General features: G+C 36.3%; 5 protein-coding genes across 14 annotated transcripts; 2 read left to right on the forward strand and 3 right to left on the reverse strand.

The window, feature by feature from the left end:
* Nucleotides 1-782: 782 nt before the first annotated feature.
* On the forward strand, nt 783-44287 carry LOC117216742 (calexcitin-2). 3 transcript variants are annotated; one of them, XM_033463708.1, is made up of 8 exons: nt 28532-28539; nt 34610-34615; nt 38216-38282; nt 41650-41702; nt 41897-42016; nt 42258-42372; nt 43197-43294; nt 43385-44287. In XM_033463708.1, exons 3-8 carry the CDS (start codon nt 38225-38227, stop codon nt 43490-43492), a joined length of 552 nt encoding a protein of 183 aa, XP_033319599.1. In that variant the 5' UTR covers nt 28532-28539; nt 34610-34615; nt 38216-38224; the 3' UTR covers nt 43493-44287. The 3 variants fall into 3 exon arrangements, with proteins under 3 accessions (XP_033319600.1, XP_033319599.1, XP_033319602.1); XM_033463709.1 differs by lacking the exons at nt 28532-28539; nt 34610-34615 and adding an exon at nt 783-988; XM_033463711.1 differs by lacking the exons at nt 28532-28539; nt 34610-34615 and adding an exon at nt 37505-37527.
* Nucleotides 44288-46946: 2659 nt separating this feature from the next.
* Nucleotides 46947-49592, forward strand: LOC117216741 (leucine-rich melanocyte differentiation-associated protein-like). 2 transcript variants are annotated; one of them, XM_033463707.1, is made up of 5 exons: nt 46947-47098; nt 48101-48361; nt 48484-48744; nt 48872-49086; nt 49211-49592. In XM_033463707.1, exons 2-5 carry the CDS (start codon nt 48162-48164, stop codon nt 49270-49272), a joined length of 738 nt encoding a protein of 245 aa, XP_033319598.1. In that variant the 5' UTR covers nt 46947-47098; nt 48101-48161; the 3' UTR covers nt 49273-49592. The 2 variants fall into 2 exon arrangements, with proteins under 2 accessions (XP_033319598.1, XP_033319597.1); XM_033463706.1 differs by lacking the exon at nt 46947-47098 and adding an exon at nt 47179-47616.
* Nucleotides 49593-50965: 1373 nt separating this feature from the next.
* On the reverse strand, nt 50966-75413 carry LOC117216740 (peroxidase). 3 transcript variants are annotated; one of them, XM_033463703.1, is made up of 14 exons: nt 75232-75413; nt 63693-63820; nt 60886-61021; nt 60592-60785; nt 56432-56608; nt 55707-55903; nt 54930-55125; nt 53474-53671; nt 53249-53396; nt 52966-53122; nt 52728-52898; nt 52055-52253; nt 51831-51936; nt 50966-51756 (listed from the first exon to the last, which is right to left on the reverse strand). In XM_033463703.1, the coding sequence occupies exons 2-14, from the start codon at nt 63814-63816 to the stop codon at nt 51651-51653; spliced, it is 2109 nt and encodes a 702-aa protein (XP_033319594.1). In that variant the 5' UTR covers nt 63817-63820; nt 75232-75413; the 3' UTR covers nt 50966-51650. The 3 variants fall into 3 exon arrangements, with proteins under 3 accessions (XP_033319594.1, XP_033319595.1, XP_033319596.1); XM_033463704.1 differs by lacking the exon at nt 75232-75413 and adding an exon at nt 74885-75005; XM_033463705.1 differs by lacking the exon at nt 75232-75413 and adding an exon at nt 73504-73692.
* Nucleotides 75414-75554: 141 nt separating this feature from the next.
* On the reverse strand, nt 75555-77512 carry LOC117216744. Its single transcript, XM_033463717.1, is given in 3 exon segments — nt 75555-75998; nt 76249-76418; nt 76421-77512. Coding segments are annotated over 3 exon segments (690 nt in total). The 5' UTR covers nt 76536-77512; the 3' UTR covers nt 75555-75593.
* Nucleotides 77513-77614: 102 nt separating this feature from the next.
* Nucleotides 77615-111917, reverse strand: LOC117216743 (peroxidase-like). Of its 5 annotated transcripts, none has more exons than XM_033463715.1 (13): nt 111759-111917; nt 92705-92848; nt 91286-91604; nt 88892-89109; nt 84810-84986; nt 84159-84355; nt 83902-84079; nt 83425-83767; nt 82191-82347; nt 81884-82057; nt 81512-81710; nt 81318-81423; nt 77615-81169 (listed from the first exon to the last, which is right to left on the reverse strand). In XM_033463715.1, exons 2-13 carry the CDS (start codon nt 92835-92837, stop codon nt 81082-81084), a joined length of 2289 nt encoding a protein of 762 aa, XP_033319606.1. In that variant the 5' UTR covers nt 92838-92848; nt 111759-111917; the 3' UTR covers nt 77615-81081. The 5 variants fall into 5 exon arrangements, with proteins under 5 accessions (XP_033319606.1, XP_033319604.1, XP_033319605.1 ...); XM_033463713.1 differs by lacking the exon at nt 111759-111917 and adding an exon at nt 106345-106733; XM_033463714.1 differs by lacking the exon at nt 111759-111917 and adding an exon at nt 100530-100691 and having other exon boundaries at nt 91286-91592.
* Between the last annotated feature and the right edge of the window lie 9538 nt (nt 111918-121455).

Genomic DNA, 121455 nt, shown 5'->3' on the forward strand with positions numbered 1-121455 from the left:
ACAAGCTACGATTACTTCCACCTACTTATCTAATTAATTTTTGGATTTTATCCAAATATCATCTCGTTGCTCGAAGAATTTATCGAAGCGGATATCGATCGTATCGAACATGGTACTTCATACAACTCGTGGTAATTTATGCGAGTAAAATAATTTACTTCGATTCGTTCGGATACGTTTCTTAAAATTTGTATTTTATTTTACCCGGTTTGCCCGGGTTTGCGGAAAAATAAAATTCCATTATTTTCACTAATTTCCTTTGTTATTGATTTATCAACGTATACGTTGAAACTTGCGCCGGACTGCACGCATTATCCAGCAAAACTTTTCGTTTACCATGCGATCCTTGCTCCTCTAAACCGATCGCTTTACTTTCTTATTCGCTTAATTCCAGTCTCCCTTTTGTCGTCAAAGTTCGCTCAAATATATGGAAAAGTGAAACAGCTACTCGTGGAAGAACGGAGAGCGCTGGAAAGCAGAGAGAGAAGCAACGCGAGGCTGAAAGATGGGGCGGCGTGCAGTGGTCGGTGGTAAACGTGGAAGCGAGAATCGAGGAATCGTTGAAAAGCGTGAAAGATTCGATTTGAAATATCCACGAGGCATCGATACACAACGCGTTTAGTAGAGCACGTGGTGGCCCGTGCCGAACGGACGAAGAAACCGAGTGGACGAAGCTTAAGAGGCCGATCTGCGCAAGCACAGGTGCAAGTTCGAGGGTATAAAGAGGAGAAGCTGGAGCTCGCTGCGCGCACTTTGTGCTTCATCTGTCCGTCAATCGCGTCGTGCGCTCGTTCGCTGTTTGTGATCAGCCCGCTCGATTCGTCTTTTTTTTTCTCTTCCACTCGATCGCGAATCGGCCAAGTCGCAGCTTCTCCTCGTTGTCTTTGTCATCGTCGCAGCATCGCCTTGTCGTCGTTGTCGCCCTCGTGTGTTGACTCCTTCGTTTCATCGCCACTTCCACTTCGACGATCCAGCTCGTCTCATCCAGGTAGGTGCAGAGAATACTTTTATCGAAGCTTTTGAGGGACGTTCGTTCGATGCTTTCGCGTGGAAATCGCGCAGACGATTCGAATTTCGAGACATTTGAAATCGTACGCGGATCAGTGATTTTGTGGTTCCGAGTGATACAACGGGGAAAATAGGTTTATCCTAGTTTCGCACGATCGGAGGAGAGAGTGACGTTGAAGAAATCGAGGAAGCGGAGGGATTATAGTCGGGGAAAGATTTCTCGAACGGTTTTAACGTGGTGATACGTTTGTTGGTAAAGAATGGAAGCTAGTTTTACCTTTTGTTGAACGCAGTGGAATTAATTTGATTTATTACCGAGCTCGTTTTGAATCGAAAGGTGAGACTAACGTTAGGATAGCCGTAGAAATGGACGTTGAGTAGCGAGCAAAGACAGGAAGATATTTGAAAAGCGTTTAGGATAACAGACGGACATGTTCTTGCGTTATATTCGATCGAGACGAGCTAAACTTATAATAAGTCTTATCCTACTGTTTCTTACATGTTATATACACGCCGATGAATTATTACTTTGATATTTAAATGGTTCTTTACCGTACTCGAAGTAATTGTATACCTTTTCCATGCGAGCGAGTATACTCGTCAAACATAGTCGAGTGGTCTTGAGATTACTTTATCGCGAAGAAAATTGAAGAACTCTGCAACGTTAAAGCGCATTCCACACAATTTAACCTTGCAATTGGTTAATTAGCCAGTTTATTAAGTCGAGAAATCATGTTTGCTGCGTGACGGTAGCTTCGTTTAAAAATCCTGATGTTTCCTACTTTAAGGAAAAAGTCTTTGTCGACGAATCGAAGGAATTTTAAATTCAAGAAGCGTAGTTTCTTAATACAAAAATTGATTGAAATTAAACGAATCGGTGGCATTTGACGATATCGACGTAACGATAAAATTAGAGGATTCTGAACTTTGTTTGGAAACACGAAAATTCGCTATCGTCGCTGAAGGCTTTTAAGCTTCTAGAAAGCCACGTAACTTCCATATTTTGTCAAAAATTTTGCGATCCTTTCAACCTTCCACGCATACTCGAACACCTGAAACCACCAAAGCCACTTATCGCCTTTGCCATTTCGAACCTTCGATTATGGCAAATACTCCAGTTTGAAAGTTGTCTTAGAGCGGCGAAATATTGGAGCAAGTTAACGCGTTTGAAAATTCTGCGTACCTCGAGCTAATGGTCGTCTTTGCCGGAGTTGCGCCGCAATGAGCACAGCGATCGCTTCCGGTGATTCTTTTCCGGTCATCGGGGAAGTCTCGTTCTATTCGAAGTTATCGTGGTAAACGAAGCGTTGATTTTCTGATTATCAGATTTAGTTTCATCGGTTTTCCAACGACTGCACAGTCGATTAGCTTCACTGTCCTTCTTTAAATCGAAGAATTACAGTCGTCAAGATGAGAACGTTCGTTAGTTCAGGGTTTCTGAGACGATTAATTTTACCGTGTTTTATATCTTCCTTTCTTCCCCTTGAATAAATTTCATTCTTACGAACGAGAAGCTGAATCTTGAAATTTAAGCCGAAACTTTCATTTAACTGGAAAGGATTTCACATTTATTTGATAACTTATGGGCCATTTAAAGTCTTGAACATCGTATACTGCCATTTAATAGTTAACGATTTATTGTCCATGTATAAATTTTATATCGCTTTGGAAATTGTGAATAAAGGTGTTTATTTTATATAAAATATAAACGTCACGTTTGATATTCAAAAACTTATTGACTTTATCAAGCTATCGATCGCCATCGATGACAATATTTTATAAGTACATAGGATTATTTCCTTGCAATATCTCAGCGAGAATCCATTTCCAGTTTTTCAATAAACGTTGTTTCTATTACGTTTAATGATACGATACTATCGTGCGTGTGGATAATAACGAACAGAGAACAATGGAACGCGTTTTTGCAATCGCACTTATTAAAGCATGATTGTCAATAAATATCAAACGGCGATATTCTATTATGAGATGTGTATTATCCAGTTACGTCGCAGTAGTGGATCAAAGAGATACAATTTTCTACGATGTTCACTGATGAGACAGTCACGCTATTAATTTTTACCGAAGCTATAATTTTCTCGTATTATCAAGAAGATATTTGCTTGGTATTTATTAAAAATAGATTATTAGAATTTTCTATTAGAAGCGTTGTGTTAATGACGTTAGAAATTTATAATATGGAAAGATGCACTTTCTTGCGACGTCTAACGGAAGAAAAAGGTGCTGAAGTAACAAGATTGAAGCGTCATAGTGAATTCCAGTCAGGTAGTAACAATCTAATAGTTGAGAAAGTAGTTTCAACGAAAAGAAAAAAAAAAAAAAGGAAAATAGGACAGCATCGAATTAACATATTTATTATCAGCAAAATTTCATGTTTAGTTCTAATAAAGCTGTGCATATCACTGAAGATAATTGGAGATTAGGCTGAATTCATAAACTGGATAAAGTATAAAATACTAAATATGAAAAGTAAATATATAATATCATTAAAGTTTCATTTTTTAGAAGCATCTGGCTTACGTAACGCAACTTTCAAAATATTGGACATCTCGTTTATGCGGATGATGATATAGTTATTTTAAATAGCGCATAAATTTATGTAACGCAAGGATGCACTTTCCCGTGACATTTAATAAAGAGCGAAGATGGCGAAGCGGAAGTATTCTTGTTAATTTTAGTAAAACTATAGGCACTCTATGAGAAAAATAGCTGATTCGAATATTCCTTTGATTTTAACAAAAGCACGTAAAATCCATGTAGAAACGGGGTCATCGTGAAATACGAATATTTAGAAGGAAAAATAATCGTAAATTCGTACGCTAAACTGCTCTTAGGCCAAAGTGTACGTACTGCTGTATCTCCGGCTGATCATAATTATGCTTACATTATAGAGCTTTCTTATAGAAGCGGCCTAGAAAGATAAGAAGAATATATCGTAGATAATATAGTAAATACGTTATTTTCAATTTTTCCATATTTTTTGATACGGCCGTAGTAATTTTAATTCGCGTTATCCGTTATCCAATAAAACACATGACAGTTCGATAAGCATGATGTACGTACAAACTGATACTTTATTTTTCGCGTAAGTCGTTAAAACCTGTGATCGATATAAACGTAGAATTAATTCACGTAATTTCTAATATAATTTCGATAAAACGATAATGACGTTTAACAATCGGATAACAGATTTAATTAAACTGATTCATCGCAATCCCCAAACAGGAAATATAAATATTCCCACTACTAAAATTTCATTAATTTAATCGTCATTATATTTTGTGTCTATAGTCGTTTTAAACAAATCTACGCAAATATTTCGCACATCATCGGAAATAATTATATTATTTCAGCAGTTTCTATCGCGATCATGCAAACATTCTGTTAACATTTTGTAAAATTATTAACGAAATCGCATCTCGCTCGCATATTTATCGTGTCGTACACTTGGCGAACACGAAGGTAACATGGTCGATCTCCGTGACGATAATCTTGGCCGAGATATAAAAGTTCGATAAGGGAACGCCACTTTGACGTTGTCTGTTATGCAGCTTATCAATTTAATCTTACTTAATTCTTTCTCCCCGCTTTTTTCTGCTGGCTCTGCCCCGTTCTCCTCGCCACGATGCACAATATCGCGAAGGTATAAATGGCCGATGGTTGGACGTCATGCGCTGCGTTCTTTGTTTCCACCCCTTCCATCGTTCTGCAGCTTTTCCAAGTTTCATTGAGCGCGTGGCTCAGGTACAGTGGGGTTTATTCCCCGACTTCCGTTGCAAAATAATAATTTAACTCCCCGGATGCATTTGCGTCTGGCTGCAGCGAATAAAAAGTGAAATTCGGCGGCAAAGTGTGAGCACGACGCGGAGTCCCCCGCGGCACCAACCGACAGAATTGCTCCGGTCCGTGGAACAGTCGACCATCGGAGAAACCTCGGCCGCTGTAAATCAACTCTGCCCGACATACAACCGAGAAATTTTTTCCGCCAATGGAAAATCTATCCGAGTGGCGAAATTAAAGGCAGTATCCCTTTGGTTAGCGTGCGAATTTCGAGGATTTTTTCAGCGATCTCACGAGATTTTTTGTAATCTTTCGACGTTTCGCAGCAGCAAATTGCGATATTTTCGTGGCGTGTAGTTGTCGCTCGTTTCGAATCCGTTTAGTGCAACGTCGATGTCGCGGTTCGTTCTGAAAAATGAAAGTGGAATTGGTGTTAGGTTCTTGTTTTTGATCGCAGAAATTTCTCGATATTCGTTGCGTGGTTCATCCCTTTTGAGTTTGAGAAGACGTATCGTGGTGGGTTTTAAAAGATCAGAATTTCTATTATCATCCATCTCTTCTTCCAGCGGAAGCAGAATTTGAATCGAGCGAAGTAGGTCGTAGAGAAGGAAATTTTGTAGCAAGTTACTTCAAGTTTTTTCCAATATATTATTTCGATGTGGGAGGAATTTAATTCGAGTTACACCTTTCTGGAAGTGGAATACGAGTTCGATGTATATTTCGAGTAGAAAGGGTCGACATTCTCGACGTGACAAAACGGAAACTCGCATCTACGCTAAACAGCTAACAATATAAAAATATCAATAATTTTGCAATTATTATTTCAATATCTTTTATATTTTAATCCTCGACCACGAGTAATATCAATCTGAGTTGTTGATTCTATATCTGTAAAGTAAATTTGCATGCTAAATACACTTTGGATTCCAAATTTTGGAGTTTCATCGATATCTCTCAATGTCCACATTACAGATCATACATATTTTTTAATTTAATGAATCAATTTTAAATTCTTATTAAATAGAGCGTAATACACAAACGATCTGTTCGTTTGTTCATTGTTAGAGGAACGACGATTATACAATATTGTTTCGTTAATTAGTAGACTACTTTCTAACGTGTGCAACATGTATAAGAGTATCTAGAACGAAGCGTGTCTTTGTATATTACAAGCTGGACACCTTTTCCCACGACGTAATACTTCATTATGAATAGAATACTCTATTACCTGAACATTGTTATCTGAATTTGTTAGACCATTATTTAAACACGTTTTTTTCTCCTATAGTAGAAGACACGGTACGTTGTATTCTCTGTATTATACGCATAATATATATTTTACTCGCTGTCTCTGGAAAAGATGATACGAATGAGTAATAAAATAAAGTGAAAAATGATTCTATGAACATAATGCAATAAATGCACACGTACGGACTCCGATGTAATTTTATAAAATGTTATTACATCTGACAAGAGCGATATATTGCAGAACAGACGACTATTAACAAAATGATAAAAAAAGTCATTAATATTCTAAACTTTCTTTTGTCCATTACATACTGCGTTTAACTCTGTAGATAAACGTGACTAATATATTATCTGGTAATGATATTCGAATTCCTGTGAATTCTACGATCGCCATAGGTACAGCTCATTCCGTGTACATAAATGCGAATTGGTAGCGGAAATAATGATCCAGTGAAACGAAGCAATCGTTTTACGCAAACATGTTCGAAAATCGAAGGGGACCGTGGCATTCTGTAACAGCTGCATGTAACGCTGTCGCCTCAATTGTGTTAAAAGTGTTACGTTAATTACTTTCGTATTATACTATGCGCCGCTATACTAAATCTCTTTTGTAACATATTTACTCTCTTTCCACAATTTCGTTTACTCTACTCATTTAATATTCGAATTATTTTTCTAAAAGAAAATCAATTTTCCGACGATTAATTGTGAAAATAATTGCAAAAGGTATTAGTAAATTGTTGCTTGTAGATATTGAAATAAAAAACGTTTGAAATAAATTTTTATTAAAATATTATTCTCGTAATAGGTATTCTACGCGTAATTGCTGAATGCTGTTAAATGGAAATAATTTTGAAAAATTAAACTTCGGATACTGCTGTTTTATCGATGACTCGGAAAACATAACGTGGGGAAACGAGAATATCGATACCCGAGTGTATCATATTCCAGAACAGTCTGGAATTCAATCACAATATTGAATAAAAATATAAAAAATATATTTGTCAGAAAGAAGAAGGTAAACTCATAATTTGTATCCTTCTTTTTCAATGTGGATTTATAATTTTAATATTAGTCATCTCTTTGTGCAGAAAGATTAATATAATACTTAATAGGGTTTTATCTTTTCTCCAGCTAACAATTGCAGAAAGATTGAGAACAAGTAAAAGAAGTATTCTTATACGAAACCCTATATTTGCTACGGTTTTTAAAAAGTGCCTCCTCTGTCCTCCGTCTTCTTATTTTAAAAATCCTATTAATGACATGACTGTGCGACGAGAATGCAAAGGTTCTTCTTAGCGAGCAACTACTTCCGTTGCATGACGATTATTCCTACTTGCCGATGATCATTGTTAAATACTTACTAAAAGAAAGACTTTGAGTACATAATCGGATAATTTTTAAATGGCGCGGTTAAATGACGACCAGCGATTTGTATGTTCGACGATATGCCAAAGTATCTTCCAAACGTATTTTCTTTGCCACGATGTTTCGAATCCGCTGTACTTTGAGGATTCAGACAAGATAAGATCCGAGGCTTTTGTAAATTGCTTCATTCTAAAATATTATTAAAATTCTTATTTCTTTTATTTTTATTAAAACTTCCAGATATCTACAATATTTTACGAACGTCAACTTGCTTAATTATCTTGGCGTAATTTAATCATACAATTAAATAAATTTAAATTTAATAAATCGTCAAATTCAAATTGTAAATATATCGTTAAAATAAGATGCAGCTATTCCTCCGTTTTAATTATAAAACTTGTATCTGTTGAGTTTTCCCGAGGAGACTGCGGAAAATCTCAAGCGATCGTTTCTTGTGTACGTTCTAACAATTGTTCCGTTGTATCTGGTTTAGTTAAACGATACACACAGTGTCGTTCAATTAACTCGGGACGATAGAATCCATAGAATTTAAGTGAGAGAAGGGAAAGAGAGAGCGACGTATGACGCTAATATTCAGACGTTCTCTACAACTACCGAGGATCAGCATGAGCCGATATAACGTTGCTCGTTCAAAATTGACACGATTCGCTAACTATACGCGTCGAAGTTTTCACGCGTTCCCCGTTGAAGACTAAACAGTTGTCTCGTTCATAACTACGTATGAATTTCATTCTGGTTTTCCACTGGATCGAATGTAACTGTGAATTGCAAAGTGTTACGATAGCCGAAGGAGGTTTATGCAACGAATTCTGCGAAATGTACTCTCGAGTAAGCAACGTAATTTGATCGAGCTTCTGCGCCTGAGTTTCAAAAATTATGCGTTAGTCTGGAACGATAGTGAAATTGTTAACCCTTTCGGAAGAGATTGGTTTTATGCCATATATCAACATCGACGAAGTATTTAAAGTGATAAAGCATGTTCTCAGCTTGAACAGGTTTTTGGTCCCTCCGTGAAGATCGCGAATAAATAATGTAAGAGTAATGTTGGAAAGCGGAACACCGATGGTAAGTATAAAATATTTGGGGCTCTGTGTACCTTGGTCCGAGTAACAACTATTCTCTAGAAATCCAAATTAAGAAGAGAACGTTACCGTTACCTCTTCTATCCCTTTGTTAACGCACGTATGTGCATGATTGTTACGAACGTATTTTATATCAAAAGAGAATACAGGAATTACTATAATTTAAGGATCGAATCGTTCGCCTTTTAAATCAAACGTATACTTCGACTTTAACATTTGCATAGGCGACAAGGCAATTAGAAATTTGATATTAATAATTAATATTAGAATTTTTATCATTTGAAAATCAGGGATAATAAGTTTACAGCGTATAGTGGATTTTATCGACGACAACTGCAATTACAGAACTATCAGATCACAAAGGGTTGCAGAGCTGAAATATCTATGTCGTATCCTTCACTGCAACGAAACAAGGAATGACCTCATTCTACTCGCTTCTACTATTTCTGATTGGTGTAAGTTTACGTTACAGTATCGATAACAAGGCTGGATCTAACTAAAATTTAACTAAAATGGATTATAATAATGTAAAATAATTCTTTTATTCCCAATAAACTTGATATCATTCACTTGATACCGTTAAATTCACCGAATCTTGTTTCTTTATCGGTAGAGTAAATTATTAATATTCCATTTTCGTAATAAAACTGACTTTGATGGTACTCCCTGTTCTCTTCATATAATGTTATCCGTTTTACGAATTTACAACGAGATCAATTCCACGGTAGTACACGCCATGAAAGTCTAGAGCAGTTTTTTTTCGCCTGTTTCGAATGGAAATTCGAGTCCACCTGCGAAGGTGGCTATAACCAGGATGGCTAAAGTTTCCTTCAATTTGCCGAAACGGCGATTACAGCCTGGCAGAGTGTCGTTTAGCTGCTACGATCAGTTGAACTACACACTGATTGCACGTACAAATATACAATTAAGGGTTCATTTGAGAGGCAAGGCCCGCGAGATTCGGGTGAACATTTTGTTAATTGACTATCGGACCGACCGGAATAGAGGCAAGGTTAACGGGAAAATATCCAGGAAAAGTTGGTTCGAGCCGTGACTGCCTGATACGAATCCGACTCGAGAAGCTGGATATTAAATTAGGTGTCGTGGTAGGTAGATTGTTGCGCTTAACACGTTTAAAGGCTTCAGCACGCTTTATCTTAATTTTCTTTTTTACTATTTCATAAACTTTTATTTACCTAACTGTTCGAAAGTTTTCTTTTTGCCATCTTCATTTTATCACGTTAATCGTCGGATTACTTAAATTATCGTGCCACTTATTTGCCATAATTGGAAAGCCAATTCTCACGTTTAGAGTTCAAATATTTCCAAATTGTAAACAAAAATAAGAAAGAAAAAGATAAATATCTTAGATCGTAAAAAACTGAAAGAAATTCTATTCCACGTTTTTATTAGGCTATCCTGATAATCATATCATTGTTATTGCACATTAACTTCTGATACACTAAACCCGATTCTCCGGTAGTGTAACCGATTGCTTTTCTTCCTCGTGTGGGTTGCGGTGGGTAGGTCGACACGACGTGACGAGACATCTGTCCCGATGCCTCCGGGATGATTTATCCGCAGGAAGGCCAGATCTGCCCTCGAGGATATATCTCGGTAAGACGGATGGCTTGATTGCCATAAATGTTGGATTACAATGAAGGACTTAGTGTAAATAAACCCTGGCCGATATAACGTTATTATTTCTTTTCTCAATTAACGAGAAAATATTAGCTTCGATTTAGATTCCATCACGCAACTCAAGATGAAATTTAAGCTCATGAAAATTTTTAATGATTTCGATGTATCGGTAAGAAACTTCCTTACGAAACTTCCTTAGTGTACGATATTTCATTCATAAACTAGAAAATATTTCATTAACGTAGATCGATATCTGTAACATACGATGTCTCTAATTATCATCGATCTGATACTTCGAATATTCCACCATAATTTCCATCCTACTGCTTATATCGAACTTCTAGTTGTTAATTTAATAGCAATTTCGAAATTTCATTAAGGACGAATTAATTTACTACATTTACTCCACAAAAGCAAGTTTCTTTGAAATTATAAAAATGGCTCGCATACTTTAAATATAATTACTGGACCAAAAATAATTGAAGAATGTTGGAAAAATCGGTTGTCGCCAGTTGTCGACAGAAGCAACCGAAAATTCATGCTTATTTGACGCGTATTAATAAATGGAAATAAATCATAATCCAAGAAGTTATAAACGCGAAAGAATCTTGGCCGCAGGGACGGTTCAAAAGTGATTTCGAATATTATCTCACCATGGAACTAGCTAGCTAGCTAAATTCTAACGCATGAGCGATTTCGTAACCGAGCGTCTTCACGTACCAAAGCATTTTGGAAGAAGTCTCGAAGTTTCATAAATCTTGCCGCGAAAGTTGTGAAAGTTCGCTCTTTAAATCTAGACCGGGTAATTTTTTAAATAGAGATTCCTTTGGCGGAGTGTTCTTCGCTTTAAAAAATGCCCGACATTTTTATCTGTAACCTCTAGTCACATTCTTCTGCCACAATTTAACGTTACGAGGATCGATTGATAATAAGAGGTTTTACCTGGACGATAGAATCGTGTCGAAAGACGCGTACGTGTCATAGAGAGAAGATAAATGATAATGCGTCCACTAAAAATGTTTGGATTTTAAAAAGTGTCAACAAAAGTTTAAGAGGCGTGAGAATCGCCAGAGAAACTATTATAAAAACTTTAGACTTGCATCGGACGACAAACAACAAACGCTACAACCAACATTTTGCAACAGGGGTGAAATCTGCTACACCTGACACCGAGTGCTAGCATCCTTTGCGTTCTACGTGATATATTACGAAGCCAGCAAGAGATCGAACCGTTTGTATCCTCCATAAATTACCGGCGGTTTGCTCTCCAAGTTTTCTAACAGATGCAAGCTACTTGAGAAATCTTTGTCGGAACTCGTTCTTTACACGCGTGGCGACAGCCGATGCTATTAATATTGGATAATATGGGCAACAATATGTCGCCCTTTTCAATTCTATTTCCGCGAAACTATAACAGCTATGTTTGTGAACGCGTTAACTGGAAGGGGAGCGATATGGAATAAACCGCGGAAGTTGTAAAAGAAGCAAAATGAGAGAATTTGTACGGTTCCATTTTGGTCGTTTATCACTCTGTATTTATAAAATCGTGAATCATGTTTATACATAGTGAATCGTGTAAACGCGTCACAGCTAATATCGTGTTAAACTAATTGTGATTAAGGCTCATCTATCAAACTAATTTTCATTCCATAGTCATCTCGTATGTTAATTTACTTTAATTCAGAATCTACCCCGGTTTGCAATTCGCGCCGTATTGAAATTTCATCGTAGGTCCAGGTATATACGGAAATCTTTGACTGAATATAAATGGCCAAAGGGAATAGAGTGCTCACTGAATGGGACCCTGGCTGGTCGTTAAAGCGTAGCCGTTTCTAAACAGCGAAACTCGTCGACTTGTGATTAGCGAGACGACGCAGGATTCCAGTCAACTGCAGGGGAAGAACATAATTGCGTTATCTTTTTTGCCAATTTTTTCAATGGCCCGTTTTTCTCCTCTCATTGTCAGACGATGCCCTTAAGGAGGACGGCCGTTCTCGTGCGAATATTGCTGCTTGCAGTTGCTTCGTGCGATTGCTACTTGTTTCGAACTCGGTTGCTACGAAGTTGAACGAAGTTAATTGTATCGGGATTACGCGGCGAAGCGCTTGCCGTTTCGTAGCGCATTCTTCTTTGCCATTTCAATGTGTTTGTGCATTTAGTACATCTGATGACGATATCGCTGGTGAAAATTGGCAATTGTTTAGTAACCAACGATAGTGATATTTATGCGATTTAATTTGGTTAATAAGCTCCTTAATAATTGAACATCGATGGAATAAAATTCGATGCCTATAATATTAGTCTGCTAATATTCTAATTTCGTAGGGGATCCAATATTTACGTATATACGTTTCAGAAGAGTTTTGCCAATTGAGAAAATTTATTCGTTGTAGATTCACGATGACGTTCTTCTTAGTTCGTAAAACAAAGCTTCATTTAAAAAAAGCGAGAATTTCATTTCCTGCAGCCTAAAATAACGAAGGGGTCACAGTTGATTTTAGTTATCTTTATATTTCGTACTTCTTTCCATATTATGATGCAGAATATTTCAAATTGACCTATAAATGCACCGAATCATAAAACACATGAATAACATGAAACGACAATTTTATTAAAATATGCGATATAATTTTATAAAAATATTCTTTAGTTTCTTTATTAAATTAAAAAAAGGAGGATTGAACACGAAGAATACCAAACAAAGAAATTGTATTTTAATCAAATTACAGTCTCATTTTTTCCCTTTCTCTTTTTTCGGATTCTCTAATGAATATTCAATCGATCCGGTTTTCATCTTTCAATATACATGTCTCCTCCCAGTTAGATCAAAACTGCAACTCGCATTTGCTCAGTCAATTGTCATCAATTACATTCAATTATCTGCAATAATTAATAATTATATACCTAAATGAACTAATATGCAAAACCACAGTAACACGTTACTATTGCTGTACCTGTGTATGTGTATTCTCGTTTTAATTTCGAAACTGAATTATTATATGCATTTTTTAAAATGGAAGAGCTATTATATAGATTTGTATTAATTATGCACATACGTATGTATTGTAGTGTGAGTTATAGAACTGATTTCACTGGGAAATGACGTATAATACAGAAATTCATAAGGTTTCACGTTTATTATGATGAAAATGACGAGATGAATATATTCACCTATACATATATCTATAGATGTATCGTTTATAATATATTAAATTTGGCAAATAAATTGACTCGGAATAAGATTACAAATTTCATCGTAGCTTTAGCTAGAAAATAAAACAACAATGCGCTATTGTTACGCGATGATGTAAAATTTCCTACGCAAACTAGAATTCATAAAATTTCGAAAGTTTTCAGTAGAAAGTAGTTCAGCGTAGATTAAAATATATTTTATGGATAAAATTCTTTCGCAATTTAATTATCGATGATTCGCAAGATCGCCTTTAATCTTCAAATTCTACGTTGAATGTATCCGGTGCAAATTTTTTTTCAGTTAAAAAAAGAAAAAGTTGCCGAGTCATTTTCTAAAGTATCGATGACCTCGAGGTAACTCCTTGCCGGGTTGTTAACCTGCACTTTATCACTTTCACTTTGCTCTACAAACTTTCCTAAATCTCCTCAATATCGAAATCTATGAACTTTAAGTTGAAAACTTTCGACGATTTTCCATTACCCTGCATCAACAACTTCAGAAATTATTTTCTTCAACTTGCATCCTACTGAAAAAGAAACACTTCCTTTTACTTTTAACTTATTTTATTCGCCGTTACTAAGCTGCAGAAGCACGTTCTTCAAACCAGGTACGTCTTTATTTGAAGTAATAATATTTTTTAGATACGACTATATCATCGTTCATTTATTCGTGACATATGTATCTTGAAGATCACGCGGCAGGCAATTCATCTGGTTCTTTAAAATACGTTAACAGCTTGCTTGTACTTTATTCAGCTCGATAAGATAGAAGCAGCGAGCGCAACACGTGTTCCATTATACCCCTTTATCTAGGGGATGCATATAAGCCACCATACTAGATAAATACCATCAGTCACTTGTGGTGAATGTAATTTAGGTATTGAAAAACAATGATTGATCGTCAGCTTTGCCACAGAGAAAATAAGCTTCTGTCAGCGGAGAAAGAACGATTTCAACTTCCACAGAATCTCCCTCTAACGTTATTTCTGTATGGTAGTTACATTATTAAACTTTTATGTTCCTCCCTATATAAAAGAATTTCTTTCCGTGAAAATTGAGTTTCTCCTTTACATAGAGAGATCGATTTGTTTGACACATTTAGCCATAATTTTTCTACTAAATGTAGCAGGATCAGCTTCTAACGCTAACAGTTTGTGCTGCGCTTACTATATGTAACGTTGCATTATACGAGATAACGTTATCATTGCTTATTGTCATATCTTATGCGTCGTGCTATCATGTACTTCGCCATAACGTTATTTATTATCTTTAAATTCAACGTTTCTTTAGCATCGATTGACAGAGAAAAGCGAAACTTCAACTGTAATAATGCTTCATCCGACATGGTTCCGACATGGAATTACAAATGTTTGACCGAAATAATCCAAACGGAATTTCATTAATAATTTCCACGTTATCGAAACCTGTCTGGTTTATCATTTTCTCTAATGCTACGCGCAATGACACAAATAACCTGTTTCTCAGAGTTCGTGTCCAGTCAATTCCATTAATTGCTGTAACTAATGAAGGGTTGCTTCCTGTTTGTCACGTTTCAAAACGGAATTAGAACGCGGCGACTTCGCCAAATACGTTTGCCAGCGAAATGACAATTTGAGGATCTGGCTGATGAAACGACGTTAATTGCGTCGTGGTACGTGTTTGTAGGGTTTTTACCTTTACAGACAGTTGTGAATCGTTCTGTGATTACGCTTGATCGAGGTACTTTTTCGACGATTCGATACAATATTCTTGATATAAGTAATATTAGAGCAAATGACAGGGACAAGCTAATAGCCGATGATGTTATTTGATCTGAACTAATCAAACTCCGCAAATCTCCAGCTCTAAGAAGCGTCTAGGGAATTCGAATTTTGCTATTGTTAGTTCACTCAGCTTCCCTGTGATTCGTATGATTTCACGGTTGGCATTTTGTAGTTATCGAATCAATTGTATTCGATAGCTGTATCTGTTTGACTGAATTCTATTACCTCGTAATCATGGCTATTAATTATCCAATGATCACAAGCATCATTCATTCCACAAATTATTTTATAATCGTAGTCGTTAATTATTAATCACGTTGAATTCTGCTTAATCATATCAAGCATTATGCGTATATGTATTTGAGATTTAGTAAAATAAAAGTATTACTTCGGATAAATAATTAATTAATTATCATTAAATGTTATTTAACGCTAACAAACAAAAAGTCTACATAAAGGAAAGGGAAAAGAAATGGAAGAAGGAATTCTTTTAATCGATATATTTGGTAATTTAATTATCCAAAATTAAAATAATTGGCATTTTTTGAACAACATCTTTGAAGAAGTCGGTTAGTTTGTAAACGGCAGAGAATTAATAGTTATATATGTGATTGATACAAATAAAATTTACGAAGATGGCAGAACCTACTTGATACAGTCCATTTTGGTACAAATGAATAATGATCGGTAGATGTGAAATTTGCAATGGCTTTTCGCGGGTGCCCTGGTTTTATAAGCTTTTACCATAAAAATTGAAAATTCCTTTCTGTGTATTATGTACACTTTTACCATAACGACATCTTTTAACCGGCACTTTATGGGCATTAAGCAACACTTTGCTCATAGCATTTAGATAGATCATCGATAAAATATCGCGGTATATATGCCACAAACATAGACTTATTTTATCGAGATAAAGTGCGTGAAATAAATGGAACAAGGGATGAACGTTTTCCGATTTCTCAATTTTATTATCTCTTTTAACGCAACAACAACGGTTCACGTTGTTAAGAGGGAGAAAGAGAGATCTGAACGGTATCGATGTTTCACACTTCACGGTTTCAGATAGCCAGCGACGGTGAAAAGTTTATACTGCATTAATGACTTGGCGCACATCGTAGTTAAAAATAATTAAACACCACGATCGATAAAGCAAGCCAACGTGTAATAAATGCACGGGCGGCCATCAAAATTCTTGGACCTATTTAAAATGCAGCACAATATCGAGGTTTATCCTAGCCATGGTCCTCGATATACCGGATACGCTTAATTTCGCTAATTAACGACGTATGTACAAGCTGATTAATTTCTCCACGGTGTTATCCGGACTGTCTGGTTTTAAAACAATTATGTCTAATTATGCCGGCAATTATCGTATCGCGTATATACGATGTTTCAACGGCGGACGTTTTATTCGATTACTCGGATTTGTTTTCGATTCTTTGGAAAATGTGAGAATTTCTTGTAACATCTGCTTCACGATAAGAGAATAATTTCTTTCCTAACGAATAATTTCTAAAAAAAGGTATTTTCCCAAAACGGAGTTAAAAATGTAAATATACCTCGTAGACTGTTAAACAAATATAAGGGAGGCGACTAAATCAGGATAAAATTATGCCATTCCGCTTTAAACGAAGTCATGGTTTAATGAAACTGTTCAAGCCCTAAGGTGGAAAACAATAATTGTAGCCGAATCGCATTCAACCATTAAACGTAATTACCCTTGCTGTTTTTTTCGTATAAAGTGGAAGTTTCAATAGCATTTTAGAAGTTTAACCGAGATAACAGTTGTATCAACAGGTTTCCGCGTTGCATTCAGCACTTTCGTCTCCCGTACCTATGTTGTATCATGTAAATGGCGAGCAGTTTAAATCATTCTGATTTTAATATAATACAACACGAAGATAAATTGGAAAAGGTTCTTAAATCGTATAAAAAAGTATGAATAGTTAATATTTTATACAGCTACATATAAGAGTTTGTAGTACATTACTTTTGAAGGTATTAAGCGTTCCCAATACCTAATGCCAGGAAAATGTGACCAAGCATCATCGTACATAAATCATGTCTACGTTTTACGAACATAAAGAAAGTGTTGTAGGAGTATCTATAAAATTTTTGTGAGGCATTTTAGGAGGCGTGTTTGCAAAAGCCATTTTCATCTGTTGAGTTCTCCCAACGTATTACATCATATATTTTGGCCGTATATTTTATAGTTATTTTACGTGTCGTTTTATCCTTTTATTATTCGTTATGAAAGTTTAGCGAAAATAACTAGGCTATGGAACGCAGAAGCCAATGAATTCGGGTAAACAAGCATAAACAAATTTTCATCAACTTGCTATCGCTTGGCCGCAATGTAACAGCGTCTGCTCTTTATTGATTTGAATATGAAACGTTTAATTCTAAATATTTGACTTGCTTCGACGATTTTACTTGTTTGCCAATAAAAACAAAAGCGAAATAAAATACTTTGGATTAAAGGAAAATAAATTGGGTTTTTTTATAATTAGAGGTTTCAGAATTTCCATAAAGTGACGGAATAAATACGATCTTCGCGTATAACACAACTTTTCTGCGTTATATCTGTCAATTCCATTTGTGAATTATTAAGCAAAACAAAATTATTGCGAGGAAGATGAAATATTGCGAAAAAATTACTTTTCTTTAATATAATCTATTTTTCACCGAGCACACAACCCAACTATACTGCAGCCCGTGTTTTTCTTTTAAATGGAATTATGAGAGGAATCAATTTTGTTTATTTTTCGTTATATAACGTAAAAGTATAAAAGTACGTTTATTACACGCATGTTCCAGTTTATTAAAATCGTGAAGTGAAATCAGCATGGTTTGAAAGCACACACTGAGAATTCTTGGAAAAATATAAAGCTTACCACGGGGAAACGCAATTATATATCATTGATTTAAGAATATATTAAATATATTAAACTTTGTCACACACGTTCTACTTTGCATTACATTTACTCTACATTTACATTGCATTTGAATTGAAAGGTAATATCCTGTTCTATTTTCATGATTTTTGGGATTCATATACCAAATGCAGTTATGCATGAAATAATTTCGCCTCTATGCAAAATTGGAAACCAGTGCGTCACAAATGCTTCAGGCTAGAATTTCGAAAGAGACATTTTAATTTTATCGACATGTCAATTTTTATAAGCCTGATATTTTTTGCCACGCTCGTCCCATTATTTTATATTCTTGAAAATTCACTCTTATAACCGGTAGTAGAATATAATAATTTCTCATATTGAAAATCTTAAGGATAAAATTTTTTATAAAAATAATTACGACTAAAAATACACGTGACGACCCCCTGGAAAAAGCTCTGCGACCCCTTTGGGGATCGTGACTCTCAGGTTGCGAATCCAGGTTATATGGAAACCAATCTTTCTATACACATTCCTTTCATCGTTTATGGTATTTGCTCGTATAAATTTTTTCAATAAAAATGTAACCGCCACAGCTTTCAATGAAATACTATGAATATTATAAAACACGTATCGCTTTGATAACATAAAGGTCGTCTCGTTAAAATGTCGAATATTACAAATAATTAAGTTAATTACTTTAAGGCGATAAAAGTATTTGCAGTATCGTAGCATCTACCTTTTGAAAGGCTAATAGACGAATTCAGCATAGAATTTGTATGAAAATCTTGGGACCTTCGAATATAGATATTCGAAGATGGAATATTATGTCAAAGTAATGGCCAGAGTGGGAATAGAGGCCGCGAATTCCGCGAGTACTTTAAATTCCTTCGATATATAACATTTTCGCTTTCGACAAAATTTGCTCCTCTAATCAATTTAACGAAATTTTCACGAAGTTGTAGGGGCGAAGTTAAAGTTTTTAATTTTCGTAAAATTGTAAACGGAGTTAGAGACCACGATCATCCGTTAACACGTTATCTTTGTTAAAATGTTAAAATTCAATTCGAACAGCTAAACGGCGGTTCATTTAAATATATAATTAAATTTGACTGACCTTTACCGAACATTTTTTTCAAAGATCGCTTTGTAATCTCTCTTTCGCGCAACGCTGAACTTTGTATTCTGTTCATCCTTAAAAATTAACTTCTTTTACAATTTCTTTTTACGTCGGTCATTCTACATCGTAAAAAGACGAATATTCGTCTGAACGAGCATCAAACATGGCGTTGCTCTCCTTTAAAAGTAACAAAAGCGACGTGGAAAGTAAGATTCTGGTCGCGTTTCTGAAAGCATCGTTCAATAACAGAGCCAAGGCACAATTGATTGTTATAACAGAGGCTACAGTATAACATTAACTTCGTTAGATGCTGTACAATTGTAATGCAATCTATGTAACTCCTATGTCAAACGATCACGAACATTGAATTGATAATAAGCTCTTAAGCCTGTCTAATATTAGATTAAAAGCAATCGAGAGATGGCGCAACGTGCTTCGTGCATCTTTATTGCACTCTAGCTCCACAATAAAGAGGAAAACGTAGGTTGCAGAATGAATGCAACGTAAAAAGGTATACAAGTGGTATTCTTAATTATTCAATTGATGGTTGCGCTCCGTCTCTCAATTGAAATCTTTGTCCATGAAATGGAAAGTTGTTGCACAATCAAACGGGTATAATTTACATGTACGTATGTACAATCTGTTAGATTATTGTTCATGAACGGAATGTTCGTCGGGGAATTTGTACAACAGAAGATTCAGTTTTATGCATATGCGGTATTGTCATTGGAGCATCTAAAAAACGAGAATAAAAATCGGTAGTTTGCGGCAGTGGTATTCGAAATCACACTGTTGTCCATTTTTAAGCCATGTTGTAGAACTGACCAACATTTTCTCTGTCGTTCTGAGCGTAGAAAAAAATATCGGTCGAATAAAAGCAGTCAATCAAATCGATGAACGTTGCAAACTGCGAACTACAGTGAAATGGAAAAATAAAAGAACCTACGACACGAACACGAGTGACCGATCGTTCTTTCGTATTAATTTCTTTATTACGATGAATATTTCATATCGAAGCTGTACGACAAACATACGCATCTTTATTTTCCGTAATAGACCGATAGGGATGAAAGTTCTATGCAGAAGTTCTAAATCGATCTTCGAGTTTAGCTTTCCTATATGATTATCGACAAATTATTTTGCTACGAACTTTTGACACACTTTTCTGCCTGGGATATTTACAAGGTAAAACAGATTTAAACCGTTCTGACTAAAAATGCTTTCAGTCCTGAATATAGAATGATGTTAATGATTCACACACAAAGGGTGGAAAAGTTAAAAAATATAGTAGACAAATCTGATAACTGATTAGGGGAAGTTACGATTCGAACGAACATTTTTTAAACTTCAAGTTCCATCGGTAGACGCGTACGTATTTTAGAACATTAGGGGTAAACGAACTGTTATTTTTATAAAAAGGAGCGACTTTGAGTAAAAAATTTATGTTTGCGAATCATCCACTCTGTCCACTGATCGCTGTACACGATCAAAACCTTGCATTGTAATTATCTCCTGCAGGAAAACTCCGGAGAGTTAATGGTTCGTGGAAACTAACAGATTTGTTCGAGAACTTACCATTTTAGCATAATCAATCTTAATCTTCGCTTTATCTCTACAAAACAAAAAACCATTCCAATTTTTCCCAGTCTTAATTAAGATATTCTTTGTGCTCCGTCTTTTCAACTTTTCTTTATCAATCGTACTTCGTCACGTTTTAGTATGACTCTTTCAACTTCCAAGATATTCTTCACAAACAATCTTCAATTTCTTCGTCTATCTCCACCTGGTTCTCTCGCGTTTCCCCAAACCAGAGAAATATTTAATTAAAAATCTCCAACTCTAATCAGATCGTTCTTATATCCTTATTATTGTAAATTATTTGAGATGAAGATTCCATCGGGACGGTTTATAATTTTATTGGAATAAAACGGCTTGTTTTTTGGGGGTAGAACCATTCCTACAATAGCGTTTTCGTACACTTCAATTTCTTGTTATTCGCGAAATTAAATAACGTTTAAGAAATTACGATAATTTCTAACACGGGCCCCCCGGCAAAATGATAGCCTTTTTCACACTGGACGGACTAACTGCAAGAACATTTAAAGGCCTCTGTAATTACAGAAGCGAGCCACGGAAGCGAGGAGTTAGAATACCGGCAGAGATTCATCCTTTTTGTCGCGTGAGCGAATTGTTCGGAGGTCGTGGGGAAATTGTACGCTTTGCATCTGACAAGAAGAGATCTCGAGGTATACATAACGACCGCGTTTAAACGAGTTTTAGCACGGCATTAAAGCTTGGAAATAAGAAAGAAAGCTAGTAACGTTTGCTTCTCAAAAACAAACAGTGATCGATTTACGAGACGCTTGTGTTCAAGATTTCGGTAATCTTTATTCTTTCCTCGTATAAACTTCCTCGTGAACGACGTTCCCTTGACGTATATGATCCAGGCGACTCTAAAACTACTAAAATTAACGAACGTGATAGGATGGTGTAAAAGAAAAACATTTTTCTTTTACATGGTACATACCAGTCCATATCGAGTACAAGTATTCTTTTTATTCCGAAAAAAACGATATTTAGCAGCCTGCAACTAGTCGATAATTATTTCATAAAGTGACAGACGAATTATAAGAAACTTGGGATCGTTGTTTTTATTCTGAATCGTGCGAACAAAGTAGCGGTGGACGCCTTAGAGGTTGGAGAAACGCCACAGCGTCCCGGTATTGTGTCGGAGACATGGCCTGGGTCAATGAAGGTACAAAGGACAAGGCAGTTACTCTTTGAAGGTTGCCGACTAATTTAACGGTCGAACCTCGTTGAGATATACCTCGATCGATCATTAGGTGCAGAGACCGCCGTTTGTTGCGAGAGTCGTGGTTCGTTTGTGCAACAATGCACAATGTAGACCAACGTTCTGACCATTCCTGGTCAGCAGACGTTACAGCATAGTTTCAATTGCTTAGAAATCCTCCCTGGGATTTCAATGCACAACGGAAGCTTAGAAACTTGTTCCCGTTAGGATACCATCCCGAGCAAGACACCCGTGACAGCGCCAATAATTAATTTCGAGCGTTGCGTTCGAACAATGACACTTCCGCTTTGCCAAAGAACTTTCGATGCTGCCAATAAAACATGTCTCGCGTCGTTGCCTCTGGTTGTAGGTAGAGATTCGCATGTCTCATTTTTGCTGCGAGATAGAGTATGTACTGTTCGTTGAGTATTTTCGAGATAATTTTTTCTTTTTAACAGAGAACAGATGGTTTTGCAAAAGATGGAAAGATGAAGAGACTCGTCACTTTTGTATCGAATGATAAATGATAGAAATTTCTTCGAATAAAACTCGCCAAACTGGAACCGAGAATCGAAACGATCCGCGTAGAATTTTCCGCTGCCACTTTAAAATTTTAAATCTCCAAACGATGGAAACGTTAAATGTAATATACATTTCATGCAAATCAAACGTATGGTTATAATTCCGGGAAATTCGAAACTCTAGGCTTTTGTGCTCAACTTTTAACTAGGTACTTAACCAAAGCGTTTCTGTTTAGAAATTTCACAGAAATTTTACGGTTCCTCGCCTTTATTTCCTTCGTAACGCTAGCTAATTCGCCTGTGTCATGGCTCTGCGAATCGTGATTAATGGCGCTGACTGCTTTATCTCCATAATCGCGATTAGCATAATTATCTGCGCGGCAGAATGTTCACGCGCTAGATTTTCGTGCAAATCTGATCGACCAACTATGTCAGTCACGTGCATAGCATCTGTATCTTGGATATGTTCTTGCCCCGTCATCGGTAAATGACTTAGAATGTTCGTTATCTTGTAGCTCTCTTTCAGAATAATAATCGATAAGGAAGTAGAATGTCTAGATAAGTGATTAGTGCAAAATTAAAATGAAGATGAGGGAATGATGGAAGAGCGTGTACTTCTTTAGAATTAGGTTTAGCATAATTCCTATTTGTATCGTTTAGGACCGTGACAAGGCTCGTTTCATAGTCAGTCGGTTAAAGTATTTTTGGGATATGATACGTAATACCATAGACAAAGGATATCGTATGAATGTTGGTTCACAAACTAATCTCATTCGGGTAAAAGCCATAGCAATGCTCTATTGTGTAAATGATTTTATTCATTCCTATTATTTGAAACAAAATACTATTGTAACTGGTAAAATAACATTTCTATCGTACCTGTATTTTCGTAAAGTATCGTATCTTGAAATTAGATTTAATCGTATTATTCTTACGTAGCATGTTTCGTTTCGATTATTTGTAATTCTTATTTGTTTGTAAATCGACGTTGTTAAAAGCTTGCCGTCTCTATAGGAACAGTATTGATTTTATTTTGCGTTAATAAATATTCGATGTATCATATACTGTAATTACCATTTTTTTGATAGAGTTTTAAGAAAATAACTTTGAGGGGAATTTTTTAGCGATACCTACCAACAAATTCTCACAACTAGTGAATTTTCGTACATCCATGATGCTTAAATCAGAAGTAAACAAGGTTAAAAAGGCTTCTATCGTTATTTTAGAAATCGAGGGCTTACACTTCCTTTAAACTGTATTTGACAGCGTTGAGGAGAAAAATGCGGTAAAGTGCTTGAGCTGCGAGATATTAAACATTTCTGTCTAACAGAGATTTCCAGAAAAGTTATATAAATGCTTTAGGTAAGAGCAAACTGGCTCTCAAAAATAGCTTCTTTGAACTAAGCCTTTGTTTGAATTATACCCGGGACTGGGTTTGACAGAACTGATTTGTGACCTCCTATGTTTAGGATCTTTTTATTCGTATTTAAAAATGTACCGTCTAAGGAGTACTTTTTATTATCATGTTTTAAATATAACAAAGTAGCATCGTACGATAAAAAGTTATAATAATCTCAAACGATTAACAAAATGTCCCCGAAACTGAATAAATACTTGGAACATTTAGCCTTTTACTTCTTTCGAATATTTTTATTTTAGAATATTCGATTGAGCACATTTTTTATGTTCAAGATATTTTTTCCTTTGAACATCCAAATCGTTTGAACACTGGTTTACAATGTGATCATCAGGGATAAAATCGAAATATTTTACAGTAAGGATTATTTACCATTCGCATCATTTGGCAATTCAATACCAGAGAAGTAAGCATTTAAATTTAGCCCAGAATCAACCTATTGATTTTTACTTTTTGTGTTGTAAAGTTGTTTATATTATGCGGATGTAACAATATAGTCCATAAAGTTATTGACATTTTATTATTTCACCTCAACAATTGCATATCGTTTTTCGTTTAATCGTTCACTGTTCAAATAACAACGACCATCGGTCAAATAAAGAAGGTATAAAATATACGCGCGATTGGAATTTACTGGAATTCGAATAATCGCCAGTGATGCTTCGGCGTTGCATTTCAAGCTTTCTAATATTTTTACCAATTTTTATTGATCGATGGTGTCGTTTGACGCAAGTATGAACAATAATGCAATTTTGCAAACGTGCCATTGAATAAATTACCGGGAAATTGATAGTCAGGAGGGAACGCGTGGATTATGTGCCGCAATGGATTTTCCGCCCCTCAGAGGGAATTTTATTCTTTTCAATCCTTACTGAAATCCACGTGAATATTCTTGGATCATGATTGCTTTGAAATTTAAATAACATTAAGAGCTCTATCTATGAAAACATCTTTTTTCTCGCGCATGGTTCACCAATAAATCGAACGCGTAGAATAGAATCTTTTTCGTGTTCAACTTCCCTTTTGAGGAAATCGATTTTAAACATAGAAACGCGCGCACTCTGTCAGAATTCAGTGGATTTTGCCACAGCTGTCTACCATGCAAAGGAAACAGCTTGCAAGTAGCAAAGAGTGCCATATATCTTCTCTTTTTTTTTTTTTTTTTTTTTGAGAAGCTACCAAGGTATACAAATTTGTTCTTTATATAAAAAAAATAAAATTGTTAAATTCTATTAATCGTAACATGGTTCGATAAGTTTACAATCACCGTGGCAAACGGGAGTGTGCACCAACCGATAAGATTGATGAAAGAATACAGTGGAACTGAATGCACAAATCTGCTTCATTAAGAAGGTATCAGGTCCGTGGAAGTTCCATTTTTCCAATATTTTCAAAAGGTAGCACCCGCTAAGTGATAATATCTACGTATTCAGCGTGGAGGGAGGAACGAAAGAAAATTAGAAAATTGGAAAACTATAGAATTAAAAGCGACGCAACGAACGTGTCACCTCAGCGGCGTGCAAACTTTATAAGAGTAGTTCGATGAAATTTGATACGGTTGTTCAATCAAGTTTAGCTTCGCGATGAAAGCGAGCTTATTCTTTTCTAGCGGGAAAGCGAAAGCTTCGCTTATATTTCTTTATAAAACGAATATTATACTATTTATTACCATCCTATATGTAATAAAGGATGATATAACGTAAGAACTGCGCATGCAAATGCGAATATAAACGATCAAACGAAGGAAACAATTGCATTCTCTGTTTTGTGAACAATATCGATATTAGTAAATTCCATCGGAACACGAGATCGAATACGATGGCCGTAAGGTGCGAAACTTTTCTACGATTTGAATGAATAATTAAATCGATCTGCGTGCCAACGGATCTTTGGCGGTGCTATCACGCAAGTTTTCGGAAAGTTAGATTGCAAGCTTTAAATTGAAAGTGTATCGGTTGCAGAGCGACGAAGACGAAACGCAATCGGCCGAAATAATTAAATAAGGCGGTCGTTCTTCACTCGTACTTGGTGCGCGCAACGAAACTCCGTTGTAGCGCCGACTGGTTAATTTCTGGATAATTAATTTCTTCCAGCGACGACAACGAGTTCGAAACGCGTTTCGCTAATTAGTATCTTGCTTTAGACTTTCTCGATTATCGTTTGTAAATCAACAGTTTTCTCGAGCCTGTAACTGATCAATCAGCCGGGCCGTGTAATTTACCTTCTCTTCCCAGGAGCGTGTCTCGTAAAGTTAAATTTTGTAACTTTGTTACTGTCTTGTTTAAAAGTTGGGAAGCTAATCTCTAGTCAAACCTTCTCGTTGAAGCATTATTTTGTCGTTAAATTGTAAAGTAGTAGTGTTTCGTAACAGGTTTAAAATAAGATAATGTCCCTCTCATTTCCGATCATAATGCTGTCTTTTTATATCTTGAGTAGAAAATAAACTTACATTTCTAACCCTCGATAAGTATCGTTGAGTCATAAACGACCGCTATGGTTCATTTTATTTAAATTTGTATTTTTCGCTTTGGACGACAAAGATCATTGATAGTCATCGTTATATAGAGTATAAAATACAAGCTAAAATTAGGTATCCTATAATGTAGTAACGTTTAATTGAACCTATCAGGTGGTCGCTAATAACGCAAGCTAGAGTTAAGGTAGATTTTTAGGATTACAGTTGTGTGTGTTTTTTTTTTTTTTATTTAATTCGTCTCATTCACAATTTGTCCAATTTGGACATTTGGTAGAATTTTTTTAACCGTTTGATTATCATGTGGGTGGCTACTACCAGCGGGATACCATCTTCGTGTTAGAAAATCGGTTGTGAGTGACGTATAAGTGAAATATACTTTCCAGTAGCAAAGCATTAATTTTTATTTAACACGTTAGCGATGTAAAATCTTAAAAATCACTTGTTACTGAGATACGAGTGATTGCCTTGCACTTTATTTAACGTTACATTGTTATTTTAGCTCATTCAGAAGTAACATGCTGGGCTGTTATCAACCTCTGTGGTAAGATCCCGGCATAAATTTTCTTTATCAGATGACCTCGTAAAACAGAAATCTAAGGCCATTAAATTAGGTGCCGTTGTCGGGAAATTAAAAGTACTAGCCTGTTCCATCGAACGACCTATAAAAAATGCCACTCTAATATGTATGCTCCTAATCCATAGCACGTAATGAATTCATTTCGTACATTAAGAAAATGTTACGATATAAATGGTCATTAGCGCGTATAGATTATGTAAACGAGGCTTCATCGTGCGAAGAAATGATACTTTCCACCTTAATTAATCACTGTAACTTCATGTAAGAAAACATTTTTCGTAGGTATATCTTCGATATATTTTTTTCATTAAGAATTATCACTCTCTTCTCATTTATATCACCGGTTCCAGTGTTACAGGATGCTTTATATATCACATGTATATTTCAAGACATTTTCTCCACTCAGGATTATAATTTTTCGAGTAAAAATTTTCAGGTAGCTACGCACGTTTACGCTATTTACGAAATTGCTTCTTTCCGGTTTAAGTCCAAATCACTGTTCTTATATTTATGAACACTCTTGCGCGTAACGTAAATATATATTCAAGGGGGGATAGAAATATATATCCTACGTTATTGTTACTCGCGTCGCGTCAAGGGAACCATCATTTTTATATAACTATAAATTTACATTCTTCAGTTTCACTCCTGACGCTTCTCCCAAAGGGCGATATATTTTTACACCATCTGTTTCTCAATGAAGAAATATGATTGAATAAAATCTTTGTTTACCTCTTGATCGGTCGATTTCATGTACGTATTTCCTGTATATTTTACTGTAGGTTATAACCTTGCCCTTGTTAATTTGATGAATATTTATTTACATAGTAATACGTCTTCGCACGTATGGTAATACGTACCTCCTATCAACTATCGAAGTAGTTATGTAACACTAATTCGTCCTACAAAATTCGATCATATATCATCATTAGCCGCGAAAGCGAGGTTTATCTCCTCGGAAGTAACACGAATTACGATACACGTAGCCAAACGTAATAACTTATTTACACAGTATATCGTACTCTTGTAATATTCCTTAATAGACAAATACATAGAAGCAATTAACGTTATACGCAATGATGCAGAAATATTTATAAATAGATGTATACTATCTGTGACATGATCAAAAACATTTACTGGAACAGCGTCTATATCGGGTTAAGGGTAGCATTTACAACGGAATAATTTTTTAAATCTCGGAATGAACGATCAACCGCAGCATGAAAACTGCATGGCACGTACAAATTCCCGTTCATCATCGAGCTGCAGTATAAACGACAATCCCATTTCTTACCGCCTCTGGAACATCGTGGAAGGAGAATCGAGGGAAGTTTGGTAGGGTAGCCTCACGGTCGGGGGCGAAACAACCGAAATCGTTAGCTCTCGTTTGCACGTAAATCTTGTGCAGCTGTCGCCTGGTTGCCAGTGAAAAGAGAACCCTTAACGCAGATTCGCAGTTATCCTTCGACACTTGGTGATGCCGTAGCGCTGTGCCAGCGAGACACGGTCGCCCCGGATAAACGCAGCGAATCGCAGGGCCATAATTTAGTAAGCTTCTTAACTCAGAGCCAAGGAGCACGTGCACTTTATTCACCGTCGCGTCGTTGCCAGCTCGGCTGGTGACCGATAAACACGGCACGATTCAAATGAAACTTCCGGCTTCGTTTGTGTAGAACGACAACGATTGGGCTCGTGCTCTCTCGGTCGCTCCATTTAAGGCCAATCGCTATTCCTGCGACGCTTTAATACCCTCAATGAGAGCTAATGCCATTCCGCGAAACGAAAAATGCTTCCCTCTCTCGGGGTTACGCCTCGAGGACGATGAATACGCGTGCGTTGTTTCAGCATTTTCGTTCCCTTGTTTTCGCTGATGCCATTTTTTAAAACGACCGTACAGATTATACGGGCTTCTAGAAACAAGAAATTCTAGATTTGAACGACAGATTCCTTCATCGTCCGGAATTCGTCGCTTAGAATTTGAGAAGCTTGTTGGAAAAATCGTTCGTTGTACAAATTATTGTAGGAATCGTTCATCGACGATGATCAGTGAAGGATACATTGACGACGTCGATTGTACGAATACTTCGTTGTTCGAAAGATCGTACTGAATTAATGAAAAGTCTGCGAATCGCGTTCAAGATATAATTTTTATACAGTTTCATCTTTTTTTTTTTTCTTATCGAAACGTTAAAACAGATAGGTTTTATAGTTCTCGCTTTTTAAACAGCACATCATTAGCTGTTAATAGCTTTTACGAAACTAGTGATTGCAAAGTTTCACCATCTTCTTATTTTGTAACTGTCAGCTGCCAATATCACGACCGCCTCGTGTAAACAACTTTCAATTCTTTTATCGCTCAAGGGATTTCTTTAGCCGAGAAGCAATCCCTATAAAATTGTTTATGAGGCCACGATAGGAGAACGATATCTAAAAAAATATCGTATGTAATTTTTGTTATGTTGTTAAACAAATCATAATAATAATCTTGGAAAGTGCACGCGCTTCCCTCCACAGAACGGATTTGCGAAAATGAAACAGATACGATATAATTTTTATTCTCCTATAACAGACCTATGATGCTTCCATAACTCCGATATTTATCAGCAATGGCGTTAGACTAACGCATTAAAAAGTCAAACTAATTTTTCTTCCGCTAGGATCGAAGGTGCAGTATATTGAAACCACTAGAGATTTGCTTTGAAATATCGTTTTCATGGGAGAAACCAGCGGATACTTCGAGCTAAGACATTCTTCTACATGTAGAGAAAATGAAGTTCTATCATTCACATAAATGCGTTGATAAAGACTTTCATCTCTTCACTGTCTGCAGATTCTTTTAATAACTAGAATATGAGCTGTTCACTTGGCATATTTATGAAGACATATAACGTGGAGATTTATTCAAAATTATTACTTTTTCGCGACTACGTATTAGCTCGTTCACATTTATACATACATCTATCTATTCCTGTGAAATTTATAATAAAATGCGATCAATCCTACGCAATCAAACTAATCCCATATCACTAGGAGTATGGCTCGTAATATTACGAACTTCTGCCATCTACATATTTCCTAAATTGTTCAATTATTTTCAAACTCAATTATTTTTCACTACTTAATTCGTCTCGCTAATCTAACTTCACTATTCTGCCAATCACATACGAGTCGTAGAAACGTCCCATATCGCAGGATATGTTTGAAACGAGTAAGGAGTATAAATTCACGTTGTCGCTTGACCATGTAGACAAATCATAAAACGTTCGTTAACGCAATCCAAACTGGAAATGAAATTGCTCGGAACGTTTTGCTTATTTTGTTTGTCGAGTATTAATGGCCGTCGATGATTTATTCGACACGCTATGGAATCCAGTTCTCATAAGGATCGTCTTGCGACCCCTTTCGTGTTCCTTTTCGCTTTCCCAGTTTATACGATACCTGTTTGAAGAAGAAAGAACCTACGACGCAAAGCTATTTTATTAACGACAACGTTTCTTCCTCTAAGAATAAGTTTCCATCTTATTCCAATTGTAATAATCAGTAGGATAGGGGAGAACCGTAGCTCCACGAGACTTTCATATTTTTTATCGTCTGCAAGAGACGCAATTTAATTTGCACTTTCATTCCTTTGCGAGCGTTAGTAAGACGTAGCATGGAATAAGAGGCTTTCTCGTTTGAAATTTTTCATTTGTCGCTCGAACTGGAGGTACGATCGTGAAAACTGTCCCGTCGAACACAACGGAAAGTGTAGGTGGCTCCGTGAAAATTCTGCGAAATGCTCTTTCTCCTTACACGCACAACGATTATCGTCGGGAAAATTGAAATTCTAATAGTCTCGTCGCGACAAATATCCGCGTCGTACCTAAGTATCGACGCGAGATTTTCGTTTTAAGAGGCATTGCAAAGTTCCTAGCTCGCGCGCAGTGCGAGATTAAATTGCTGAAATTGATTACCATCGACGAGATTGAAAGTTCCAGGGAATTCGTTCCGTATAAACGAAGATTTGCGTGGTTTTAATGCAAATGTAATGGAAAAGTGTTCGCTTCGTATACGACACTAGCAATTATTCGTATCGTGTAATTATCGCCAGAAAAAATTAAAATATAACAATTTTGTTTCGTATCGATGAAAGTTTATGACATACTAACTATTAATACATAATTTTGATTTTAACTTCTATACGAACGAAAAGTTTGTGTATTGCGATTAAGCAGCTTATATCGGGGTTGTAACTAAGGATAATTAAAACGTAATACGTAGCTTGAACATTAAAAACACATTTGATTTAATCGACGGTATTTAGATATAAAATTAATTGTGTACGAAATTTTGTTTTTACCTCTACTATATAAAAAGAGCGTGAAAAGTATTAAATGTGATATTTTAAAAGGGACTATTACAAGCTATAATTCTTTATTAAAAAGGCTTTTGAAAAAAAATGATCAAATTAATTTTTTAAACCAATGTACATTAAAGTTACGTATAAATATTTAAACGTTTATTTTATAAATGCAAAGAAGAAAAAGTTCCATTAAATTTGGAAGCGATGAAGAATACTAGGTTCAAATAAAACTTTTTCTATTTTCTTTACTCAAGTAAACTCACTGTTAATGAAAAACAAATTGATCCGGATTTCCTAGTTTTCTCATTAAATCGTATTTATCGACATTTCGCGGTAAACTAGCGATATCTGTGACGTTAATTTTAAAACGAAAACATTAAACATATCCACGCGCTCCATACTTGTGTGTTTTGTGAAAATTTTGTTATACCAAGTCCACAGTCGTATACGAAGTCGCGGGGGTGAACATACACAGCGTACTTAACGCATATTTCCTTAAAAATGAATAAAACAAGTGCACCTGTAATTTCCATATGTATGCGATAAAAATTAAATCACATTAATAACTCAGTAGCATAAGGAAATATACGGAATCGAAAAATTTCACTTTAGACTTCCCGTCTTGTATTTTATTATTTTTTAGCGATTTCGCATATGCCTTTGGATTTTCCGCATGACGCAACGAAACTATAGAGACAATACGATCATTCTAGTGATAACGGCCATGCATTCTACACTAAATTGAACACGATTTTAATTAAACACTGAAAGCGACTGATGAAAGAAATAGATCATGCGTTATGCATCTCTTGCTAGATACGGACACAATTAATAAAGAAGACAGGAAACATATTTTAATATTTTCTACCCGAATCCATATGGTAAAATTTTATTTCTTCCCATTTATTTTTTGACATCAAAAAAAAAAAAAAAAAAGGAAGTAAAAAAGAAATAAGAAAATAACTTTTACGTTGTATCGCTCTACTTTAATTTCTACAACGTTATCCAATATGTATAACCCTCTAACCGTTTGCTTTGATCGACATTGCAAGCCGCACGCATTATCGTTTTTCCGTTTCGCGGACTTTGCGTAGAAAATCCATAATACAGTTCGACCTTTATAGCTCTAACTCTCTCGACCCACCATTATATCTTTCATTGCTCGTTATAATATCCATACAGGTGGCGTGACACACCTTGCGAGCGAATCATCGTGCGACTTTCGATCGGTAAAATTTTATTTCTCCGAGATATTTTATTCCCTGAGATATGTAAATCGTATTACTAGTGGCATAGAAATACGTGTACGTATATTTACGTATTTGCGCCTCTCGTCCAGTTTCGACGGTTCGTACGGTGATCGAGGAAAGAAGTTGGAAGTGGAAGAAATTGGAATCTTTATTCGCTTAAGGATTTCTTTCGAAGAAATACTATTGTAAATCCTACGTCGTAGAACTTGTGGTAATAAAGAAGGAATGTTAAAAAGTAATCCCGAAATATATGGCTCGTTTGAAAATTTCTTCGAACGAAGTATAGCAGTAACAGCAGCTCTGGATTTTTTAGTGCAACGGATATTCATTTGCCGTATGAACCGCTCCGGTGGTAGATTCTTCACATGAAAACGATAAAAAGAAGTTCATACAAACACGTAAAACTATTTCATCCTGTTTTCGAGTTATGGCATGTTTCTTCTTAAACAAACTGTATCTGCATACCTACACAAGAGGTCTTCGAAATGATCTCTTTTGCATCCGAACACGAGACAAGATTGGAAACGTTTTATCAATCTGTTAGACTCTCCATTTTTCTACGTATTATTCGTTAGATATTGGGTTCTATTTGTAAATGAATAGGTGAAATTACTTCAACCATTTCCACCTTTCGATAGAATTATTCCAATATAAAACTCGCTATAACTCGCACAAACAAGATCGAACAGAGTATACGTTTCTACGAACTTTTCTTATTGTTTTCGTGTCCAGAATCCATGGCCGTATCGGTTGCCCGATACTGCGGGACACTCTGTATATGTATATTAAACAGCAAATAATTTCACCAAGTTTAGCAAAGAGAAACGTCATCTTCTATCAAGATAATGCATACCCCTATACAGGTGTCATATCTTAAAATACAATTTATTACCTCAGCAACGTTATTTGCCAGATTTATATACTTATCGCTGATTCCCATCTATTCTGAGAATTGAAAAAATTCCTCCGGGAAGAAATTCTCGTCAAGAGAGATTATTATTATTTACTATTAGTATTATTTACTATTAGAGATATGTTATATACTATTAATTAGAATTTTACGATGACGGTAATATTAGAAAATAAAAAAATAGTTTACAAATAATATTACCATTTGGAACCTTTCTGACTCTGGTATTAAATATTTGTATATAAAAATGTTCCACCATGTATAATGCGTCATTTGCTTTTATTCAAAATAACAGGGCAGTACGTTTACTTTTTGGTTGTAATAATACTGGAATTAATAATAACGTGAACTCCCATTTGGTAATTACGAGTTTCTGCCAAGTTGCGCCATAACTATACCGGGATTAGGTACTTTTGCCCTCCACCGAGAAATATTTTAATCCAGAGATTTGAATAATGAGTCGTAAGGCTAATTTGAAACTAAATTTTTATATCAATCGTTGTACAGCAACGTAAAACGTTACTCGTTGGGAAACTTTGTTTGCTTTCTTTTAATAAATATCGTAGGAAATAAACACGCGTATCCTAAAATGAAAGTGACTCGTCGGATGGAAGTACAACTAGTCGTTGCGTTTTCTACTTAGAAAATTATCTATATCTATCTTTATCGTAACTTATCTATTATATTTCTCTTTCGATTGATGACACAGTATGTTCCTACGTTACTTTATCTTGTAATTGCTCCACCAATAAAATTCCATATCCAGTGGGCTAAAAATAAACTATACCCTTTCAATCTTTCACGGTCGCGTCTTTATTTAGCGATAAAGGTTTACGATATGCAGATTTAATACCTAGTTTGTCAAATCGTAAAGGAGCCTTCGATATTAATTATAATATTAATTACACGTATCGACGTATGATGCAGGTTTCCATTGAAAATACGAACAAACAAGCTCTTTTGATAACTTACGTTTCAACAAGTCTATAATCGATATCGTCCCATTTTACTCATATCCATTCGAAGCTCTAAAATATTTTATTCGACGCATCAATTTCAGTAACAAAAGAGCAGCAAATAAAAAGCGAATAAATGAACTTAAAAAAAGGTGTAGAAAATAGTCCAATATAGCAGCCAAGTTATAGTACACCCCACGAGAATCATTGAGATGGTTTTTTTTATTGGAGATCCACGTATATACACGTGTATCTCATCAAATCTGTACAATATTTAGCGTATTGACAGGTTGATATATTGGCAGGAGCAGATAACAAGACTGCAACGTAGGAGCTGGTTTCACGTATATTTTACGTTGCTAGAGAATCGAGGTTGTTCATAGTGTTAGTGGAAACAATGGACTTAAAGCTTACTCTGGATCTTTGTGTTGCATCGCCATATTGTCTGACTGCCTTATCTTGCAGACGTCGCCGAATTTCAAGCACAACAATTTATCGGCTTATTATCTCTTTTACTTCACGCTTCATTTTTTGCTTATAACGTGTATTGAAAGCTTTTATCGATTTGCGATAATTATAATTATTAAAAGTTTTCTCTTTTCTCCGTGTTTTTATTTTTATTTGTTTGTTTTTTTTTTTTTTTTTTGGTGGAAGAACTTTCACATTGTTATCAAGTTTCACAGTTATTGACCAGAATTGACTGGAAGTGCAATGCAGGATAATAGCTTGACTGAAAACATTTTTTCACCAAGTAATTTTTTTCAATTAAATTTCTGTACGGCTGCTGGGGGATCGAGAATAAAAGAACAAACATTGTTTCAAAGTATCTGCTATTTTACACACGGCATAAACGGGAGAAAACTTCAACTATACAAGTGCGCTTGCATCCAAGCAAATTGATTATCTACAATTTTAATTGACCCGGCATAATACACACGAACAAGCTACGCTGTTTACCGACTTGTTAATTAATCAATTTGAAAAAAACTGGTGTACAGGAATCGACACAAACTATTTCAGTTTACAGTCAAGTTCGATCAATGGGGAAATTGCCTACAAGTTAACCAGTTCCAAGTCGTGGCGAGCTGTTTGCAAACCAGCAACACTCGCACGGCCAATAATGGCGACTAGAAGTTGCCATTAAACTATCCGAACGATGGCAGAAATTCGCTAACCGTTCGACTTCAACAAAGTTCGCGGTCAATTTACTTATTATCAAATTAGAAGATAATGTATCATACACCATCAACGGTGAAAGGAGCTCTTAGATCGTAAAATCTTCGCTAGTGTTGATTGGCAAATTGATAAACGACGAGTTACATGGAAACGTTCGCGAGCACGGACATTTTCAAATGAAAAGATTACCGTGCAACGTTAATCACTTTAAAGATTGACGTCAACATTCACCTTGACGCGATACCACCTTCTAATGATATACAGTTATACACGATTACAATGTTGGCTGTAGCTACTTTCTTGTGGCTCTTTTCAATAGATAGCTATCAGGGCTGATTACTTGTTATTATTTTTTATTTATTACAAATCATACGACGATTAATAATATTCACATCGTACTGAATGATCGTTGCTCGGATTTTCTAGCGCGAGTTAACCACGAACGTCCTTATTATATAATAGGTGGTAATTGGATTACGAGGTTAATTGATCTCTGCTTTCTCTAAACTGAATATCACACGTGCAAATTACAGTGAACGATGATTGAACATTACGAGAAAATGGTAATAAGAAACGCCAGAAGAAAAACCAATAGAGAAAGGAAAAAGTTTCCATTCTTAAAATAGGGGATTTATGGTTTACGCTTTAAAACGTAAATACAGAATTGCTTTGACTTTGATCAATGTCAAAGATTCTAATTTTATCTTGATAAATTCTAAAATATCTTACTGTAGAAATGATTATCGATACTCGCATATTTTCTACGTATAACAAATTAAGACACTATAAGTCATGAATGAAAGATGAATACGATAAATATCGTAGACGCTATTTCGACGAGTTTATTATCATAAACTACTAGATATTCACTGAAGAGGCTGGAGAAAATAGTCAATAAAATATGTATACGTGAGATTCAAGGAAACCGGTAACCATAAACGTAACAAATTTATTCAGCACACGTGATAACTTGACGGATGATGAAAATTATGTTTCCCAACCAGGCAGTAGATTTTTCCCTAATTGCTTAATATGTTTACGACAAAGCATTCAGATATACTTCGATTCTTCTTAAATACGTCAGAGGTTGATCAAATATTCGATAAAGGAGAATTACCATCGTATTTTACATAGGAATGCGTAATCGCCGTAGGCACATAAGAGTTTCCGAACCTCGATGGAATCGTTATTAATACGGTTAATATTATACCGCAAGTAAAATTCGATGGTCGATGGCACCAAGTACATAGGATTCGACGAAAAGGGAAAGAACAGGCTCCAAGCAACGTTTCGTTCCGTGTGAATCACTTGAGCGTAATTTACGTCACGTTACGGCCAATAATACATTCCTGATGTTTGCAGATATCTTAAATTACATCTACAGTATTATTGTGGCATTATAGCGAAATGTACGTCATTAAACGCTCAAATAGACACGTTATCTTCGGTAAGGAAAGGCTTTTAAATCTTATTATATAAAGGGTTGCCTTCTGTGAGTATGTCAGTCATTTCGGCTTGGGGCAAAAGGAAGGACCAACAGCTTTTTTTCCAAAATTTCTCCAACGAATAAACGTAAGACCACGTCTCGTAAAATAAGAGTTGAACAATTTGTAAACTGCTCGTTAAAGTTCTCGTATCTCGCTTAAAATAATCAGGAGACAATTCATTCGATCGAATTTTTCTTTTTTCTTGAACAAACACGTTCGATGCTTTCGTTGTAAAGATATCGCTGCTTTGCTTTGACAGTGACACAACTCAGAACAGTTCATATTTGCTTTCAGTGAAAAGGACAATTCTACCTTATGTTTCTACTTTTATCATATAAAACGATGTATCTATAATTCCATTAGTTCCGCGTCAGGGGGAAAAATGATCACTTAAGCCGCCATCAATCTGGCTTTAGTTTTGCTCCAAGGCCAGTAAGTAACAACACTGGCACATCTTCAGTTGTTTTGTGACGCTACAAGTGGAAGGTATCGTTTTCGCGAATAGTGATGTATCTCGTGTTAAGTCAGCCTTATAATGTCGTTGAAATGACTGGCGAAGATCTCTTGCTAAATTTTTAAACGCATTCGCTCTAGACTTTATATTTTTTGAGCTGCGTTACCGTTAAATCAAAGCAGCCATATACAAGCATAAATTAGACACTTTAGATATCAGGGCAATTATTTGCAATTATTTCAATTCCTTTATTAGTAGAATATATCAGCTACGATAGTGGATAATTGTGGAATATCGAATATGAATATTTTAGTAACAATGAATAATTTTCTCAATTAGAAATTCAAACGTCTGAAGAATTCTCATTATTACGTGAAGTAGGTCGCATGTCTAAGAAGGCTCGTTAGCGAATCGAAGGACTGTCACGAAAATAAGATTCGAAAGTTTTTAATTATTGTCCAGATATCGGAAAACACCTGTCGATGTACCTGAATTAAGCTGACTTTGTGTCTTCACGACGGCCTTGTAAATATCGAGGCGTTGTACAAAGCAGCTCGATAAAAAGCAAGCCGCGGTTACTTTTTACTGACGAGATAAAATAAGGGTCGGTCGCTCGAGACAATCGACCCTGATCGTCATTCGATCGGAGAATGAATATTAACATGACACACACGAACGTACGGACACGCTTAACAACTCCCTTGTTCCTCTCTGTTGCAGATTGACAAGATGCCACTGTCAGAGTTCCGTAAAACGAAATTACTCTACGTTTTCAACACCTTTTTCGGTGAGTACACTACGTTTTATCTTGATAGCCTTCGTATTTTGTGTCGATTGTATAAAATCTTAATTTTCCACGGTGTCAATTTGAAAGATCCTCGTCGATCATCCTAGTTAGTAGTTAAGTTTTATTCTGTTTTATGCTTATCGCTGTATTATCTTCGCCTATCGTTGAGCCGTCCCATTGATATCGAGCAATCTGTTTACAAAAGAAGCTCTTAGCTCTTAGTCTTTGCGTTAGAATGACAAATTTTAATTAATTTGTTGCGTCCCGTACTGTGCGTATAGTCTGACGTAAAACCTGGTCGACAATCTAGCAAGACGTTTGCTTTCAAAATTTCAAAGCAATTTATTTCAAAGCCACGTTTAAAATTCATTTTCATTTACATTCGCTCCGAGGTGATCGCCGTCTAGTATAAAAAACAAATCAATACGTTCCACGTTTCTTCCAAAGCAAATTTATCAGATAACAGCTTTAATTGGATTTTTCCCCAACTAGAAACACTAAAAAAAAAAAAAAAAGAGAGAGCAAAGATCGGGGAAAAATCCGTTTAAACGAATTCATTCCACGCATTCCACGTTCAAAGTTCTCCCCGATATCAAACATGATCGTTAAGCTTCCGAGTAATCCGATTTCATGCCGATCATCACGCATCCCTAACGGCACCTAATTGTGCCAAGAAAATTTCATGGCCACCTTATCAGAACCAACGTTCACGACCATCAACCACAAGACCGGTATAGCTAAGCTTTCATCGCGAATCGGTTACGATTTTTCCCCAAGAAGAGTCGTCAGTTGCCTGGTAACGAAATAACAAAACCGATTGTCGTTCCCTGGATCTTAACGCGTTTCTCGTAGCTCTTCCACGAATCGAGTCGGGTCAGCTAACAATCTTCTTCCATTGGTGGCCCCTTTCGGGGCTATCGCGGAGAGCAGCGCGAACATTCACGCTGCTTCCAGCGAAATGAAATACGGTCCGGAAAGGTTGGAGGAGGAAGAGTAGACGACATCCTCTCGAGGGTATTTTTGGGGGCTGAAAACGGAATCAAGGCTATACAGGGCCGTTTTGTTCGGTCTCTCTATGGCACCTATGTGTTGGAGTGGTTGAGCAAAAGTGAGTCAGGCTGGACACCTATTTATGGTATGAACAGGAGCAGATAAACAATGGACGCGGTTAAGGGGGATGTCTTGTCGCGTTGAAATTACACGTTCACCGTATACGCCTATCGTACCGGAGCAATGTTTCTATGTTCGTCGTATGTGTAACTCGCGGGCAATCATTCATACGACTTATTCGCAGTTCTGTGTATTTTCGAGAAAGGCCATTCACGTAGACGCATACAAGCGCCAAAATTTCTGACAGAGTATCTTCCAGCGTTGAAGTTTCGAAAGTACCTTTGCATGTGTATATAACACATAGATACTTCTCACGGATGATGACAGTGTGGCGGATGCGAATAATAGACTGACGTAAATTTCACGCGTAATTAGAGAACGAAACTTGCGAATAGAATCGGTAAGTGTGGTTACGTGCGCATCGGGAACTGCGTTAGCACGATCAGTCGCGCTATGCGACGATGAGGCTGCCTGTGTGGAGCGTGTGGAGGTCACAGGCGTGTACACGCTTCGTGGCCCTCATTAGCCCCTTACTTTCTTCCCTTCTTTGACCGTCGATCGACTGCTAAACATATCCTGCGGGGCTGTTCTTCGTTGTCGATACGGTATTTCACCGTGACCCAGAGAAGCCATGAACGGTGCGATGAATTGCGAATCTTCGTTTGAAAACTAGTGGTTTATACGTATGCAGCCAAATCGCCCGATTTTGCCATGATTGATTTGATCTGATCGTGACAATAGATATATTAATTCGACAGGCTGCTTTGCGATAATAAATCTTTACGTAATTTACGATTCCCCTGTGTTTCGTGAAATAATTCTCTCTGGACTTTTCTAATTATCGAGGTAAAAATATATTCTTCCTTGAGAGAACTGTTGTTTCGTGTGTGATTCGGTAGAATTGTCTTTTTCTAAAGTTCGTACAGTCGCCGTAGATCAAAGTATATATTGCAAATTCTACGTTGTTCGGGAAATTGTTTAAATACAGAGCAGCGAAATAATAACGAAAGGTTGATGAGAATTATTGCACGATATTCCGATACTAGGTCAAAACGTAGCGTAGAAGCTATATTAGACAGATACAAGTGCCTCCTAATCAATTTAACATCAGATAAAAGATCCCCATAGTTTAGCGTCGTACGGAACCACCAGATATCTAGCGTGTTCCCAATCGTTCGTTCTGCTAAATTATTTCATCGTGACCTCGGTAAAAATTGACTGCCGTCGGGTTTCGCAATTGTATATTTTACATCGTCGAATCGTAATCACTATTTGATAAGACGATCGAGGCAAAACCACGCGGAAGAGAATATAAACAAAGAGCAGGAAAAATAGAAGAAAGCGAGAAGAAGAAGAAGAAAAATGGAGACGGAAGGGAACAGTAGGCGAAATAAGTAGAAAAGCATCGGAAGAGAGAGGGTTCATTCGGCAAAATTGGAATTAATAAACGGCATGAATCCCGGAGGAATCTAAGGATAGTAGGTGACACCTGAAAAGGGGCAGAAAAGTCGACTTGCGAAATTGGGTCGACTTTGCGAAAACTAATGACGTCCGATTCAAACGTCGCGAGAACGACAACGACCTTGCTCTGAGCGATGAATGGCACGATCGACGAGAGACCGTCCTTTCCACCGGTCTAACGTCAGATCTTGCACACAGCTCTTGCTGGATACAGGCCAAAATACCATCCCTCTGGCTACCCTTATCTTATTCATACCCATATTTCATTACATCGATTCCTTGTCACGTGTTCTGCCTACGTGATCGAGCCCCTTTTCCCCTGTGAAAAGTTTTCAACGAGGCACGGGAAGGTTTTGTTTCGATCATCGACGCGTGCGAAACGATAAGCTGACGAGGCTAACGCTACCCCAAATGGCCGGTGTCAACTTAATGCGGCAATGCCTTTGACACTATCCTGACATAAACGTTGAACGTTCCACTACCCTTTTTTTCCCTTGGTCTCGTGCCAGATACCAACTATGTACTTCTTTCTCACCTTGTCCTTCCCTTCTGTCTGCCCAATTTCTGAGAAGATCCAGTCATGTCGTATATCGAGGATAGTAATGGCTCGCTCTGACTCTATCAGTCGAACGAACTACGAGCTACGTTGTAGTTGTTCGCGATAGCTTCGAGCTTTCATTGATCAAAGATTAATGGAGTGGACAGAGTCGGATCGGAAGGGAATTTTCGCTATTTTGTTATCTTACTTTCTGCTGAAAATAACATTTATATCTATACTTTCTTTCTATGTTCCTAGATTTCAATCAAAGTGGTGCGATTGATAAGAAGGATCTAGATCTTGCTATACAAGTAAGCATTCGATATTTTATTATTTAGTCATTTTCAGCTTTGACCGTCGAAGAAACGATACAGTTAATTAAAGAGTAATGTTGAGATATAGTAACAAATATTCGACACTTTCGTAGAGACAGCAGTTACATTTTTCAAACTTATTTCATATTTTAGAAAACGATATTTACACGATTCTTTTCACTTTGTTTTAGCGAATCAATGAAAACAGAGGTTGGTCTGCCGATAATCCCAAAGCTCAAAGTATAAGGGATACTTTGCTTAAAATGTGGGATAATTTGAGGCAAGGAGCTGATACAGATCAAGACGGTCAGGTAAACGAATTCCTATCGAATATAAAATTTACTATAGTTGTCCTGGTCTTCTATCTCAATTATATTTTAAAGATTTAATTACACGCGTTTCGTTTGGTCTCGTCGAGTGATGTAAAATTGTTGAAATTCCAGTGGAACTTTGCTGTACGGTATTCGAAAGAAACGACTCAAAGCTGCTTTTGTTAGAAGATCCGAGCAGAAACATCTGACTCATACTTTCTGTTTCTCCTGTTTATTTCAGGTTAGTCGAGATGAATGGTTTTCACTGTGGGAAGAATACGCAAAAAATCCATCGAACCCATCCGAATGGCAACAAGCATACATGTCTGTGACGTTCCAGTTGTTCGATGCATCTGGTAAGTTTATCATACTTTTAGTTCCCAGAATGATGAAAAAAAATTCGGATACACTTTTTCCAATATCTTCAGAAATTTCGTTAAATATTTATGAAAGAATTTCGCAACCACGCCATACTGAAACTTTCAAAATAATAAATGATGATCAATACAAAAATATTCGGAGCTTGTTTACCAAGTCCTGCGATATTGAATTTCAGAAATACCTTCGCTTCTTACATACGAGTATACTGATTTCATTTTTATATATTTATTTACAAATGATAGAGCAAAAAACTATGATTATTTAACTAGAACTATTTCTTAATAAATTAATATATTACAACTAGAGCAACTAAATCAACTCGTAACGACCAACGACAACGACAACCTTTTCCAACAAAACCTCCCTTTTTAACGATTTCCGTGCTCCCATCACACGCACGTTTTTACAGTCGTTCAGGACCAAATATGATCACGTTGGCCTATCCAGGTACCCCTTTTCCGAAAGGACCACGGGCATGTCGCTGGGCCCGATGATCCATGGGGATTTCCCATCCCTTCAGCATTTTCCTCTTTTACTTGCATTGTACTCCGTACTTCCTACAAGTTGATCGAGTTTTACATGATTATTTCACGACACTACGTATTACGCTCTTTTTTTATATTGATCTATCCACTTGAAAAAAAATCTGGCGCAAGTAAAGAACGTCTAAGAAAGTTCTACGTAGCCATAAGGTATTTGTCGCTTAGAAATAAACGAATCTTGTAACGTTACTTTAATGCCACTTTCAATGAGCAAATTGACGACTAACCAAAAGAATGTGCCGTTTTCTGTTGGTCAGGTGACAAATCGATCGACGAGAACGAATTCTGTAACGTGTGCAGATACCACGGTGTCGCAGAGGCTGAGGCCAGGGAGGCTTTCAAAAAATTAGGAGTCGTAAGTGAAAATCACGCGACAGATTCGTACAAAGGATACGACGCTCAGGGGCGGAACATTAATTCCATTGAATCGTTTCTCTTTGTACAGGGACAGGAAATTACCTGGGATAAATTCACCAACCTCTGGAAGCAATATTTCTCCTCGGACGAGCCGACCGCAGCCGGAAACTTTATTTTCGGAAAAACTTCCTTCTAACTCGCTTTGCCTCGCGGAAAACCGACCGACGTACATAAATATATACTATACTCCCTTGCGTCGCATTCTACTCTTCATTCAACTGATTTCTCACGGTCAATTTACTCGAGCCCCAGATTACGAGACAAGCCAAGCTCTTTTTGTTCGACAACGAATAATAAAATGCAAATATTTAATTTCTTAAAAACCATTCGTAGGATTACCATCATCTGCACTGATCGATTGTTCTTTCATTTCCTCCTTTCTTCTTTTGACGATTGTAAATAATCGTCTGCGCGATTCCAGTTCACGAATCAAGATGCGTTTGACAAATAAATATCATTTCGTTCGCGTAACAGCGAAACTCCTTTTACCGCGCGCGATACGCTCGCGGTAATTAAAATATAATCTCATTGTATGTTTGTATCTGTAGCGTATTTAAATGTAAGAAAAACGAACTATAATGATCGTGACCTGTGCAAGTCTCCTTCACGTCCAGTGGCAAGATCGTTGTGCTTTCGAAGCGGTGAAAAATCGAACGATCGATTTTCGTTCGACTCTGGCAAACAAAATATCTCCCTCCATTGTTAAACAGACGGTATTTTCAGAGTTTAAAAACGAAATTTGTTCAGAACAAAAGATACCCGCATATATATATATATATAAAAATATAAAATAGTTCCAGCGTTTTCGTGTAACGTTGAAGAAGAGATCGACGTGGAACAGTGTTAAAAATAATTAAAAAGAAAAAAAAAATGAATATGTCTTCTTGTAATCATTGGCAGAAATAAACTAGAGACGGATTAATCAAACAAACGTTGGCTTAATTATCGTGTAAGGAATATCACTGAGATGAAGTATTATATTTTAAACGAGTTTCAATATTGCCCTAAATGTGTCTTGTATAGACATTATATACGCTGTTATACCGAGGAATAAAAGATACACACGTATATCAACAGAAATATACACTTATATATATATATACATGTGTATGTGTATGTATATATGTGTATATATATTTGAATGACAGTTTTCAATAAATTATATTCAATAAATATAATTATGAGGTTTTTAAAATTTAATCGATGTTGGCTCGACGACGCAGAATCGAAGAATTAAACAATACCGGTACGTATTTGAGTTTTAAGCCATTTAGTCTTCTATTGCCCGATACTTTGACATTATGTTACTGTACAGTTTCCTCTGTATTATCTTCAATTCTTTAAATAACATTTCCAGAGTCGATGTTATTGAATAGACATTAAGGAGAAAAAATATTCGACATATGCAACAAAATAATAGCTATAATATTAATAATAATTTAATGGGCACTAGGAGTTTAACGAATTTGAGTAAAATTTCAAATATTCGCGTTCGTATTTGTACACATGCTTTAACTACAAATTTAATATTTTCATATCTTCTATCTGAATTAACAGTTCGTCGGAACCTTTTATTTAAGCGAAATTGTGAAAATAAAGAAAAAACATGAACGTGTATATGAATACGATTGTGAGACGTTTAGTTACATCTTTGAAAACTTTCTTGCGCTTGAAAGTATTGAACAGCAACGTTGTTCCGCGACTTAATATAGTCTGTCATGTAACTCTGAATGTACAATAAAAGAAAGTTGAAAACGATAACACGGCAATTGATTTCCTCGATTTTCAATCAACACGAAATACATACAATGAATAACATATTATTAAACCTTATCGTTGTTCGTGTTAGTTATTAATGCAAAGTAATTAATTTTTTTTCTTGGAATATTTAAAATATATACGTAAAATTTCTTATAAATGAAGCTATAATTGATAATTTTTCATGACAAAATAAACAGAATGCAAACCACATTTTTTTTCAAAATTTCAAGAAGGAAAAAGGCAACAAATGGGGCAAAAACGATAAACAATATAAAAGAACGAAGATACGTCGCAATAATTTGCATCGAATGTGTTAATGACTCGTCTGACACTTTATCAACAAGTGCACAAGCACGCCTTAAAGCCGGTTCACTTCAAGATGAAGATTGCAATAAAAATCAAAGAAAAAAAGACAGAAATGTAGCAGATTTTACCGCCAATAATCATCTTCTGTTTATTATGCCATTAGTTAAAACCAGATCCCGATACATGGCATTACAATAAACATTATTGTTATTGAAACGCTATTTGTTATAGACTATCGTACTAAGAATGAGTCGAGACGTTGCAAGAAGGTGCAAATTGCCTCGTAGGTGATTTACATTGTACGGGGGAGTGGTGTTACAGGAACGACAGAACGAGTGTTCTATTCGTATGCGTATCGCTGCAAAATTTTCAAATACTCGTCATAAATTTCACCGTAGAAGGCATGACGGTGTTGTAAAATTCGCTTTGGCGCTTGCTTTTATTATCAGTCACTGCCCGTTGAAAATACGCGTGCAAATACACGCGTCGAAGTGTTGTGAACATATAGAGTCGGGCATAATCTGTTACAGGCAACCGCACTATACACGACGATAAATCCTGACCTATTGTTTAATAAAGCGATTGTTCTAACGAAAGAGAATAATCGACGAAAAAAGACAAAAGCCGTCGCTAAATTTTTTGTCACGAATTTTATTAGACAAACGATAATTATGACAGCCGATTATCGCCAACACGTGTGATACTGTTGTTCGACATATAGCTTATATGTAGATATTAATGGTGTTACTGACTGTCTGTGAAACGTGTCGATAACGATACCAGCAATGTTATGTAAAAACTAAATGCACATTAGCTCTTTAAATAAACATGTATATGGACTTTAATTCTATAATGAATTATTATTCCCATTACGTCTTGTTTGTATTTCGTTAGCATAATCTCCCTGGTGTAATATAATGTTGTGGTTGTGGTGGATCTTTGTGATGTAAGATACATCTTTCTGGCGTGAGAGAAAGATGGCTTTACATATATAAATTTGTTTAATACATTAATACAAAGGGATTATAGTATTATTTGCCGTAATATACAGGTAAAATAGATATAAAGGTTAAGGTGCGTGTGTGTAGATGGTAGAACTTAGCAGAAGTATTATTTTTCTCGAATTAGATTTGAAAACGCTGACACACGATTAAATAATATAAACGAATGTCGTAATTTTTATATTACGAATAAAAATATGAAAATTCTAACTACAAATCTACCACAGCCATAGCATTCTAATTTAAGATCATGGTCTTAGATCATTAAATATCTTACAAACGTTACTTTATTTTCATCCTTACCTTACTGAAGAAATTAATGAATGGATGGAAAATATAAAAATTTAAACTTTAGATCGATCATTTTTATATAATACGCACTCTACGAATGTCATCTCACTTTCTGCTTTAAACAGCAATAATATACTTGTTTCAGCTCGTTCCAATAAAAAAAATAATGGTACATGACGCACGATTACCGCCAAACTGAAAAATACAGAATGATAAAACGATTAATCGATGTCATAAGACGTTTCATTCGATTCTCAACCATGTTAACAGTTTACAAGCATTCGAAATGGTAACGCAGCACCATCTCACTACAATACAGTGTTCGAAGTTTCATAATCTCATTCGGTGAGAAGATTTGAAAACGAGATATGCAGGAAAATTCGGTAAGTCCTTCGTATTATATATTTTTACTTGTTCATCTTGGCTAATGATTAACATTTCACTTACGTTGTTAATACATTACCTAGCATTTTAAACATTACGTAATGTTCTATTTCTAACCTCAATGTTTCCCGTTTCGGTTCGAACCACTCACAATACAGATAGTATTTTAATTGCGAATCGGTTTCGCCCATATCTTATCGTTAACTGCCATCAGATAAACGATAAATTTTATGTACTATCTTCGCGGATGAGAGCTCAGTATCATTCAAACTGCAGGAAGACTCACTATGGTTGACCTAATCACTACATGCATTGCATATTACACTGAAGCCTTACAGCCTTACATGATCTTCTATTTACGCAATATTATCTTTCAATGCAAGCTGTAGCTTTAACCAATGTTAGGGTGAATAGTATAGGTAAATGTAGTGAGTGAAAAGTGTATTGCATGATCCTAACGCGTTGATTGTTCGTTTGAAGTTACTGCCCTGTATTGTGATACAAGTCGAGGCATAATGTAAGTATTATGATTAAGTGTGTTTTCGTGAGACTTTTTATCAGTAACTTATTAATCACTCCGAGATGTCCATTGAGAATTTATATACTTGTAAATTTTCTAAGATGGATACATTCATATAGGTTTCTTAGTATTAACGAATGAGAAGATTATCAAAATTGTGTATGTGTAATCTAACTTTTAGGAATTTCATATTTCATAATCTAACGCATCTGTGTTCAAAGAAATGTATACTAAAAAGGGGAAAAAAATAAGCTGCCTGAAATAAAATGTTCACAGTGTTACTATTTTTACTAATGTTAATAATCAATATTTTTGTAGTTTAATGTTAACTTTTAGTCATACATATACTAATATATAATTTTCAAATATAAGTTGTATACATTTTATATCAGAGAATATCTTTACATTTTTTTTCCTTAGTTTTTCTCTGAATCAGAGAATATTGGATGTTATTGCATTAAATAGAATAACCTCTTTGCAGGTTGGATTACACTAATGAGTTAGAATTGCAAAAAGAAGCAGACGAAGTGGAACAACTTGCTATGACTTCCTTAGGAAGACTAATATTTGTAGATTTACATTGTAGACATTCAAACTCTTTATCTTCAGATAAACCATCTGTAGATGTTGTTGATTCCTTATCACTTGCTTTTGAAAACCTTTTTTATATGCCATTTGACATTATTGAAAATTATAGTAATACTCTCCATACACTGGATATTAGTCATAATAAGTTTAGTAGGTATGTATTATTTGACATATTTATGCGTGTAATACAATTGTACATGCATAAATTAATGTTCAAGTTTAAGTGATCAAAAGCCATACAGTCAAATGAGATTTCTTTTCCTGTTACACTTTTAGAAATTTACAATTTTTGGCAGAATTTGAAAATTTAACATCTTTAAACCTAGACCATAATAACATAGATGATCACACAGTTTTTCCACATATGCCAAAACTTCAGCTTCTGTGGTTAAATCATAATAATATAGAAGAATTGTACCCATTTGTTAAGAATCTCTATGAGAGTCTACCCAACCTCAGATATTTGTGCCTTATGGGAAACAAGGCAGCACCAAGTTATTTAAATGGTGGTACCTTTTATGACTATCTTCAGTACAGGTATGAACATAAAAAGCAATTAGAAATATATCAACTGCTTTAATAATAACATAAATAATAATCACATACGTTGAATATATGCTGATTACATATACTTTACTGTTATAAATATTTTTATAAAAAAAAGGTTATACGTCATATCTTGGTTCCCTCATTTGGTACATCTGGATGATAGAGCTGTGACTCCAGAACAACGACAGGAGGCAAAAAGGCTTTTCAAGCGACCACTGTTAGAGAATCTAACTGAAAATGCTCCTCTTCCAGAATGCATTAAACATCTACACAACAAAATTGCAAATATATTTTCAAAACCTACACTGCCTTATAAGTTGAAACCAAGAGGTACAAACTTTGTTGTTTAAGACAGTATTATCTTAGTAATATGGTCTTGCTTGAAAGCTGTTCATTTTTGTCACAGTAAAAAATATTTGTGGGAAGGTAGATATACATTTTTTATTTTACATAGGAACACATACACAGAAGCAACCACATAGGGCAGTAACAAAACAAGTGTATTGTATAATTTAATACAGTATAGAAGAAATTGCGTACATATATTAATCTTTTTCGTACTTGGATCTAATTAATACGATTGGCTTGTTTACATAGAAAAAAATAATTTTACAATGCATACGAACTCAACAAGGATGTATTTAATTATACAATAATTGTTATTAGTTAATAGAACTGAACTACTATTCAGGAACTACATACGTTTAATTTTGCAATAACTTTTTGTAAATGTTATGTTACGTACTTATATAACGCATATACTTGTATTTTTTCAGAAATATTTTATACCAATGTCTATAATAAATAAAAATAAAAGTCTTCATTACGAAACTATATACAGCCTGTTTTTAATCAATAGCTTTCTATTTATCCCAATCGTTTGTTTTTCAAAATAATTTTTAGAACATTTTAACAATTTAACTTGTTTATTATTTAATGTTTTTGTATAATTCGTATTTTGTTTCCTTCATTTTTTAGCCCTTCTTGTTGAATCTTTATTCAATCAGATACGTTCAAATATATGAATATCATGAACTTAAACAATTCTGTTCCTTTTGTTATATACATCTTCCAATGATTACATTTGAAGGAACTAATGTTCTAAAATTTATTTATTAAAATATCCATGAGACGTTCCTGTTTCCATTCCATATACAAGTATTCGAAGATTATATATTAACCATAAAACGCCTCAAATTTCTGATACAGATTTACGGTACACCGTATTTCATAATATCACATAATATAATTAATGTTATGATTAAATATGTGAAAAAAATAATATCATCGAATATTCTATTTTTCAGACGACGCATTTTGATTAAAGTTTCAATTTCACGAAGCTTCTTCTATGAGGGAAGATTTTACCGATTTGTGATATAATTTTTAATTAACTTCGTTATCTGTGAAATAATTTGTAAGCGACGATGCCGATCTATATTTAACGTCCTCATTATATGTGATGAATAATCGAAACAATGTATATGTATGCGCATGTAATTAGTAATAATTAATAATAGGAAGTAGAAAGATAATAGGAATTTGCTAATGAATTTCGACGATTTTAAATACTATCTGTATTTAATTTTGCATGAAATCTTGCACATTCGATATGACGTATATCTCGATAAGAATTTTGTTCCAAAACTTTTTGATTGTGAACCCTTTGAGTGCGATCGTTTCGAGATTAATTCGATATTCGCTCCTTAATAGGAAACGTTGCTCAGACGGTCGTAAACATGTGTAAGATAAGAAAGTTTATTGAACGTGTTGGGATAAGTCGTAAATTCCATTTTACGCCAGAATATATTGCAAATAAACGGTGACTTGATAAAGCATACAGTAATATCATGTGGCAAATTAAAGCATTGTAACTTCAATAAATCACGACAAAATGTTTCTCTTCTTTCATTACGATGACTTTACGAGTCAAATATAAGCATCGTTCAATTTTCTAAATTGTTTCTTTTCTAACAGTCTATGACATTCTAATAAAAATCTACTCGACATACATAATTTACGATGTACATATTATATCCACATTCGTTTTATTATAAATACACTAATAATAAGACAATTATGAAAATCGTAACATTATATGTTACAAAATTTCATGTATACAAATTTTTCACGGAATCAACAAACAATTAGTACCTTTTTTCTGAACTGAAAAAATAGTTGAAATAACGAACTATGTCAAGTTTTTTTTTTTTTTTTTGGAAGCTATCTTCATCTTAAGTTTAATCTCTTATCTATCGCCGATACCGATATTTGTATCATATCGTAAATTGTTTCAGCGATTACGAATGGGAACCACCGATATTACACGACATGTCAATTCATTACTTGCAAAAATTATTGGAAAATGTCGATCTGCCTGCGATTTCAAACACGTAAGATCACGCATATTTTTCCCCCCATTGCAATTTTGTCATCTGTTATATCGGATTAAATTTAGCTGAAAAGTTACATATAGGGGAAGCACGAATTTTTTTCACTTAAAAAAATGTGTAAGTGTTCAGTTTGGTATAGTAGACAGTAACGTGCTGTATCTACGAGTAAACGCATTATCAACGCTAAATAACGTAATAAAAAATTGTAGGCACCGTGTTCCACGCTATACATTTAAAATATATCTTTTCCCTTATGAACCGTTGATTTCTTTAATTTTCCGATTTTTTGAAAATATCGAAGCTCGAACTAAATTAAAAAAAGTAATGCATTTTATTAATAGGACGTAAGGCACAACTTGTATGATTACATAAACTTTTACAAATTTACGTTAACTATCGATAATACTTCAGGCGTATGTGTATCGTTTAAATAGTGTTCAACGGATTGATATTTGGTAATACGAAAATTATTCCGTGGAAACTGTTAATCATTCCTATTTTTTAAAATGGGGGTATGGTGTATTTTTGATTTGCCAGTTCCGGGGCGTAATCCTTCCACAGCGAAAGATCTACCGACGGAATGTTGTCGCAAATCGTGATAGGATTACTGAAATTAATGAAAAGACTTATTGGATGGGGGCAGTTACGAGGCGTATCGTGATATAGAAATAGAAAACTTACGATGCAGATACTTGCTGGAAGCCTCTTAGTTGCATGCTTGTGATGTGATCGCCGTTATCGCAGAATAATCTTGATATACTGGCCTTTCGAATCTCGTTCAATTGCTCTGCAAAAGCATACAAGTCGCACACTTGTAAGTCTTTGAAAAATCTTTTTCTCAAAATTGAGAATCTTTATCTATTAGCTGCGAAATAGTGAAGTTGACGAGAACATGAAACATTTACCTATAGTGAACGCTGATTGGTGGTCACCTCTTTCGTACCAATAACGATCACCCACTCGTGTTTTATAGAATTGTCTGGTAAGGATACACAAGAACGTAGGACCGGAAAGTGTACCCGGCACATGTTCTTCCAATGATCCTCCGACAGTCAGTTCGACGTCATCAGGACTGGGATACAATTCAGACAACTTTGCCACGTTCTATGAATAGAGAAATTATCGTATATATTTGTTACGTGATAATATCATTCCAATATCAATTCACAATGATAATTGTATCATCGTGACTCTTTATTAGAATTTATCACGGCTTCGTTATATAATACGTGTAATTCATCGTGAACTTCTGCCCTATTACGCGATAGAAATGCAAAGAAAAATAGCGTGAAATCCTACTATGAACTGTGTAACAAATAAATTATCTTGGATCTTGATTTTAGTTATAGCTGTTCTCTGTAAGACTGAACAAATGATGTTGCACGATTGTTTCGCAATTCCGGTAGTCTCGTTAAAATATACTTATTCCGATGAGAAGCGAACACACGTTTATTTCATCTGCAAACAACGAATATTTCCTACATTTCCATCTAATATTTGCGTTTCATCGTATTTCGGAAGTTTCGAGCCAAACTTATTGGCAATTTTGGATCTTCTCTTTGGAAAATATGTACCTACCGAGGGAGAAATATAATCTGTGAAGTCAGTAAAGTATTTCGCTCTGGGTAGACCGCAGTATTCGCGGTAGCTGTTGTATGACGCGAGGCCGTGATCGCGATCCCTCTGAATATCTGTTGCGCGAAGGTCAGATCCCAGTGGTCTGTCGTTTCTGAATAAGAATTCCGTGATCTGAAATATGTGGAAGTTGAAAGGTTTGACTTATCTTGATCGAGATTCGTTTAAACGTTTCATGTACCTCCGCGTCAAAGAATTGATCGCTGGCTTTTTCTGGCTGATAAGACATGCCTCTTGTCAAATCGTCCATATTGTCGCATTCCTCGATAATTCCTGGTCTGTTGAAGTGATCGCTCAGTCTCAAGGCATCGTTTGAAAATCGCTGCTCGTTCACCAAGCTGAGATTCGCGAAACGAGTAAAACAAAATTTTCTTCTTAATCTTGTTCGCTTTCCAATGAATTTATTTTGTTCCAATCCGATTGGAATATCGTTATACTAACTGTGATAATACTACCGAACTTACTTGAGGTAGCCGGCGATAAGGGAATGGAAATATCTAAAAGCTGCGTTCGAATGTTCGTTCAGAACACTTGGATTTACATTTTTATCATAGTCGTTTACATAGCCCTTGGTGTTGTATAAAATCTTATTACCATACGTGGCCTGAATGCCTAGATACGCGATATTTACGTAATATTAATTATCGAATAAACAGATATTTATTAATGTAACGAACATGTAACGTTACCTAAAAATATTGGCAACCATTCGTAATAGGAAATGTGTTGATGTTCTGCAATTACAATACGCCGCGCCTCTTGGAATATCGTCTCATCCGTCCAATGTGGATTTAAACGAGCTAAAGCATCAGCGACGCGATTATGCTCCCTAAGCAGTATTATTTGCAAAATAGTCAGCTGGGGATTCTGATTAACTCGCGTGTCTCCTGAAATAAAAATCGAATCGTTCGTTAATAACGAATAACGAAGATACATGAAACACGTCTGGCATGTTATTAACTACAAGCGGAATGTTTTAATACGCGTTGAGTCACGACCCAAAGGAAATAATACAATAACAGGGCAAAGAGGATAAATAAAAATTTCAAATCTTCTAATTATAGCGTTCTTTGGCTAATATCAAACAATAGCATTTTCGAAAACGACTTATATAAGAAATACATACTGCAGTTACCACTTATGAAACCAATTTAACAAGGAAATCTTTGTTTTAGAAAGAACAGCATGTCAATGTAGTGCAATACAGTTATCACCTAAAAGAAGAATTTTAAATAACTATAAATGCTTATGTTCGTCTAACAAAAATGTCAAACGCGATAAAGAAAGGGTATATTTAATTGCAAAAAAAAATGGATTTAAAGAATGTAATAAATAATCAACGGTGCCAATTACACCGTACAGCTGTCTAGGAAAATATTTTACTCAAGTAACAAGAACCACTTTCACTAACATCATATTGATAGTTATGAATTATGAACTCATAAACGCTGGTAATCCCAAGATAATTAATTACATCTGCACTTTAATTATTAAATGCGATATACTAGATTTTCAAGATAACAAGTTTACTATCGAGCTATGTATGTAATATTTTTTCTTTCATTAACCAATGCCCACTTAATAATTAGTGGCTATAAATTTCTTTATCTCGGAAAGGTATCTTTTAATCAGAACGTTGCCTCGTATAACGCTGTCGCTCAAAACTTGGCCATTAGTCAATGCTTAACGGTACTTGACGTATTAAAGATTATGTTTAATGGTCAGTGAGACAACCTGTTCGAGTAGTTAACAGTTTTAGTGCATAAGCAAATGATAAGACGAGCGACACGTGAGCGTTCAGGTTGAATATGAAATTACCCGAGTACAACGTGTCATTGAACGTGATAACAAAATGTTAATGAATTTTATTCTTATATTACACAATTAACGCTATCGACCATTTTACATCTTAATCGCTACGAGAAAATAATTATTATAATCATTTGTTATTTGTTGTACAGACATCGGTATAATATGACCATTAAGCGTTTTAATTGAAAGCTGTCAGTGATTTTTTAATGAAAATAATTTCTTCGTTTTGTGATAACCGATTGCGTGCCGATTTCTTGTCTATTAGTCATGGACATTCGATCGCAAATATTCATTGCGATCGTATTGCCGCAGCCTGATTTCGTCAATGCTTACCAGCCTGATAGCAAATTTCGTTAGGATCGGTAGTTTCACAAAGCTGGCTCTTGTTGGTTGCCATAGGTGGCCATTCTCTGTTGCGTCGTATCTCGACGTTCATGCGGCCGCCGACACCGGCTCGCAGACTAGTCGCCAGCTGATCACTGGATCCATAAACCAGAGAGAGGTCCAAGAAATGCGTTACGACGGTTAACTGAAAGATTTATTTTACGACATTCTGAAATTCCACGGGGGACCGAGTAGAACGCGCGCTTGAAGAAAAGAATTAAAACGAGTTTTCTGAGAAAAGAAGTTTAAAGTTTCTTTAACCAAACGTTACAGCCGCTGTGGTCGGATAAATTAAAAAAATTGCAATTTCGAGGTTCGTGAGTTTAGAGGAATTTATTATTTTTTTTTTTTTAAGACAAACTTGATTTTAATCCAAAAATTAGTTTCCCTCTTCTTTCATTTTTCGTTTCTTCAATTCCTGTATCCTTAATCAGATACATATCGTATTACGCTTGAATCATCGACAGTAGAATCAAAATAATTTGTAGACCGTGAATGATAGTGTGGCACGGTGTATCGGTAATCGATAGAATGATTGATACGTCCGTTCGAGTAGACAACTAACGCTTTCGTATTTATGTTTATGCGAACTGATTATGTTTCTCAATATTTTCACGAATCGAACACGTCGTTTTGTATTCCCGAGGATTACTCTCGATTTCCGCGGATGAGGTAATAAATGAAGCAACGAACCACCAGACCTATCAAGTGTAAGAAATAGCAAACCTGTTCTGCTGGTTTGTATCGAGATGCACAACTGCGGTCAAGGTCGGTTGTACTACGAACGAAGTTGAGACATCTTATATTGGCCTTGCTGTAGGTGGGATCGTCGTAAGGTATAATTATGGGATAGCATTGACCGTGAAGCAACAACGGGTCTACCAATTGGCCATCCTCGGTACAGCATTGCGTGGTGTGTGGTTCTGTTGCATAAAAGTTCGTTAAAAGTAAGGCAATTGGATATCGATAAGGTCGACATAATTTTGAAATATTCTATTAATATTTCCTATACGTAAAAAAGCTACTATGAAAAACGTGTGGTGATAAAAAATTTTTAATATTTTTCCTGTACGATACTTCTCGGCTTATTCCCGTCCTTTTTCTTTTTGCGATTTAACCGTGCGTTAATATCAGAACGCAATTTAGTCGCAATGTTTTAGATTAGGCGCCTACGTACGCTTTTAAATGTCGGAAAGCACTCTATCGAAATGTAACGTTTAACTTGAAACCAGTTTTAAGAACGATTCAATAAGCCGTGATCTATCGCCGATTAATCGATACCTTTGCTTGATAATTAACATTTAAATGTTCGTTTCAATCACACGGGCTGGATTAATCGCGCGCTAACTAGAATTTTATTTCAATGACTGAAGTTTCAGCGAGGTAAAAGCAAACATAGAAATGAAAAGTGGACTTATGACGAGAAGAGATGATAGAAAGTTGAAATTTACTTGATTGAGTAGTTCCGTCGATCATAGCCATGTCGTGAGTAATAATTTGTCCCCATTGCATCGCTACCAGCGTCCATACGTGATCATCGATATCGACTTTGGGAAATAACGTATAGCTAACCAATCGAGAAAGTGGTAATTCTGCTCCAGTTACTGATTTCGTGGGCGATCGTATTCCTGCATAAATTAAACGTTTAATAGCGACTATGGTATAGTAACAGAAAGCGCACGAAGGTGATATATGTATGCGTGTAATACGAATTCCTTGCTTTTGGGATTTCATTCGATTCGTATCGTTGGCAAAATCGAACGCAAGCTTCGTCGCATTAGCTTTCACGTAATTTTTAATTGACAAACATTCTCGATATTTTGCGTCCAATTTCTGTCAATGTATTTCTATGTAGACTTTCTTGCCTCTAGTCGTTATTTCTTTCGCGATACTCGATATCCTCTTTTAACTAACGTTCTTCAAACCTCGTACCACGTATGTAATCTTACAAATAAATATAAGTTTGAAAAACAATAATAGAGAAAAGAAGGGCAACGCAAGACGGGGAGGAACGACGAGAAGGAAGCACAGGGAATGGAATATAATAGAGTGGATAAGAGGAGAAGTAGATATACAGGGTGGTTGGTAACTGGTGGTACAAGCGGAAAGGGGGTGATTCTACGCGAAAAAAGAAGTCGAAAATATAGAATAAAAATTTTCCGTATAACGGATCTCACCGTAGATCGTTGTCTCGGTGGAAAAATTAAAAAAAATGTTAGGGAAGTGATACATTTACACTGTACATGAGAGTGTGTGTGTAAGGGTTAGAGGGCGTCAAGGACTCAGTGGAGACAAAAGACTGTTGCCAGATGTTAGAAGAATCTAGGCTAGTCGGTTGGCAACCAGCGTGCGTGCAAGACGTTCTTAGAGAGGAATATAGATGTATAACTGTTGTATGGGAAATATAGTCAATAATTTGTATTCCCAAATCCTCGAATTTCCTTAACAAAAAAGAAATTTTTTATTCTATATTTTCGACTTCTTCTTTCGCGTAGAATCACCCCCTTTCCGTTTGTACCACCAGTTACCAACCACCCTGTATAAGAAGCGAAATAGGCATAAGAGATGTGAAACCGAAAGTTCGTCCAAAGCCGAAAGGCACGGACTAAGCAATAACAAATAATAATAATAATAATAAATATAAGTTTGAAGAATATAAAAGTTTAATAACTATAATAAAGTTAGATAAACCTAAGGACTCACGAACGTGTATTTACGAGCGTGTCGTAACTAGCAGGTGTCGCGAATACTTTTTCATTTAGACACGAACGATCGTAAAACACTGTGACTTAATTAGTCGCTTCGGCGTGGATAACACAGATCGCACACATTCTAATTCCGTTTTGGAAAGTCGAACAATTGCAAAACTTGTTTATCGCGAAATCGCGGTGTTCACCAACGATTGTGTAATAAAGCGGGATGCGGTCCATTCGTCATTCTTGCATTGGTATTTCCACCACATCACGATTTGATATTTCCTTGTACAGTTATTTCCCCATCCACCAGCCGAGAATGTTAAAACTGTCGTCGTAAAGGTTAATATCGTTATCCTATATGATATTCTTAAGCAATTTTATCGGATTAGCGTGTAAGAAACGTCGTCCCTGCGAAGCTTAAATTTTACGAAATAGCACGCTGATCGTTAAATTCTCTCCTTCGATCAACGGCTACTAAACGATTAATAATTACGATAGAATGAGGAATTGCTACGATACAGGAGTATCGAATCCTAGCGATCTGTCCATAACGGAAATAACAACTTGATTTTGATGGAAAGAGTCGGCGGCACGTGGTAGTTTTCACGTAACAAAAATGTGATAGGGCTATAAATTAGATACGATACGAATCTAATTTCCTGTTACATAAATTTCACTTGGATGTTTAGTTAAAATATTTCATCACGCGGATAGATAAGGCAGTAAGCATTTATTCGACTGTCGAAAATGAAAGGGTAGCGATAAAAGTGTATGAAAGTTTCATACGTTCGTGCGTATCGATATACGTTGTAAAGTTTATAAACGAGAAGGAGAACTAGTTCCTACTTAAGCGTACCAATCACATTTGCTGCGTTTATATCGTTGAAATCGAAACAAGCTTGTGTGAAAGTCGCTATTTGTCATGGGAGACGTCGTTAAACGTCAACCGTAGGAACAACAGGAAATTTCATTGCCCATGTACCGAATTATGCGTATAAAAAAGAAAGAAATTCCATAATGCAATGCGATATTTCCATTTTTGATAGAAGCAAACTATATCACGTGGTTTATGTTCGACACGCTACTAATTCGTCGTATTCGACGATAATGACAGGTTTACAGCTGAATTCTGTAATGAAGATAATTACTACAGGCAAAGTGTCAACGTTGTTGTTATTACACTATACAAAATTATTTGTTTACAATTCTCAATGAGAGTTGATTGTGAAATACATCCAAATAAAAAAAAAAAAACTATACAAAATTAGAGCCTGTTTTCACTTGCCCTGATCAATGGTACAATCAATCAATGGAAGCAATAACAACATTTTTTTTCATGAAACAATGTTTTTTTTTTTTAAGGATAAAAATAATCAACGCCTAATAATCCAATTTATTATAGAAGTTTGTTAATTCCGTCGATAACGTGCAACAATCTCGAAATCGAAGCAAAAACTAAATAATAAATAAGTTGTTTTCGATTTTATCTCGGTTTATTTACATTCATGCCAATGCTATACCATAGAACTATATGCTATAATTTTGCAAGAAAATATTAGAAAACAGTATAAGCACGTTACATAGTTGGACTTTTTACTTTTTGCGTCATGCTCGTTTCTACATATAAAAAAGTGCACTTATCTGAAATCTCACCTTCCATATCCGAGCAATCGCTAGTGAATTTGTTTACCTGTCCGAACGCGTTATTTGTAGAATAATCGAGGTTGCCAAGTATAATACGGGTTTGTTTCTTCATAAATCTTGCTAGAAGGTAATCCTGACGTAATTGATTCAAATTAATATCGAAATAACGATATTACTCCAGATTCTGTAGGTGTCTGGTATCAAAGATTACTATGACTATGCGGATCAAGTTCAAATGGCTGATGGAATTCGGATCGTAATTTCCTATTTCCTTTTTTTTTTTTTTATCTTCATACGCGATAAAAATCTATTCACGGAAGGATATCGTTGATCCGAGGAAATCGCAGATTTTGTATCACGATCCACGTCGGCATGGAATAATTTCGTTGAGTCTTTTGGTCGTTTCGTTACAAAGCGAAGTGAAGCATGACCGCTGGAAGGAATCGTACCGATCGACGTCAGTTTCGAAAAAAATTGCCGAGAATTTGCCTCGACTCCCAAGTTCTGCGAAGCATTACGTCGATGGAAATCAAGTAGCACGATATTTCGACGATTTAATCATCAGGAAGTTGTACGATTCTCCGAATTGTATTTTCATTTGTACCTCGTCAACTATATACTTACGTAATTCTGTCATATTTTTGTGTGCGTGAGAAAGTATCTTAAAAGCGTAAACACAAAGGAAAGGAACGCACGAGAAGAGATATTTAGCAAAAGACAACTTACGTAACGTAATTGGTTAAAAAATGTGACAGAAGAAGGTGTTTCAATTTCGTCGAAACCTTCTCACAGTCGTCAGGGATCTTTTTATTTGGAACACGCCTTACCACGTTTAACAGGGGAAATCGACGAACAGTGGAGGAAAAAGCGTTCGTTATGGTAGCGTAATAAGCGGATCGTCGCGAATAATTGTTCGTAGTTATTAAGTAAAATGTTGACTGACGGCGTGCGTCAGAACGAATTAAATCGAGCTGTAGACAGTGAAAGTGACGTTCGCTGAATTTTATATCGATTACGGAAGTACATTTTTTTCTCTATAAATCAGGGAAACAGCGATACAAACGATTGAATAACGCATAAATATAAACGGGCGAAAGGCGCGTTTAAATTTAATCTAACGGTTCGTTCAACGATTTTATCCGATGTTACGTGTCATATATCTTTTTCGTTTTTATAAAGCGCACGAAATCGCGACGCGAAGAATTTAACGAAGACAAATAGCTGGAACGAAGAAGTGGAATCGTTGCGAGTTAAATCTCATTCGTTCTTACCATCTCCGTAATTTGGTGGCAATAGCCGGCCGTATCTCGTGTTTGCCATACCCCACGTGGGATTCCTTAGATTGTTGCAAGAGCCATCGTACGTTCGATATCTCGCTTTTTCGCAAACGCGCGGGAAAGCATCTCCGCACCTGATCTCTCGATGAATATCAAACGTCGTGTTTCGCCCAATGTCGAACGATACGCTTAAATCGTACGGATAAAGTTACTCTTACGCCAACAAAACACGAACTTAGTTCCATTTATACGCATACTATAGTCGTTAACGATCTGTTTGATACGTACCTACTCTGTGGGAAACTAGAGGAATATATATGGGAAGAATAAGGAAATGAATCATACGCATTTTCAAAACCGTTCGTGTAACTAAAGGTGTAGGTTGTTTCCGATCCTTCCAAATCCGACAGTTTCTCCTTGTTTCCTGAAAGAAAGATGAGATACCGATTAGAAATTGAATTGGCTAATACGTAGGTTACGTGACTCTGTAGATCCCTGGATTTTATTTTTCATGACTACTTTAAACTAGTTAACGCGATCCATTTGGATTTAACATTAATTAGTACGTTACGTAAACCTCGACTGTAGCGTTAGTTGATTTTACACGATACAGCGAGACACGAAAATTGTCTGCGTACCGCCGTTACGTGCACTTGCTTCAAGAATTCCTTCCAAAATAAGAAAGGAGAAAATGGAAATATTATAACACGTTAAACACCCGCGTTCGCGTACCGTGTGAGTTGCCGATTGCCAGTGACCCGCGGCATTTGCCGGAAGTACAATTTTCAATAAAGAGATCAAGATATTTTCCGATACGATCGAGATAAACGCACAGAATCGAACGATCGTTCCGCGATGATTTTACTTGGCAGTTTCAGCCATATCTAGATCGAGAACACGAATTTTACATTAGCCAATACGTATCATGCGCGTTCTATATTCGCCAGTGTTTCTAGTCCATTCAACGCTATAATGCCTAATTAATACTCTGGTTGATATAGCCCTATTGATCAATTAATATCCTGTGCATTGGCCATCTCTGTGTTGATCTGAGAGCGTGTTGTAATTAAATCGTGCCTTTCGATCCGCTAACTTGTTTCCCAGCTCGTTTACCCGGAACCTCGGTAACCAGTGCGTAACAGTGATCATTCTAATCAGGATAAAGGGATTTATTAATACCAGCTTTATCGTGTTCTTCGCATATCCACATGTATCAGGTGTAGGTAATCCCGTTTTCTCACGATCAAGATGCCACACATGGATCAGCGTTCGATTTCTACCTATTTCTACTTACTCCGATGTATGCAAGTACTTGTTCGATGACTGGCGGATTTCTTACGCGTTTATCTCGCGCATAACATCGAGCCGGCAACTTGCGCTATATGGAAAATCGTAGGGATTCAATGTCGACGTAATAGATCGTGAAACACGCTCGTTGCTACGGCCCGATGCCTTTCACCGCTTTTAGCCGCAACGATAAATGTTATACCAACGAGACAGATCTTATCGATGCTGGCGCAGCCAACTCGGCAAATGAACGAACCTAGTCAACTGCGTACGTTGACTATAGGGCACTTGCTAAACTCTTGGCCGAATTTGAATTTCAATCAGCGCAGCAAGTATCGCTTTGGACGCTGGCCAAATTGCTCGCGCCCTGTTATTTACACCGTTGTGGATGCTGCACCGCTGTCCCGTGTCCCGGCAACGGTTTTGTAAGTAGCGTTTTGATTTGTCAGCAGCGAGTCGCGTGAATCTGCTCCTCCGCTGGTAATATCGAGTTACGCGTTAAGGATATCGCGACGTAAATATTATAGGAACGATACTTTCGCTTGTGACCACAGAAAAGGTTTCTCGAAAAAAATTACCGATATTCCGGCATACTGCGATACTTAAGGAGACAATCGTTTTCTATCCGGCCAGCGGTTTCTTGTTTTTAACTTCCACTTGTTGCACAATGAACACGTTGCCCTAGTTCCTTTCGCTGCATGATCTTATCCTTTGCCTTGATTTATCAACGCTTTGATTGCCGTTCGAGAAAGCAGACGCAATGTACGAAGAAAACGCCTAACGTTTTAAAGGAACGCGTACAAGCGTGTCGTTTTTCCCCTCATTCTTCCCGTGTTCCTGTCCCTTGGCCCGATTCACGATGTCGCTTTAATTGATTATTAGGAAAAGCTGAAACCTCGCAGAGACGTAAAAACACGCTGAGCATTGCGAAACGCGCATAAATGTTTAGCATGTATCTAATATTCCAAGAAGTAGAATGTCGCTTCATTAGGCAGACACGCCATATAATTTGCCTGACCATATACGTATTATGAATTGCGGTCAATTTAAGTATAAGTATACGTTACGATAAATTTGGGTTAATTCCGATATCGATCCAGGTTTTTTCTTTGCGCTGTACGCGTGCTCTTGATTATCGGTATTTTATTCGAAAGTATCACGGACCAAGTATCGATTAGTTATCGAATAACCATTCGACGCAGCAGGAATTTGTATTAGCATCTACATACGAATGCCGTTATTAATGTTTGCAATGTTATGTAGCGTATAATATATTCGATGTTTTCTTCATTTTCTACTCTCTTATTGCCTTTGTCGATAATATTTCAGCTTGATATTATTATTTTAAAGAATTTTTTGCAAACAAGTTAATTTGATTTAACAAGATTTCCTATATTTTTTTTTTTAATCTCAATGCCTGATTATTTGCTACTTGCTAGTAATTCTTTCTCTACCTTTGTTCCGGGAAATATAAGAAATTAATGCATAAAAGAAAATGCTTGGCATTGCGAAGCACGTGCACTCAAGTGTTTAGTTTCTTTTGTCAGTTTAGAATTCCTATCGTTTAATGTACAACACTTGGTTGTAATAAATAGCACGTGGTTTTTAAATATTTGAAAGTGTCGATAAAACGTCGTGTCAATTTGTAGTAACTCGTGAAAGGATTGCAGCGCAAATATAGGTTTACGATGCTAAATTGCGCTCATTGTGCGTCTAAAAAGTGACTATCGTTTGAGTTATTACGATCGCAAGCTGGTGATTTTAAATAGTTGAGATAATGTCGCGAGAACTGTATCGAAGAGCCTTACCTGTATTTTCTGAGAATTTCTCATCTCCGGACGTGATATTCTTGCCATTCACTACGCTTGCTTCTTTTGTTACTAACAGAACGAGGAAAGTTGTTACAGTCCGCCATTCTCTTCGTCCCTTCATGTTTCTGAAATATAGGTCGAGATCGTATTAAGAAATTAAGTAACTGGAAGCTGAAAAATATGAAAAATTTCCATCAATTAATATACTCGTTCAAAGTATCTCTTAATTCTCAACTATGTAGTAAATAAAATAATATCTAAGTAATCTAAACTTTTATCGAACATCGATATGATCAAACGATAAACGAGATATCGAATTTCCTCTACGAACCTTGGTTATTTTCGAGGCAACTGGTTTAAGACAAGCTTAGTTGATAGTTTTCAACAGGATTCGGTACGGTTGCGGTGGAAAAACGCTGTCTGAATATAAGCGGAACGTTCTACTTTCAGGATAGCAAGATGCTTATACGTATACTTAGATATACACATAAATGTATTTCTTTACTTTATCTTTCTACGTTTGTTTAACAAATATTTTTCCAGTTTTACCAGCTACAGCATGAACGACACGACTGAAACGGAATAATAAAATCTACTCTTTTCAAAGAATTGAATAATAAATTATGACAGCGTCGATATTTCGACATGCATCATATATATATACATATATAAAAGTTGAATTTCTTGAATGGAGAAATCATTAATATTACACGATTAAAATGTACGAAAATTTAATAGACCTATAAGGAATATTTATAGCGTTTGAATCGTTTTATTCAAAACGGTAAACGCTTTTCATAAATATTAAAAGATACAGACGTTACTCTTGTTCAACATTATTTTCACCTGTCTCGTGAAATGTGGTTTTTAAAAGTTTACGTCGCGTTCCTCTCAGTTATTTCAGATCCGATTCGCTACTGAATGCATGCTATTTCAATGCGCTTATCTCGCCTTATACATACTTCTTTTATTAATAAAAAGAAAAAGACACCTTCGAAGGTAACGCGTGTAGTGCCTGAGACGCGTTTAGGTGCATCTTGTCGCGAATATATGCGTTCCAGACGTACGTTCAAATCATGCACGATACTATCCCTTGCATGTAAATAAGTAAGCCAATTACACTTTGCATGATCTTGCATATTCTCATGCCATTCTATGAAACCGTAGTAGTTTCCCATTTTTTTTTTTTTTTTTTTTTGAAAATCGAACATTTAGAAATTGCTGCTGGATTGTTGTAGGATTGCCGTTCAAGTACGTAGGAAGAGTAATCCGAATGTGCATGTTAATGTACGTAGAGACTGACTTAAATTGCTGCGAAATAAAATAAACGACGAATTGTGAAATTTGTCAATAATTAAAATTTTCTTCCAAGCTTTTATCCAATCTGTAAGTACCACGCGAAATAACTTGAGAGATTTTTAACGTAGTCGTATTTTATGTCACGTATCTATATGAGGTTGGAAAACTGGTTTCATTAATATTGTAATATATCTCAGTTTACGTGACGGAAATAATTACGAGATTTCAACCTACTAACCAACTGAATATGTATCCTAATTACGGATACACGCGCTTACATTGTTTACGTTTCTGAAAAAGATATAATATATCGCTATATCCAATTAGAGCTCTTTTATCATCCAAATCTACGGAATAGAATTTTAGAATTCCTTTGTAATTTGAAAAATATTTCGTTCGTTAATTCTTATGTATTGACATTCTTATAAATATCATTCTTAATATCGCGTAACTTTATAACGCAAAAACGTCGGATTTTCTTTCTTCAACGATATCCTTCGATGGACGAGTGAAAATTTTTCTCAATCGCCACAGTTTGGACAAACACGATTTGCTACTCAAATATCACACGTATATTTACGTGTTTTATTACAATCAATTATATTGCACACCAATGAATCACGATAACGCGTATTTGGAAAACGAACGATATACAGCTTATGATACTGGATGTAACAGCAAGAACAAGATCGTATATATCGGATATACGTTTAGGTATAATCATTCTCTGTTAGGCTTCCTACATTCAAGAAGAGACCTCTTTCTCTCTCTATTTTTCTCTCTGTGTATTATATTAGGTTGTCGAAGAAGTTTCTTTCCTTTTATAAGGAAATAATAGACGCACAATGTTTTTTCTTTTATATTAGTTTATTGAATTATGCACGAACGTAAGAATAGAAATAGAAAGAAATGGATCATACCTACTTCGATAAAATAATATAAAACAGAAATTGTCGTTTATCTATTATCAGCTGATGAAGCGAAAGAAACTTTTCGGACAACCTAATACTTAGCACGCGACGAAAATACCGACCGATTCTCTATTCTCGCTTTCATATTGAGCACTTTTCTATCGAAACAAAGTTGCGTAGCTGACCAATTTTGCAGTGACGGTGCACGAGAAACTCGGCAGCTTGTGCGCAACGTGCCGCGAACGCCTTCCGGTTGCATGTCACCAATTTTTTCGTGAATTTCTATCGGAACGTTCGTATATCTTTCGATTGTACAAATGTATTCGATTGGTTTGAAGCTGCAAATTTAAAAGCCTGTAATCTAATATCATTCCCATCGATTTGGATACCGAAACTAGCGAGGATGGTCATCATAGAGCGACTACAAATGAGGAGAAAAATTTCATTTGATTATGTGTAATTGATCGCGTTACTGTACATTTTACAGGAAATGCGAAGCTGTATTACGTCAATAATGATCGCAGAGTGGAGTACAAATCATTAGGATTTAAAGGAGTTTTTTATAATTTTCTACAATTTGTATAATTTAAAAGAAAAGACGGAAGAGGTAACAACTGAAGAGATCTCCGCTATAGGAATTCCCTGGTTCTTTTTGTTGACTCACTGTTTTGGCAATGCCATGCCGAAGCGAAACCTGTTCTCCATTTATGGAACTCGATCGTTACGGGTTTCTTTTTTTTTCTAATTGTTTTTTCTAATCGATTTGCCGTCTGATTGATGAAACCAGAGGTGAACTGACAAGGTAATTGCGACCAGGTAATTTGTATCACGCAACTGGACACGCTAAATTACTGCAGTTGATTCGTAATCCGACTTACTGTTTCTACGATGAGAAATGCCGCCTCAATTTGTTTGTCCAGACTTCGGAAGGCACCGCGAAGTTGCACTACTAAAACGAACGACGGCGGTAACGTCATTATGAAAATTATGCAGGAAAACATTTGCCGAGTCAGAAGTCGGAACGAAATCGAAGCGTGAAACGTCCCCGAGGATTGTGAAGCATTGCCAAAGAAAAGAAACGCGATGCTCTTACGTGGAAAAACGATGAATCGTTCGTTGCATTTATTATCGGATAAATCGCGTGAATTTGACTCGTTAAATTATGTTTGCGCGCAACGCTCCAACTTTGTAACGCGATCGTTGATAAATTACGTGACTTCGTCGGAGTCAACGTACGTTACTTTGTGCAGCAACTGCGTCTAAGACATAAGCACAAACCATGTCCAACCTGTGTGCAAATACTTGGTACGTTTCATCGACTAACAGAGTTACGGCAAAAAAGAAAAACATTTTCTGCTAATTCATAAATATATCAAGCATATTGTAAATTGGTTACGTTTTAAATCAGCGTCGCGAAAGATAAATCTTCGACTTAACTGTAGAAGCACGACGCTGCCACGCGCGCCGGCAAATTCCACTTTCTTCGCTCGCTTTTCCGCGAGGAAATTTGCCACGCGTTTTCACGCTAATTAACAGCTCAACAGTTATGAAGTTGCATTCGGCGTAATTGCGTGATTACGTAAAGCGATTTCCATTGCCGTGAAGGTTACGAGTTTCACGCCTATTATCATCGTGTTTCAATCAATGTCGTATTCGTGATTCGGCAACGTCCGGCCGTGGAACATGTAAATGTAGTATTTTTCACGATTCGTGAATTTTTCCGAATCGTTCTAACTTTCTGATTAATTAACGTCGCAACGATACGAAACAGGAAGGCAGAATAAGAAAGCCGATCGCTGATTCACTGTTTCCGTCCACTGGCATTGTGCAATCGCTTTATCGATATCCTCGGAGGAAGTCACGAAATCCTCGAGTACTTTTGACTTATTCAGAAGCAAAAGGAAGTGGACTGTTAAGGCAAGAGAACCATTTTCCGAGGTATACACGTATTGTGGAAAGTCGGCGGCATACCGTAGAATCTTTGATACGAAAAGTGGGATAAAAGCTGAAAGGAGTCTTTTGAAATTGTGCAAAGCATCGCGATGAGACGCAAATTCTTCAGCCGTTGCGAACGTATCGTGCGCAACGTAATGCTGTCATTTAAAAATTCCAAGATTTAATAATTCGTCGATGGTTTCGATAGCGTGAATTTTTCAAATACCATATTACGTTCCGATGGTAGAAACAGAAACGATGACTTGCTGGAAAGGATGTTGCGCGAAATAGGCCTGTGATGTTAAAAATTTGCATCGAGGCGATGTGGTTTCTTAATCGTCTACCTAAAAGGGATTGCAAAATTGAGGAGTTCCATGTGTGTTAGAAACTTTGTATGAATTGGCAACCTTGTAATATTAATATCTCTGTTATTGAAATAAATTATTGTAATTATTATAATTGGAATAAATTATAATAAATTGTTTAAGGATGAAGGACGCGAATCGGTGTCCTCGACTCGTGATCTAACTCTTCCACGAAGAATATAAACGTTTTCATTAGGTAGAAGGTAAATACAATTTGAAAGATAAAGTACGAAAAGTTGGAGTAAATTAAAAGTAAGAGCGATTTTTCCTTCGAAGCTTCTTCCGCATTGCAAAATAGTACGTTTATCTGATAATAGAGTAATCTCGAACGAACTACTCGCTCGACGCGCATAGAGTAGTACGAGTTCCTAAGTGAAATGAAAAGTATTCTTTTCCACGAAGATTTACAAGCAATTTTCCTGCCACCAACAATTATACTTAACTCTTGCATTATCAAGAGTTACAACTATTGCTTCTGATAAACGCGTCACGCAAATTCACGCGATGAAGATTAATTGCATAACCTTAATTTTGCATTCATCGATCAAACGAAAGTCTCTGTTCTCTATCTGTTGCGATAAGAGAGACTACTCTCGCGAAAGAATTAACAATTTGATCATTTCTGGCTGCCAGCGACTTTACGATTATCAGTTGATTACGCAATAGTAAAGCTAAATTCCTTTCTTATCTCTCAATGATAACGCTTCGTATTATTATTATTATTATTATTATTATTATTATTATTATTATATATCGGAGCTTTAATCGCTTGAAAGTATCGCAAAGAGTTGTCGATTCTCTTCGTACAGGGCAAAATACAAAATCTCGTCTTCGACAACCTACGCTTTCTAACAGATGTTCGACGAATCGAAACTTTACACTTGCAGGTGTAAAAATCTTCGGACAATCCACTGCTGGTTATCCATTTAATCGAGAAGATAATTAAAAGATCCGATCTCGTGGCTTGTCTGCCCGAAACCATGCAACTAATTATATACTTGTCGTTATGAGCAATTACATTCGCCTACCAGCCAGCTCACCGCAACATCGACCTGTTTGCTCGAATAAAAGCATTCAACAGCTCGTGTAACGATGAAACGACTAATTACAGGTCGTCTTATTGTTAATTGATCCACATCGACTACGCGATTATTACGAGGTATAAGTACGCTTGTTTTCGTTTATCGTTTAATTACAAAATTCAGAAGAAAAAGCAAGCTAGGAGCTGGCCATTTCCCACTCAGATTTAATCTCGCAATGTCCATCAACGAAGACCAACGAGAAGGTAGCGACCAAATGAAAATCCAGATATCATTTGCGCCACGCCTATACGACCAACAACCAACGACGGTAAAATTGAAGAGCGCTCGTATTTTTACGTATCGATCAGTTTCCATTGTTACGAACGAGTTTTGCCGATAACATAAACGAGTCTGGTTTCAAAACCGCGATAAACGGCAAATGATGTCTGATGGCAGATCGAGGATCCACCTGGTGAATTTTCTGCGGTCGGAAATCAGAATGGGGTTCTTCGATGAGAAACGAGGTATCCATCACTGATACGCGATACGTGGCGCGATTTGTGTCCCAGTTTTTTTTTCCTTTCTGCTGGAAATTTCACGATTTCCCGTCCGTGTGACACTTAATTACGAAAGGATGTAATTACAAGTTGACAAACTATCGATGGCAACCGTTGTCACCGATCGTACCTGTTCTTTTCGGGTGGTTACACGTCCTCAGCTCGAAGCTCTTACTTAAGCTGGAAATGGATGTAAGTTGCGATTTAATTGCTTGGTGTCCGCAGTCCTGCTGTTTGTCGCTTTGCGTCTTTGCGTCAGTATCGAATAATTTTGAAACAGAGAGCTGAAATTGAACGTAATAGCCGACCGTTCTTTCTAAGTTCTGACGCGTTATTTATTTAACGATCGTTGAAACGTCCGTGAACAAAGTCAGGATTTTTGAAATAGAAATACCATCGTAATTTCCAAAAGTCACAATTCTCGCAGCTATGTGGCTGTCGCGTTTTTATATTAGACTATTACTCATTCGACTCTTGCAAAATTTCTACTCGAATCGAATCTCGGCATTAGTATGAATCATCGATGGTTAATTTCACCTTCGAAGGAGGCGCTCTGACGATTCATAATATTGGATTTTGTTTTCGATCGTCTGCTAACTGATTCTTAGAACTCCGGAATAGTCGTAACAGCTATTACAGAAAATGTAAATTATGTAAAGTTCGCGTAATCGCTTCTTGAAATTCGCCGTACATAATTTAGTCTCATCGTTTAAAGGCTAACAACTTTCACACTCGATCGGCCACCTTCGAAAAACGAGACATATGTATAATAGAGCACGAATATCATTGGTCGTTCACGTGTAACATCCCGGAACTAACGTGAATTATCAAAGCATTTTCAAAAACAACTTTCACGGAGGCTCGACCTTCGTATCGTACGGAGAAAAGAACACGTTCTATGTTAATTTGAAAGCCGCTCTAGGAATAAAATTCTAAAATCAACACGAGGTACTGTCGCTAGAAAACCAATAGTTTCTTTTATAGAAAGACTAATCTCCTGTCAAATCCTATTAACTACGCTTACGACACCGAAACTAATAGAAAAATGATTAAAACGTACGCGTACTATTGCGTAAATATTTTCACAATAACTTTATACCTATTTCGTCACAATATCGTTCGAACAACAGTCAACGAGCAGAACGAGCAAGACGCGTGTCCAGACGGTGAACGTGGAATTTCCTTAATGACAACTGCTCTGCGAAGATCATAGAAATGCTAATTCGCTGGTATAATAGGAAGAGAAAGTAGAGATACGTTTGGCTATAACTTCGACCACAGAAAATGAAGTGCAATCCTGTGGTTAATTATTTCACCTGTTTTTTACCTTTTGTTCTTTTTTACGATAATTATACAAACAGATGCGTAGGAAACTAATTTATGCGGTGCAAGTCCGTTGGACGAATCAGTGCTTTCCACTTGCTTCAAATAACTCAAACGCTAAATGTAAATTTAAGCCGAGTCGGATAGATAGCGACTAGTAGATTAAGCACGTAACTGGTAATTGCAAATTGGGAATTAGAAATTATTTATTTTTCCGCGAATCTTGCGCGTTGTTGGTAAAATGAAAAATATGAAAATACGATAAGCAAGAGTTCGTTGATACATTTGTATAATTGCAATCGTGATGGACATTATAATGAATAATAGACCAATGAAACGGAGTGGATACATATCAAAAGAGGGAAGCGATGAAAAGTAATTAATGTTCCAAGTACGTTCGGTATGACAGTTTGAAATATTATTCTTCAAGTAGTATTTTACGGAATTACATTTTCACGGGTATTCGTATTTCGGCGTAAACGTTTGTTCCTACTTAACGACAAATTTATTACGCAATTTTGGGTGCCCATTTGAAATAATATATATTCTCAGAAGAGTACAAATCCTTTGCTTGACTAATTAATTAATTCACGATAACAGTAATCTTCTTTATTCATCTGATATTGTTAGATTATATCCCATCAATTGAAATATTGATTTTGCAATTTTATGTAAATCAAATATATATATATACGCAGAAACTAGATGTTTAATTAAATCAGCCAACCCTAATGTTTTGATTGAAATTTGAAATTTTGATAGAAACATTTAATTACCATGTAAGAAATACGTTTGTAGTTGAGCGCGTTTCCTCTACGATTGCGATCATGAAACCGAACGATGCATTAAAAGTAGACATGCAACGAATCGACGCGACGCTAATTACAAGTGTAGGAAACGAATTACGAATGTTACACGAGTCATACAAATTTCCTATTATATGGTAACAAAAATTGGGCGGGACGTAGAATTATTGCGTACGCACAATCGCGTTTATTGTATTATAAATTGCCCTACACTCGTTGCTCGTTATGTTATATCTTATGAGCGGTAACACACGCTTAGGATTCAAGAAGCTTGAAACTTTCCGAGACCTTATTACAATGTTACGAGTTATACGAATCACAATTGACTCTTACGGTGTCATTTTCTAGAGTCGTCTTGTAAATTGATCGTTACACGAATATAAATAAATTGCGGAAGAAATTCGAATAGCTAGGAAAGAAATTACAACTCGGTATAACATGAGACTTACTTTTACAATTTTTCTAATATCCAATTCTCTTGGGGATATCGTTATTCTTGTATTTCACTTTTAAGAGAGAAGATAGGAAATAACCCGCTCAAAGAATAATTTGAGCAAATACGACTAAGGCGTCGAGTGGAATGCACTTATAGTTCAGCTTCGGCATTGTTTAACCTTTAATTGCTAGAATCTTGGCACGGTAGCTGCCGAAATGGCAAGTCCAAGGCGTTTTCTCTAGTATCAAGTATACACTCGGAACGAGAAGGTTCTTTTGCGCCGTTTCATCGGTCTTGCTTAACAAACGCGCTTACTAAACTCTGATAAAAATAAAGGCGAATGTCTGGAACGTTTTTCAAGTACACGAAATGCTGGAAGTAAAGAAAGAGTTTGTAACGTTTCATTGAACAGACGTATTACTTACGCGAGATCGAAGTTTCCAAGCTAAACAAATATTTCATTTGTGAGGTGGTTTCATTTATCTAGTGGTTGTTTACTTGAAATAAATAGGTCTTTGATTCAACACGTCTGATTTCACATTAGAAAGTAAATGACTGTAAATTTACCAGTCGTTCTGTGTTCCTTTCAATAGGTTGTCAGCTTCTTGTAATTATACGAGGTCGTGTGATGCAATAACACGGCAAGGATGAGGGAATCATTTACTAGGAAAAAAAAAGTAAATGTAAAATAAACCTGTCGCTTGACATTGTTGGGACGTTCTTAGGTTTTCCCTATTCACTCGAATCTTTGAAACGTTAGCAAGTAAAATTACTAAAAGTATAATAAATTAGAAAATAAGAGAGAAATCTGAATGAAAAGACGCGTATTACGTTCGAACGCCAGAAGGAAGGAAAGCTCTACCCTCTATTTCGAAAACAAGTAAATTCCACCTGATCGAAGCTTCCACTAAAAGATACGCAGACGAGAGATTTAATCGATCTTGAAAAGCAGTAGCGTAAAATCCACCGAAACGATCGATTTTATCCATCGTATTAGCAACTTTAATACTCGAGCGAGACAATTTGCAAAGGAAAAGTGGTCGCATCGGTATCGAAAGTCGAAATACTGTTTATTCACCGGTACAATGAATAATCGGTCGATCCGTACGGATCTGCGGTCGCGTAATTGACAGAAAATGAAACTTGAGACCCACCAGAAGATTTTTGGCTGCTCGAAAACACCGAACTTTCCAGGCCAGCTGGAACCTCGTTCGAGACGCACAAAATCGGTAATATTGGAGCGGAACTTCACTTCATACGCGGTTTCTGCCAATTCTCGGCCAATATTCCAAACACGTGTTGGCAGGACGACTGAACGAGTGCGAGATATGAGCCGAACTTTATAAATGGTGGGAGAAAGTGCAGGAGTTACGATCGTAGATCGGTAGGTACCCCACGCTGTCAAAAGCTCTCGGTCTACAAAGATTTTTAGCACCGCTCGAGCCGTATACCAGTCCAATGATTAATACTCGTGTTTAGAAAGGATCACAGTTTCTTGTGATATTATTTCTTAAATAGATCGCATTGTAAAAACGCTGAATAATGTAACGATTGACTTTTCGACTGCGCGCTATCGCTCGATTTTTGCCAGGATAAAGGCGCGGACCAAAGAATTCCTTCGTACCGCTTGTTCTTTGAACGTTCTTTTGTTCGTTACTTTTTTAGGCAAAAAAAAAGGTTCTACCAAGGCTGCCGAAAAATTGCCGACGTTAATTCAAGCAATGATATTTAAAACCGGTAGCTACTTGGAGAGGCGATTGTACGCTGTACGATCGTAATATGTTCCCGCCAATTTCAGTCATCGTTTGCAATAAATGTTTTACAATTACATTGTGAATGCTGTAAGAACTTACAAGCTTCGCGTTTTCAAAGGGTCAATCGATTAACTGCGGCGTAAGGGTTCGCTCGATCGATGATCACGTTTGGAGAAAAATCTTATCTAACTATCGTTGGAAAGATTACAATTTTGAAAATAAGATTATTCATATTTAACAGCGGAAATAGTAACTAAAATGTAAAACGAAAACTGATATAAATGTTACAGGTTTCGTACGCCCTCGACGCGCTGGCAGTGCATGGAAGGATATACGAGACACCTTAGGAGCATGTTAATTGGCAATTTCAGCCGGATATAAATTAATCAAAAGGTAGATTTTAAGGTGGATAAAAAAATGACGCTTTTGTTGACAAATATGCTCTACGACGATAATCGAAGCGAAGATTGCAACGATAACAGAGAAAACGCCGGGGTTACTGTGCGAAGGAGAAGTCGTATAATAACATTCCGTTTTAACAAGACGATAAACATATTTATCCGCGGAGAATCGTATAAAATTTTCTGTTATTGCGAAACGTGGAAATCCAGTCGACTGTATTGGAAATCTCTATTAAAGTATAATGGGGTTGTTTGTTACGCGGTTAGATCGGCACGATATATCAGAGAGAATCGTAAATTTAAAAAATGTCCAATGTATATGTATGCTCGATGTAAAATTCATACGTTCGTTATTTAATATGTGGTAAAGATGAACTCACCTTATTGTTCCCCTGTCGACTATGCTGAGAAAAAAAGACGCGATCGCTCGAGCAATTCCCTTTCGTCTTAGGATTTACTTCTTCTCGTATAAGAGCCGATATCCTCGCTTTAACAATTGAACGTAATAATAATCGATCTAAAGAGAAATTGAGGGAATAGAAACGAGCCGGTTGTAGAAACGACGTTCCTTCCACGCTTCTCATGTCCCGCGATTTCCACTTTTATGAAAATCGTTTTCGCTTTGAATCAATTTATAGTCCCTATACCAGTCGTAAACATATGCACGTGGTGGTGGTATTTTAGCGAGACAGAGATGCGATCGTAGCTCTCAGATATCCATACTTACCACTTCTCGTACGAACTGGCTACGGATTTTGGGAATTGACAGATCGTCCTTGATACGAACAAGCTCTCATGCGATAAACGATGGTTAGTATTGAGGCGTGTCTTGTGTGCCCGAGCACGTGAATATTTCGTTTGTAACTGATATCTCGATTCGTTGCAAGGATTTTAGTTTCACGTTGTATTAACACTCTGAATGAGTAAACTGACCTGGAACGTGTAGCGCAACTGTAAAATGAACCAAACCGAGGAAGCTTATCTAGCATGTAACGAATAATAAGCAATGCAAAATAATGTAGAAGATAAAAAAGTATTAGATAAATTTGTACATTTTTTATTCGAACTATCGTTACACTATTATCTAAATTACGGTAACAATGGCATTAACGTGGATGATTGTCTAAGTTGCGATACAGAATGACTATTACGATCTTCGAAGTATGCTTCCATTATTAAATTAAAACATACGCGATCGATAATATTTTGCGCGACAGCGATTTCTTTCCGACTTCTGCCACTGTTTCGTAATTTATTCGCTATGTGTTCCCCGTAAACTAAAAATTCATCTCGTTCTGTACTAGTTTCTGTCTTTATACATTTTATAGTTCCCCTCTCATTGCCGATGTTCTTAACGCAATTTATTTTCGGTTTTGGAAATAGGAACTTGGATTTCTGAAGTGCCGTGAACATACCTGGATTTTCTCTGTAAATCGTTTTTACGGAGACAGAGTCGACGTTACTCGATAGTTCATCCTCTTGAACCTTGTCCTTCTATAAACAGCAATAATGGTATTCTAACTATTCTAGGAAGAAGAGGCTTGTGACGGAAGAGGAGTAGGAAGAGATAACGCATATTTTATTCTTGAAAAATTAAGCGAATTCCTTTATCTTTCTAGATACACACAAAAAGTAATTAATCGCATTAAAAATCCTTCGGAAAAATAAATATCCCCAAACGTTAAATTCCTTCCTTACCTTTGTTTCGCAAAAATCAAACTAAGTAATTCTTAAATACACATACTTCAACATGTTGCAGTAGAAACAACAATGGTTTGTATCCGAACCACGTTGCTCTCCGATAGAATCCATTTTTGTTCAAATTCGATGATCTTTTGTGTTCTCTTCGGAACTGACACCTTAGATTGGCAATTTTTTTTCCCACTTCGCTGACGTTAATTTCGTATTTACTTGCTCTATCGCGTCACTTTTTGCCTTTCGATCTCTATACTGTTCACTCTTTATATTACATAAACACCCTTTTAACTGCAGATCCTTGATAAACGATAAAACCGTTTTATTCGTCCACATGGTAAACTGTCTCCACAGATACTTCGTAAAATGGTGGACTGTTTGCCTAGATACTACGTGAAATTGGTGGACTGTTTCCGCACATACTGAGTGCAAATGGTAGACTCTTTTCGCATGTAGCCGGTCGCTATTCCCTTGCCCTGTACTTCCATCATAAACAAACCATTGTTTCAGTGACTGTGTACGGTTTACGAATTATACCGCTCCTGTATCTTATTCGTGCACGCATGTTCGCAGAAACTTTACAGCTAAGTCTGCCACACTGATGGGCGATGATTGTCCGCAGACGCGTATCGCAGCCAATCAGCGTCTGTCTATCAATGGATTTTCTACGAACAATAGATGCCGATTGGCTGAGACACGTAGTCTGCAGTTAGTTTTTCGTCGAGGTAGACTTAGGTTAAGGTTAAGCGACGAATCTCGTCTAGGCTTAAGCCTAGTCCTGATGGACAAACGATATTTTATCCCTAACCCGCATACATGGTTCGCGGACAAAAGTATGTGTACGCGTGTATGTACATCGTCCTGGCTGTCAACCTGCAATGTACGTAGACCGTCTACGGACAATGTGTGTTAGCCTAAACTGGATTTTATGAATAATTGTTTGCAGAATCCTTACAAACTGTTTACAGACTGTATCGATTTGTGGCGTCTAGGCTTGCGATAAAGTACCGTTGCTACTTTTAACGTCGAATTGCCAACGTAATATATATTCCGTTGTTTTAACAAAATAGTGGTATCCTTTGCTCAAAAGTAATGGTTTTCCGCGACTCGTATCTCGATATATTCCAATCTATGTATATTACAACATGTATATTCAGTCGCAATATATATTTTGTTGCTTTCAAAGATAGTGGTATCGTTTGTACGAGAGTAATGATTATTCCATGAGTCATATTTCTCAATGGCTATATACCTATATGTGTATTACTAAATGTATATATTGTACGCATATGTAAGTATACGTCCGTGGAAAAATATCCATTCTGCTGATGCATGCAACACACGAATATGAGAATTATATAAAAAAGTATACAGGAAGAATGCAAGTAATAACAAAATATAAAAATACCGACACATTAGGATAAGATCTTTTATTTTCGAAATTTGCAATACGATTAATCCCGTTCTTAATCAATTCAAACTTTGAATCGTATTGAATTCCGTAAGTACAATTAATTCTAATTACGTACGAAACGTTCAACAATATTATTCTCTTCTTAATAACTAATCAGTCATACTCCGTATACTCCTAAAAGTACTTCAGTCGTTACAGTCATGCAAATCAACGTGAACGCTGAGCAGAGTTTCATTAAAATTCATTTTCGGTAACAATAAGCATGATTAGGAGAAAAAAAGTTGCGAGCAAATTCGAAGAACGCGAGAGATTTGAAATGGCAGGCAATCGTTGTAAATATTAAGAGCTATGCGTATAATCTTCTCGTATAACATAATCGATATTCAACAGTACCGGTGTTATCGGCTTGAGCGAAAGACTCTAGAGTAATTCAAACTCATCGACGAATGCTTTAAACCAAGATTTGTAAACAATGAATCTATCGATCTAAAAACGATGCAGCCGTAAGAATTATCATGCGAAAAAAAAAGGATGTAATTAAACTTTAGCTAATATATTATAGTAATATATTACTTAAAAAGTTTGATTACACGATATATTTCCTTAAAAGTATTATACAATATCCTAAATCTTATTTCACGATATGAGTAAAAATCTCGCACTACATAGTTAGAAAGACATTGTGCACCAAGTGTATTGCTATTCTTTTGTAATTACAAAACGATCTCGCATTTTCTGTACTTTCGTTCCGCAACGCTTCGATCCTATCATAAACACGTTAAAACCCCTGAAACACTACTTCATCCAATACATCTAGTAGAAGAGTACTAGGTTATAATATCGATTATTCTCCCAGGACTTATTGCTCGTTCTGATTCTCACCTTTCCGTATTTTAATCAATCCAATTAAACTTACACCTATCATGTTACGATATCGCTCGTCGTCTTTTCCTTTCTTCCTATGTAAATGAGTGCGATGATTCGATTAATTTGAAATTATTGGAGTGTTTTACTTGATATATTCGATCTGCTCTACGTCATTCCCTTAATATTCTATCGTGTTACTCCATCGTGGTATCACGTTATACTTCTATTTTTAGAGAGTTTGTTCGTTAAAAGTTTGAAGCGTATGCAGGGGCAAATTAACCTTGACGCTGATAACACTATAAACGTCGGCCCTCGGAACGCTATAGGGGCACCAAGAGTCCTTGTCAAGAGGAGTAGTAAACGAATAGAATTACATGAAGTACATTTGTTGCTATGCAAATAAACTGCGATAAAAATTTTAGCTTGGCTAAAACGATATTTGTCGAATATTCTTTTCACTCGAGTTTTCGAATATTCCTACGTTTTCTAGAAACAACTAAATCCAACGAGGCTCTCTTACCACATGATACAATTCCCATCACATGATAGATTAGCCAAAGCGTGTCTAATAATCTGAATATTAATTTCCTATTGGTTTAACAAACATCACTTTAGCCAGGCAACACCTTTAAAAATTTGTATTTAGCTCAAGGGCTCCTAAACGATTGTTAGCTTCAGGCCCCCAAAGACTTAAATCCGCCACTGCATGCATGAATAGCTAGATATCGTACAATGTTTAGACATGAAATAATGCTTTGCTAGCAAATATATGAACTTACCAAAAAGTATGATTCTTTGAGAGCTGGGAGTTTTTTGATGATGTAGTCGAACAATATGGAAATTATCTTATTTTTAATAAAGTAGCATTAGTTGCTACTAGTTAATTAATAGTGGAATTTAATCAATATTCTAATTAAAAGCCTAGTTCAAAAAATTGCTAATAAATAAACTGTCTTCGATATCGTGATAAAACGAAGAAAGAATATTTGATTTTATTTTCCAATAATTTCCATGATTGTATTAAGATTAATTACCTTTAATAATATATACGTTAAAATAAGAGTATATATGTAAAGTAGAAGTATTACCTCATACTAAAAAAATGCGGCCTCGAAGTATATATTCAGACTTTAAACTATTTTCTGATTGCAAATCGACTTGGACTTCTTAACGCCAGATCATTTAAAAAATAGAACGTCAAATCGCAATGGGTTCGAGTTTGGTAAACAGAAAAACTCGCTCATACATTCATTTGCATATCTCATAGAACATTCAAGATATCATGCCGCTCTGGTTTACAAAAATAAACTTCATCTGTAGCGTTTGCATGTGAAAACATGCGAAAAAAGAACGATATAAAAGCCGAATTCCTGGCTTTTTTACTTTTTTATCATAAAGAGGGATAAATTGCAAAGAACCAACAAATAAAACACGAACGCAACAAATAAAGCACCAACTCATCGAACAGCCAGGAGCGGTTTACCATGACGCTAATGGCACTATATGCATCGGGACCTAGAACACTATCAGCTTGTCAAAAAGATCGATAAATGATTATTAGAATTACATAAAATACATTTGCTGCGTGCAAAGAATGGAATAAAAATTTTCGCTTGTCCCGAATATTCGGATGCCCATCAAGCACTCGAGTTATAAAAGATTTTTGCGTTTTCTAAAATACGTGAAAAACAATCGGATCCGACGAGACTCGCTTACCATGTAACTTTTGAAACGCTGTTTTGGAGTGGCCATTGCAGTGTGCGTATTTCGATTAGTGCATACAAAGTCAATAATCACCGTCTAAATGAATATATTTTGACAGATTAGCCAAAGGATCTCTAGACATAAATATTAATTTTCTACTAGGTTAACAAACGTCGATCTAGCCAGGTTACACTTTCTCAAATTTGCTTTAGCACAGGAATCCTAACATAATTATTAGCTTCAAACCACTAAAAAGGGAATCAAATACGTCACTGCGAGCAGCATGATCTGTGAACATCCGTCGCTAAGAACCAAACATACTCGTAAGCGTAGGTTTAACAAGGTTAGCGTATCTACGACTTCTAGGTTTTTATGCGCGTGCATTCTCGTGTAATGATAGATAACTCCGTCCCACGTTATTCCTAAATTATTCTAAAACGCCTTGCCGTAAGATTTAAATGTCTATCTGAAATCTGAAGTCATTTCCCCTCTATCGAACAGCAGTTGTTTTTCTATTATTCTTTCCTCTCGATCGACTTCACATATCATAGCACAGCCTCCGTAGCGTGCCCACTTAATCGACTAGTCACGTCTATTTGATGCATCTTGTTTTACAGTATTGTTTATTTGTTTAATCAATTTTCACGTAGTGTGCATGCTACTAAATTGTCTTATTTCCCTTCATCGTGCCCGTTGTTCGATCGCACTGGTACACGCAGTTCTTCAGCAAAAACTCTCTGTCTCTTTTTCTTTATCCCGATCGCGTTGATAACATCACATCGAGATTAGGATCATCAAGTCAGTCGCCGGCATTCTCTTGTGACCTCTATATTACGCCCGTCCCGCGATCCGGGCAAATCGATGCGGCAATGTGACCAGCCAATTAAGAGGGAAAGTTCAACGATAAGCCTTGGCTCTTTCTGCCCAGGCAAATAAGTCCACGCTGGGGATCGCTTCAAACATCGTACAGGACCTCAACTCGTTTCTGATGAAAAATGTAAAAAATGCATACGTTACTTGTTTGTCGAGCGTTGCACAAGCTAAACTCCAGACTTTGACAATATGTTATTCTTTTATGACATTATCCTGAACTCGTAAAATATACTTAGTAAAATAATTGGATATCAACTTACCCTGCTTGTGGTCGGAGGAATACATTCGGTTGCATTTCTGTGATGTTGTTACCATTATCGCAGAATATTCTTGCTAATGTTACATTGCGTATTTCTGCCAATTGTTCTGTAATGTAAATTTCAGCGCACTTAAAATTTGTCCTTTTATAATTATATTAAGCGTTAACGATGATTTTAGAAAAATGATTTCTTACCAACTGTGAAAGGTTGTGGCTGATTTGCAGAATCGTAGAAATATCTGTCGGTGCGACGAGTTCTGGAAAATTGTTCGGAGATCAAACAACGGAAAGTTACACCTAATAATCCGTCTTCCGTTGGTCTCTCAGCCATACCACCAATGATAAGATCAACGTCATCTGGATGGGCGTAAATTGTGCGCAATTTCTTCGTCATCTGTTAACAGAATAAACAACAAATGTTTAAAAAGTTCAAGTAATTTAGAAGTTGAAATATTTCTTCCTTGTTTTCTTCTTTTCCCAAAAGATTTTATATTTAGAAAAATTTCATTAAACTTCATTAAGATAACGAATATATATGAAGCGTAAAAATTTTGTTGGCATATTTACCTCCATTGGAATGTAGTCTAGGAAATCATCGAAGCTCTTCGCAGCTGGAAGGCCGCAATATTTGCGGTAATGATTATATCCGGGTAAACCGTGATCACGACCACGCTGAATATCCAAGCTGATAGCATCTAAACCTAGGCTGTCCTGATTTGTAGCGAACAGTTTGCTTGTTACCTACAAAACACGAATAATTTGTTCTCATCGACTTCGTTTTGTACATTAAATTTTCGGCTTTGGATAGTTTATTTTTTATTGTTTTAAAATCGATGGTTAGATCGACTAGACTAGAGGAAGAGCGCATACTCACGTCTTCAATTATGCTGATATCCATCTTCTGACTGGACTGAGTAGCCATACCACGCAGTAAACCATCGAATATTTCATGCGACTCGATTATATTTGGTTTATAAAAATATTCCGCCAATGAAACTGTTTTGTTGATCTGACGTTTATTGTCTGTCAAGCTGTAACATAAAATCGTAAATAAAACCGTTAATATGCTCGTTATGTCTTGACTCTGATAAAATATTATTAGATTAAGTATTTAATGATCCTTTTATCTCCAACTAGTTCCTTATCGTTAACTAGCTACGTTTTCTTGTATTCACCATTTTCCTGTATCTATGTATCTGTGCAATAAACAATATAATCGCTTAACGAGTAGGACGTAGATCCCGCTACATTAGAATAACTAACGATGTTCGACCGTTCGCGGAGACGCGATAGCGAAGAAACGCGCCAACGAGAGTCGTAAATTCCCGTTAAGATTTGATAATCGATGCCACGAATTGGTCGATCCCCTATTTCAGTTAGGATAATAGAGGTGGTTGAATCGATGATAACACTTACATAACGAATTAAAACACACACTTAATTTCAACAACTTTGTAGGTGTAAGTAGTTACGCGTGGTGCGTGTAGATGTATTCTCAGCGAAGTGTATATAGTAAGTTAAACTGATGACTGATCAATGAACGGAAAACCGTCAAGAGATGGTGACTGATCTAAGTATGAAAAACCAGTGAAATTCGGTGACGATGTTGTCGTGGAGGAAAGTTCTTGATGGGTGTGTCTAGCGTAGGGGACCATCGGATTCGTTGATGGCAATTCTGGACAGGAAAGTGAGGGCAATTGCTTCTAATTGAATAAGAAAAATCAAATGGGGTACATTGCCCGTGGGTGGTATTGTACATGGGAAACCGCTTTCCCGTGTTTTCTCGCAATGAACAATAAATCTAACGAATACTTCAACTTAAAAGATACTTGTGTGGTCTGAAGGACTTTAACTATAAAAATGCGAAGATTTATGATAAAGTCCTTAAGATTATTGAGGAGTCGCAATCTGGCAGCCATCTCGGTCGAGGTATGAGAGGTATGTGGTTTGTGTAGAGAATCATCAGACGTAACGAACGATGAAACCTTTCAATTTCTTAACCGAAGCATAATATCTGTTCTTGGATTCATGGATCTGAATAATATAATCGGCATCGTACGAATGACGATTACACATTCGATTCATTTTAAAATACAATATCGACTCACCTAATCTTTCCTTGTAACAAGGAATTCATAAAACGCAGAGCTGCTGTCGCGACTTCGTTACTGACTGCTGGCTCATCCTCGGAGTTGTAGTTACGGCTGTAGCTATTTCCAACGGCGAGACCAATCGCCCGAGTGTATCTCTTGCCCAGTAATATCGGCAGCCACTCTTTATACGTGATATGCTGAATTTCAGCAATTACTATACGCCTGGCTTCCTGATACAGCGTCTCATCTGACCAGTGAGGATTCAGCTCGGCGAGCTTTCTGGCGATTCTGTTGTGTTCACGGTGCCAGATAGTGTGTATCGCAGCCAGTTGTGGATGCGTATTTACACGATTATCACCTATAACGAAGAAGTATTTTAGTAGTAGAAGTACTTTACAAAATATGTAGTTTCGTGACATGATTGATACTGATTGTACGAACGATTCGTTGTTATTTTTTATCGCAGATCGAATACAAAGTACGAATAATTACCAGAATCGTAACACCCATTCTTGCATTCTGAAGAGTTTTCAGCAATTGGCAAGAAATCGTGGTCGTTGCCCCTGTGAACGCGCAGCCGACCTCCTTCGAACTCACGAAGCTCGCGAGATTTCTTCAACGTAGAACCATAGATCGTAGAACCATCCAAGAAGTGACTCGCTTGATTCATCTATCATTGAAAATCACACTGTTGCATCTGGTACCTTCTAACGATTTATATACAGTATTTAATGGAAAAGTTAATTTACCTGTTCTATAGGTCCGAAAGTACAGTCTGACTTAAGGACCGGCAACGATCGCACGTAATTCATGCATCGTACGTAATGTTGGCCATAGACGGGATCTCGATCAGGTACTATAATCGCAGAACAATCAGGATGCATGTATCGAGGAGACAAGGCATTCCCGTCTGATCGACAGCATGAGATCGGTTTTCCCGACGATACTGTAAATAACAGTAAATCAAATGAGAACTTAAACGAATATTTTAGTTACAGTTATAGAAAATACATGCGTTTAGTCTGAGAGTTACAAATTTACCGTAACTAAGAATGTGTTGCAATTTTAAGATTAATAGGACATAATAGAATGGATATTAACATATAATACGTATTACGGTATTTTCAGTGCGGTATAAATTAATACATCGAGCTTATCGATTAATCTTATGTTAGTCTCGTTGATGCGAGGTACACCGCTTTGTAAATTTTTCCTACCGTTTTAAAACTCGATTTCCTAATCTTATAGAGCTACATGCTAGGTCTTAGGTCTTCATGCTCTTAACATTACTTATGCACGAAGGAAATATTATTAAAATCTTCTTTCATCGTCTCTCGAATTTTATCATTTTTATCGTAATAAATATATTCTTCGTCTTAAATATCGTCTGAAACACTTACCCATCTTACGCATTGGAGTATACGAAATATCATTCGTGATAAATTGCGTCCATTGTACGACCGTCAACGTTCTGCTGACATCCGATTGATCGTTGGGTGTGGATAAAGCCACGCTTACGCTTCTAGCACCTGGCAGCGGCTTTCTCGTTTGTCCCATGCGTCTCGGTTCTTGAATTCCTGGTCGCCAAATGAAGCATTAGCCTCGCGTTTTTTCTCGCGATATGTCGTCAAATCGGAGTAATACCACAGTTACGTTTCGCAAAATGATGTTCGAATCTACCAACCGGCACCGATATCGTACAAATTTGCTCGTTTCTGAACGGTATCGATCGACGAACAACGAAGCCGAAACGATGAAATAGTTGCATTCGAGACATTACGATTACTCCGATTTCGACAAGGTTTTGCATGTGAGCTTCGCCTATGCATGTGAAAATAGTGTTCGTACAGCGCGAGAGCGAGAGACTGATTCGCGACTGGTTTAACAATGCCTGATTCTGTATACCGAAATCGAGCTTTCAAATCCCTGCATACGAGAATCCCAAGCCTAACCGCGCCTATAAAACCTGCCTCAACTTGCGACCAATTCGTCAGAGACCAATCAGTAGATGACATCATGGAGTCTTCTGTCTACCGATCTATTCAACGACAATTGCTTTTCAACCGCGAACCGTTTCACCAGAATGTTCGTTTTCTTCTTCGTTTTCGTTATCACGCACGTCCCAGCAGCCCTGATTGATCTCTGGATCTACTAAGATGCGGCAGCTCTCGCGCTGCAGAGCAACAGTACAAAATACTTGTCTTCTACTTATTTTGCTCGACATGACGTTCTGATGCGTTATCGACGAAAACACGCGCGCTGAGAACGAATTAAAAAAGAGAAACCGGCTCACATTCGATTCTCTGTTACGACTACTGATTCTTTAGTTTTGCTTATTTATTGTTCTTAGAACGATCACGTCGAGAACGCTCGCAGAAGGAATCAAGTGACTTATCTAGGTGATAGGCTGATGAAGGTGCCCAAGTGAGAAAATCAAACTGGGAGCGATCGTCTCAACGTCCTATCGTGCATTCTGTATACCGCGTATCTCTTAGCTCTTTGATGTGCGATACATCGTGTCCATATTCTTTACGTCTTTAGATAAAAACTTTGATAAATACCAAGATCGTCAACGATACGTTCAATATACTACGTTTCACCCTATCACAAGATCCTAGAACCGCGAATGACTCCCAATTCTCATTCGCTTGTCTCGGACACCTTTAACGAGACCCGTATACCGCAATCAACAGAAAATATTTGAACTAGTGTTACAATAATAAATATGATACATTATTAGGTATATCCGAATTAGATTACATACACATTCTACTGCTGGATAGAATCTCCCGACCGGGGCACCCTATTGTAGGCAGTATTATTCACTGCTACACTCAGGCATTTTATGCTCTATGTGCCTTATCGCACAACAACTGTAATGCAAATCACAGAATATAATTTGTTAAGCCAATCGACGAACGTTTTTTTTTTTCTGTTTTCCATCCATTAGCGCCCAGGGATCAGAGAGTGTGTTCGTTTTCATATTTACATATACACAAATGAGATATAATATATAGATTCTTTAAGCTTTGCTTTGCGTCTGTCATCTGTGTGATAAATATGTATGGGTGTATGATTTTCCTGTTTCGTTGTTTGTGATCGTATATAATTGTGCAAGGTGTCATTGTGAGGACTAGGTGGGTTAGTGGGTCGAGGCTGGTAACTCGCGTGCACCACCACGCAATTTGTAACGATTTCCAGTCGTCAACAGGAAACGGTCGCCCGTTTTCCTTCGTTTCATCACAGAGTTTACCAATTTTTCGACTTTGCTCGACATCAACGGCCGACGAATGAAAGGAAGAGTTTTGAGAATGCAACGAACATGAGATGCGATGATACCATTCTACGTGTATCCTTGGTAAATGTAACGTGTCTTGTCTAAAAAGCGAGCAATTATGCAAGAAGCCTGTTTGGAACCGAAGTATAGTGACAGTCCTGCGGTCGATTGAAATTCAATTAATTGTGGCGGAATTTTTAATTCGCCCTAAGAATTATGTAAGAAGTCCAGTGTAATGTCCAAGGTGTCCTAGAATTATCGTCGTAAAATTAATCAAAATTACTTATATGGAAATATAAGAGCAACGTCCTTGAATTATTCTGCAGAAACGCGTAACGGCGAAGGTTCGAGTACAGCGAAGCGAGATGCACAAGGTACTTCGCGTGTTTATACCACGTACGTCTCTCGTCTCTTCTTGGTAAGCCTCGAGAATTTATCGTATTACCGTTCCTGTTCGTGCTATTTTATTAGACGTTTATACTACCGTGTCCCGACCGAAAATAGGGAAAATAACGAAGTTTACCACGCTACACGAAATGTTCAATATTGTAACGAATATCACAAAAGCGTAAAACCTTTGGAAGAAGGAATTCTTTAGAAATTCTCGTACGCTTTGTACGTACGTTAACGCGTTCCAGAAATATGAAGTCACGCTCCGACTTTACCTCAAGTTTTGACTACTCTTCTTCTTCTAACAACACGCATACAAGCTACCTCCCTTAGACATATAGATATCGCTAACGATACGACAAATGTTTCAGACAGAAGCTAAACGAGTTTAAAATAATTTTTGCTAAATTAAAAATTTAAAATTAGAATAATAGTTGCGTGGAGAATATACAACGACATTGTGCACGCGTAAAAGAAACTTTACTCGAGTGTAACAGCCAAAATTGTAAGTTTCGATACATATTTTGTCTACACGAATAAAAGAATCAGTCGTTGAAAGCTTCATTAATCCAAAGTATAATTTTCTTCGCAAATTCTACCGAAACAGCGATTTTTGTCCGTAAAATATTCAGTTTCCGAACGCATTTGCAGAAAACAGTTTGCTCGGCAGAAATTGCTTGAAGCGAAGCGTTCGCGCGTAATCTTTTATTGCTTTCTTGCAGTATCGTGCAATTTGTCAGCGTTATATGTATATGTTGATAACTACCAAAGTACCGAACATACAATTTGTGTATTATTGCACGACATTTCTAATTTGTTTATACGTATGACTGTACCGATGTAAACCGAAAGTCAAGTCGATAGGCAGACAGAAATAAAGATATACCAAAACATTTCTAGGACACCATGTACACGTTCCAGCGTTACAGCCAAATTGCACAGTTTCGTCTTCTTCATGGACGTTCGTAAAGACGATCAGATATGTGGCACGTGCACAGGGACCGATACATCCCACGACGCAACAGATGAAAGTGATACATTCCGCAAGACGAAAGATGAAAATGCCACATTTCGCAAACACAAAAGATGAAAACGACACATCCCACGTCGCAAGATGCGTGTCCAGCTTATATAATATGTATACTTGGCTAACTGCATCTCGCATTTATGCAGACAAATACTACTCCGTTTCGTTGGTAAGTTTAATGGAAGCGACTGCGCATCGCGTACCATTGGAAAACGTGGTGGAAAGTATTCTTGGATCGTCGGCCGTTTCGACGCATACCAGATACAAAATGAGATCGTTTCTCGAAGAATCTACCACGAGAAATCCGGCAACGAGAAGAAACGATCACATAGATAGACGACAGAGGAATCAGGACGGATGCGTGAGAGGAGAAGAAGGAAGCGCCAAGCGACCAGAGGCTGCAAATAATTGTACCATTATTATTCCACACAAATAGGCCACGAAACACGGTATGGTGAAGCCAAAATATATCTCGAACTGTTCTTTTGTCTATTTCCGTTTATCTCGTCCGTTCGAAAGCCCGAGCAGCGTACGAATGTTAAAGACAAGAGAAAAGGACGCGTCTCGCGCTAATAACCGAAATCGTGAGAGCCAATCGAAAAACCGACGATTTAAACAGGGCCGACGTAACAATTCGAACGTAGCGGCGATCGCGATCGTACGAAATTCTCGCGACTTTCCATCGCACAAAATGGGGACTATGTATAACGAAATATGATAGACAAGTCCTTCTATTTCTTTTTTTTTTCTTTCTCTATTGATAGTCACATGGTAGGAAAAATCCTTACCATCAAAATATTGGGGGAAGAGAATTCTGGTGTACGCGGTCATCGCACTACCCCAGCTTGGATTTTCGACGTTGTTGCAAGCACCGTCGATGCTTCGGTACTTGGCCGTGAGATCGCAAATCGGGTGTCGCAACGTCGGACAAGCTGAGTCCAACGAAGTCCCCTGAAGCGACAGCGTTGATATGTAACGAGCGCAATCATCTTTCTCCAAACCAAATCTGTAACAAACGCCAGTTGTTTCTTATAAATATATTAAGTACGCGGTAGTAGAATGTGGACAGACGTCCACGGACTTGTTTACTATCCGTCATAATAACATGCTATTAAACCAGATATTATCATCTATAATTTATAGAATGCTTAAGGTATTACCATTATTGATCTTTGTAATAAGACAGACAACGTTCTATCGAAGATTTCGTACTTCAGAGGTATGTTGTGGTAATATTCAGACGAATTCTTGCGAGCTTAATATTATAACGATACGTAATACATTAACCCTTTGCGATCCTACGTCGAGCCAAATTCGATATTCTATTTCGTTCGATTTTAATTATAATTTAACATAGAGAGCGAACCCTTAATCCTTACGTGTCGTGAATTAAGTAGACAATTGAAGCAAAACTTGAAATGCAATTTGGATCACAAAGGGGTAAAGACGTGTAAATTACTACATTAAAGATAGTTCTTCACTCACAAGAATTGGATTCACTCGGCGAGAATAAGTTTTAAACTTTATATCAGAGTACATCGAATATCTTAATCGATATAGCATGTGACAATTTTCTTGCAAACTAATAATGTTGATTGTAAAAAGGCCAAGGTATTTAACCCCTGCTTGAATTCTCCCGTTAATGTGACGTTCAAGTACATAGAGATTTACTTGAAACGTTTCATATTACATGGAATAAAAATAGAAATAAATTTTTGTTGGCAACTCCCATTTTCATATTTTTCTTGAATTGCAATTAAATCTCCTCTCGTTCGTTGCATTCAAAGAAAATATGTTTAAGGACAAAATTACACCTGCATCTTCTTAAAATCAATGTTCACGTTAATATGCATCGTATAAAGATCAGCGATGTTAGGTGAATTTACAATAATAAGATTAAAAGTGCACGAAAAATTGAGAGAAAGGTGAATGTTCTGCTGATATTCAAATTAAAAAGTATTTGCAGTCATAGCTATTCCAATTCTCTTTAAAGATGAAGAATGGACTGCTGTTGGGAGTTCAGAAGATGGTTTCAATTGGTTTGTTCGTTCAAAACCATCTTCTGATATCTCGACAGTAAACAACTTTCCAAATGATCTTTTTATTGTGCAAAAAGGCATTCTTATTAATCCAACGTTGCAAGCAGAGTATCAAAATAAAATAAGACTCGGATTAATAGTTTAATTGCAAATACAACGAGAACTTTCGTTAGAAGACCAAGCGATAAACGATACAAATTTACAAGTATTTTGTTAATAGTTTTCAATAGAAAAATTGTAGCGAGATATTTAAATCTAAATTCTTCGATTGTACTAAGAAGAATTCATATCTTTAGCTTTTACACCACTTGGTATTGCACCGTTTCGATAGTAATAGAAATTACGATAGTAATACTTGATTTGATCGTATTATGACGTGAAAATACGATACAGGAAGATACAATGTTATTTATTTACTCGGACTATGTAACTAAAATAAAAAATTATTTTAAGATATCCCACTGGACTTATTTCGATCTCAGACTATGGTGTATAGAATATGTTATGTTTACTTTGCATCCCAGATAATGGGTATGTATTCAATGAAATGAAATGCAAACAATTACCGTACACAGATAGCAGAGTAAAATTCAATATTCGATAAACCATTGTATACCATACGTATATACCAAGTGTTCAAACAGTACGAAACCATTTTCCTTCTAAAAATAGTCTTCCTTTTGCACAATTTCCTCCTTTTTCCAGATAATATAGCAAATACAGTGATTCTTTACGAAGGAAATCCACTTTAACGAAAGGTTCAGCGTTGAAAAGTAAGGAGCAGCGGATATAATGGCTGAAGGCAAAAAATAAGTTTAACGTGTTTGAAAAAATTCAGAGATTGAAACGGCGATATAAAATTTCAGCTCCAGCTAAACGTCCTACGCAACCACTTGACCCGAACCTCGTTCGGAAAATCTGCGGAAGATCGACTCGTCGTGGTCCTACCTTTCAAACTGCCAAAGGCCTCGACTGATCGGTAGACACTGAACGAGGACAAAGCCGTGATTTATTTAGAGGGAACGTTTTAAACACTTTTCAACGCTGAATTCATGCACAAGTGGTCTTTCACCAGTAACGAAACATCCTGCGGAGTCGTAACAGTCAATCGAAAGGAGTTTTGACCTAAGAGGTGTATGTTACCTGCGACAGTTCTGATGAAGGAGATAGGACGAAGCTTTCATCGCCACAATGGCGTCGAGGCCTCTCTCGAAAGCATCCTCGGAAGGATATGAATCAAGGAATTGTTTTCCAGCCGGCGTGTGAGCCATCAATTCGACGCCAGCATTCGCGATATTCCTTTCGAGGGTGCTCATACGATCGATCAAGCTTTGCGCGAAAGTGATCGAGTTGTTCAAGACCGCCTCGTCAATGTGAGGGTAACGTCGATTATGGAAACGACCTGTGTCTACGACGCCGCCCTCGTAAGGGTCGTTCGACATCGGCAAACCTGAAAGGATACCTTTAAAAACGTCGGTGAAATGGGTTCAGTCAATTCAACTGTGTTGGTCGCGACTTAACGGGTTGAAGCTTTAATTTAAGATGCAAGATTTTCAACGAATTTCTTATCGAATACACGTAAGGAGGAAAAGTACATTATATATTTCTCCTGTGTTTTTTCTTTTTCTGCAGAATTTTGCAAATATAATAAACTACGTAGGTGTAATCGTTAGAGAGGCTGTTTATGTTCTGATAATATTTACGTGTGGCATGATCGTGTATCTTCTTTTTTGTAATCGTGAAGAGATCTAATGTAGAAGATACGAACGGTACAGAAAGAATTATTTGTTGATAAAATATTGTATTACATAAAAAAGATCGGAATAACGAAGTTGAGTAATCTTTAATTTTTCAAAGGTTTTCCAAATAATTAACATTTAGACGTATAGACTATAGAACACGTATAAATTGATCTCCTGACGTAACTTTTATGTATAGACTCGATAGAATCTCAAAACTGTAAAACACGGACATAATTTACTGTGATTATTGCGTTCATTATATATTTGTTTAGAAATAGAGTAGAAGGATAGAATCGTTATTTGTTAAAATGCTTATAAATTTATTTTAAAAAGAAAGTCCATTAAAACCAATAAAAAGCGTTGCAACTGCTCGATAAAAGTAACTTCGTAAATGCATATTAAAACACCATAGGTAGTTTTATATAAGAAAAATTATGAAGACAATGGTTAAAAATGTTTAAGTATTAAATTTAATGTACGTTGAACTAAACATTTGTCTGTAATAAGTGATCTTACCTAAAAATCAAATATTTGATCAAACAGCAATAGCTGTAAAATTATGAAATACAACTCTGTACTTATGTTTCGATAATGTTTAAAAAATGCAATTCACAACAGCATTGATCAATTTTGTTAAAATATATTTACAAGGCATTCGCCTATGGGCTTAGGTGGGCTCTAAGTATAGTCGTACTGTTCGACGTTGGCGATAATCGAGGACAAAATTCACCACCGAAGGTATTGGTTACTCGATCAGAGGATCAAAATTTTCTTCGTCGACGAAAAGAACAAAAGGTAGAAAAAACTGTGGACGACCTACCTGTGTAACTGGCAAGGTAGTTCTGCACAGACATCGGCAATTTATAGGCACCGATCGCGTGCGAATTCCCAAGGAATCCCATGGTTTGCAGAGAGACCCAGAGAATCGCCAAGGTAGCCACGGAACCCGCCATTAGTCCTCCAGCTGCACAGAACCAAACGATCTTTCGTTATTTATTTGCTGCAAAAACTTCTTGACCGATGATTCAACGCATATACGATCGTATTTACAAAACTAACTGAAAACACTGCTTTTTTTTATTGCGAAAATACGTTGCAAAATGGTCAGTCGAGTAATTTCGTGCAACAGGGTGTTTACATTTAGACCAATAAATCTCGTTTATTGGAATAGCTTAATAGTTTAAGGTTCGTTGTAGAGATTAATTGATCGATTGGTTGAAACGGCTCTGGCAAATTGCCGTTCTTATGAGATTGTCACTGTCCAGTTCTTCTGTATTTCGTAGACGTGATTCGATTGAACGTATACTTTCAGCTTGACAATCGTATGTTGAGATTGCGCGCAGATATTTTTTATATACGCGATATAAAGACCAATGTCGTCAAAAGTTAATTGAATTCGCAAAATATATTAATAACTACAGTTTTAGAAATTACTTACTTCGTCTCCCTTTTCTTTTTTGTTTAAGATAAGGAAATGAAGATTGAAGGGGCATTGACGTCATTGATAGTGAGGTTATCAAAAGATGTACGCCGCTTAATTCTGCGTAAACACGTACGCACGAAGCGAAACTCGAAGCTGTCGGCATAATTATAGAATCTTGTTTTCTATATTAATTTTCAGTTGTTACGAGCTCCAATGAGCGTCTTTTTTTATAACATATGATAAGAGACTGAAATTAGACGTCAAAACTTGATCATCAAATACGCTGTAAATATCAAGCAAAATAGGTGACACGAACAAAATGATCTCGATATGCTACCAATTCTGTGGCTCAAATAGTCGCAAGTTTAGAACTTAGAGGACTGAAAGCTATTATTTACCGGCGAAACTCGAAGCTGTCGGCACAATTATAGAATCTTGTTTTCTATATTAATTTTCAGTTGTTACGAGCTCCAATGAGCGTCTTTTTTTATAACATATGATAAGAGACTGAAATTAGACGTCAAAACTTGATCATCAAATACGCTGTAAATATCAAGCAAAATAGGTGACACGAACAAAATGATCTCGATATGCTACCAATTCTGTGGCTCAAATAGTCAGACGAAACCTCGGGGTTCGATCTGGCTGTCGAATTGAAACGCTCGAAGATCCTATCGATTAAAAAAATTAAATTGTCAATCCGTTTTATTTAAGATTACCTTTCGTCTACTATTATTCTATCTAGTTGCTACGACTTGCTCGTAAATGTATAAATAGGTTTAAAAAATTAAAGAGAAAAACAAATCATTATCAGATTTCTTATCAACGCCACGATGATGTACATAAAGTTTTCGTTTACAAGAAAATATAAACAAAAAACGATAGTAATTCTGGAAATGTTACTTACGACTTTTGAAATGAACCGTGCAAACACCTTCGTGATGAAACCATAAACAATTGTATAAAACGACCGGTTACTTTGAAACATACAGATTTCCTAAGACATCAAAGTCTTCTAATTTATTTAAGTTCGCCAAACTCGTTCAAACGTTCGCTGTTTCCACTAGCGATAATTTTCAAAGAAAAGAACGAGACACGCACGCTGCTACGCCTCTACTGTCAATTTTGTTCGCTTTACTATTCACATAAAATCGATGCATCGACTGTCTAGCCGGCTTGTTTTCCTAGAACTACCATTGGAACATTTTTTTCTTTTCTATTTATACCATAGAGAAGATCGACGTGTAAGATTTATGTGTTTGATTGCACGTTTATCAGGAAAGTGTAGGTTCGAGATTTGTGAGATAAATACTGCGTTTATTTTCCAGTGGAGCATTTTTCATGCCACGTTATTTCCAAGACTACGCAGTCCGATTCCTAATTGCACAGTTTCTACGTTCTTGATACTTCCTTGACTTTAATGACGCTTCATAATCGACATACATACGAAACAACAATCGCAAATCTGTGGCGCCTTTATTCTATTTGCGTCTAGTATTTTGCTAATGTATTTTCATAGCTTCGAGCCGTTACACATCCTATTATTTTCCATCTTTTCATTTATCTTCCTGCCGTTTCGTAATCTACAGGTGATCCGACTCGAACGAAAATAGAATCCGAGCAACGTGTTACGATTATAACGCTTCCAAATTGTTATAATTGCGACTACGATAGAATCGTAATCGTGCTGGGATGATGATATTGATAACATTACCGATCAATGATTCATTCACGAGTGGCTACGTGATTAGCATAATATGCATATACAAAACGTTAGAACGATAAGTGTACAAATGCAGTCGTACAGAATCACATGTGTACGTAAGTAGAATTTTTGGCAATAATTATTTAGAAGTATCATCGCCTCACCGATTTGTGGATTTTTTAATACCTTCTACAGATCAACATTTTCAACAATTTTTTCCCGCGCATATAATTCTCCGCTCAGCCTTAGTTTCCGAGATATTCGTGAAAATATTTTTGCGTTGTAACCTTGATACGCGTTGGATGTCGCTTAGGTTTGGGTTAGACTTATCTACAGACATAATTACATATACACATTATATGCCTGGGTCGCGATGAATTTACATATCTCAAGTTTCAATTTGTGAAAGGCAGATAAGAAAGAAATGCGACTGTAGTTAACGTTGCCTCGTACCTAACCCGAACTTAATCCGATATACATCATTATGCTGGCTAGCGGTTAAAAAAAGTTTTCATGTAATTTCCATCCGGTAATTTCAAGTGAAACGAAGAAGCCCGATGACCTCTGTGACCTCCTTGATTTAAGTTTAGGTTAAACTTTTTACTCCGCTCGAATATCCATTATGCGTAACTAAAAATCTTCTCTTGACTCATTCTGTGTTTACAGACAGATTGAAACGCGAGATTGTAAACTCATGGCGTTGTAAACACGTAATATAATCATGCCGGGTATCTACATAAGTCTAATGGAAACCCTAAACGGCACTCAACGCGCATCAAAGTAAAGATATCAAAAATATTTTCATGTATACGTGGAAAGTTGTTGAAAATGTTGATTTCTACGACATATTCAAGAATCATCGAAGTCGGTGAGGTTCTAAATAATTGCAGAATTTTTTTTTAAATAATTTATAGATACTTTAAATGTTTGCGCGCTTTCGACATTTTCGTCATAATATTTATGTATGTCTTAAAAAAAACAGGAAATGTTCTACAACCGCATACTGATCTTGAGAAAGACGAAGAAACATCTCGAAACAAATAAAAATCTAAAATTATTCCCTTCGATTTTCACTGTCGAACGTGGTGCGTGGCAATAAATTGTATTTTACATATAATGTTTGAAAAACAAAAGAACGTGTCGAAGTTTAACGCTAAACCAATTATCCAATGTATCTTTCATTTCATATCTTCAAAGTAAATACTTTTATGTCGATTTGTATTTATTAATACCTAAACAATACAAGAATTGTCGTACTATGTCTTTTACGATATACTGAAACAAAGTGTATTTTTCAACCTACTGATATCGCTGCTATCATCAAGATATCAATTATCCTAGAATGGAATTAACCCATTATAAAACCAGAGCGGAATTTACCATTCAGCCGTATTATGTATATAAATTGCACACAATAAGCATCGATCAATAATCGATAACACGCACCGATGAAACGTATCTGCTCGTTATACTTGTAGCGATAACACGGACAAATCTGAACGATTATAAAAATAAAAAGAAACGTATAAAATTTATCATTTTTTCGTAAAACATCGATAGAAAACGATATTGACATAATGGATTACTTTCATAGGTATGGATCTACTTGATTTTTGTCTTCTTATTCAGATCATACGGATGCTAATTCACGCATTTGCGTAGACAACTTGCACGGTTTTCACTTTCACTTTATACTTCACGGTTCTAACGTCTGGCTCTCACTACTCTTGTATAGCAACAACTACTTTTTCTAGGACAGCCACAGCTGGTAAGATTGAAATAACACGTTCCGTGTACGAAGAAGGTGTAAAAAATGTAGAATAAAGGTTAAACATCTTCTCGTGCGAACGCCTAAACGCCTTAAGTCTTTCATAAACAATTGACAGATAAAAGTAAATTTTCTCTGAAGAAAGAAGGCAAATATTGAACTTCCGTGACTATGAATGAGCTACATTACAAATTCTATTTTCTTATTCTGCCACGCGTTAAACATAGGAAAAATATATGATTGCGATGAATGGGTACGAAGAAATGCAAACCAAATCCTATTTCTAAGCCAAAATAAACCAAGATACATACATCGGACGTAAATTTTAAACGTGTAACTGGTAACGATTCAATTTCGATATCTCGCTTCTCTTTCAGGAAATAGCAATCTTTTACTGGAACAGCGTTATAAATAAGCGTAAATTGAGCATTTTCCAGAATGGACGATCTAGCTGTTTCTTTAAGACAGAATTCCAAGAATAGTTTAGCATAAATACCATAATCCAGATGAAAGAGCAGTGAAAAACCTGAAATCAACCATCTTCTTTCTCGCTACTATCGCTAATACTGTTCGCTACTATCGTCACTTCGTAAAACGTAAGTAAAATATCAAAGTATCTCCGTCGTACGTATACATCCAAATTATTATCTAATCGCCTCTATTTTCCTGTTCGTGCCAATGTAAACTCTGAAAACATGTACCATGGACCATGCACCATGGTACTTCTGAAGGAAACTATATTCGATCCTCTTCCTTCTCTCCTATCTCACTCTTTAAACGTAAATATATCCTTATCGTTAAAATAACTTTTCAACGAAAGTAGTCGGGTTTAAATTTAGCATTGTCATAGTACAGGATGATTCATTCGAGGCTACGCACCCTGATCGCCACTCTCGCCCTCACGAGAACAAAAATAGAGTCGAACTCGGAAGTGCTGTTTGGAATCGAGCCACCCTGTACCTCCGCGTTTCGATTCACAACACGGGACCGAAAAGTGACTCACGAGCCAGATACGATTAGGCAGACTCACCTTTCGTTCTTTTCGTCGATTGCCCCGACCTTTAAGAAAATTTCGCGAGATATTTATAACTTGCGAGATGCCTCGTATTCCGGTAAAACGCGATCTCCACGCCTGTTTCCCATCAAACGTTTTAAAATCGAGTCTCGTTACGTCATAGCACCTCGTGTTACAGCGAGTAAATATTGAAAATATCTGACAATAATTGCGTTATAACGAACCACAAGCTCTATGCATACAGTTACCGTTTTGCTATTAAGTAATTTAAATTAATTCCCGAGATGGTATTGTATAACTGGCATTTGAGATAACTCGTTTGTATTGCTCGACACATCGAATCCAGCGTATTCTACGACGTATCCGGCGTGATGAATATTGAACAACAACCGGCACAAATATTTTTCTTACATGCAAATTACTGAACCGAACCATCCGTCATATTCTCTCTATTCATTCGTTTTCCTTCTTTTATCATACTTCGAAAAAGCTTGTAATTCGATCACTATTAAACATATAGAATGTGTTGAAAATTCGAAGTTCCAAGGATAAACGAACAAACAAATGTAATGCCTACTTGATATTACTATATCTTGCAATTATTCGTGTCACGTAAAGCCTCAATCATGTAATTACTTTGAGCAACACTGCTGTTGTAGTACTTGACGATTCGTTCATTAAACGTAATAAAAATTATCTTCATTTGCTTGAAATATTAGTAACGGATTTTTCACATTTTTTATTATCTACAATTACTATAATCGCCCATTGAAAAAGATATTGTATGTTTACCTTGTATAAATTGTATTGTACGTGTATCTAGATTTCCATATAATCTACTAAAGATACTTATTCTTTTGAACAGAGCACTTCTTATTCCTATACAGATAAGAACTACGTATTATCCAAGTACAAAAAATATCTAAAGCTTGAGAAAAAGATGAAGCAAAACAAACGATACTATGAAGTAGATTACGATTGGAATAGATCTCACGTTTTAATGATATCAACAGGGAAATACGCAAGATAATTGAAAACAGTAATTTGTTAGGTTCGAATGAATAATTACGTACTATCGCTGACTAGCTTTTGAATATTAATATTAAGAGAAATTAATTTTCAGAATCATTGAAAATTTCTAAAAAATGCAATGGAAGAATACATACCTAGTCGAATAAAAACAAGTCATAGGTAACGTGGTAAAGACCACCTGTTAAGATATTCTTTTCATTGCATGTCTGTGTATCGCATTAAAATTGCTTGGCTACATATTTACTAATGCAAAATGAACGTCAGGTGTATTACAAAATTTTTTGCTTAAATATCTTCTCCTATATACTTTTTTCATATTTCAAATTATATTCTTGCACATGTGTATATATAATAATGACAGACTGCACATATTTTTCATTCAACATTTCATTAATTTATATGGTCTGTACGTTGTAAAATTAATACTTAAAACATTTTGTCTTTACTACTGCTTCATACCAAAATAGATATTTCATGGATAAAATATTTAGTCGTTTCTACAGTTCATCTTGTAAAAATATTTTGCAAATCTTTTACACTACTCCGCATTTCTTTTACCACATTTTTCTGTTATCCAATAGTGTACACCAATAAATTTCTTCCTACGTATTTTATTTTTCTCCAAAATTATTTTCACTCTCTGAAAATAACATGGCAATTCACTTCTCGGCTGAGTGTTCCACTTAATGGCAACATGTCACTGTTTTTATTACGTTTAAACTAGTTAAACAGACAATTAAAAAGATTGTTAAATAGTTAGCTAATTTTGAAACGGTTCAATAATTAGACAATTTTAAGACAGATAGTCAAATGATCGTAATAGAATATATTATATCTCATACTGAATTAAGCAAAAAATTTCAATTTTATTGCGTAATTAGTCACAATATTTTCCTGCGAGTGAGTCATACGAGTCAAAGATCTTATTTTCTACGTCATATTTCGTATTACGTTAAAATCCTACAGCCATAACATTGATAAACAATCGAGTGTTTTAAAAATTCGTAGCTTGACCTAGATAACACCGCTGATAAGGGCAATCAATATTACTATTCATTTTCATCCAGCAGGCTTACGTCTTAATACGTATTCGACATATTCTAGATAAATTGATATTCCATTTTTACTTGTTATAACAACGTAAGTCATACTGATAGCCAATTTACCATTTTGGTGACTTGCATTCAATAATACGATGGCAGTGATTGTTAAAATAACGTAAGCACAAGGTGAAAGAGTGCAATTCCCTAGAAAATAATTATATTCTATATAAATGCCATATTGCTAAGAACTATGTCTCAAACCGCAAGAACTATCTACACTGGTTACGCCTGTCTGAATTTCTTCACGCAAGAAGCATACTGAAGTCATAATTTAAAACTTGAAATAAGAGCATCGATTGATTTGGCCGCAGCTAAGATCTATACGCTTTGGCCATCGGTATCTCCTTTTAGATCTGCGGAAATTTCTGTTTCCTGGTTAATTTTATGACCTTGCTATGTATATACATATATCTTTCACCGATAGTACCTAAAATGCTATTTACAATTTTCGTTCGTTTTTGCATTAAAGGCCGCAAAACAATCACTAAGAGTCATACAAATTTCTTACATGCAGTACAATACATACTATGTATGTATATCGGCCAATAAGAATCGTTTATGATCGTCGGATATGAAAAATGTGAGTAACACAACATTACCGGACACGTGATCCATGGGCTTCTCCAATCCATGCATCGTATAGGCCCAACGATTGTTGTCAGCCGGCACAACGAGGAACATTTTCAACACGCAAAAGCGAGACAGCTGTGTTCGCGTTAGAAACGATACTTTCCACACATTCAACGCGAACCTTTGATAATTCTCGCGCCAACACGAATCCGATTAATTACTCGACGAATTGAAAATATCTCTCTTTCGATAAAATGTCAAGTTCAACGAATTAGAGGGATTTCGTTCATAAACTTTCTACGATAGATTCTCGTTGAAAGCTGCTCGTACAGGTGCGTTCACCTCTGACAACTCACACGAGTGAAAAAAATATTTGCGGACGCGCTGCGCTCACGAAAACTAGCTGCCGAAGATGAACCGAAGATTGAACGGTATACAAGTTGGCGAAGGAAACTGAACGCGAGCACGACACCGCGCTGCAGACTGCACAATTCTCTCTATCGTCTCTCTCTTTTCTATGTTGCCCCCTCTCATGTGCCCGCTTACCACATTCAGAATCTTACACACTCTCACAGTGTTTCATCTTTCTCATTCACACTCCATACGAACGTCTCTCTCTCTCGCTCCTTCACAGTTTCTATACGTTGGACTACACGAGAACGTTTCTTACAGTGGATTAATGTGAAGCTCTTTCATTTGTCGAAAGCAACGCATCTAGTTAAACGCTCGTCTTGCTCCGAAGTTCATATATTTATGGGAATTTTGTCCTTTTTTCCTTCGCGAAACGTTCAATACTCTCGCAACAGGCTCGCACTATTTCCGTTTCATTCGCTCGTACAGGCGCGCGTCTCTCTCTTGTTTGCTCGTTCAAGCGCGTGCATTAAGGTGTGTACACACTGATAAGATGACTGCACTATGCAAGCTTGTGCTCCTAAAAATAGTATAAATTATAAATCAAAAATCTTCTCACGCTCTACGGTGCTATTAGTTATAATGCATAATTGTATCCCGTTTAATGTTTCGTGCGATAGATAACGCAGGATTGTTTGCGCGTTATGTAACTGCGCATGTACCTTCACGACAAATTCATGGCATCCTCCTCTTACACTCGGCAACTTATGTGACTTTTTTGCTTTTTTCATTCTGCGTTCCATGCATTTAGACTGTCTTACTCTCACCTCCGTTGGTATCCCGCACACGTTTATACTACGTACTTCTTTATATGCCTCTTTTTTTCCTAAGAAAAATTTCGTGCTCCTACTATCTTTCTTTGCCTTAACGATCTTCGCAAGATCTATCTTTTATACAAAACCGTGCATAAATCTCTTTCAATCCTTCCTTAACCCCTCTCTCGCTCCCTCTCTCACTCTCTCTCTCTCTCTCTTTCTCTCTTTCTCCCTTCTCATACACACGTGCGCGCAGACGGCACACGTACAATAACACAACCTTGCACATTTTATCATGCTTCCACTCGTTCGCTTGTGTACTTCGATTTCTCTCCTACGCACGGTACACGGCGATGATCAACTCCCACCACTGCTATACCTGAGCTCATCTGTCTGTACGTTGCGTATTTCCATCTTTGTTTAACTACAATCTCTTGATTTTTCTATTGCTTTCTCCCTCATACATACATTACGGTACAACATAAATTTTCCGTCTTCGTTTTGCTAGCGCTAGTCATTCTCTTGATTTTACGACTTGCCCGTGTAAGTGTGTATGTGTTTACTCGCTCGCTCGTTCATTCGCCAGACCCCACTATCAGGATAGGGTCACCTTATTCGGTCGAAGAAAAAGACTTCTATCACTCGATGAACACGTGCTCGTTCGGCTTCCCCACCGCTCGTTTCTCGCTGCATGCCAACTCGTAAGCGTGTTCCAGCCGTTCCAGGTTATCGCTGGCCGATTCTTCGTCGCATGATTTTCTGTTTACTAAACGGGGATGTGGAAACACGTGTTCCGTATGATATGACGTCTTCGAAAAACGATTCGAATCCCTAATAATTGAGAATATTCTCGCGTGTCATCGATCGATGTTGGGCACGCAAGTAAAGTAGCGATAGTCGATATCTTTCTTGCTTCGTGAAATTGTGAGCGGCTTTCACGTGGTCGTTGTTATTGCGACTTCTCGAGTTTCAGCTTAGCTGAAGCACTCGAGTTTTTATAAACTTAATAGTTTATCGGTTTTTGTTTGAAAACAAAGTCGTGAAAAATTACAACTTCCATAAGTTATCTTTCAACATGACACGAAATCAAAAGTTTGCTGGTAAATGTTTGTTGGTATGCTTTCAATTTGCACGAAAATACCGTTAAACGCAAGCCGACCATTCATTCTTTCAGTTAGAAATTTGTTTGCGTTCGACTGATGAATTGAAAATTTCTTGAGTCCCGTTAGAAACAAGAATTTGTATATTCTCGACAGTTACTGGTAATAAATCGTTGATTTATAATAAATGGAGGATTATTCATCGTGGTCAGATGACCATTAACCTCCTACGCCCTGTATTAAATTTATTTCGTTGCAACGTAAATTCCTAGAAAATTTTTCAGCAGAAATACATATTTCAGATTCGTGCAGAAATGTTAGCATTGTCCTGTATTCAACTATCCTAAATCGACTCACTTCTCTCATGATTTCCTTAATTTCCCATATTTAAAAATACATACATGTTTGTTTGAAAAGATGTTTGCATTCAGTGCAAAATTCACCGAGGCATTTATGGATACAAAAGGTAGACGATATTGTAAATCCAGGAACTCTATCTCTGTCTATAATTGTCCTTTTTCTTATCTGTAAGATACCCTCCAAACCCTTAAACCGTATATGGCACGTTTATGGACCCTACCAACAACCCAGTACTTTTCCACTGCTTTCACTGTGGCCTTCCTGTCCTGCGCAGTACCGATATTTACACAAGGGAACAACATGTAGGTAGACGAATGAATACTCGCTATATAAATCGATGTATTAGGTTGTCCCAAAAGTTCCCAAATAATATAAGTCCCAATTATTGTAAGTATTATAAAACAGTATTATAAAACAAAACATGTTGTGTACCTATTATTTCCTTACAAAACCTACTACTCATTCTACATACGATACAATGGTTACAGTCGATAGTAAATAATAAATCTAATATTTCTTATTTCGATCTTATTATACTCTTCTTGTACAAGATTAATAGATTGTGCTATTTGTTTCGTGAAAAATAAATTGTTTTGTAAAATTACTTCTCGTATACATTATACGTGTATTTTAATAATTATACATAGATAACCTAATATTGCAGAAAAACGTGTGATATTTATTAAAAAAAAAATTTCGTTTTCGAAAATCGAAAAATATATGATGATTGAACTATTATCGTTGGCCTGTCACACGAATTAAGAATAAGGATTAAGGACTGTGTTACCGGATCAATGCGTCTAATGGACGAGCGCAGTTATAAGTAAGAGAGTGTTAAATCAATTGGAACTGAAATAAGTACAGTCATGAATCACGAGTGTATCTATCAATTGAACTCTTGGTACAAAGGCTACGGCAATGACGTTCAATTAAGAAAATTGAGAAATTTATGGAATCGTTGGTCAAGAGTATTTGTAATCAAACAAGAACAGCAACTAGTTTAACGGAAGTTCATACTCAAACTGTAAATGAATTTTATAAAAGCATATCCTACGTTTCGTTACTTGAAAAACGAGACTATTTCATTTTGAAAATATCGTCATTTGATATTTTAAAAGTTATCCTTGAAAATATCATAAAACGTTTTCGCATGTACTCGCGAGATCGTTATACCGCTTTTAGGACTCCTCTTGGCACTTCCTTTTTCGATAACTTATTAACAGTCGAAATACAGAGAACGACTAAGATCCACCGAATGCAAAGAATATGTGGCGATCAATTTTATCTCGAAAATTATATGTACATTTGAGAGATTTACCAATTAAATTTAATTCTTTACGTTAATTTTTTATATTCAATGGAAGTCTACTTTCTGTGAAAGCGACATCTGAAATAGAAATCTTGCACATTTTCCGTTCGAATAACCTAGCTTCTAATCCTACACCTATTAATATTAATAGGGAAATTACAGCGACATCAAAATCGATGACTGAAAACTGAAACAACTATGTGGATTACGTGATCTCCTTTATCGACGTGAAATTTTCCATAAAAATGATCAAATCAACTTTCATTTCTCGAATTTCACTTCAAACAATTTATATAATGAAAATAAATTGTAAAAGTATACAGATTCCTATCGGGTTGATTCTGTTTCGATTTTTCAACGCTTCTCAACGACTCTCGTGATTCTAGACTCTTCGAAAAAATTGAGAATTATTATTATGTATTTTAAATCTTCAGTCAAAGATTAATATTGAACTTTATGTTTAAAACTTACATGTTTGCCCTTTCATATTATTAAACGAGACTTTTAACCTTCTGTTTCTGACGTCAAAACATCCTTATCGGAAGTTTAACGTCGGAGTATTGATTAGAAATTCGGAGCAAGTGCAGATGCAGCAACTTGATATTCCACGATCTGTGACCATTTCTGATCCCAGCAGCATACTTTTTATATATAAAGTTAAGATTTTAGTTATTATGTCGAATAAATAAAAGTAAAGTAACAAGGGTCAACTGATCAAATGTTATTGGTAATATAGGTATTCCTTTATCAATATTTACAGTGTAAGTTTTCGAGATTTTTTTATGTAAACATGTGCACGCGCTATTACCAAATATCTGATTTTTGTATATTATCATATAAATCCACGAAGATATGTTACGGTAAATAATTTCCAAATGTAGGAAGCTGTATTAATACGTCAAATACAATCAATTAATACTTAATGGTAGAATAATACATTAATACAATCAAATTTCAAATCTGAAGACGTATTTTAATGTAGCTAAAACTAAATAATTGAGAATATAGACTCACGCGTGACAAAAAGGATGTACGTAATTGAGACGTATATTTGAGCGTGTTTATTAAGAAGATTAGAATTTTATTGTTCCGATTGTGTTGTGCAAGATGTAGTAAGGTACTAAACTTTGCCGTATAGGTTTCAGAACTCCTCGCTTCTAAACAAAGTTGTTTGAATACACGAAAGTCTGTTGACGTAGGAGAGATCAAATGTCAAACCCATAAATATCTTGAGTTAAATGCAAACGTTTTTTCTTTCAAGTAATTCTTCCAAACTGATCTGTAGTAATACGTATATGAATGATAAAAATTAAGAAGAAAAAGTAAAAGAAAAAGAAAAAAAAACGTTGTCCTATCAACAATTAACCGATATATCTTATCACTTAGTAACTAGTAACACTTTCTTGATTGCGACATGTTGACCAACCTTTTAAATATTCACTATCCCTATAGTAAAGTTAAACATCGTAACATCTGCTTATGTCAATAAACGCAGACGATATACATACTCATTTCTATCCACATCTACTTGTCATTACTGTTACATCGATTCGAAAAAAGGTTTTAACGACTACCCGACCTACCGTCATAAAATTGCAATTTCGCATCTATCTACTTCCTTAATTATCTGTTTTATCACGTCATATTCTCCAAACCGGGAGAACGCTGTTTTCGAAATATACTTTCCACATAATCAAATTCGCACTATCTATAAAGTTTATATTAAACAAATATTCCTAAAATGACACTAAAAAATTGAATTAAAATTAGAAAAAGTGCTACACTTTGCGTATGAACGTAACGAAGTTTCGCGCTTTCAGTGTGAATTCTTTTTTTTAATGGTTGCTCCCACTTTCTGCATAATTCAATGGCTACGTTAATGGCGACATTACAACTAATCACAACTTACCTAAATATGACTTCTTGAAATGATCGACTCGCAAGTTTTCATACAGGAAGGTGAACACGTCCACGCCCATTTTTCCGTTTGAAAATAGAATAGTTGGGCTGCTGGAGCCCTACGCTAATTTTAACTTTTTGGAAAATTGGCGAACAACAACAGAGCTAATCTTCCGTGCGATCGATAAAACGTTTTTCGGACGCGACTCGAAAATTCTTGACCACTATTTACCAACTGATTACTGGACTAATTATTCGGAACGATCGATAGGAAAGAGAATCGGTAAGTGACAACCAGAGGAACGTTGAATTTAAAAAATAAATAATCAACAAACTCTCACAGATTGGGCGTGCTTCCTGTACGATCGACTACCCGAATTCGACTCTCCCGGTGGAATACTGCTAATCCCCTCTACCCCGCCGAGAACGTCCTCCGCAGGGCGCATGCGCTTGTCCCTATGGAACTACAGTATGCGTCTATGTTCATGCGTACCAACAATAAAAGGCCATTGTGCAGACGGCGATAAATGTTCGATTCGATTTCCCGTTTCGCAGGCTTTCAAACGGATTAATTAAGTACGTTAAACCGCGAACACTTGCAAAACGATCGTACTAGCGATGACTTTAAGCAACGATTAAAGTCTTGCATTGTGGCAAAATTGAAACTTGCATTATGGAAACTTGAAATGAAATCTTGCAATTTAAACTTTGGTAATGTCAATTTGATAATGTCAATCATAGAGCAGTGTTTATGAATTCTTGTCGAACTAAAAGTGTTTAGAAATCGATATAACCGTTTGTTTTGTTGTTTGCCTGACACAGTTTCAAGCGATTCGAACGCATCGCTAATTGCAAAGCATCATGGACCATGACTTATTTAATAGAGTTGAGGGTCGCATTTTAACTACAGTATTAAACTTGTAAAGAGCTCAAATGTTGTCTATTAATTTCAAGACAAACTTCGTTTAAAAGGTATTCTAATTTCTTAAGAACTCTTTCAATTTAAATACAACAATCACATCAACAAAATTTCTTTACAGGACTTCAAGGTCAGAGTTGTTTTCTGGAGAGAGTAAGATTTGTAGAATATACGCTTTCATGCGACAATAATCTATTATGTATTTGAAAACAGAACTTTTTATGCGTTAACTCTTCGCGAAGTGTTTAATTGCACTATTCTATGTAGATAACTTAAGTCTGCGCGTCAATTACAAGCAACAGAATCAGAAAAAACGTACAGAAAAAACAGAAATATCCGTACTATGCGCTATGGCCTACATTCTAATGAAACGCCTGACTAAATGAAAAATTCGCATTCCTCGGTGAAATTTCCATTTTGTTCGAGTTCCTGCATTTCTCGAATTCCTTCCATACGATCGTAAAAATGAAAAATATAAATTCGCTATTTTCCAGGTGGCGTGCTTGTTGTAGTGCAGAGGATAGTTCGAACGAAAACGAACCACGATTGTTCTGCCTGTATTGCTCGTTCTTCCACCTCGTCATGAAAGCCAGTAAAAACCGTACAGTGGGGAGCGGAATAGCGAACTCGGCCGTTTCCCTAGGAAGGTAGGGGAACGGGAGGAGACGAGCCATACGAAGATCGTACGGAATGGTTATCCGTCACGCGTGTATCACGTGCTCGTTCGACCGGCCGGCATCTTTACCGTTTCTTGTCTGCATCCATCGCTGAATTTCTTGTGCGCTCAAACGAAATTTTCAAATCTGCCTTGTTTTTATCGAAATGCACGAAAAAGGTCGAACGATTGATAACGGTTGTTTAAATAAAACTCTATTCGAGGTAATTTTTTAGTATGTACATAATTTGAAAAAGCGTGCGCGTTCTATTTCTAACGAACCTTGAGATAACTAAAATTCAGATACATATTGCAAATATAGACATCGTAGTATAATCATAACCACCAGTACACCGAGGACTGACTCATGGTTAACGAATTCCTTTTCTGTATCTGAGTTTAAACCTAGTTTTTTTTACAATGCCATTCTGTCGTTAAGGTTGTCACGTAGTCAAACTCGAAGATGGTATCCCGCTGGGGGTAACCATCCACGTGTTATTTAGCAATTAAGTTAGAAAAATTTTCCAAATGTTTAGCTGGACAAATTGTAAAGTACAAATTAAATAAACAAAAAAGAAGGTTGTCACCGGTCAGCTGATCATTAATGAAATAGATATATATATAATTGACTTTTTGGTAATTAATTTGACGTTGAAATTTTATCATTATATATATATATATATATAGTATAATAAACTTTACCGAGTTGCAAAAATAACATAGAAAATAAGCTTCTGATTTACCTCGTGTATTATAAATCTGTATAACATATTTCTACACGCTCTTCTATTTATTCAAAAAGGTGACCAGGAAAACACGTACGATAATATGTGCATATTTAGTCATCTATGTCGAAGTTGTATCGACGTTTACTTTTAAAAACGTTATGTAAAGTACACTGCGTGTAACTACTTAACAAGGCCAAAAGATTACGGCAGTATCATAGCGAGGAACTTTAGATCGAGTTCAGAAGAAGCTCGAAGAAATATAGTTGCGATTAGCTAATCAGTGCGGTTTACGACTGTCACAAGACATTTCCTGCTTGTACATTGTAAAACTGGCACGTGACAAATATTACAAACACATAGCTCAGGCCGTTTTATTATTGTTCGTTCGTCATAGTTGAGATCTATTCACCTTGCATAACGTGTTGGTATTTTCCGATTTTTGGTCCATTGCGCAAACCGTAAGATCTTGTGAAATTAAATCGTTTGAAAAATGAAACGGTACAAGTATATTTCCAACTGATATTACGAAAAATGTAACGAACGCAAAACGAGATCTCAAGAAAAGACCAATCTACCTTAATCCATTTTTACACAAATATATTATTTAGGTAATAACGTCGTTCTTAAGAGACAATTAATAAATAAGCATTATTTCCAAGCTTAAGATAAAGCTTTCTCGAAACTAAAGTTTTATCGTACATTTAAATGGGTTCGTTACGATGTCGTTTAACATGAATCATCAAATTGTGGCGAAACTGTTATAAAAATTTCTCAATCGAATATTACGGTTGCTTACGCAGAGAACACATAACGGGAAATATGCCTATTAAGCGAATAGTTAATCGACATAAATGGAGAACTATCCTCTCTTCGATCGAACGATGTTTGCAAAGAATTCAGTTACTTCGAGGCACATGTTATATGCATTACGTCTGTTTAATCATTCTGTAATAAATACCGTAGGCTAGATGTATGTGTAGACGTTCACCGTCTACCTGGCCTTATTTTCAACCGCGTTATTTTTAGTAACTGGAACGGGTTAAACTTTGTTAATTTATCGATAATCATTTATTTTGACGAGAGAATGAAAACCTTTGACCAAATGTAGAATTTTATAATGCATCGATGTATCTGTTATTCAAATAAAAATTCCGACGGACAGTCAGATAAAATCTCTACGAGTTCAAATTTGTTTAATTATCATTTAAGAATATTATACGAGCATTAGCATCGCTGTTTTATTATTTCAGGTAAAATTAAGAGAGCAGATAATAATTGTAATAACCTTATCATGTATGCTCTTGCCGTTGTTTTGATTTGATTTCATTGAATATAATTATCACTGTTATTGCAAGATAATCAAGACTATTATCTCTGGGCCAACTGAATCACCTTGTTAATTTCTAATAGAAGCATTATCGTATAAAACAATAAACAATTATCGTTGAAAACGAAGACTATGTTTATGTCTTATTGATACATCTCGTTGTTAAACTGGTAGAAACATCAGAATACTCGGATGTTTTCAAAGTACGAATTGACGTTGGCGGTAATGTATTCTGTTGTTTGCCCGCGTTTATCGAGAAGCATTCTGTTCACTATTGCATAACAATGCGCGATGACGACCGAGAAAGTGCCATGAACGCGTCACCTATTATTTACAGCATAAAACTGAACACCATACTGCTCGTTCGATAAAAGCGAATACAATACTTTTAGCGGGAATATTTGATTTGAGAATGAATGCGAAAACGTATATTCGAACGTGATTGCGTGGAAATTCCACGTTCTAGGTCACCGAAGCCCAAAACAGGAAACAATCGAAGGAAAGTAATCCTTGCATCGAGTTATGAAAAGGTTGTACGAGTAGCGAAACGTGATTACAATTGACGATATAATTCGAACATTAATATTTTAAGCATCGCGTGATAAAAACGAAGTAACAGAAACAGAAACGTGACTAGAAATCATCTTTACAAGCTTTTGTCCCGTTCGATGGTTCTAGCTTCGATTACGATTCATTCGATCGTCACACGTCTTTCATCTACGGTATTGAACTTTACTTGACTTTCAGATCATTATTCGTAATTGTTCGTACTCTGATATCAAATCGACGTAGATCTTCGATTAAATCGACGTTACGAAATTTCTTTGCTTAAAAATAAATAAATTTTGGTTTACAAATTGAACTACACCCGTGAAAATGATTGTACAATATTATATAAATACGTTTCATCGTAAAAGACAAGACGATAGCGATGTAGAATTGTTTAAACGTGATTAATCGCGTTATTCCTGAACAGGAGAACATAAGATATATCGTCATTCATAATGAAACTGTAACGTATCGTATTCCGTTATCAACGTTCACCGTTGCTTTACTGTTTTTTTTTAAAAATAACTATTAAATCTAGGTCACTCGACGATCACTGCAAAATTGATATTCGCATTCCTATTACCGCCCACGAATAGTCTAGCACGGTTTTGTCGCTCAGACATACAACTTTCTTCTCAACTTAAGAGGGATCTGCTTTCACCGACCGAAAAATTTGCCCATTGAAAGCCGCACTACGAAGAAACGACATATATCAAACCTAAAGCAAAGTCGAAAATTTAGTTCGTCGCGCTTTCTATAACCGGTATTGTGTTTCCTATGTCACCATCTTAACCAACCAAGAATGACAAATATTTTTGTACGATATAGGAACAGGTGTGTCACGAGCGAACACGCGGGTACGTGATTCAACATCGTATACATACAATATAAAATATAAAGCGTATCGATCGCAAATAAACTTTTCTTGCACTCGGGACGAAATGGGGGAAAATCAGGACGAAATTTCAATCGCACATCGATAGACCGATCGAGAGGTGACAGGAGACGCGGATCGTCATCTTGTAATCTCGCGTGAAACTTACGATAGTAAACAGTACGACGACGATGATGATAATACGATACGTCGATAGTTCCTCTAAGTTTGTATAATTTCGATTTACCGCCAGGGGAGGATTTTTCAAAAGCGCGGGAAACATCCAGTCGATGGCGAATCGATCTAATCCGAGCAAAAGTGCTGAGGCGATCGCGTTAAAATTCAAGGACGAATTATAGAAAGGGTACTCACAGTCGTACGATAACGATGAGCTTTGAAACGGAAATCTTGGCGATTGGTTCACGACGACGTGCTCATCTGCGCCACCGATTTCAGCCACCTTGGTAAGCTTCTATTAGACTGCAGCTCGTATTCGCGCCACCTCTAGTGCGCCTCTGGCTGATCCTCGCTTTTCAACTGCAACTATATACGAAGACGAGCTCTATCGGCCAACAAGTGATTCTAGATAGCGGGGCCTCTGCCTGACACTCTCATTGGTTATTGGATCGTGTACTTACTCGTCTTTTAGCGTGATCGTCGCGGGGTCGTCGCTGGGTCGTCGCGGGGTCGTTCCGGGTCGATCTCCACCCCGGGTAGAAAGTTCATGTACATCGAGGAATTCAACGATCGCCTTACCATCCACGTTCATGGCTCTTCGTCTTCTGTTTGCGTATTTCCATACGGTAGTCGAACCCTTGTCGCTCGAACCATGCTAAGCTGGTGCTCGTGAGCGAGGGAGAGACGGTGAACTTGAACTTTGCTTCAGGATCTCGAGACTCGTTTTCGGCGATGTAACATGAAATAACATCAACTATTTTTTCGCTCGTTTGCTCGGTGGTGCGAATCGCAGGGATAAAAGATCGCTGGTCGATAGATAGTGACAACGTATCTGTATGAACGCAAACTACGTACATGATATTGATACGACGCTAGACGTTTTTATAATTTTTTATCGGCCAACATTTCGCACAATGATGTTTTCATGGTCGTAAGGAGGAAAGTGTGCAAATAGTACTATATTTCTTCTGTTTGCTAATCATTCTGGAAAATACGTCTAATTTATTCGCCTATCGCATACACGAGGAAGGGATCGCGGTTACGAAATTGAAAATTTGAATTAACAGTATTTCACTTCTACGATTTATCGTATTTTTTATCGACATGTTTCAGCTCCACGAAATTAACGCGCCGGTTTTAGGATTGGAATTTTAATGCGAATGTTGCATATATTTTGTGCCATTTTTATTATAATATCCTTGTATGTGTATACTTCTTTGTTGAAATACGCGTGTTATTCCTCGAAAGGTAGGTTATTCCTCGATGAATTGTTTGTTTGTGGTGTAGAGAGTTCTCCTAAAGATCAAAACAAGATAAAAAATATATAGCGTCTTGTATTCTAGCTTGGATTTATATCAGTTACAAAAAATCGTAAATATACCTATGATGTGTACATAGACGAGAAGTACGTGACGAGTGGATACAATAAACGTACGAAATACATTGACTTTTTGTGCAATACTTTCGATGTATATTAACAAAGAAGCAAATTAATTGAAATGTCAATTATAACGATGTAATTAATACACTATCTGTAACTGCACATTGGATAAGTATGTAAGTAAATAAATCTGCTTTGACTCTTCGATTTCGATTAGCGACAACAACAAAGACGAACGGCATAACAAAATAAGACGACAGATCGTGTCAAAACACTGCGCAATTCGAGCAAGCTAGAATACAGTCCGCGATAAAAAAAAATAGTACACTCTGTAAAGTTTGTAATAGCGTGGAACGGTACAGAAAGAGTATAGAAAATATTTGTATACGTATTTAGCTATGGATTAATACGACGATAACTTTATTTATTCTAGCATGTAACTGTTGTCCTTTGATTCTTAGACTTTCATGAAAGACCAAAATAATAGGAAATATCGCTTCTCGTTTGAACGCGAGCAAGTGACAAATTCTGCAATAAGAAAATTTACAATATAGCCTAGAGAGATATTATACGCAGTTTGTAGAAAATGGAGAAAGGCTAACGGATACTTAACATTGTCGAAAGAAAGCTACTCTGTCTCAAGGATAGCTAAAGCTGTCGATAGAAGTCGAAAAGTTATTCGTTTACTTCGAAGTGCATAGAATTGCATGGCGAAGGAGACGTACGGTGGGCGATCTGAAGTTTTAACAGCATCGAACTCATCGTTATCGATGACAGCAAGGCAGATTGCCGAAGTTGCTGGGATAAAACCGAATGTCATAAATGTCCAAGTGTCTTCCAGTATTCTGAGACAACGCGAGCCAGCGTCGTTCGGCGTGCTTTCAGCCGAGCAAGGGCATTAATTAAAGCGGAGTAGGAGAAAGATAGGCGACTGTTACTTCATACTATACAAACAGACGGCCTGTTTTGTTGTCCGTCGATTTATTTACGCCGAGAAGCCGCGTACGGGCGACGGACAGTGACTGAGACCGACAGGGAAAGTATTTGCAACGGAAGAAACTGCAAAGGAAACCTCCTCCGACAGAGGTAAATCGAAAGACGAGATTGCAGTTTGTGGTAGAACATACGCATTGGGAAGGGAAATATTTTAAATTTTGATTTTTACTGGCTGTACCCCGCGATAGAACGCGAAAGCTTAGAGTGGTCGATGCTGCTCGACTGGCTCCTATATCCTGTTTCTTCAGGCCTGCAGGGTTGCATAGTCCCTCAATAACACGTTTGCTACAGTCAGACTTCTACTCGAACTTTTCCAAACAACTATCTTATCTAATGTGTCTCTTCCATATCGCACGACCACGTAGAAAATATCATTGCAAGTCGCAACATCGGAATATCTTCTGACATGTTCTTCCTTCCAGCGGGAATACACGAAGCCGGTTTTCTACAGGTTATGAGCTTCAGAAGACAGATCGATTCCTCGAGGCGAAGATACCTGAAACTTTCCAATCATCCGCGATAATATCCAATACAGGATTTTCTACCTAAATTAAATGCTTCTCGCGCAAAATAAGGACACGTTGCAAGCCAATCTGACAACTTCATAAAATCACCAATGACAAATAATAACAAAAATGTAGAGACAGTTGAGTCGAACAACATCGATACCGATAACATCAAATGCTTCCTTAAATGCTTCCACCTCTAACATCGCAATTCAACCAGAGTCTTGCCAACAAACGGAGATTACAAATACAGGTACGTATTAAAAGAGCATTATATCTATATATACGGAGACATCAATTGTTCTCAATAATCCTGCAGATAATCCAGTGCAAACAAATTCAAACACCGCCTTATCAAAGAGCGGTATTAGACAGTACTTTTAAGAAAGCAAACAAACGTAGGAAACTTTCCAAGGATGCCATTAAGCATATCAGCGTTATGATTAGACGAGCAGAAAGCAAGATTAACGATCTTTAATTAAATATTCTTATGGATCTCGTTCGGTTAACCACTTTTTTGGAAAATTCATTTGGAGCTGAAGTAGCTCAGGAGCATACGACATTAATTACGTATCGGTACTAATTAAAACGTTAATCGAGGCTTACCCTGTACCAAAGGAACGAAGTATCAAAAATAGAATTAAACTGTCTAATACTTTCAGTGTCTGACGATAATGATTGACGATATATCATGTTGCTCCACCCTCGGTATCAACACGTTGTGAATGTGAACCTGGCCTTAAAGAATCTCTCTCTGCTGTCATGCATTATATCTAAGTTATTACATATTAATTATTAATCACGCTATCAATTACGCTAACGACTATCGTACAATGGAACGTATAAGTGGCCTTTTACCCCATTTACCTCAACTACTAGTCTTGCTGAATAAATATCAATCTGATATAGTTTGGTTGCAAGAAAGCAACTTTAAGCTCGCCATCAGACGATTCAAATCGAAGATTATAATTCATTTGTCATTAATCGTAACTCTCAAATCGTTAGTGCAGATGCAGCTATGTTGATTAAGAGTTCCTTAATTACTGAAAAATTGCAAATCACCTCTAATACGAAAATAGTAACAATTACAGTACGTACGTATTCCTAATAGTTACCGATTAAATCTAATAAAAAATTAAATAAAAAAAAGAACGTACACGTAACAGTGATTTTTTAGGTTATGTTGAACGTTAAAAATTTGATTTCTAAGATATTAGTATGTAATTAACGCTTTAGTATCTATTTCTGGTAATGAAGTTAACATCTAGCTCCGGTGTCGACGGCTTAAACGACAGCTAGCGCCTGATAATATACATACGTATATACAATAGTTGCGCATGCATTCGCAACATATTTTCGCTTGTACAAATTTTTTAATATCATCAGCGAGGATAGCAACCGTTATCGGAAAATAATAATTAAGAATCACGATATCAAAGTATTTTTTAGACGATTCGAATGGTTTTAAACGATTGTTGATAAATCTATCGATCGAGTGAAATTTTCGAAAAAATTACGATTGCCCGATTTTTCTAATAAATATTTCGCACTTCCAAATATTTACTTTCTATCGTATTTCTAAGAAACGTTGCCTCACGAAGCATGCAATATCGCCTCTTAGTCTTATCGTTTCTCATTTAAGGATCATTTTCGTAACCTTAGAAATAGATAAATCGTGATGCAACGTTTATTAAATACGATCAGCCGACTGACATTTTATAATATTTTTAGTTTTCTTTGAAATGAAAAATTCAACAGTTTTTACTAAATAAATAGATACTTTTGTGAGAAAAATGAAAAGTACTTTTGTAAGAAGCTTCGAGAAAAGTATATTGACGAAAGGGGGGGGGGTACGTATTAAGCATACGTGCTTGGCTTATCTTTGAGAAATTACCAGAAAATACATGTATATGTATATTTACGTGTCGAAGTGACCGTGTTTAATGGCGAATAATACGAAGCAAGCTGGAATCTTCTGAATATATAAAGGGGCAACGGACAGGAGGTGTAAACGTGTGCATACTATTAAATTATTTATATTCATTGTATTGTTATATTAATATTATAAATCCATTTCAAGTCTGTTTTCTCCAAGCAGAGACTTGTAATTAAATAAATATGTAGAAATTCTGGCGTGTTAATTTTGTATTGTCTTATATTTTCTGTTTCTATGCAGATTGTAATTATAATAATAATAATTGTAATAAATTGATTTACTTATTTTATTTAAATTTCAAAATTAAAAGTTTAGATTTTTAAAAATGTATCATTATTTATTTATATTTTATCACGTACCAAATAGGATGCTGTTTCTAATTCATTAAGCGAAATATTTGTTCTTCGTTATACTGCGAGCCACGAGATTTCGTTTGCTAGATCATTCTCAATTACATATGTAAATCGAATCATGGAAGTAACGCCACGTGTAGATAATAAGAGTTTATCATTAACTCGTAGTAAATAAGTATGCAAATAGATTAAAATTGAATTACGACGACAGCAATAGATTATGTCGATGCTACAAGAAATTCGATTTTGAGTCGAGCAAATCTCAGCGGACCCTCTGATTTTGTCGATGATAATTAATTTTGAAAGTACAATTATATCAATTAAACGAAATCAAGCGACTATCGGATGAAATACGACAATGACAAATTTTTCATATTTTTCATTCAATTCTTCCTAGCCGTAAATTTTGCTAGTAATAATTGTCAAAGCATTGTAAATCTTTGAAACTTGGTTTTCTAATTATTGTTATTTAGATGTGCGTGTGATCGTATCGTTATATACATTTACATCATGGACGAGGTACAACATTTTGTTTGTGTTACCGTGTACGATACTCTTCCGTTGAAGGTCTTTTCACAGATGATACGTTAGATCGATGTGGTCAAGTGTTAATAATTATAATTAGAAAATAAGGTAAGAGACACGCAAATGTCAGAACTTGGAACAGCACTGGCAAGACTTCCCCTGGCGTAGGAGTTCCATTTGATTCTCTCTGCATAGCAGTACAGTGGGCATTAAGGGGCCGGGATCTCCAGATCCTAAATCAAGTATTATAGTTGCCTAATTTCTACACATATCTAGTCTGTGGTGTTATCTCCAATTATCTTTCGAATGTTTTTCTTAAAAATTGATTCTACAATCGATACTTTATTAAATTATTATAATTAAATATTCTGAATAATTAATAATGTATAAATTCTTCTGATTAGATATTATGTTAGATGAAAATTAGTATCATTTTTATCTGCTTTTCGTTCTGCATGAATTTTTATCGCATGGAATATCATGTTAAAATATAACACAAGATAAAATATACATAGTAGCAACTAATTGACACTGAGGCGTGACATTTGTAATCGAACGTATTATTTGCTCGTATTGCGGATTATTAATTACAAATTACATTACCTGTCACATAATTTAATTATTTGATTATGCATTAGCTACGAAATGGATACATAGACAGTTATGACTAAAATGATAATGACACTTGCAATTTGCAAAAAGTATGTATTATAAGAAAAATAAATAAATTGTACCATGTATAACGGACTTTTATATTGGAAATTAATTTGTTTCATTTATTTCACTTATGGATTTCACAACTTATATCATATTGAATTATTGGAACGATGGCCAATCTTTTTCTACAAACCATCTTCTGAAATTATAAGCAAGTATCGAAATTATTTTTCGAATATTCATATCGCACGGTATAATTTTAATAATGAAAGAGCATCTCGTTGCTAGCCTTACTTAGCTTTTCGAATTTACGGCCGAAAATACGTAGAATCAGATCTGAATCGTCTTGAAACGTTGCATATTTAAATACTATTTTTCAACTGTATATTTTTTACTACATGTTTTTTGTTAACTTAGTCATTAACTTAGACCTTGCAGTAAACAGCGAGTGTTATTACATCAGCTTGCAAAATAATTATTACTCTATGCAAATGCGTATTTGAAAAAGAAATTTAAAAAAAAAACTAATCTTTAAAGAACTAAATTAAGTTTTTTTTTAATTCATCTCTCAAAATCATTAAATCTCTCCTCGTCAAATTTGTTTCTATCTTCTATCGTTTTAACACTGCGGTTTGTTGAAGTTGCATAGGATGCTCCGTGTACTATATATTGTGATTACTTAGAAGTACGACCTCCTCGCCAATTTCGATGACCTATGTTGTTTTGGTCATCGCTCTGAACAACTTTTCCCTATACGTGTTACCATCGCTCGGTCTCAGTTTCCGAAATATTCAGAAGGAACTTGTTAAACTTTACAAACACGTCTGTACAATTTTGATCAGAAGTTGGAAATATTTTTGCCATCGTACCATCGTCAAAATTATGTTGTCGTTGGAATAAAAGCTCTGCTACGTATCCCATATCAGGTTGTCATTCGTTCGCATTTTCCCGGATTTGTCCTAGTTATTAATGTGTCCGGGGCAAGTTTCTGTAGCGATCAGGGTTTCCCGATACTCGGTCGTTGTCCAAACCGGTGGCCTCATCCTTGTCGTCATGCTATATGTACGTTGCACGCGGTGATCTGACACGTGTCAGACGCGCTATACTAGCACACTGGATAGCAACGCATTTGTTTTCCTAACGGTGATCTTCAAGTGTCGCGTTCGCATCGGACGCATCAGAAGCAGTTTAAATGCAAACGCAGTGCTATCCGGCCATAATTTATTTATAATTTACGAAAGTTTTTATCTTGCGATATCGGACCTGATCTAAAAAAATAGTGAAAAGTGTCTGGGTTTGAAATGGAAAAGTCCGAGATTCCAATGCACTCTACCTTAGATCAATGATTCTATAAATGGCAACCATAATCCTACATAATGTGACGTGCGAGTCCCATAACGAGGAACATTATAATATATTGGGTTGACAACTAAGTGATTGCGGATTTTGTCATTAGATGGTATAGACAAAATCCGCGATCACTTAGTTGCCAATCCGATATATTATGATATCTCGTACCTGGCCGCGCAATTTCTGTATTCTGCGCGTACGCCCTAGTGTCCGGATCAACAAAATTAGTCTCATGGATACGGTGACATGTTTACAACCCTTGGGATTGAAACAGCTGCAAAATCTACGAGATTCCGATACCACTGTCGTATGCGATTTAACGCACCTTCGCACGGCGCTAATTGTAAATAACATCTCGGCATGTCTGTTCGCAACTGGCCCGATAAATAGTCGTTTACTCGACCGCTCAAAGTCTACTGTGCATTTTCGAACCACCTGTTACGGAATACCCCAATTTTTAAACCATATTATCAATTAACACGCTTTCCGAGTTCCGATTTTTCTTGTAAAATATGTTCTTCCAACATTTAAACGTTAGTTTCTCACGATCAAATTTCATTGGTTCACCGCGCTTCTCACGATTCATCGCGACGCGAATTACTTTCAATCAGAATCTGTACCAACTTATCGTAATTGTTACGTACAAATGTAGAAACTCGTATGATTTTGTCTTAAATCGAACAGAAGATTTTTGTACATGCAAGAAGAAGTTGCTTGGAATAATGGCACGGGCAATACGTTCTAAGCTTGTCGAGATGAACGAGAAGGCCAAACTACCTCATCCTCCTCCTGTCGTGCACATGCGTTTTAATTTCGACGATTTATTATTTATTATCGCTACGTTTTAACGAGTATACTAATAAACTTATATTTAACTTGTTGCGTCTAGAGTTAAATCAATGACAAATTGAAAGTGCGTCAAACCACGAAACCATTCTATATGCAAATTAATAATGGTCTTGACCATTATTTTTCAAGAGATTTTCAATACTTTGGTCGAGTCTTGAATAGAACTGTCCAAGCTGTCCTGGAATTCATCACCACCTCGTGAATCCTGCACCGGCCTTACGAATATCTGTAGCTTCGCGAAGATCCAAATGAGGATTTGACCTTGTAACGGTGGATGCACGTTCGGTGATAGGTTTTTGTATCTTCCTTTTTAGGTTACTACACGAAGACCCTGACAAATTCAGATTCGACGATGTCTTGACTCAACGATCCAATTGTTCACTTTGAACCGTATCGTTAATTGTATTACTCGAATAAAAATACAGGTGAAACAATCGTCGATCTTTCGTACGTTTAGCTAGTGTTTTACCACTTACGTTATGAATCAAATAGCTGAGTTGATGGGAAAATTTATGTCAGCCGCGGTTTAATTATTCACCTCGGTTTTTTCCATCTTCTTTGTAAATAACCTCTCTTGTAAGAAGATTAGGAGTGTGTATGCAAAATATACGACCGTATCAGCGAAAAAAGAAACGATGCAGAGATTCAGCGATCGTCAAACAAAGAGACGGAATTTTCCCTAGTGTGTTTTTAATTATTAACGCTTGACGAATTTAAAGAAACGTTGTCGAAAGTTTCCCAAAGGATTAGGAAACAAATTAGTTCGTATAGTGCACGCGATACGTCTGTATATCGTTGTTCATCTTGATAAGTTTGAATGACAAATAGTATTCTGACGAACAATTCCGACTGATGTTCAAATGTACGTCATAGGAAATTGTTCTCGAAAATTTCAAAAATTAGTAGAAGACCTCTGAAATGCGATGTTTCGCTATTACGTGAATCATTTGGAAAGCACTAATTACGTTACTACCGGTAAAGCAGTTTAATTTTGTGATGGAAACGAACGATTTGTCCAATTGTCCTTTGATTAATACGAGGATACTGATAACGTCGTATAACTTTGTTGCAGTGTTCGTGGAATGCTGGATGCATATACGAAGTTTATGTCGTATAAATAAAGCAAGAAGGTTGGAATTGAAAGAAACATTCGATATGAAATTTTTGTCTTATCTCATTTCGTAGATACTTATCTTGGATAATTGTTAAATTTACTGCAGATAGCGTAGTGTCAAGTTATGTTGTTGTTTATCTATGAGAACGAAGCTAATTACATAGATATTTTCGTATTTTTCATATACTTTGCTTTAATTTCGTAAGGTTAGGTAACGTTGTCGTT

Source organism: Bombus bifarius, unplaced genomic scaffold (assembly GCF_011952205.1).
Source record: "Bombus bifarius isolate JDL3187 unplaced genomic scaffold, Bbif_JDL3187 scf7180000007973, whole genome shotgun sequence".
Lineage (NCBI taxonomy): Eukaryota > Metazoa > Arthropoda > Insecta > Hymenoptera > Apidae > Bombus > Bombus bifarius.

Excerpts from the sequence above, each read along its gene's own strand:
- LOC117216740 (XM_033463703.1), bottom strand. The coding sequence starts at position 63,816 with ATGAAGGGACGAAGAGAATGGCGGACTGTAACAACTTTCCTCGTTCTG. Across the intron at positions 61,022-63,692 it reads GAAATTCTCAGAAAATACAG|GAAACAAGGAGAAACTGTCG; the intron begins GTAAGGCTCTTC and ends TCTTTCTTTCAG. Across the intron at positions 51,757-51,830 it reads TTCCAGCAAGTATCTGCATC|TAATCCTATCACGATTTGCG; the intron begins GTAAGTTTTCTA and ends CATTAATTTCAG.
- LOC117216741 (XM_033463706.1), top strand. Across the intron at positions 48,362-48,483 it reads AGTCATAATAAGTTTAGTAG|AAATTTACAATTTTTGGCAG; the intron begins GTATGTATTATT and ends TTACACTTTTAG. Across the intron at positions 48,745-48,871 it reads TATGACTATCTTCAGTACAG|GTTATACGTCATATCTTGGT; the intron begins GTATGAACATAA and ends TATAAAAAAAAG.
- LOC117216742 (XM_033463709.1), top strand. The coding sequence starts at position 38,225 with ATGCCACTGTCAGAGTTCCGTAAAACGAAATTACTCTACGTTTTCAAC. Across the intron at positions 38,283-41,649 it reads CGTTTTCAACACCTTTTTCG|ATTTCAATCAAAGTGGTGCG; the intron begins GTGAGTACACTA and ends CTATGTTCCTAG. Across the intron at positions 41,703-41,896 it reads ATCTAGATCTTGCTATACAA|CGAATCAATGAAAACAGAGG; the intron begins GTAAGCATTCGA and ends ACTTTGTTTTAG.
- LOC117216743 (XM_033463712.1), bottom strand. The coding sequence starts at position 100,611 with ATGTTCCTCGTTGTGCCGGCTGACAACAATCGTTGGGCCTATACGATG. Across the intron at positions 82,348-83,424 it reads TTGTTACAAGGAAAGATTAG|CTTGACAGACAATAAACGTC; the intron begins GTGAGTCGATAT and ends TTTATGTTACAG. Across the intron at positions 81,424-81,511 it reads GCCACAACCTTTCACAGTTG|AACAATTGGCAGAAATACGC; the intron begins GTAAGAAATCAT and ends TTTACATTACAG.